At 42.5% G+C, this 144,179-nt stretch overlaps 5 protein-coding genes and 3 long non-coding RNA genes across 13 annotated transcripts; 3 read left to right on the top strand and 5 right to left on the bottom strand.

The window, feature by feature from the left end:
* Window positions 1–3,073: 3,073 nt before the first annotated feature.
* LOC115191510 (uncharacterized) lies at window positions 3,074–5,147 on the bottom strand. The gene is made up of 3 exons (XR_003877711.1): window positions 5,090–5,147; window positions 4,566–4,789; window positions 3,074–3,159 (listed from the first exon to the last, which is right to left on the bottom strand). It is a non-coding gene; the product is annotated as an uncharacterized LOC115191510 (long non-coding RNA).
* Window positions 5,148–16,542: 11,395 nt separating this feature from the next.
* On the top strand, window positions 16,543–19,577 carry LOC115191914 (uncharacterized). The gene is made up of 2 exons (XM_029749933.1): window positions 16,543–16,708; window positions 18,106–19,577. The coding sequence occupies exon 2, from the start codon at window positions 18,120–18,122 to the stop codon at window positions 19,137–19,139; it is 1,020 nt and encodes a 339-aa protein (XP_029605793.1). The 5' UTR covers window positions 16,543–16,708; window positions 18,106–18,119; the 3' UTR covers window positions 19,140–19,577.
* An 11,890-nt stretch (window positions 19,578–31,467) lies between these two features.
* On the bottom strand, window positions 31,468–32,919 carry LOC115191508 (uncharacterized). The gene is made up of 2 exons (XR_003877710.1): window positions 32,862–32,919; window positions 31,468–31,553 (listed from the first exon to the last, which is right to left on the bottom strand). It is a non-coding gene; the product is annotated as an uncharacterized LOC115191508 (long non-coding RNA).
* Window positions 32,920–49,174: 16,255 nt separating this feature from the next.
* On the top strand, window positions 49,175–52,759 carry LOC115191913 (uncharacterized). Its single transcript, XM_029749932.1, has 2 exons — window positions 49,175–49,317; window positions 51,224–52,759. The coding sequence occupies exon 2, from the start codon at window positions 51,238–51,240 to the stop codon at window positions 52,255–52,257; it is 1,020 nt and encodes a 339-aa protein (XP_029605792.1). The 5' UTR covers window positions 49,175–49,317; window positions 51,224–51,237; the 3' UTR covers window positions 52,258–52,759.
* A 10,248-nt stretch (window positions 52,760–63,007) lies between these two features.
* On the bottom strand, window positions 63,008–67,443 carry LOC115191912 (uncharacterized). Its single transcript, XR_003877790.1, has 2 exons — window positions 65,151–67,443; window positions 63,008–63,341 (listed from the first exon to the last, which is right to left on the bottom strand). It is a non-coding gene; the product is annotated as an uncharacterized LOC115191912 (long non-coding RNA).
* A 1,462-nt stretch (window positions 67,444–68,905) lies between these two features.
* On the top strand, window positions 68,906–106,863 carry LOC115191909 (pericentriolar material 1 protein). Of its 6 annotated transcripts, none has more exons than XM_029749926.1 (40): window positions 68,906–69,086; window positions 72,268–72,391; window positions 73,158–73,409; window positions 78,442–78,765; window positions 79,431–79,601; window positions 80,342–80,461; window positions 80,903–81,083; window positions 81,218–81,327; window positions 83,622–83,904; window positions 84,246–84,429; window positions 87,003–87,206; window positions 87,539–87,705; window positions 87,783–88,009; window positions 89,170–89,306; window positions 89,508–89,637; window positions 89,830–90,009; window positions 90,271–90,452; window positions 90,637–90,822; window positions 92,496–92,775; window positions 93,760–93,905; window positions 94,502–94,737; window positions 95,836–96,013; window positions 96,522–96,841; window positions 97,254–97,418; window positions 97,570–97,626; window positions 98,184–98,356; window positions 98,636–98,764; window positions 99,551–99,686; window positions 99,858–100,010; window positions 100,560–100,663; window positions 101,038–101,172; window positions 103,233–103,457; window positions 103,568–103,624; window positions 104,036–104,138; window positions 104,431–104,576; window positions 104,658–104,733; window positions 105,035–105,237; window positions 105,399–105,491; window positions 105,618–105,741; window positions 106,007–106,863. In XM_029749926.1, the coding sequence occupies exons 2-40, from the start codon at window positions 72,287–72,289 to the stop codon at window positions 106,030–106,032; spliced, it is 6,408 nt and encodes a 2,135-aa protein (XP_029605786.1). In that variant the 5' UTR covers window positions 68,906–69,086; window positions 72,268–72,286; the 3' UTR covers window positions 106,033–106,863. The 6 variants fall into 6 exon arrangements, with proteins under 6 accessions (XP_029605786.1, XP_029605787.1, XP_029605784.1 ...); XM_029749927.1 differs by having other exon boundaries at window positions 90,268–90,452; window positions 103,248–103,457; XM_029749924.1 differs by having other exon boundaries at window positions 90,268–90,452.
* A 215-nt stretch (window positions 106,864–107,078) lies between these two features.
* LOC115191910 (acid ceramidase) lies at window positions 107,079–112,251 on the bottom strand. Its single transcript, XM_029749930.1, has 14 exons — window positions 111,605–112,251; window positions 111,430–111,476; window positions 111,003–111,093; window positions 110,805–110,891; window positions 110,602–110,680; window positions 110,404–110,478; window positions 110,222–110,267; window positions 109,835–109,979; window positions 109,585–109,639; window positions 109,408–109,489; window positions 109,048–109,179; window positions 108,145–108,268; window positions 107,981–108,037; window positions 107,079–107,852 (listed from the first exon to the last, which is right to left on the bottom strand). Exons 1-14 carry the CDS (start codon window positions 111,668–111,670, stop codon window positions 107,763–107,765), a joined length of 1,176 nt encoding a protein of 391 aa, XP_029605790.1. The 5' UTR covers window positions 111,671–112,251; the 3' UTR covers window positions 107,079–107,762.
* A 1,140-nt stretch (window positions 112,252–113,391) lies between these two features.
* Window positions 113,392–129,894, bottom strand: LOC115191911 (protein FRG1). Its single transcript, XM_029749931.1, has 9 exons — window positions 129,723–129,894; window positions 129,438–129,505; window positions 129,206–129,328; window positions 116,725–116,782; window positions 116,307–116,421; window positions 115,920–116,024; window positions 115,602–115,693; window positions 114,031–114,141; window positions 113,392–113,594 (listed from the first exon to the last, which is right to left on the bottom strand). Exons 1-9 carry the CDS (start codon window positions 129,824–129,826, stop codon window positions 113,558–113,560), a joined length of 813 nt encoding a protein of 270 aa, XP_029605791.1. The 5' UTR covers window positions 129,827–129,894; the 3' UTR covers window positions 113,392–113,557.
* Between the last annotated feature and the right edge of the window lie 14,285 nt (window positions 129,895–144,179).

Below are 144,179 nucleotides of genomic sequence, written 5' to 3'. Positions count from 1 at the left end.
TGCTTAAAACATGTTGGTATTACAGACTCGGACAGGGAGAGGTTGAAAATGCCAGTGAAGACACTTGCTAGTTGGTCAGCGCATGCTCACAGTACACGTCCTGGTAATCCGTCTGGCCCTGCGGCCTTGTGAATGTTGACCTGTCTAAAGATCTTACATCAGATGCAGAGAGCGTGATCACACAGTCTTCCAGAACAGCTGGTCCTCTCATGCATTTTTCAGTGTTATTTGCCTCGAAGCGAGCATAGAAGTAATTTAGCTCGCCTGGTAGGCTTGTGTTACTGGGCAGCTCTCGGCTGTGCTTCCCTTTGTAGTCTGTAATGGTTTGCATGCCCTGCATCCAACGAGCATCAGAGCCGGTGTAGTAGGACTCGATCTTAGTCCTGTATTGATGCTTTGCCTGTTTGATGGTTTGTCGGAGGGCATAGCGGAATTTCTTATAAGCTTACGGGTTAGAGTCCCACAGTTATACTTACGGGTTAGAGTTCTGTGTCCAAGTCTGATCATCTCTTGGCTCTGCATAGCTACTTCTTGTTACTTTATTCTCTCATCACCACCTCCCGCTGTCACCTGACCTTTTCCACTACATATCCCAGAAACATGAGTTCCCCCCTCCCCTGCTTAATCTATTCTACATGAAGTCTTCTGACCTATGTGCCAACACTTCACGCTGCGTAATCCACTCTACACTCAAATGGATTTTGCCATCCTAACTGGTTAGTTTTCTGTTGAGATGCTTTCATACTGTTATATTTTCACTTATATATTTGCATAATATTTTCTAGGACTGACATGATGTCCCCGTCAATCACCAATGATAGGAACGCTCAGTTGACTACTCAGCCTGAAAGTAAATTGACTTTTTAGGATGTTGTCTCCATCATATTTGTCGCATTGTAGTCGGGCTAGTCAATACAGGTTTTAAACCTTTTAAACCTAGAGCGCTCTTTCAATTGTGGCCTGGTCAGAAAGTATACAGGTACTGCAGCCAATTCAGTGTTGTTGAACACTGCATCACACCCTAACATATCACTGCTGTTGTTATCTAAGTCTCATTCATCCAGGTGCTTTGAACTATATGAACCATTTCTATTAAACTTCAAGATTTTCATTTCCATTTCTTAAAATTGTTTTTCAGATGGACAAACCATTGCTGTGCGGCTCTCCAGAAAAATCAAGCGGACATCGGAGAGAATAAAACAGCAGATCAACGCCTAAGATGGCCTTCCCTGTGGCTCAGTTGGTAGAGCATGGTGTTTGCAACGCATGGTGTTTGCAACGCCAGGGTTGTGGGTTTGATTCCCACAGGGGGCCAGTATGGAGAAAAAAAGAAGGGAAAAAAAGTATGAAATGAGAAGTATGAAATGTATGCATTCACTACTGTAAGTTGCTCTGGATAAGAGTGTCTGCTAAATGACTAAAATGGAAGGAACAAGTCACCTCAATTCCCCCCAAGATTGGAGTATGTGGATGTGCTCCAGCAAGACCATCTTGTCTGGTCCCATGTGTCCAACACCTTGGGGACAGTCTGCTCTGGGCAAAGCAGTGTGCTGTGTAACATGTGCTTCAGGGTATTGGAGGAGAGACCTTATACAGGCAGACCTAGACAATGGCCTTTTGTATTGCCAGCGAGAGCTGGGGCTTTTTGAAGAGGCCCTTGCTTCTCTTGGGCAGTGTGAGGCCAATTCAACACTCTTTCACCTGGGTGCCTCTGTGCTGCTCCCAGAGACAATGCAGAACATATTAAAGCGCCAGCAAGCATTTTCAAAGATGGCTGGTGATTGTTCGGTCAGCACAGATGTAGAGAAGGACAGTGAATCGGAAGAAAGTGATTCAGAAGATGAAAGTGGTTGCGGAATGAATGTCTGTGTGTGTGTGTGTGTGTGAGTTCTCTAGGGACAAACTATACACTGAGCATGCCAAAAATTAGGAACACCTTCCTATTATTAACACCTTCCTATTAACACCTTCCTATTAACACCCCCCCCCCCCCCCCCCCCCCGCAATTCGTCAGGGCATGGACCTGTACCCCCGCACATTAAATCATGGACCTGTAGCCCCTGTATATAGCCTCGTTAATGTTATTTTATTGTGTTACTTTTTTTACTCTACTTTATTCAGTAAATATTTTCTTAACTCTATTTTCTTTAAAACTGCATTGTTGATTAAGGCCTTGTCAGTAAGCATTTCACAGTAAGGACTACACCTGTTGTATTCGGCGCATGTGACAAAAACAATTTGATTTGACTTGACTCTACAATGTGTCGAAAGCGTTCCATATGGATGCTGGCCCATGTTGACTCCTATGCTTCCCACAGTTGTGTCAAGTTGGCTGGATGGCCTTTGGGTGGTGAACCATTTCTCCATATAGCCGAATGGCTTGCTCCGTTTCAAGCATGGTTTCAAGCCATTCGGTTAATAGCTTTTAGTACCCTATCATAATAATACAAGCCATACCAACCTTTAAAGGTTTCATTTGCAACCTCTGGGGTGTAACGTGTTAGGCAAAGTGATATAGGACAGTCTGACATGAAATATAAACCCTGACCTTAACTCTAACTTGAGTTCACTGTCGGCAGCCATTTCCAGTGTGAAATGCTCAGTCTGAAGCCAATCGGCTATGGGTTTCAGAGCCCTATCATAATAATGCAAGTCATACCAACCTTTAAAGGGTTTATTTATAGCCTCTGGGGTATAACGTGTTGGGCAAAGTGGTATAGGACCGTCTGACCCATATGATGTGGATCATTGTCATGCTATTTGATATACTGTACAAGTGTCAGTAAAAATAACTCCATGGTAGCAATAAATCTTTTAAAAGGTAGTTTATAAATCTGAAGAATGTGTTTTGGGTCCATACCGGTAAGTTAACCAACCTTATGTAAATTAGCCACAAGAGGATTGTCTTTTGAATAACTGGTCAGTCCATAGCACTTTCCATTCAGCTTGATGCAACTTTGATGTAAGGCTTGTTGTAGTGACAACTTCTTTGCGTCACTCCGAACCAGTGCTGTTCATTGTTGCTTATCCAATGTTCACTAGATCTATCAATGTAATTACACCCAACACAGTGTTGAATATTTTTTTTAATTAAAAAACAAATAGTTGTGGCTAAGTAATAATGGAGTTCATTGCAACTGCATGGATGTCTGTGTATGTCTGTAAGAAAAGAAATACGGAGACACAATTACAAAGTGATGTAATAAAGTATGTTCTTCATAATCAAAGACAAAATACAGGTTAACTTGTTGGCTACATTCAAAATTCTGTCAAACAGACGTGTTTTTAATATAGTGTCTGCACTGAAACACCTCATTCATTACATAGTGTGGTAAATTCCTTTCCACACATTTACCCAATTTCTAATTCTGAACTGACTCTTTCTATGCCAGCAAAGATTCTGGTCATTGACTACAATTACTCTTTTATCTTTTACTCTTTAATCATGCAGTACACATTTGCTGTGCAAAGTCAGGCGCTGTTGTTTATCTGGAATAGTCACACCCTGATCTGTTTCACCTGTCTTTGTGTTTGTCTCCACCCCCCTCCAGGTGTTGCCCATCTTCCTAATTATCTCAAGTGTATTTATACCTGTGTTCTCGGTTTGTTTGTTGCCAGTTCGTCTTGTCTTGCCAGCGTGTTTTCTTGTCTCCCTGCTTTCTCAAGTTCTGTTCTCTAGTTTCCCGGTTCTGACCATTCTGCCTGTCCTGACCCCGAGCCTGCCTGCCGTTCTGTACCTGCCTGACTCTGCCCGTTTATGAACCTCTGCCTGTCCTGACCCTGAACCTGCCTGCTGTTTTGTATCTTATTGACTCTGCCCTGGATTATGGACCTCTGCCTGCCCCCAGTTTGGGTCAATAAACATCTGTGACTCTAGCTGTCTGCATCTAGGTCTTATCCTGAGTTCTGTTAGGAATTGAGTATTGAACTAAGCCAAGCATCATTCATAAGATAAAAAACATACATACTGTAGTTACATAACATACAATTACACTGAGTTCACAAACATTAAGGACACCTTCCTAATATTGACTTGCACCCCCCCTCCCTCCTTTTGCCCTCAGAACAGACTCAATTCGTCAGGGCATGGACTATACAAGGTGTTGAAAAGCGTTCCACAGGGATGCTGGCCCATGTTGACACCAATGCTTCCTACAGTTCTGTCAAGTTGGATGGATGGCCTTTGGGTGGTGGACCATTCTTGATACACACGGGAAACTGTTGAGTGTGAAAAACCCAGCAGCATTGCAGTTCTTGACACAAACCGGTGTGCCTGGCACCTACCACCATACACCATTCAAAGGCACTTGAATCTTTTGTCTTGCCCATTTACCTTCTGAATGGCACACAAACACAATTCATATCTCAATTCTCTCATGGCTTAGAAATCCTTCTTTAACCTGTCTCCCCCCCTTCATTTACACTGATTGAAGTGGATTTAACAAGTGACATCAATGAAGGATCATAGCTTTCACCTGGATTCACCTGGTCAGTCTATGTCACGGAAAGAGCAGGTGTCCTTAATGTTTTGTATACTCTGTGTACATGCATATATTATTACCAACCTCTGGGGAATTAGACACATGTCCTGGTGCAGCCCAACCTCCAGCCTCAGCCCAACCTCCAGCTCCAGCCTCAGCTCCAGCCTCAGCCCAACCTCCAGTTAAAGGCCCAGGCCCAGCACCAACTACAGGCCCTGTTCCAGATCCAGCTCCACTCCCAGCTCCAGCTCCACTCCCATCTCCAGCTCCACTCCCATCTCCAGCTCTAGGCCCAGCACCACCCCCAGCTGCAAACAGATATTCTAAAATCAAAAATGTGCTCAATCTTCTCATAATCAGAGGACACATTGACCCAGAAAAAAAACAATAACAAGTGGTGGATGGCCATATATAGTAAAGCCCACCTTTGCCCTTTAGTGAGAGCAGTGGCCACAATGGGTATCTGTTCAAAGGGAATGTCCTGATTGTCTAAAGTAATGGGTGAAGTCACTGCCTGTTCTGTACGTGTGTCAATGTTGTTCATCTCAATGACCAAGACATTACAATTCTGCATTGAAACAGTGTAGAGAGCATGCATTGTATCTTACTTATTGGAAACTTGATTCCATGGCCTGCCTTCAAAATGGAAAATAGTTGGTCCATGCAATAGTGGGAGGGCATTTTCAACTCTAACCCACCTGGCATACCCTCTACTTCAATGACCACCTTCTTGGCAGCCACAGCTATATATGGAATTCTGCCCTGTCCACTTGCTTCATCTGAACAGAAACAGAAATAAGGCTTTAGTGAAGGAAGATCAAGTGTACACATTATTCCAAGCTTCTACCAGTGATCCAGAAATCTGCTTACTTGAATATCTACAATGTAAACCAAAAAGGCACAGCTACCACATTTGTTTTTATAAATGAAATGTCAGCCCTTGTATCCAGAACTCTGTCTGTGAATTTTGGTGGTTACATTTTTTAAGCTTGCTTAAAAGCGGAGCAGGACCGTTATATAATTGTTGAATCACAGATGTACAGTACATTTTAATAGTTATTTCAAATAAAATGGTAAATGCTTTACTTCTGGTTGAATAAGGCTTGAACTCCTTGCACCCTAGCCTTGTCAAACCCCTTTGACTGTGAAGCTGCAGGTTTGCCTAGAGGTAACAATAAAAGAGGCCCAGTGCTGTATGGGTGTGTTAAAAGGCATTATAGATGTACAGATGTAGGATCTTAATTTGAGTCAGTTTGCTACAGCAGGAAAATAATCCTGCAGTACCAGGAAATGTGATATGTGGATTATAATACATTGACATTTTTGTCGGGTGTTGATACATTTATTGCAAGGGAAAATCAAGTCTGACATTTCTAAGTGGAAATTACAAACTTCAGAAGCTTTTTCAAACCTCAAATACACTGCAAGTTAAAATTGTCCCGCATTGCAGAAAAGTTGTCCTGTAACAGGGGGATCAAATTCAGATCCTACATCTGTATGCTTGAGGTTAAGTGTTAACAAAGTTATTTTTAAAATATGTGTACCAGAAAAGTGTACAGAAAAGTTTGCGATCAGATCCTTGCCCTCAAAAAATTCCTTTCCCCTCCCAGATGAGGCTGTGCTGACTGGTATGGGGTCCTCGGGGATGTGGACAAGGAATGCTGTGTTGACCCCCATACCCTCCAACTTGATAAACTAGCAAAACATTATGTAGAAATAGACAAGATAAATAATAAATGAAAGTAGATGTAAAAAAAAAGACAATACCTAAAAATGTTTATAGGAAATGTCAAATCTAACTCCAACTATCAAATCCAAATCCATTACTTTTAAGTAAAAGTTTCCAAATTTCATGATTTACTGTTGATTTCAGCCGTCTTTAATTCTCTTTCACTTTTAAAGCCTTCAGGTTCCCCTTCAATTCCTAACCTCCTGCCTGTAGCTTGTCAGCCTACTCACAGTAATGGGCTTTTTTTGGCAGGTGGTAATGCCTGCCATTTGCCCTGTGTACCTGCCATAAAACAGAAAACATGACAATATCAGTGACATTTCCTTATCTATCCATTCTATCAAGGCATTACTACAACAAAACATTTCCTTGTTGAAACAAAGTAGAAATATGTGTCAGATGGAGTCAGTAGACTTCAGAATTTGTTGTTAGACCCATCAAGTTCTGAACAAGGAACCCCTCTTATCGTTCAACTAAATATAATAATAATTAACCTACATCAAAGACACATCCATTTAGAAATGGATACAGTCCACAATACTTGAATCCCCGCCGTGCTCTTGTAATTGCACAGGTAATTAAAGCGAAACCTGCACATACCTTTAGCTTAAGGAGGTCCCTCATAGACAGGTTGTAAGCTGACACATTACGTTTGCACAGCTTCGTTTTTTGTTGAGGGACAGCTTGACTGGGCAAGATTTCTTCTTTCATTCCCTAACCAATTCTAGAGGAAACAATAGCAAGACAGCACAATAGTAAAGACTACTGCATCACATTTTCAAATCAGAGTAATTGCACATAACACTTTATTAAAAGAGTAGACACAAAAATATTGCTCCACCAACTCAGCGTTTTATCATGCAGATGATTGAAAAAGGGGCCCTTATATATTATGAATTATCTTTATTGTGTCTCAACCAGAGGGGCAGTGAGGGGTGTTGTGAATTTGGGTTTTACCTGGCAATATGAAACTAGAGGCAAAACACAAATAGCTACTGGAAAAAGTTAAAATAACATAAGAATCACAACAGCAGAGGATAGGATCCAGGAAGTCATAACCCTCTGATAGCTAGCCAAGAGGAAGGGGTCGGGAGTGCTTTGGGACGCGGTGAGGGAATCCAATAGCCCGACAACAATGGATTAATAAATTCTTAATTGTTCCATAGTTGCATTTGTTTGGGAGTAATGGCACACATGTAACACATCACAGAACATTCAACACTTCACTTAAATACAACAATATCACAGGACATACTTCACAAGACAAGGTCAGACAGACAAATAGATTGAGGTATACAGTAGGTCGTGAATTACGGTTTAGTCTTCCTGGATTTAGGAACCTGATGCTGGTTGATATGAATGACTTGTGTGCCCTGTTTGTTCTACGGAGTGGGGTTTCGAACCTTCGACTGACAGAAGCTGTTACTGGTCAGGTATTGGTCGTATAGTGGTTGTGTCTTAGTAAAATGTTCGGATTTATGGATGGTTCTTGATTTGTAGAGTGATGGGATGCTTTGAGACTGCCGAACCACACCACCCAAGGAAGCAAAAGGTTAAGATGCTTTCAATGAATGTCTTACATAAAAGGTGAATCATCAGTAAGTCCCTAAGAAGTTTCCAAATGGGTCCTTAGCCAAATGTTTTGCCCAGAACCAAGGGATATTATAAAAAGACAAAAAACCTTTCTTATGTTCACAGAATACAAAACAGAACATTACTGACCCTCACCTCCACCACACTCTCCGACAGTCCAGTTCTAGGAAACCCTCTCCTGGTTATTCCCTGGTCAAATAATATTTTGAGGCGACTTGAATCGCAAGAGATATAACAATATAGAACAACCAGGAAAATAACCTCAAAGTCAACAAAACGAAAGAGCTGATCATGGACTTCAGGAGACAGCAGAGGGCGCAGACCCCCATCTATATCGACGGGACCGCAGTGGAGAAGATGAAAAGCTTAAAGTTCCTCGGAGTACACATCACTGACAATCTGAAATGGTCAACCAACACAGACAATGTGGTGAAGAAGGCGCAACAGCGCAACCCTCACAAACTTTTACAGATGCACCATTGAGAGCATCCTGTCAGGCTGTATCACCGCCTGGTATAGCAACTTCACCGCCCGCAATCACAGGGCTCTCCAGAGGGTGGTGCGGTCTGCCCAACGCATCACCGGGGCACACTGCCTGCCCTCCAGGACACTTACAGAACCCGATGTTACAGGAAGGCCAAAAAGATCATCAAGGACATCAACCACACGAGCCACGGCCTGTTCACTCCACTATCATCCAGGAGAGGTCAGTACAGGTCCATCAAAAGTGGGACCGAGAGACAGAAAAAGAGCTTCTATCTCAAGGCCATCAGACCGTTAAACAGCCATCACTAACACAGAGAGTGTCACACCCTGATCTGTTTCACCTGTCCTTGTGATTGTCTCCACCCCCTCCAAGTGTCGCTTATTTTCCCCGGTGTATTTATCCCTGTGTTTCCTGTCTGTCTGTGCCAGTTCGTCTTGTATGTTCAAGTCATCCAAGGTGTTTTTTCCCATGCTCCTACTTTTATATTCTCTTCTACTAGTCCTCCCGGTTTTGACCTTTGCCTGTTTTCTGGATTCCATTCTGCCTGCCCTTACCTCGAGCCTGCCTGCCATTCTGTACCTCTGGATCTCTGAACTGGTTTTGACCTTTTGCCTGTCCACAACCATTCTCTTGCCTACCCCTTTTGGATTGTTAATAAACATCTTGGACTCTAACCATCTGTCTCCTGTGTTTGCATCTGGGTCTCGCCTTGTGCCCTTATAGATAAGTATAGATTATTATAGATAAGCAATCACTAACACGGAGAGGCTGCTACCTATATACAAACTTGAAATCATTGGCCAATTTAATAAATTGATCACTAGTCACTTTAATAATGCCACTTTAATAATATTTACATGTCTTGCAATACTCATCTCATATGTATTGTTAGGTTCTTATTTTTCAGAGTAAATAACTCACGGACACTAGAGAAGCTTAACTTAACATTAGGGTAGGGGGCACTATGAAAAGCATGCCCAAAGTAAACTGCCTGCTACTCAGGCCCAGAAGCTAGGATATGCATATAATTGGTAGATTTGGATAGAAAACACTTTAAAGTTTCCAAAACTGTTAAAAATAATGTCTGTGACTATAACAGAACTGATATGGCAGGCGAAAACCTGAGAAAAATCCATCCAGGAAGTGGGATTTGTTTTATTTTTGTAGTTTTCTATTGAATGCCATTACAGTATCCATTGACGTAGGACTCAAATTGCACTTCCTATGGCTTCCACTAGATATCAACAGGCTTTAGAAATTGTTTCAGGCTTGTATTCTGAAAAATGAGGGAGTAAGACCACTTTGAATGAGTGGACCATTCAGTGTCCCTGAGGGTTTTCAAGCGCACGACCGAGAGCACGCCTTTCTTGTTTTCCTTTTATATTGATGAAGCTTTTGTCCGGTTGAAATGTTATTGATTATTAAGACTAAAAACAACCTGAGGATTGATTATAAACATCGTTTGACATGTTTCTACGAACTTTACTGATACTTTTCAGATTTGGTGTCTGTCTGTTGTGACTGCCTTTGAGCCTGTGGATTACTGAACAAAACGCGTGAACAAACTGGGGGTTTTGGATATAAAGAGGGACTTTATCGAACAAAACTAACATTTATTGAGTAAATGGGAGTCTTGTGAGTGCAACCATACGAAGATCATCAAAGGTAAGTGATTCATTTTATCACTATTTCTGACTTGTTTAACTTCTATACTTGGCTGGTAACTGTTTGTAATGATTTGTCTGCTGGGCGCTGTTCTCAGATAATCGCATGGTATGCTTTCACCGTAAAGCCTTTTTGAAATCTGACACCGTGGTTGGCTTAACAAGAAGTTAATCTTTAAACCGATGTATAACACTTGTATGTTTTATGAATTTTTATAATGAGTATTTCTGTTTTTGAATTTGGCACTCTGCAATTTCACAGGATGTTGGCCACTACCGTCCCACACCCCCTAGAGAGGTGTACCAAGTTTAATCTTTCCCAAAGGTTCTGTACAGCTGAAATCAGACAGCAAAACATTTCAGACATCAGTTATATACATCCAACTTAAGACACTCCCTCTCTCCATCATTAGTTTATGCCCAAGAGAAGAAGGTAACCAGATACTAACCCTGATTACTGCCTTAAGGGGAACTGACCTCCCCCTCACCTCCTGACCTCAACCCCTCCTGTCTTCCCTATAACAACACATCGCTTTCCCTTCCTCCATCAAACACATTCCAAAGCCTTCTGGGATGCTACAGATTTTTTCTATTCAAGGCTTCGTCTCTATCATTTATTTCATATCTCAATGTTCAAAGTATAGCCGATTCCAACAGTCCTTCCTCTTGAACAATAGCGTCCTAACGTTCACTTTACATAAACTTGGAAATTACTTAAATGTATAAACAATAATAAAACAAATAAAAAAACTAACAAATGATTATAAAACATGAATTAAACAAACAAACAAATGAACAAACAATGAACAACCAGTCACCGCGAGGTGTACAAATTCAGAGACTTATGGTCTCTATACTATGATCACACAATTTTATTCCCATCTATCATCACATAACAAAAGGCCATTCCAGCTGAATCTGTGGTCTTGTTATATGTCAGATGGAGCGGCTTTGGTTTCTCCACTTTCCCCTTCTGTTCCTAAGAGAGTGATAGCACAAGACTTGGAAAGCAACAAAAAATACATAAAACACAACAATACTAACAATGTGATAAGCTATGCATATTTATATATGCATGAAAACCAAAGTCTGAAACCATGACAATTCCCACTCTCTCTTCACCTGACTCTATGCCTCCAAGATAATTTCCTGCTGGGTTCCACAAAAATGAAAGCTCGAAAAAGCTTCCTCATGCTTTCACCCAGTCTTCCCCTTTAGGCCCCAGGTTCCGAGAGGTGTTCCCAAGTCATGTCATTTTCACTTTCTTCCCCATCTTCTCCATTTCACCTGATAGGCCTGAACACCTGATATGCAAGTGTGTATCCCTAATCCACGTTCCATCCTCTTGAGGGAACTCAGCACTGTATCTGCTTTCACATCAATGCCTTCAACATGTTGTTCACAGTACAATTACCCCTCTATCCTCTATTATATGATGCCTTAACCCATAAAGCAGCTAAACCCCAAACCAACTATAACGTTTATAGTAGTTCCCAGACCCAACCCATCTGTATGTCTTACAGTGGAATCTAGTCCCTCTCTCACTCCGCTTCCTGTGTCATGGTGTCTTCACTCACCCATTATGCAGTTGGACCTCACTTCACGTGAAAACTATGCACCCCCCTAAGGAGAGACGATCTTAACCACTGCAGGTACTGTTCGAAGTAGTGTGTCTCTCAAACCAATGCTGTTCCAACACCCCCGCCTGGTGTCTCTTGATGTACACTCAATCTCCAGAATTCAACCCGTGCCCTTGGTTCTATCTGGGTTCCACCTGAGGATATGCACACTGCAACACATGGGTTATTTCTTGACAACATAATTTGTGATATTTGAATAACCGCATCCCCTGTCCTTCCATCGGTCCGCCAGTTACCAGTAACCAATCCATGTGACATGAGTCGTCATAAACTGATATCTCAACAATGCTACAAAAGTAACCATTGCTACTTCCAACATGGCCCATGACTATAGTCTCACAATACCCCTCATTTGCGCAGTAGTCCAAATCCATGCTATCAATATAGCATTCTATGCTTCTACTACTGCTCTTTCTGTTACTGTCCCTATAGCGACTGCTGTGAGACTAGCTATTGCTCGGAATTTGTCTCCTGCTCTCCTATTGTCTTCGTGTTTTACTGATAAGTCTAGGACTGAACTTTCAGATACCCCCTACCTGTTTCCCAGTTTATCCCTTGGTCTCTAGCCACCAACATCTCCACTGACCTCCTGTATTCTGCTACAGTTGGTACCTGTGGATAATACATCCCTGTGCTCAAGTTAGGTACACATCTCTCATCCCAAGGCCGATCTACCCCCCCACCCGTTTGTAAACACTCTTGTTACAGGGTAGACTTTGGGCCCCAACGTTTGATAAGCAGCCACCTTCTGACACTTACCATTTACCGTGGTTCGGTCCCAATCTACTGGGAGGTACAGTGAGGGAAAAAAGTATTTGATCCCCTGCTGATTTTGTACATTTGCCCACTGACAAAGAAATTATCAGTCTATAATTTTAATGGTAGGTTTATTTGAACAAAAATCCAGAAAAACGCATGTCAAAAATGTTATAAATTGATTTGCATTTTAATGAGGGAAATAAGTATTTGACCCCCTCTCAATCAGAATGATTTCTGGCTCCCAGGTGTCTTTTATACAGGTAACGAGCTGAGATTGGGAGCACACTCTTAAAGGGAGTGCTCCTAATCTCAGCTTGTTACCTGTGTAAAAGACACCTGTCCACAGAAGCAATCAATCAATCAGATTCCAAACTCTCCACCATGGCCAAGACCAAAGAGCTCTCCAAGGATGTCAGGGACAAGATTGTAGACCTACCCAAGGCTGGAATGGGCTACAAGACCATCGCCAAGCAGCTTGGTTAGAAGGTGACAACAGTTGGTGCGATTATTCGCAAATGGAAGAAACACAAAAGAACTGTCAATCTCCCTCGGCCTGGGGCTCCATGCAAGATCTCACCTCGTGGAGTATCAATGATCATGAGAACGGTGAGGAATCAGCCCAGAACTACACGGGAGGATATTGTCAATGATCTCAAGGCAGCTGGGACCATAGTCACCAAGAAAACAATTGGTAACACACTACGCCGTGAAGGACTGAAATCCTGTGGCGCCCGCAAGGTCCCCCTGCTCAAGAAAGCACATATACATGCCCGTCTGAAGTTTGCCAATGAACATCTGAATGATTCAGAGGACAACTGGTGAAAGTGTTGTGGTCAGATGAGACCAAAATGGAGCACTTTGGCATCAATTCAACTCGCCGTGTTTGGAGGAGGAGGAATGCTGCCTATGACCCCAAGAACACCATCCCCACCGTCAAACATGGTGGTGGAAACATTATGCTTTGGGGGTGTTTTTCTGCTAAGGGGACAGGACAACTTCACCAAATCAAAGGGACGATGGACAGGGCCATGTACCGTCAAATCTTGGGTGAGAACCTCCTTCCCTCAGCCAGGGCATTGAAAATGGGTCGTGGATGGGTATTCCAGCATGACAATGACCCAAAACACACGGCCAAGGCAACAAAGGAGTGGCTCAAAAAGAAGGACATTGAAGTCCTGGAATGGCCTAGCCAGACTCCAGACCTTAATCCCATAGAAAATCTGTGGAGGGAGCTGAAGGTTCGAGTTGCCAAACGTCAGCCTCGAAACCTTAATGACTTGGAGAAGATCTGCAAAGAGGAGTGGGATAAAATCCCTCCTGAGATGTGTGCAAACCTGGTGGCCAACTACAAGAAACGTCTGACCTCTGTGATTGCCAACAAGGGTTTTGCCACCAAGTACTAAGTCATGCTTAGTGGTGTTGGAAGAGTATCCAACCGTACAAAACTCTAAGTCATGTGTTTCTTAATCACACTCTGCAAGAGATGTGATGCTATTATTACAGCAAACTTTCCTTCTGGCAATGTGGCCTCCTGTATACAGGGATCAGTTGCTATTATTTCAAGTGTTATGCCTTCTGTGACAAACTCATTACTGAAAGTTGACAATAGTGTCTGAAATGACAACACTATCTCTGCTACTTTCACCATTATCTGTGTATGTGTAACATTCAATTACATCTCCATATTGTGTACAGTTAGCTGCTCTCCTTCTTCTATGAGCTATCTCCTGCAACAATATTCAGTCTCTGGGAATGATACTCCTAATGCATTTTCTACATTTACAAACATACTAACACATTCTCAAATCAGTTAATCAATATAGTCAATATACATCATTCCCTCCTCTGGAACAATGAACACCCTCATGTTCCACGAAACCTAAAAACATATTGACTTGGAAAGAAAAACAAAGTACATGTTTATTAACTTTGCACCACTCATTGATGCGATGTAACATAAAAACTCTGAATACAGAATTTTTTTTTTTTTTTAATAATAACTTTCATGGTTGTCCCAAGCTGTCATCTAGTGATTCACACACAGAAACCACCTCCCCTCAGGATGACACTTAGAGATAAGTTTCTGAAACTCTCTCGGCCACATAAATGTTAGCAGCGCTCCACCCCTCATCGTGCTTTAGCAATTCTCTCTCGCTGTGTCCCAATCACAACGAAAACATTTTAGAAATTATCCAGACCGAATTTAGAATGACTGACCTCAGTTCTTACTTTGAGTCTAGTGCTCAAATTCCAGTTTGCCAACTTAGCAAAGATCATCCCTGTTAGAACATACATTTATAAGCAACCTTTTATTGCCGGTCATAACTCTTCTCATTACAGCCCCCCCTTTGTCCCTGTCATGAGTGGCCTGGTAAAGAAAGATCAGTTTCTCAATGCATTTTCAGTATAAACAGTTAGCAGGGCGTGTACTTACATAAGAACTGTTATATAAGTGCAATGTAATAACAGTCTAGCGGTATTGGTTGTTAGCTAACCCCACAACTCCAGCCAACATGTTTTAGAACAATATCGATACTGAATTTATTACTGTGTACTAGTTCTACAGGTTTGAGGGCAGCTTGATGTAGTGTGACTAGATTTTATATTGCCCTGTTGATTGATGCACTTGATTTATCTGAGAGAGAAAAAACACACAAAAAAACGAATGTCGTTGGGCAGTTAATATAATTGTTTAAATAATACTTGGGGTGGAAATTAAATATTAATTACATATTATACTGTTTAATTAGACATACTATGCTGTTTTTACTTAGAGAATGGTCTATTATGTTATGTTAGTATTTTTACTGATACAAGTTGTCGTGTGACTTAGTAATAAGTCTGGGAGTTCAGATAAGAGTCCTTTGGGGTACGACTGCAGTATGTGACATTCTGTTTTAACAATCTACAGGAATTTAGATGTGTGGAAACATGCAGGAAGGAACAGAAAACGGTGGCAACGACAACTATCTTAATCTGCACAGACAAAATTGTTGTTTGAAAAATCTGCAGTCTCTCTTCCTATAGAATTTCTCTGACATTTTCTTACTTTAAAACCCCCTTTAAAAAAATATCCATTAGGATATTTTATAGAAAAATGTATTCTATTCTTCAGACTAAAAAGGATTATTGTGGAAAGACGCATCATGAGAGAGAATAATTCTCAACATGTCACATCAGAATATAGGACTACATTTTTGATATTGGAATACACGTTCATCTGAGAATATATATATTTCCCCTTCAGCACCTCTTCGCAAAACAAGTTTTAGAAAGACACACTGTGCCTATAACCAGCAGCTTTGCAAATATGGGTGTTGCAGGAGGCGTTAAGTGAACGCCCATAGTTACCAATCCAGTTGTGTAATTTGAAAGGAAAGCATTGTCATTAGATGTAGCTCAACTAAATACATTCAAGCATAACACTGTATAACTTCTGTGTTGATAAAATGCTGTTTATAGTACTGGAATTAAACAGGACATTACACTGTTGCCTTATTCTGCTAAACAGGTTCTTCGTTATCACACTGACACATGAAAGAATGAATGATTCAGGTCAGGCAATGCAAAATATTTTGTTTGCATTACCTGCCCTGAGGCATTGATTCTCTCATGTGTCCGTGTGACAACGAAGAACCTGTTAGTACAGTTTGTCCTCTTTCAGGTCAAGTTTTGTGACTGTGTGACATGGAAATGGCACCATAATTAAAATGATTGAATCAAAGGTTTGTTTTCAGCGTTCCATGTACCTCATACGTCAGAGACATCTCTGAATCTAAAGAATATGTGGCATTGAAAGTATGACTCATGTCTTAAATACTGAGTTGATTCTAAATGAATGTGTATATATTAACGTACCGGTACTCTCTCTAGAGGGGATTAATGAAAAATACAAACCACACAGTGTGGTTGCTTTAAAATAATTACAAGATTTGAAAAGGTTGGCACTGCTCATCGTTTTCAGCATTCTATGAAATGTATTGTGATTACCGGCTTGAATTTAATTTTGGACAGTTGAACGCAAGCCATTTCAATTCATGTATTGAAATTATTCTCAGATCCAATTAACAGATTGGAGTTTGTATATTGTGTTACTAAGCATACTGATAAACTGTGATTTTAGTTGAGAGTTGGCAAAAAAAAACATTTTTACAAAATAATATTAGGAGATGATAGTGTTAAATAGCCTTGGCTTTATGCCCTTGGAACTTTGGGGAGTGGTTAGGACACGTCTACATTCTGCATATAAACAACTGGGCAGGCTAAAAGTTAAACTATTGCTATACAATTGTAACTCCATAGCAGCCTACCATATTACCACTTCATGAACATTGAATATACTTGATTCTAAATAGGTAAGTTGTTAATTTTAATTATTTATTTGCCATCAATGTACAATTTGTAAACAGGTCTTCTGCATATTGATGGACATAAGGAAGTAAGCTGGTTGGTTACAGAAAGTCTTGGTTGTTTTATTAGCCTAGTTGGACAAGACATTCAAGGTTTGCTCAAGGATGATATCTTGCAATGAGGCTTGACTGATTTAATACAACAATGTAGGCCTAAATGTTTTCGAATTGTTTTACAAGTACACCTACCCAGCTTTTTTTGTTAAGTTCCTTAAATGTGCTGAGAATGTACCAAAGCCAAGCAACTATCCTTCAACATTCCCAGGGAAGGATGTTTGCAAAATAACCATAGGACAACAACACTCTCGCCACGTTTTGTTGTTCTAAGAACGTTTTGTGCTAGCATAGAAGTCTGTATTGAGGACATCACATTTCAGGCTGAGAAGGTTGATCACGTGATCACCTGTTTAATGACGGCTAAAATATGAAAGGGAGAGGGGATTTTGTATTGGGACTTTATTTATAATTATATTTGTATTAATAAATAGTAACCCAACTGGGATACATTCACATTACCCACTGATCTAGCCTCAGATTACCATAACCCCAATACTGATCTGCCATCGATGATGAAAAACATCTCACCCTATCGGATTGTCTTTTGTCCAGTTACTAGGCTACCTGTTCCATAGGTCCACAGTCCCTCGTTCGATTTGAAGAAAGCTAGCAAGGCATTTCACTGTACTTGTGCATGTGACATTAAAACTTGAAACACATCCCGTAGTGTCCTGTTCTAGTCCTAGGCCCTACTGTATGTCTCATGCCCAGTTAGGCTCCAAGTCTCCAGCAGTTTGTGGCCTTAGTAGTAGCTGGCTATGAGTCCCCTGCCTTGTGAGGTCCTAGGCCTCCTGTCCTGCTAGGGTCTCAACCACCTGACTTGGTGTACCCACCATTTCCTGAACCGGTGGGCCTGCTGCATTCTGGCGTGTACACCTAAGCCGGTACCCTCCTGGCATCTATGCATGTTCACGAGAAATTACGCTGCTCCTCTAGTTTTACAGTCAGATGCAACTTGACTGTCCTCCCTTTGCAGACACCTTTGATTATATCCCTTTTATTGTTCAGATTTCCATGGAAGGGAACATAGGCAGAACAGCAAAGACACAATGAGGGTGAAGTCCACCTGTAGTTAGTGTGTGTTTCTGTCGTGTTGAGAAGAGGATGCAAACCATTTTCTCAATGACCACTCTGTAGAGACAATGACAGAAAAGTGTGTGTCCTCTTTCACTTGGAACAGTTAAATAAATGTTTTGCTCATACTCTTTGACAAACAAACCCACTCTTATTCTCTCTTTCCCTCTCCATCTTTCCAACTTTTCTACCTTGCCCTCCCTCCTTTCTAGAGTAAATCATAACCATGGAGACACTGAACGAAATTGATCATCTCCAATCGTCTGGCTTTGGTAGACCCCTACCCAGACACGGCCTTCAACTCCTTCACTGGTTCTCCAACGACTATGTCACATTCAACAACGACAGCGAGATGGTGACAGTGCGCAACCCTAAGAAGAAGGCGTTCGGCTTCCACCGCTTCTTCGACACCCAACTGCTTCCAGACCAGGACTTACCATGCTACCAAGTGGGCAATCTGAATGCCCCTGGTTCTGAGAACCTACCGCGTGATGTTCGCAACAACTACACAGGACACAATGACGACAGCAACATAGACCGGATCATCATCAGCATGCAGTCAGACCGAGTATTGGACAGAATCTACGTGACCCAACATGATCATCACAGAGGTGCTTTTGACCCCCAGCGCACCTATCGCATCAGTAAGGGGTTGATCAGTATCATCCGTAATCTGGACCTGGATGAGCTCCTGGAGCAGACTGGATACTCACTTCCTTGTCCTTCCTCCATGGCCACACTTAATGAAATGAGACACCTCCAGTCATCTGGCTTTGGTACACCCCGACCTAGACACGGTCTTCATCTCCTTTACTGGTTCGCCCACAACTACGTCAAATTCAACAAAAAGGGTGAAATGTTGACAGTGTGCAACCCTGAGAAGAAGGTGTTTGGCTTCCACCAATTCTTTGACAAGATAGAGGAGCATGATGGCCAGTGTAACCAACTGCTACCAGACCATGGTTTACCATACTACGAAGTGGGCAATCTGAATGCCCCTGGGTCTAGGAACCTACCGCGTTATGTCCGCAAAAACCACGCAGGACACGATGACGACAGCAACATAGACCGGATCATCATCAGCATGCAGTCAGACCGTGTATTGGACAGAATCTACGTGACACAACATGATCATCACAGAGGTGCTTTTGACCCCCAGCGCACCTATCGCATCAGTAAGGGGTTGATCAGTATCATCCGTAATCTGGAGCTGGATGAGCTCCTGGAGGAGACTGGATTCTCTTAAGACTTTCCCACCTGGCCAAGGGCATATAGACAGAGGCATCGTACACATAATGATTTTTTTTACCTAATTTTTTATGGTTAAAGTGAAATACTTATTTTCTTACAAATGTATACTAGGCATGGGTATGACATCATGTCTTCGATATTCCCCATCCATTATGAGTTGTAGGAAATTGTGAATGTTTTTATTTAGATAAAGGGCCTTGTTTTCAGATGTTTCACATCCTGCCACGTTTTTTGCTATTTTTCCACAACAATTTCACCTGCAATATTTATTGCCACAGTAGTCGGAACTAGGAAACTGTGATTATACATGTGCTGCGTTCAACCAATTAGCAAGTCAGAAATGTCTGAGTTTCCTAGGTCCGACTAGCACATGAACACGGCATGCGTGTGAAAGTGTGTGTGTTTGTTTCTAATAAAGGACATGATTAGTTAATTAGTTGTTTTTTATTTAAATGTTTAGTACAAAATGTTGAATGTATCAATAACATCAGTCTCACCACATCAACACTTTGAACAACAGCCTGTACTGTACGGTTTGACCATTATATCGTTATTCAAATCAAATACAACTTTATTTACATAGAATAATGTTTTACAATTGTAAATTAATCTCATCTAATAATCAAATTTCTCTGAAACCTGGGTCATTACAGCAATTAGGTGCCTTTTGAGTAGTGTAATATCATTTTACATTTTTCCTCAAAGAGCGCATGTTCAACTTCACCGCATACAAAACCAATCAGTCGATATAACTGAGAACAATCATCAGAAATCACGCGATATGAATCAGACAGTGGAGCGACGCCTGACCCATTAGTTAGTTAGAAGTTTCAAATCAACGTTTTATATGGTAATTCCCGAGTAAGCAAAAAGCCTCAACCATGGCTGTTATACACCCTGTAAACGTTGGTGGAGGCAATTACCATATTTATTGTGTAGTAACTAAAACTAGAAGATCTTCTGACGTCCTTTCCCTTCGTCAAAGGTACGTAATCACATTATTTTTTTAACTGTGATTTTCAAAACTAATCTACTGGATTATAAATGTTTTACCCCTGGATAGCCTGCTAATATGACCCATAGTAGGGGAGAACATTTATTGAGCACATTTTGATCTGAATATGTAATCAATTTAAAAGGATTTGCAATTTTGCATTAGTAGTCTTTTTTGGCCCAAATTTCCTGGGAACCATGTCACGGTGTCATTTTCTGTTTTCGGTGTTAGGCTGCTTCTAATTTCTTTGGCTGCGTCTCCTTTTTAAGGGGGGGGGGGGGGCTGCTTCTCCTGTCTCTGTCTTAAATCTCCATATTTTTCCCGAAGTGTGCAATAGCAAACTTTCTCGCATGGATTTAAACTCTCTCTAGCCAATGCATACACCATTCTTATAAGCAGGAACCAATATCCAATGTGGGTACTTACAAAGACTAATTTCATATCATATGCCTACATTTAAAATGCATATGAAGGCGTGCTTTGGGGGCACTATGGGCAGAGCAAGATGTCATTGGGCCAAATGACCAAAAAAGGCTGAGAACCACTGGACTAGGCAAGTGTAACCCTCTCACCAGGCTCGAATATGACTCTCACAATATTAACTTATGCAGAGTATCTCAGCAGCATGTTAAGCTTCCCAAGCAATTGTCTCCCGGTGTCACTTGATGCTAGGCTAACCTCTAGGCTGGCAAATACCTCCACGACGAGACGATAGCTTCAGGCTTTACTAAGTTTAAACAAAATTATAACTCTTTTATAAAATAAAATATGTATTTCCCTTCATGTCTTAGTAGGTATGGGTTTTGTTCTAGTTCTGTCGTCTTCTTTTATAATTTTTCTTTACCAACAGTCCTAAGGTAAAACGTTCATCCTTTCATCAACGTCTTTTTCCCTCTCTTTTTTCCCAGGCCTCCCGTTAACCAGGTCAACTCCCATTGGCCACAACTTATTAACAAGCGACCTTATTGGTCAAAACTTAAACTTAAAAGTAAACCAGACTATTCACTTATACATTAAATAAATATTTCTTCAAAAGCATAATGCATTAACAACATTACAGTTTAGGAGCAATTCAATCATCTTTTAAATATATAACCAATTAATTGTAACAAATAAACTCAATACCTGGTTAAAACAAGGGTATTACACAAGTAATAGATGGTACATTATAACAATTCCAACAATAATCATCCATTAGCCAAGATGCCAAAATGTTTCCTGTCCCATGCTTGTTGAAGCCCAAAGATGTGTCATCACCTGTCTCTGGAGGCATTTCAGACTACCGTAATTTCCGGACTATAACCTGTTAGGGCTAGGGGGCAGTATTTACACGGCCGGATAAAAAACGTACCCGATTTAATCTGGTTATTACTACTGCCCAGAAACTAGAATACGCATATAATTATTGGCTTTGGATAGAAAACACCCTAAAGTTTCTAAAACTGTTTGAATGGTGTCTGTGAGTATAACAGAACTCATATGGCAGGCAAAAACCTGAGAAGATTCTGTACAGGAAGTGCCCTCTCTGACCATTCCTTGGGCTTCTTGACTCTTTTTATTGAAAACTTAGGATCTTTGCTGTAACGTGACACTTCCTACGGCTCCCATAGGCTCTCAGAACCCGGGAAAAAGCTGAATGATGTCGAGGCAGCCCCTGGCTGAAAAACATTAGCGCCTTTAGACTAGTGGTCTATCAGAGGACAATCTGACTGAGGCGCGTGCACGAGGCGACCCCATGTTTTTATTTTCTCTCTCTTTGTACTAAAACACAGATTCCCGGTCGGAATATTATCGCTTTTTTACGAGAAAAATGGCATAAAAATTGATTTTAAACAGCGGTTGACATGCTTCGAAGTACGGTAATGGAATATTTAGAATTTTTTTGTCACGAAACGCGTTGGGCGCGTCACCCTTCTTCACCCTTTCGGATAGTGTCTTGAACGCACGAACAAAACGCCGCTATTTGGATATAACTATGGATTATTTTGAACCAAACCAACATTTGTTATTGAAGTAGAAGTCCTGGGAGTGCATTCTGACGAAGAACAGCAAAGGTAATAACATTTTTCTTATAGTAAATCTGACTTTGGTGAGGGCTAAACTTGGTGGGTGTCTAAATAGCTAGCCCTGTGATGCCGGGCTATCTACTTAGAATATTGCAAAATGTGCTTTCACCGAAAAGCTATTTTAAAATCGGACATAGTGAGTGCATAGAGGAGTTCTGTATCTATAATTCTTAAAATAATTGTTATGTTTTTTGTGAACGTTTATCGTGAGTAATTTAGTAAATTCACCGGAAGTTTGCGGGGGGTATGCTAGTTCTGAACGTCACATGCTAATGTAAAAACTGGTTTTTGATATAAATATGAACTTGATTGAACAAAACATGCATGTATTGTATAACATAATGTCCTAAGATTGTCATCTGATGAAGATCATCAAAGGTTAGTGCTGCATTTAGCTGTGGTTTGGGTTTATGTGACATTATATGCTAGCTTGAAAAATGGGTGTCTGATTATTTCTGGCTGGGTACTCTGCTGACATAATCTAATGTTTTGCTTTCGTTGTAAAGCCTTTTTGAAATCGGACAGTGTGGTTAGATTAACGAGAGTCTTGTCTTTAAAATGGTGTAAAATAGTCATATGTTTGAGAAATTGAAGTAATAGCATTTCTAAGGTATTTGAATAACGCGCCACAGGATTCCACTGGCTGTTACGTAGGTGGGACGATTTCGTCCCACCTTCCCTAGAGAGGATAAGCCACAACTTTTTTCCCAGGCTTTGAACGTCGCGGCTTAAACAATGACGCGGCTAATATATGGATTTTTCCCGCTTTCCAATTTTTTCTCCAAAAAAACACATTCTGTGACGTGCTCAGTTTTTGGGCGGCATGAAGCTTTCATTAGACCAATGAAATTGCCGAACGGGTTAAGGTCAAACAACTATTTTTGTTTACTGTTTAGATTAAATCGAGCGCTCTCAAACTTCTTATCATTCTGATTACGGTAGTCATTTTGTCACCCTGATTCCTGGGGGTACAACAAAGTATTTGCAGCCACTCGACATCAGTGTAAATCGTGCATTTAAGGTGGCGCTCCGTGTTCAGCGGGAGGCTTGGATGACAAGTGGGGAGAAATCCTTCACTAAAACGGGCCGCATGCGAAGAGCAACTTATGGTCAAGTCTGCCAGTGGGTCCTGACAGCGTGGAGCATTGTCAAAAAATCCACTATCATCAACGGGTTTTGAAAGGCTGGACTGCTGCGTGTTGAAGAGGGCTCAGCGGGGGATTTGCCTCCGGATGAAAGTGACGAGAGCGACAATGAAAATGATCCAATATCGGATGAAGCAATTCAGAGGCTATTCAACTCCGACACCGAAGGAGATGGTTTCAGTGCACAGGAGAAGGAATATGGTGACCAATGACTTTCTTGGTAGGCTACTGTTTACTGCTAATTTTGTATTTTTTGTTACAATCCGTGTTTCGTTAAAGCCCATTTATTTTTGTTACAAGCCGTGCTTCGTTAAAGCCTGTGTGAAGTTCATTTGTTTCAATGTACCGGTAGGCACCTGCGGCTTATAGACATGTGCGGCTTATTTATGTTCAAAATAAAAAAAATGTTTTAATTCAGTGGGTGCGGCTTATATTCAGGTGCGCTTAATAGTCCGGAAATTACAGTACTTAATGTCCATGCGAAGCACATCTTCCTACCCGTCTTTAGATTCCATATAAGAAAATAATTGAGTGTAAGCAAAGCAACTCCACTAGTCATGCATTATGATACAGTAGGTATTCATGTGTCCTATGTATCAGATCATTTAAATGTAATTAATAGTATATCTTCATTTAGAATAAACAAACTTAGTTGTCATTGTCTTGTTTTTCTTTACAGATGCCATCTTTCAGAAGAAAAATAGCCACGTTGGTTTACCTGACTAGAGGCGTGAGAGCACGTACACCCTTGCCATCAACTTGGATCGGTGAGAAAGTTGCTCTGTTTAGTTCTGTTCAACTTCATTTAACCAGGATAGTCCACTCAGTAACAATTGTCACTACTCTCTAGGGAGCAGAGCCGGTTCCCTCTGCAGCAGAAGTTGTGCCCAGCTGTAGTGACGCACCTCCTCCACCAGTATAAAAAGAGTTTTGGAGGAGGCTGAGCTATGGGGCTGTGGGGGATTGTGGCTCAGATAAATATTTTTGTGTCACATGTGCTGTGAGAACAAACAGCACCCTTAACATTGTCCACCAGTTGGAGTTATGGAAGGTAATGTATTTTGTTATGTCAACAAACCTGTCAACTTCTGGCAAAAAAAAAATGCTTCCCAGTCAAAAATGTTGATCATGTAGATACAGTTCAGTTTCTATAAACGTTGGAGTTCCCTGCAGCGGTAAGGTAAATGTGGCAAAATAAGACATCTGGCTCTTTTACCATCTTGTAAACTGTATCAGAGCATCAAGTGTAGCAGCACCATGCTCAGAGACAGTTTCTCCCTCCAAGCCATACGACTGTTGATGAAAACTGAATTGGCACTTTGCTGCTATGGCAACTACTGTACTGTATTGTACTTAGTATACTGTAGTTATCTACAGTTGAAGTCAGAAGTGTACATACACGTTTGCCAAATAAAATTAAACTCAGTTTTTCACAATTGCTGACAATTAATCAGAGAAAAAATTCCCTGTCTTAGGTCATTTAGGATCACCACTTTATTTTAAGAATGTGAAATGTCAGAATAACAGTAGAGAGAATGATTTATTTCAGCTTTTATTCATATCATCACATTCCCAGCGGGTCAGAAGTTTACATACACTCAATTAGTATTTGGTAGCATTGCCTTTAAATTGTTTAACTTGGGTCAAACATTTCGGGTAGCCTGTCACAAGCTTCCCACAATAAGTTGGGTGAATTGTGGCACCTTCCTCCTGACAGAGCTGGTGTAACTGAGTCAGGTTTGTAGGCCTTCTTGCTCACACACGCTTTTCAGTTCTGCCCACAAATTTTCTATGGGATTGAGGTCAGGGCTTTGTGATGGCCACTCCAATACCTTGACTTTGTTGTCCTTAAGCCATTTTGCCAAAACTTTGGAAGTATGCTTGGGGTTATTGTCCATTTGGAAGACCCATTTGCGACCAAGCTTTAACTTCCTGACTGATGTCTTGAAATGTTGCTTCAATATATCCACATAATTTTCTTTCCTCATGATGCCATCCATTTTGTGAAGTGCATCAGTCCCTTTTGCAGCAAATCACCCCCACAACATGATGCTGCCACCCCCATGCTCCCCCTTTTCCCTCCTAACATAACGATGGTCATTATGCCAAACAGCATCTTCACAAGGTCCTTTGCTGTTGTTCTGGGATTGATTTGCACTTTTCGTACCAAAGTACGTTCATCTCTAGGAGACAGAAGGCGTCTCCTTTCTGAGTGGTATGACGGCTGCGTGGTCCCATGGTGTTTATACTTGCTTACTACTGTTTGTACAGATGAACGTGGTACCTTCAGGCGTTTGGAAATTGCTCCCAAGGATGAACCAGACTTGTGGAGGTCTCTAATTTGTTTCTGAAGTCTTGGCTGATTTCTTTTGATTTTCCCATGATGTCAAGCAAAGAGTTTGAAGGTAGGCCTTGAAATACATCTACAGGTACACCTCCAATTGACTCAAATGATGTCAATTAGACTATCAGAAGCTTCTAAAGCCATGACATCATTTTCTGGAATTTGTCGTTTGCAGCCCCGCACCTGTAGTGTGGGATGTATTTGAGGGGATTACCTTCGCTATCCATGAATCCAGTGCATGCTGGAAGGTAGTTATTGTATTTGAAATTGGAAATAAAACATACATGTAAGTGTCTTTCGTGCAGTGTGAGTAGTTCAAAAAAAAATCTCTCTACAGACAGTTGAGCTCTACTGGAAGCTCACAAATTAGTCATTTGAGGAGTTCAAACACTGGCAGTTTGAATGAGAGACTGTCAGGAAGTTGGCACAGTCTCCTCTCTGTCCACAGGTATGTCAATGATAACATTTAAGGAACAGCTATAAAGTCTCAGTAAGCTAGGATTATTTTTTGCATTCAGTGTTGTTCATCATTGATGAGGGGTAATATATCCAACCTCAGTTGTCTTTCTCATATATCTTGTATCATTGCCTTGCCAAACAGTAGTAAAGTTATGCAGTAATACGATTTGCAAGCCTCAAAAAAACAACCCTCGTCCAAGTCATGGGAGGCGGAAACAGGTAAAGTACGGGATTGACAGACAGGGCAAAGTTTTGTGGGTGACTTAGCCACCCAGGCCGCTACGTTTGCCATGAAGGCTTGTCTGGATCCACAACACGTGGGATAACAGGGCTCTGGTAAAGCTAGGTGGACCAATCATCTGCTTAGTGGATACTACCGATAACAGATACATTCACGAAGAAACTACAGGGTAAATTACCTATGTTTCCCAATGAGCACAAGGGTTTAAGTAATACCCTTGCAAATGTCCATTCCCTGTATCCCTAATAATTGTGTTTAATTCATTATTTGCATTTTTATCTTAAAGGAAAACAGTCATCAAATTATTGCCGCTGATGCCCTATTTGGGCTTTCCCCAAAAACGATTGTCTGGGACCAACATTAAGGGTCCCAAACATGCTGGGCGGTTCTTTTGTGACCAAGACAAAGTCAACTGCTTTGTAGGAGGAGCATCAGACACAACAACTGAGGTATACTGGATTTTGAAGAATGGGATGTATCTCACAATCAGTTAGTTTCACGAGCCCTCTTCTGTGTGACTTGTGTGACATGTGTTTGTGTGTATAACCAACAGCTGGGCTAATGTTGGAGAAGTTAAAGGTTTGATTGAAATCAGGAGAAGCCTTGGTGATGCAACTCTAGCATTGAAGTATTCTGTCCATATTTTTTTGTGGGGAAGTTGGAACAGGTTAGATGAATCATGAACTTATTAGTGAATGTGACTTTTTTCAATCATTATTTTTTCACTTCATTTTACAGGGGTGCCCAGGATTTCAAGCCGGTGATGTGCTGCGATCCAAAACCCAGAAACTGGACATAACTGGTGTGTTTGGGATGGCTTGCAGGCACAGGCATCTGCTGAAGTTCCTGAACCTGAAGCGAGGAAAGAAGTATGTTGATGGATGCATGTGGATAGATGAATGGATGGGAGGCTTCAGATGTGTAGCTGATGTATAACTGATGTATTTTAGTTATATATAACATTGGCTACGATGACTGATGTTGAACTGTCATTTCAGGCTTGCAAATGTTCCTGCTGGTGGACCTGAAAGCAATGCAGGGACCAAACATCACAACGTTTCTTCACTATGACATTGCATGCCAGCTGAAGCCTCATTTACAGGTCAAATTGATAGATCAATATATGTTAGCTATTACAATACATTAGATAATGCATTTAATATTTAACCACTATGCTGTAGTAAGAGATTCATGAATCACTTGATACGGTTTAATGAATGGCTTGAAACGGATTGCTCCATACCTGCTTTGTAATCAAAAGTTATATTTTACACAAAAGTTCACAAAATAACTGCTCCTACACTCAATTATTTTGATTTTAGAAAAACAGTCCCAATCTGATGGTGGACACCACATTTGCAATGCCAGCCTTTCATGCATATGCCCATGATGCTGACTGTCAGGTAATAAATACATTCTTTTCTTTATAATTTATTCTGTTAAACATCAATTACTTTTAGTTGCAGACAGTTGCCCTAACAGTATTATGAAACAGCTAGTTGTAATTTGTCCTTTAATTAATCATCATCACCCATTGTAATGCTCATTATGGTTTCTAATTGTACTTTACATTTCAGGTCAATGATGGTACCAGGTATGTGACTGGCAGTGGGCTTGCTGACAGAGAACAGATAGAGAGGTTGTGGTCCTACCTTAGAAAATTGGGGAAGATCACAAAAGAGATGACACCCTCACCGATGGCCTCCTCTACTACGCAGCCAGGGTCAGGAAGAAGCAAGGTATACATGTATAACTGGAAATCAGTTAAGTATTGAGACAACCCATTGTTCAGGGTTGTGTTGATATCATTTTTCAAAATAAAATGCTGACGGATTTTAAACAATCTATGAAATGTATCTTCACCTTCATATGTTATAGTACCAGCAATACAACTCCGTCGGCAGAAGGTTAAGTATTGATGAGGAAACCGAGGCAAAGGAAGAGTTGATGGTGCTACTAAACAGCATTCCAGGTTTGATTCCATGTGTTTGCTCACCATTGTTGTTAATATAATGATCATTTTCTGCTAATTCAGTCAGATGAATTGGAAGCAGGGCTTCAGTAGCTGGAGGCAATGCTTTCTCCTACAGAGCTCCTCTTTATGGAATGGTTTGCCGATGTGAGAGAATCAGACTCAGTCTCAACCTTCAAGTCTCGGCTGAAGACTTCTCTCTTCTGTCAGTCCTATGATTGAGTGTAGTCTGGCCCATGAGTGGGAAGGTGAACGGAAAGGTACTAGCCCCCAAAACCCACCCTACCCATAAACCTTGCCTTCCTTAACCATGAAAGCCATCTGACCCTAGAGTCTTGACCCTGCTGGTCATCTATGAACATTTGAAAGTGTTTTTGTGTGCTCTATCCTGTTCTGATAATCCATCAGTCTGACAAGCACACACACCATTGTTGGATTCTGGGTGAAACTTTGAGCATTGCTATACTAGAGGCATGATAGATCAGAAGTAATAATATAGTATCTAAGGAGTGATAGAGACTGATTTTTACATCAGAAGTTAATGGTTATCTGTAGGAGCCAGATGGCTTTGGAATGTGTTGGGTGGACGGGAGGAAGTCACAGAATTGCTATAGGGGAAGTGGATGGACATCTGTGGATTAGGCGAAGGAGGGGTTGAGGTCAGGTCAGATCGATCCCCTGAAGGGAGAAATTATGGATTATTACCCTATTACCCTCTTCCTGTCGAACCATAAGATGTAAGGATTGGAGAGAAGAAGGAGTGTCTAAATTGGAGTATATAGTATATACTTGTGGTGGTGGAAACATGTTTTTGTCTGAATGCAGCTGTATCGACCCTTTGGGAAGAATTAAACTTGGTTAAGCTTCTCTAGTGTCCGTGAGTTATTTACTCTGAAAATAGGGAACCTAACACCATGAACCGCTTGCATTGTGCTTCTGCTTCTGCCTCTGCACTGCTTGCTCTTTGGTGTTTTAGGCAGGGTATCTGTAAAGCACTTTGTGATGCTGTTTTACAACTGCTGATGTAAAAGGGCTTTATAAAATACATTTGATTGATTTGATGATGAAATCCTTGCTGTGGTTTCACTGACAATTTGATATTTTAGTAAAATTCCTAACATTTTCCATAAGATATTTTTCTCTAACTTGTGAGCATTGAACATGTAGAACTCAGCACAACTGCCATGTGCGGCTCTCCAGAAAAATCAAGCGGACATTGGAGAGAATAAAACAACAGATCAACGCCTAAAATGGCCTTCCCTGTGGCTCAGTTGGTAGAGCATGGTGTTTGCAACGCATGGTGTTTGCAATGCCAGGGTTGTGGGTTCGATTCCCACGGGGGGCCAGTATGGAGAAGAAAAAAAAAGAAAAAAATCTATAAAATGAAATGAAAAGTATGAAATGTATACATTCACTACTGTAAGTTGTTCTGGATAAGAGCGTCTGCTAAATGACTAAAATGTACATGTAAAATTGAAGGAACAAGTCACCTCAATTCCCCCCAAGATTGGAGTATGTGGATGTGCTCCAGCAAGATGGTCTGGTCCCATGTGTCCAACACCTTGGGGACAGTCTGCTCTGGGCAAAGCAGTGTGCAGTGATGCTGCATAACATGTGCTTTAGGGTATTGGAGGAGAGACCTTAGACAGGCAGACCTACACAATGGCCTTTTGTATTGCCAGCGAGAGCTGGGGCTTATTGAAGAGGCCCTTGCTTCTCTTGGGCAGTGTGAGGCCGATTCAACACTCTTTCACCTGGGTGCCTCTGTGCTGCTCCCAGAGAAAATGCAGAACATATTAAAGCTCCAGCAAGCATTTTCAAAGTTGGCTGGTGATTGTTCGGTCAGCACAGATGTAGAGAAGGACAGTGAATCGGAGGACAGTGATTCAGAAGATGAAAGTGGTTGTGGAATGAATGTCTGTGTGTGCGTGTGAGTTCTCTAGGGACAAACTATACACTGAGTATGCCAAAAATTAGGAACACCTTCCTATTATTGAGTTGCACCCCCCCCCCCCCCCAACCCGAACAGCCTCAATTTGTCAGGGCATGGACCTGTACCCCCGCACATTAAATCATGGACCGGTACCCCCTGTATATAGCCTCGTTAATGTTATTTTATTGTGTTACTTTTTTTACTCTACTTTATTCAGTAAATATTTTCTTAACTCTATTTTCTTTAAAACTGCATTGTTGATTAAGGCCTTGTCAGTAAGCATTTCACAGTAAGGTCTACACCTGTTGTATTCGGCGCATGTGACAAAAACAATTTGATTTGACTTGACTCTACAATGTGTCGAAAGCGTTCCATATGGATGCTGGCCCATGTTGACTCCTATGCTTCCCACAGTTGTGTCAAGTTGGCTGGATGGCCTTTGGGTGGTGAACCATTTCTCCATATAGCCGAATGGCTTGCTCCGTTTCAAGCATGGTTTCAAGCCATTCGGTTAATAGCTTTTAGTACCCTATCATAATAATACAAGCCATACCAACCTTTAAAGGTTTCATTTGCAACCTCTGGGGTGTAACGTGTTAGGCAAAGTGATATAGGACAGTCTGACATGAAATATAAACCCTGACCTTAACTCTAACTTGAGTTCACTGTCGGCAGCCATTTCCAGTGTGAAATGCTCAGTCTGAAGCCAATCGGCTATGGGTTTCAGAGCCCTATCATAATAATGCAAGTCATACCAACCTTTAAAGGGTTTATTTACAGCCTCTGGGGTATAACGTGTTGGGCAAAGTGGTATAGGACCGTCTGACCCATATGATGTGGATCATTGTCATGCTATTTGATATACTGTACAAGTGTCAGTAAAAATAACTCCATGGTAGCAATAAATCTTTTAAAAGGTAGTTTATAAACGTGAAGAATGTGTTTTGGGTCCATACCGGTAAGTTAACCAACCTTATGTAAATTAGCCACAAGAGGATTGTCTTTTGAATAACTGGTCAGTCCATAGCACTTTCCATTCAGCTTGATGCAAGTTTGATGTAAGGCTTGTTGTAGTGACAACTTCTTTGCGTCACTCCGAACCAGTGCTGTTCATTGTTGCTTATCCAATGTTCACTAGATCTATCAATGTAATTACACCCAACACAGTGTTGAATATTTTTTTTAATTAAAAAACAAATAGTTGTGGCTAAGTAATAATGGAGTTCATTGCAACTGCATGGATGTCTGTGTATGTCTGTAAGAAAAGAAATACGGAGACACAATTACAAAGTGATGTAATAAAGTATGTTCTTCATAATCAAAGACAAAATACAGGTTAACTTGTTGGCTACATTCAAAATTCTGTCAAACAGACGTGTTTTTAATATAGTGTCTGCACTGAAACACCTCATTCATTACATAGTGTGGTAAATGCCTTTCCACACATTTACCCAATTTCTAATTCTGAACTGACTCTTTCTATGCCAGCAAAGATTCTGGTCATTGACTACAATTACTCTTTTATCTTTTACTCTTTAATCATGCAGTACACATTTGCTGTGCAAAGTCAGGTGCTGTTGTTAATCTGGAATAGTCACACCCTGATCTGTTTCACCTGTCTTTGTGTTTGTCGCCACCCCCCTCCAGGTGTTGCCCATCTTCCAATTATCTCAAGTGTATTTATACCTGTGTTCTCGGTTTGTTTGTTGCCAGTTCGTCTTGTCTTGCCAGCGTGTTTTCTTGTCTCCCTGCTTTCTCAAGTTCTGTTCTCTAGTTTCCCGGTTCTGACCATTCTGCCTGTCCTGACCCCGAGCCTGCCTGCCGTTCTGTACCTGCCTGACTCTGCCCGTTTATGAACCTCTGCCTGTCCTGACCCTGAACCTGCCTGCTGTTTTGTATCTTATTGACTCTGCCCTGGATTATGGACCTCTGCCTGCCCCCAGTTTGGGTCAATAAACATCTGTGACTCTAGCTGTCTGCATCTACAGTTACACTGAGTTTACAAACATTAAGGACACCTTCCTAATATTGACTTGCACCCCCCCTCCCTCCTTTTGCCCTCAGAACAGACTCAATTCGTCAGGACATGGACTATACAAGGTGTTGAAAAGCGTTCCACAGGGATGCTGGCCCATGTTGACACCAATGCTTCCCACAGTTCTGTCAAGTTGGATGGATAGCCTTTGGGTGGTGGACCATTCTTGATACACACGGGAAACTGTTGAGTGTGAAAAACCCAGCAGCACTGCAGTTCTTGACACAAACCGGTGTGCCTGGCACCTACCACCATACACCATTCAAAGGCACTTGAATCTTTTGTCTTGCCCATTTACCTTCTGAATGGCACACAAACACAATTCATATCTCAATTCTCTCAAGGCTTAGAAATCCTTCTTTAACCTGTCCCCCCCTTCATTTACACTGATTGAAGTGGATTTAACAAGTGACATCAATGAAGGATCACAGCTTTCACCTGGATTCACCTGGTCAGTCTATGTCACGGAAAGAGCAGGTGTCCTTAATGTTTTGTATACTCTGTGTACATGCATATATTATTACCAACCTCTGGGGAATTAGACACATGTCCTGGTGCAGCCCAACCTCCAGCCTCAGCCCAACCTCCTGCCTCAGCCCAACCTCCTGCCTCAGCCCAACCTCCAGCTCCAGCCTCAGCCCAACCTCCAGCTCCAGCCTCAGCTCCAGCCTCAGCCCAACCTCCAGACTCAGCTCCAGCCTCAGCTCCAGCCTCAGCCCAACCTCCAGTTAAAGGCCCAGGCCCAGCACCAACTACAGGCCCTGTTCCAGCTCCAGCTCCACTCCCAGTTCCAGCTCCACTCCCATCTCCAGCTCTAGGCCCAGCACCACCCCCAGCTACAAACAGATATTCTAAATCCAAAAATGTGCTCAATCTTCTCATAATCAGAGGACACATTGACCCAGAAAAAAAACAATAACAAGTGGTGGATGGCCATATATAGTAAAGCCCACCGTTGCCCTTTAGTGAGAGCAGTGGCCACAATGGGTATCTGTTCAAAGGGAATGTCCTGAGTGTCTAAAGTAATGGGTCAAGTCACTGCCTGTACTGTACGTGTCAATGTTGTTCATCTCAATGACCAAGACATTACAATTCTGCATTGAAACAGTGTAGAGAGCATGCATTGTATCTTACTTATTGGAAACTTGATTCCATGGCCTGCCTTCAAAATGGAAGATAGTTGGTCCATGCAATAGTGGGAGGGCTTTTTCAACTCTAACCCACCTGGCATACCCTCTACTTCAATGACCACCTTTTTGGCAGCCACAGCTATATATGGAATTCTGCCCTGTCCACTTGCTTCATCTGAACAGAAACAGAAATAAGGCTTTAGTGAAGGAAGATCAAGTGTACACATTATTCCAAGCTTCCACCAGTGATCCAGAAATCTGCTTACTTGAATATCTACACTGTAAACCAAAAAGGCACAGCTGCCACATTTGTTTTTATAAATTCAATGTCAGCCCTTGTATCCAGAACTCTGTCTGTGAATTTTAGTGGTTACATTTTTTAAGCTTGCTTAAAAGCGGAGCAGGACCGTTATTTAATTGTTGAATCACAGATATACAGTACATTTTAATAGTTATTTCAAATAAAATGGTACATGCTTTACTTCTGGTTGAATAAGGCTTGTACTCCTTGCACCCTAGCCTTGTCAAACCCCTTTGACTGGGAAGCTGCAGGTTTGCCTAGAGGTAACAAGGCATTATAGATGTACAGATGTAGGAACTTAATTTGAGTCAGTTTGCTACAGCAGGAAAATAATCCTGCAGTAACAAGAAATGTGATATGTGGATTATAATACATTGCCATTTTTGTCGGGTTTGATACATTTATTGCAAGGGAAAATCAAGTCTGACATTTCTAAGTGGAAATTACAAACTTCAGAAGCTTTTTCAAACCTCAAATACACTGCAAGTTAAAATTGTCCTGCATTGCAGAAATGTTGTCCTGTAACAGGGTGATCAAATTGAGATCCAACATCTGTATGCTTGAGGTTAAGTGTTAACAAAGTTATTTGTAAAATATGTGTACCAGAAAAGTGTACAGAAAAGTTTGCGATCAGATCCTTGCCCTCAAAAAATTCCTTTCCCCTCCCAGATGAGGCTGTGCTGACTGGTATGGGGTCCTCGGGGATGTGGACAAGGAATGCTGTGTTGACCCCCATACCCTCCAACTTGATAAACTAGAAAAACATTATGTAGAAATAGACAAGATAAATAATAAATGAAAGTAGATGTAAAAAAAAAGACAATACCTAAAAATGTTTATAGGAAATGTCAAATCTAACTCCAACTATCAAATCCAAATCCATTACTTTTAAGTAAAAGTTTCCAAATTTCATGATTTACTGTTGATTTCAGCCGTCTTTAATTATCTTTCACTTTTAAAGCCTTCAGGTTCCCCTTCAATTCCTAACCTCCTGCCTGTAGCTTGTCAGCCTACTCACAGTAATGGGCTTTTTTTGGCAGGTGGTAATGCCTGCCATTTGCCCTGTGTACCTGCCATAAAACAGAAAACATGACAATATCAGTGACATTTCCTTATCTATCCATTCTATCAAGGCATTACTACAACAAAACATTTCCTTGTTGAAACAAAGTAGAAATATGGGTCAGATGGAGTCAGTAGACTTCAGAATTTGTTGTTAGACCCATAAAGTTCTGAACAGGAACCCCTCTTATCGTTCAACTAAATATAATAATAATTAACCTACATCAAAGACACATCCATTTAGAAATGGATACGGTCCACAATACTTGAATCCCCGCCGTGCTCTTGTAATTGCACAGGTAATTAAAGCGAAACCTGCACATACCTTTAGCTTAAGGAGGTCCCTCATAGACAGGTTGTAAGCTGACACATTACGTTTGCACAGCTTCGTTTTTTGTTGAGGGACAGCTTGACTCTGGGCAAGATTTCTTCTTTCATTCCCTAACCAATTCTAGAGGAAACAATAGCAAGACAGCACAATAGTAAAGACTACTGCATCACATTTTCAAATCAGAGTAATTGCACATAATACTTTATTAAAAGAGTAGACACAAAAATATTGCTCCACCAACTCAGCGTTTTATCATGCAGATGATTGAAAAAGGGGCCCTTATATATTATGAATTATCTTTATTGTGTCTCAACCAGAGGGGCAGTGAGGGGTGTTGTGAATCTGGGTTTTACCTGGCAATATGAAACTAGAGGCAAAACACAAATAGCTACTGGAAAAAGTTAAAATAACATAAGAATCACAACAGCAGAGGATAGGATCCAGGAAGTCATAACCCTCTGATAGCTAGCCAAGAGGAAGGGGTCGGGAGTGCTTTGGGACGCGGTGAGGGAATCCAATAGCCCGACAACAATGGATTAATAAATTCTTAATTGTTCCATAGTTGCATTTGTTTGGGAGTAATGGCACACATGTAACACATCACAGAACATTCAACACTTCACTTAAATACAACAATATCACAGGACATACTTCACAAGACAAGGTCAGACAGACAAATAGATTGAGGTATACAGTAGGTCGTGAATTACGGTTTAGTCTTCCTGGATTTAGGAACCTGATGCTGGTTGATATGAATGACTTGTGTGCCCTGTTTGTTCTACGGAGTGGGGTTTCGAACCTTCGACTGACAGAAGCTGTTACTGGTCAGGTATTGGTCGTATAGTGGTTGTGTCTTAGTAAAATGTTCGGATTTATGGATGGTTCTTGATTTGTAGAGTGATGGGATGCTTTGAGACTGCCGAACCACACCACCCAAGGAAGAAAAAGGTTAAGATGCTTTCAATGAATGTCTTACATAAAAGGTGAATCATCAGTAAGTCCCTAAGAAGTTTCCAAATGGGTCCTTAGCCAAATGTTTTGCCCAGAACCAAGGGATATTATAAAAAGACAAAAAACCTTTCTTATGTTCACAGAATACAAAACAGAACATTACTGACCCTCACCTCCACCACAGTCTCCGACAGTCCAGTTCTAGGAAACCCTCTCCTGGTTATTCCCTGGTCAAATAATATTTTGAGGCGACTTGAATCGCAAGAGATATAACAATATAGAACAACCAGGAAAATAACCTCAAAGTCAACAAAACGAAAGAGCTGATCATGGACTTCAGGAGACAGCAGAGGGAGCACACCCCCATCTATATCGACGGGACCGCAGTGGAGAAGATGAAAAGCTTAAAGTTCCTCGGAGTACACATCACTGACAATCTGAAATGGTCAACCAACACAGACAATGTGGTGAAGAAGGCGCAACAGCGCAACCCTCACAAACTTTTACAGATGCACCATTGAGAGCATCCTGTCAGGCTGTATCCCCGCCTGGTATAGCAACTGCACCGCCCGCAATCACAGGGCTCTCCAGAGGGTGGTGCGGTCTGCCCAACGCATCACCGGGGCACACTGCCTGCCCTCCAGGACACTTACAGAACCCGATGTTACAGGAAGGCCAAAAAGATCATCAAGGACATCAACCACACGAGCCACGGCCTGTTCACTCCACTATCATCCAGGAGAGGTCAGTACAGGTGCATCAAAAGTGGGGCCGAGAGACAGAAAAAGAGCTTCTATCTCAAGGCCATCAGACCGTTAAACAGCCATCACTAACACAGAGAGTGTCACACCCTGATCTGTTTCACCTGTCCTTGTGATTGTCTCCACCCCCTCCAAGTGTCGCTTATTTTCCCCGGTGTATTTATCCCTGTGTTTCCTGTCTGTCTGTGCCAGTTCGTCTTGTATGTTCAAGTCAACCAAGGTGTTTTTTCCCATGCTCCTACTTTTATATTCTCTTCTACTAGTCCTCGCGGTTTTGACCTTTGCCTGTTTTCTGGATTCCATTCTGCCTGCCCTTACCTCGAGCCTGCCTGCCATTCTGTACCTCTGGATCTCTGAACTGGTTTTGACCTTTTTCCTGTCCACGACCATTCTCTTGCCTACTCCTTTTGGATTGTTAATAAACATCTTGGACTCTAACCATCTGTCTCCTGTGTTTGCATCTGGGTCTCGCCTTGTGCCCTTATAGATAAGTATAGATTATTATAGATAAGCAATCACTAACACGGAGAGGCTGCTACCTACATACAAACTTGAAATCATTGGCCAATTTAATAAATTGATCACTAGTCACTTTAATAATGCCACTTTAATAATGTTTACATGTCTTGCAATACTCATCTCATATGTATTGTTAGGTTCTTATTTTTCAGAGTAAATGACTCACGGACACTAGAGAAGCTTAACTTAACATTAGGGTAGGGGGCACTATGAAAAGCATGCCCAAAGTAAACTGCCTGCTACTCAGGCCCAGAAGCTAGGATATGCATATAATTGGTAGATTTGGATAGAAAACACTTTAAAGTTTCCAAAACTGTTAACCTCTCTAGGGTATGTGGGACGAAATTGTCCCACCTACTCAACAGCCAGTGGAATCTCGTGGCGTGTTATTCAAATACCTTAGAAATGCTATTACTTCAATTTCTCAAACATATGACTATTTTACACCATTTTAAAAGACAAGACTCTCGTTAATCTATAACCACACTGTCCGATTTCAAAAAGGCTTTACAACGAAAGCAAAACATTAGATTATGTCAGCAGAGTACCCAGCCAGAAATAATCAGACACCCATTTTCAAGCTAGCATTAATGTCACATAAACCCAAACCACAGCTAAATGCAGCACTAACCTTTGATGATCTTCATCAGATGACACTCCTAGGACATTATGTTATACAATAGATGCATGTTTTGTTCAATCAAGTTCATATTTATATCAAAAACCAGCTTTTTACATTAGCATGTGACGTTCAGAACTAGCATACCCACCGCAAACCTCCGGTGAATTTACTAAATTACTCACGATAAACGTTCACAAAAAACATAACAATTATTTTAAGAATTATAGATACAGAACTCCTTTATGCAATCGCTATGTCCGATTTTAAAATAGCTTTTCGGCAAAAGCACATTTTGCAATATTCTGAGTAGATAGCCCAGCCATCACAGCTAGCTATTTTGACACCCACCAAGTTTGGCCCTCACCAAACTCCGATTTACTATTAGAAAAATTTGATTACCTTTGCTGTTCTTCGTCAGAATGCACTCCCAGGACTTCTACTTCAATAACAAATGTTGGTTTGGTTCAAAATAATCCATAGTTATGTTCAAATATCCTCTGTTTTGTTCGTGCGTTCAAGACACTATCCGAAGGGTGACGAAGGGTGACGCGCCTGATGCGTTTCGTGACAGAAAATTTCTAAATATTCCATTACCGTACTTCGAAGCATGTCAACCGCTGTTTAAAATTAATTTTTATGCGATTTTTCTCGTAAAAAAGCGATAATATTCCGACCGGGAAACCCTGTTTTCGTTCAAAGACGAAAGAATAAAAACATGGTGTCGCCTCGTGCACGCGCCCCAGTCTCATTGTTCTCTGATCGACCACTATCCAAATGCGCTACTGTTTTTCAGCCAGGGGCTCCAAAGGCATCATTCAGCGTTTTGCCGCCTTCTGAGAGCCTATGGGAGCCGTAGGAAGTGTCACGTTACAGCAGAGATCCTCAGTTTTCAATAAAGAGAGTGTAGAAGGCCAAGAAATGGTCAGAGAGGGCACTTCCTGTAAGGAATCTTCTCAGGTTTTGACCTGCCAAATGAGTTCTGTTATACTCACAGACACCATTCAAACAGTTTTAGAAACTTTGGAGTGTTTTCTATCCAACGCTAATAATTATATGCATATTCTAGTTTCTGGGCAGTAGTAATAACCAGATTAAATCGAGTAAATTTTTTATCCGGCCGTGCAAATACTGCCCCCTACCCTAGAGAGGTTAAAATAATGTCTGTGACTATAACAGAACTGATATGGCAGGCAAAAACCTGAGAAAATCCATCCAGGAAGTGGGATTTGTTTTATTTTGGTAGTTTTCTATTGAATGCCATTACAGTATCCATTGACGTAGGACTCAAATTGCACTTCCTATGGCTTCCACTAGATGTCAACAGTCTTTAGAAATTGTTTCAGGCTTGTATTCTGAAAAATGAGGGAGTAAGACCACTTTGAATGAGTGGACCATTCAGTGTCCCTGAGGGTTTTCAAGCGCACGACCGAGAGCACGCCTTTCTTGTTTTCCTTTTATATTGATGAAGCTTTTGTCCGGTTGAAATGTTATTGATTATTAAGACTAAAAACAACCTGAGGATTGATTATAAACATCGTTTGACATGTTTCTACGAACTTTACTGATACTTTTCAGATTTTGTGTCGGTCTGTTGTGACTGCCTTTGAGCCTTTGGATTACTGAACAAAATGCGCAAACAAAATGGGGGTTTTGGATATAAAGACGGACTTTATCGAACATTTATTGAGTAAATGGGAGTCTTGTGAGTGCAACCATACGAAGATCATCAAAGGTAAGTGATTCATTTTATCACTATTTCTGACTTGTGTAACTCCTATACTTGGCTGGTAACTGTTTGTAATGATTTGTCTGCTGGGCACTGTTCTCAGATAATCGCATGGTATGCTTTCACCGTAAAGCCTTTTTGAAATCTGACACCGTGGTTGGCTTAACAAGAAGTTCATCTTTAAACCGATGTATAACACTTGTATGTTTTATGAATTTTTATAATGAGTATTTCTGTTTTTGAATTTGGCACTCTGCAATTTCACAGGATGTTGGCCAGGTGGGACGCTACCGTCCCACACCCCCTAGAGAGGTTTACCAAGTTTAATCTTTCCCAAAGGTTCTGTACAGCTGAAATCAGACAGCAAAACATTTCAGACATCAGTTATATACATCCAACTTAAGACACTCCCTCTCTCCATGATTAGTTTATGCCCAAGAGAAGAAGGTAACCAGATACTAACCCTGATTACTGCCTTAAGGGGAACTGACCTCCCCCTCACCTCCTGACCTCAACCCCTCCTGTCTTCCCTATAACAACACATCGCTTTCCCTTCCTCCATCAAACACATTCCAAAGCCTTCTGGGATGCTACAGATTTTTTCTATTCAAGGCTTCGTCTCTATCATTTATTTCATATCTCAATGTTCAAAGTATAGCCGATTACAACAGTCCTTCCTCTTGAACAATAGCGTCCTAACGTTCACTTTACATAAACTTGGAAATTACTTAAATATATAAACAATAATAAAACTAATAAAAAAACTAACAAATGATTATAAAACATGAATTAAACAAACAAACAAATGAACAAACAATGAACAACCAGTCACCGCGAGGTGTACAAATTCAGAGACTTATGGCCTCTATACTATGATCACACAATTTTATTCCCATCTATCATCACATAACAAAATGCCATTCCAGCTGAATCTGTGGTCTTGTTATATGTCAGATGGAGCGGCTTTGGTTTCTCCACTTTCCCCTTCTGTTCCTAAGAGAGTGATAGCACAAGACTTGGAAAGCAACAAAAAATACATAAAACACAACAATACTAACAATGTGATAAGCTATGCATATTTATATATGCATGAAAACCAAAGTCTGAAACCATGACAATTCCCACTCTCTCTTCACCTGACTCTATGCCTCCAAGATAATTTCCTGCTGGGTTCCACAAAAATGAAAGCTCGAAAAAGCTTCCTCATGCTTTCACCCAGTCTTCCCCTTTAGACCCCAGGTTCCGAGAGGTGTTCCCAAGTCATGTCATTTTCACTTTGTTCCCCATCTTCTCCATTTCACCTGATAGGCCTGAACACCTGATATGCAAGTGTGTATCCCTAATCCACGTTCCATCCTCTTGAGGGAACTCAGCACTGTATCTGCTTTCACATCAATGCCTTCAACATTTTGTTCACAGTACAATTACCCCTCTATCCTCTATTATATGATGCCTTAACCCATAAAGCAGCTAAACCCCAAACCAACTATAACGTTTATAGTAGTTCCCAGACCCAACCCATCTGTATGTCTTACAGTGGAATCTAGTCTCTCTCTCGCTCCGCTTCCTGTGTCATGGTGTCTTCACTCACCCATTATGCAGTTGGACCTCACTTCACGTGAAAACTATGCACCCCCCTAAGGAGAGACGATCTTAACCACTGCAGGTACTGTTCGAAGTAGTGTGTCTCTCAAACCAATGCTGTTCCAACACCCCCGCCTGGTGTCTCTTGATGTACACTCAATCTCCAGAATTCAACCCGTGCCCTTGGTTCTATCTGGGTTCCACCTGAGGATATGCACACGGCAACACATGGGTTATTTCCTGACAACATAATTTGTGATATTTGAATAACCGCATCCCCTGTCCTTCCATCGGTCCGCCAGTTACCAGTAACCAATCCATGTGACATGAGTCGTCATAAACTGATATCTCAACAATGCTACAAAAGTAACCATTGCTACTTCCAACATGGCCCATGACTATAGTCTCACAATACCCCTCATTTGCGCAGTAGTCCAAATCCATGCTATCAATATAGCATTCTATGCTTCTACTACTGCTCTTTCTGTTACTGTCCCTATAGCGACTGCTGTGAGACTAGCTATTGCTCGGAATTTGTCTCCTGCTCTCCTATTGTCTTCGTGTTTTACTGATAAGTCTAGGACTGAACTTTCAGATACCCCCTACCTGTTTCCCAGTTTATCCCTTGGTCTCTAGCCACCAACATCTCCACTGACCTCCTGTATTCTGCTACAGTTGGTACCTGTGGATAATACATCCCTGTGCTCAAGTTAGGTACACATCTCTCATTCCAAGGCCAATCTACCCCCCCACCCGTTTGTAAACACTCTTGTTACAGGGTAGACTTTGGGCCCCAACGTTTGATAAGCAGCCACCTTCTGACACTTACCATTTACCGTGGTTCGGTCCCAATCTACTGGGAGGTACAGTGAGGGAAAAAAGTATTTGATCCCCTGCTGATTTTGTACATTTGCCCACTGACAAAGAAATTATCAGTCTTTCATTTTAATGGTAGGTTTATTTGAACAAAAATCCAGAAAAACGCATGTCAAAAATGTTATAAATTGATTTGCATTTTAATGAGGGAAATAAGTATTTGACCCCCTCTCAATCAGAATGATTTCTGGCTCCCAGGTGTCTTTTATACAGGTAACGAGCTGAGATTGGGAGCACACTCTTAAAGGGAGTGCTCCTAATCTCAGCTTGTTACCTGTATAAAAGACACCTGTCCACAGAAGCAATCAATCAATCAGATTCCAAACTCTCCACCATGGCCAAGACCAAAGAGCTCTCCAAGGATGTCAGGGACAAGATTGTAGACCTACCCAAGGCTGGAATGGGCTACAAGACCATCGCCAAGCAGCTTGGTTAGAAGGTGACAACAGTTGGTGCGATTATTCGCAAATGGAAGAAACACAAAAGAACTGTCAATCTCCCTCGGCCTGGGGCTCCATGCAAGATCTCACCTCGTGGAGTATCAATGATCATGAGAACGGTGAGGAATCAGCCCAGAACTACACGGGAGGATATTGTCAATGATCTCAAGGCAGCTGGGACCATAGTCACCAAGAAAACAATTGGTAACACACTACGCCGTGAAGGACTGAAATCCTGTGGCGCCCGCAAGGTCCCCCTGCTCAAGAAAGCACATATACATGCCCGTCTGAAGTTTGCCAATGAACATCTGAATGATTCAGAGGACAACTGGTGAAAGTGTTGTGGTCAGATGAGACCAAAATGGAGCACTTTGGCATCAATTCAACTCGCCGTGTTTGGAGGAGGAGGAATGCTGCCTATGACCCCAAGAACACCATCCCCACCGTCAAACATGGTGGTGGAAACATTATGCTTTGGGGGTGTTTTTCTGCTAAGGGGACAGGACAACTTCACCAAATCAAAGGGACGATGGACAGGGCCATGTACCGTCAAATCTTGGGTGAGAACCTCCTTCCCTCAGCCAGGGCATTGAAAATGGGTCGTGGATGGGTATTCCAGCATGACAATGACCCAAAACACACGGCCAAGGCAACAAAGGAGTGGCTCAAAAAGAAGGACATTGAAGTCCTGGAATGGCCTAGCCAGACTCCAGACCTTAATCCCATAGAAAATCTGTGGAGGGAGCTGAAGGTTCGAGTTGCCAAACGTCAGCCTCGAAACCTTAATGACTTGGAGAAGATCTGCAAAGAGGAGTGGGAGAAAATCCCTCCTGAGATGTGTGCAAACCTGGTGGCCAACTACAAGAAACGTCTGACCTCTGTGATTGCCAACAAGGGTTTTGCCACCAAGTACTAAGTCTTGCTTAGTGGTGTTGGAAGAGTATCCAACCGTACAAAACTCTAAGTCATGTGTTTCTTAATCACACTCTGCAAGAGATGTGATGCTATTATTACAGCAAACTTTCCTTCTGGCAATGTGGCCTCCTGTATACAGGGATCAGTTGCTATTCTTTCAAGTGTTATGCCTTCTGTGACAAACTCATTACTGAAAGTTGACAATAGTGTCTGAAATGACAACACTATCTCTGCTACTTTCACCATTATCTGTGTATGTGTAACGTTCAATTACATCTCCATATTGTGTACAGTTAGCTGCTCTCCTTCTTCTATGAGCTATCTCCTGCAACAATATTCAGTCTCTGGGAATGATACTCCTAATGCATTTTCTACATTTACAAACATACTAACACATTCTCAAATCAGTTAATCAATATAGTCAATATACATCATTCCCTCCTCTGGAACAATGAACACCCTCATGTTCCACAAAACCTAAAAACATATTGACTTGAAAAGAAAAGAAAAACAAAGTACATGTTTATTAACTTTGCACCACTCATTGATGCGATGTAACATAAAAACTCTGAATACAGATTTTTTTTATTTTTTTTAAGCTGTCATCCAGTGATTCCCCCACAGAAACCACCTCCCCTCAGGATGACACTTAGAGATAAGTTTCTGAAACTCTCTCGGCCACATAAATGTTAGCAGCGCTCCACCCCTCATCGTGCTTTAGCAATTCTCTCTCGCTGTGTCCCAATCACAACGAAAACATTTTAGAAATTATCCAGACCGAATTTAGAATGACTGACCTCAGTTCTTACTTTGAGTCTAGTGCTCAAATTCCAGTTTGCCAACTTAGCAAAGATCATCCCTGTTAGAACATACATTTATAAGCAACCTTTTATTGCCGGTCATAACTCTTCTCATTACAGCCCCCCTTTGTCCCTGTCATGAGTGGCCTGGTAAAGAAAGATCAGTTTCTCAATGCATTTTCAGTATAAACAGTTAGCAGGGCGTGTACCACCCCCCCCCCCCCCCCCCCCCCTCCGTCCGTCCGGCCGGCCGGCTTGTGTCTTAATTGTGAAATAAGAGACTATTACTGGACATAGTGTTTGGGATAGTTTTTGTTGTCATGGGAGATTTTAAAAACAAATGATGTGGCTGGCCACCCCTTTACAACTCGGAAGGCATGGTTTTGCAGATATTAAAAGTGAACAAGACAGTTTCAGTAAGAGATTGCCCTCAAACAACTCATTTCAAGGTGAAATCTTTATAGGAGAAAACCTAAAACTTCCGTTTTGAGTTACAGCAGCTGACAATCTGCAACGGATGCTGTTTATTTAAAGCATAATGCATCCATCAACTCAGTGGCCTTTGGGGTTAGTGCCGGCCATGAGACTGGAAGGTTGAGTTCGATCCCCAGTTTATTCATACCAAAGATTCTAAAAGTGGGACCAAATGCATCTCTGCTTGAAACTCTGCATTAAGGCATTGTGATCGACTAGCTTCCTGTCCAGGGGGTATACTTGTGTATGAAGTTGCCTCACGCTACTGAAACAGGAAATAGGCTTCTGTCTTATGGGCTGTTATGGCTGGGACAAGGCTAATTATAATGCATCCAGAGGTAACGTTAATTCCCATACATTTTTCACCAAACCAAAACTTAAGCTTGTTGATTATATTTATTATGTTAAATGCAACGTTTTCTAAGTTGTTGACACCAAAGGATGGTGAAACTGAATTCCCGACTGCGGATTGTGCCGTTACGCATCACAGATATGTCAAAGAAAACAACTGATATTTGCAGTGGAAAATGTGTAGCTTTTGCTCCACTCTGTTAACAGTTTATTTGTGTATTTTTAACTTTTTCTGACTAACTATTTTTCTTCTTTCAGGCCGAGTGCATGATGTGCTAGTAGAGCTCTGCCAGTGTGAGCCGGAAGCAGTCATTGGTCAGGTACATGCTCTTGAAGCAGTGTCATTGGTCAGGTACATGCTCTGGCCTTGCACACCCCGCCAGCCTCAGACTGCAGTTGTCCTTTCACTACTCAAACAGATAACCAGCCTGCAGCTTGAGAGTGATGTTTCACTGAGGGCCTTATGCCTCTCATTCAATTTTCCTCATAGGACACTAAGTAATATCACTTTTATAATCTGATTCTATAACGTGTCTACCTTGTCTGCAAAGGTTCATAACCAAATTCTTGTTTTAATAAACAGATCTGTCATCGAAGCCAAGTGCTACTTATATGTGAAGATGCATTTGCTGTATGTGTTGATGTCCTACTCTGATGGAATGCAGTAATGAGTCAGAGTGCCTTTAAGTGACTCTGTTCATTCATTTCAGGGAAGAGACTTGTATACTGCCCTGACAAATTAGGCCTATGTGGAGTTCCGACATGATATGTTGCGCCGTCTGGCCCCAGAAACACAAATTATCTACTAGAAACATCTCTGTTACATTTTTGTCAAACAATTGTACAAACTAACAGACTTCTAGTTTTTCATTTTATTTGTTTAGTGGGATCCCTATGATCTGTTACAAAGCTGCAGCTACTCTTCCTGCATTCCAACAACTATTAAGTTGTATCCAAGTATATTTTACATCTCTTTACAGGACATTGGAAGAGTGGTGGTAGAAGCGATGGGCTTTTTTGCTTTGCCTGGATTAAGTTATGAGCCACCAAAACATGAGGAAAAGTACTTTTCAAACCAGGCTGATAAGTGATAACATTATGCCCAAATGTAATATGTACTGCATTTTAAGGAGAACTTCCATTGTATGTATTGCTGTTTATAATTTAAAGTGAAAGCTAATAAGTATATATTGGGGATAGTATCATTGTATGAATGTTGTGGTGGAAATTCTACCTTTAACTAATAACGAGGAGAGGCAAAATCAACAATCAATCAAGGTATTACTTTTATTAAAAACGTATTATAATAAGGAGGCTGGTCGGACCACCCACGCAGGTGAAATGGAGAGAGAGCCTGCTGTACAAAGAGTACAGGAACATTTATATAGTTAAGCATGCAAGCATCTGCAAAACACGTGATCCTATGTATGTGCTTGTGTGTGTGAGGGGAGACAACTGGGTGAAAAGGTTGCCTCAGTCTGTCGCAACTGAGTGAGGACAACAGGGGTCAGAATGACAGGAAGTCACTCCAGACATACTTCCTCTAACAGTAGCTCAACGGTTCCCCCAACTTGGGCAAGCAAGTGCCTTTGACTGTCGGCCCAGATTTTGTATGGTCGTATAGGTCACACACACACAAAAAACATGAACCTTCTGCCCAGAAACAGGCTCCAAACAGAACAATAGCTCTATCACTGGTGTGCAGAATATAACACTTTGCCTTCTCTGCAGTTAAGCTAAGAGGAACCAGTTAATCTCTGTCAGCTCTTGGCTGAGCGCCCAGGTATCATGGGGTCAGTCTACACACACAGAACAGTTAGAGCAGGCCTCTTATTAATACACACACACTTTTCTATCTTATATGACTTAGTTAAAGAAACTATCTCAAGCCCAATGCCTAGGCTTAAAGAAGGATATTTTAGTACACAAGCATTAGTAAGGTTCAACAGAAAATGCCCTCACAACATTAGCTCTGAAGATTGTGTGACATTATTACAAAGTGCTCCAATGGGGATTACAGAGATGCGACTCTCTAATATTGGTGCTGAAAGATATTGATGCTTCAGAAAATAAATCTGTTGTCTATTTGAAATCTATCTCAGGCACATCAGATACAACTGATTGCATTAGGCTTTATCAAGGGCTTTGTGATTCGTTGGCCACTCAATTCAGGTGTAATAGTGGCTGGATGGATAAAAATGCTTTCTTACTGTTTACTTGGAAACTAATTAGGAAACATGGCATCACTTTGTACTTACATAAGAACTGCTATATAAGTGCAATGTAATTACAGTCTAGCGGTATTGTTTGTTAGCTAACACCACAACTCCAGCCAACATGTTTCAGAACAATATCGATACTGAATTTATTACTGTGTACTAGTTATATAGGTTTGAGGGCAGCTTGATGTAGTGTGACTAGATTTTATATTGCCCTGTTGATTGATGCACTTGATTTATCTGAGAGAGAGAAAACACACAAAAAAACGAATGTCTTTGGGCAGTTAATATCATTGTTTAAATAATACTTGGGGTGGAAATTAAATATTAATTACATATTATACTATTTAATTAGACAAACTATGCTGTTTTTACTTAGAGAATGGTCTATTATGTTATGTTAGTATTTTTACTGATACAAGTTGTCGTGGGGTACGACTGCAGTATGTGACATTCTGTTTTAACAATCTACAGGAATTTAGATGTGTGGAAACATGCAGGAAGGAACAGAAAACGGTGGCAACGACAACTATCTTAATCTGCACAGACAAAATTGTTGCTTGAAAAATCTGCAGTCTCTCTTCCTATACAATTTCTCTGACATACTCTTACTTTAAAACCCCCTTTAAAAACATTTCCATCAGGATATTTTATAGAAAAATATGTTCTATTCTTCGGACTAAAAAGGATTATTGTGGAAAGACGCATCATGAAATGGAGAGAGTAATTTTCAACATGTCACATCAGAATATAGGACTACATTTTTGATGTTGGAATACACGTTAATCTGAGAATATATATATTCCCCTTCAGCACCTCTTCGCAAAACAAGTTTTAGAAAGACACACTGTGCCTATAACCAGCAGCTTTGCAAATATGGGTGTTGCAGGAGGCGTTAAGTGAACGCCCATAGTTACCAATCCAGTTGTGTAATTTGAAAGGAAAGCATTGTCATTAGATGTAGCTCAACTAAAAACATTCAACCATAACACTGTATAACTTCTGTGTTGATAAAATGCTGTTTATAGTACTGGAATTTAACAGGATTTTACACTGTCGCCTTATTCTGCTAAACAGGTTCTTCGTTGTCACACTGACACATGAAAGAATGAATGATTCAGGGCAGGTAATGCAAAATATGTTGTTTGCATTACCTGCCCTGAGGCATTGATTCTCTCATGTGTCCGTGTGACAACGAAGAATCTGTTAGTACAGTTTGTCCTCTTTCAGGTCAACTTTTGTGACTGTGTGACATGGAAATGGCACCATAATTAAAATGATTGAATCAAAGGTTTGTTTTCAGCGTTCCATGTACCTCTTACGTCAGAGACATCTCTGAATCTAAAGAATATGTGGCATTGAAAGTATGACTCATGTCTTAAATACTGAGTTGATTCAAAATTAATGTGTATATATTAACGTACCGGTACTCTCTCTAGAGGGGCTTAATGAAAAATACAAACCACAGTGTGGTTGCTTTAAAATAATTACAAGATTTGAAAAGGTTGGCACTGCTCATCGTTTTCAGCATTCTATGAAATGTATTGTGATTACCGGCTTGAATTTCATTTTGGACAGTTGAACGCAAGCCATTTCAATTCATGTATTGAAATTATTTTCAGATCCAGTTAACAGATTGGAGTTTGTATATTGTGTTACTAAGCATACTGATAAACTGTGATATTAGTTGAGAGTTGGCAACAACAACAAAAATGTTTACAAAATAATATTAGGAGATTATAGTGTTAAATAGCCTTGGCTTTATGCCCTTGGAAATTTGGGGAGTGGTTAGGACACGTCTACATTCTGCATATAAACAACTGGGCAGGCTAAAAGTTAAACTATTGCTATACAATTGTAACTCCACAGCAGCCTAGCATATTACCACTTCATGAACATTGAATATACTTGATTCAAAATAGGTAAGTGGTCAATTTGAATTATTTATTTGGCATCAATGTACAATTGTAAACCTGTCTTCTGGATAATGATGGCCATAAGGAAGTAAGCTGGTTGGTTACAGAAAGTCTTGGTTGTTTTCTTAGCCTAGTTGGACAAGACGTTCAAGATTTGCTCAAAGACGGTATCTTGCAATGAGGCTTGACTGATTGAAGACAACAATGTAGGCCTAAATGTTTTCGAATTGTTTTACAAGTACACCTACCCAGCTTTTTTTGTTAAGTTCCTTAAATGTGCTGAGAATGTACCAAAGCCAAGCAACTATCCTTCAACATTCCCAGGGAAGGATGTTGGCAAAATTACCACAGGACAACAACACTCTCACCGTGCTTTATGGTTCTTACAACATTTTGTGCTAGCTGAGAAGTCTGTATTGAAATGCAAATTCCTTGGCGGTAAGGGAGAGGGGCTCAGAAGGTTGATCACGTGATCATCTGTTTAATGACGGCTAAAATATGAAAGGGAGAGGGGATTTTGTATTAGGATTTTTATTTATAATTATATGTGGATGAATAAATAGTAACCCAACTGGGATACATTCACATTACCCACAGATCAAGCCTCAGATTACCATAACCCCAATACTGATCTGCCATCGATGATGAAAAACATCTCACCCTATCGGATTGTCTTCTTTCCAGTTACTAGGCTACCTGTTCCATAGGTCCACAGTCCCTCATTCAATTTGAAGAAAGTTAGCAAGGCATTTCACTGTACTTGTGCATGTGACATTACAACTTGAAGCACATCCCGTAGTGTCCTGTTCTACTCCTAGGCCCTACTGTATGTCTCATGCCCAGTTAGGCTCCAAGTCTCCAGCAGTTTGTGGCTATGAGTCCCCTGCCTTGTGAGGTCCTAGGCCTCCTGTACTGCGAGGGTCTCAGCCACCTGACTTGGGGTACCCACCATTCCCTGACCCGGTGTGCCTGCTACATTCAGGTGTGTACACCTAAGCCGGTACCCTCCTGGCCTCCATGCATGGCCCCGAGAAATTATACTACTCCTCTAGTTTTACAGTCAGATGCAACTTGACTGTCCTGCCTTTGTAGACACCTTTGATTATATCTCTTTTATTGTTCAGATTTCCATGGAAGGGCACATAGGCAGAACAGCAAAGATACCATGAGGGTGAAGTCCACCTGTAGTTAGTGTGTGTTTCTGTCGTGTTGATAAGAGGATGCAAACCATTTACTCAATGACCACTCCGTAGAGACAATGACAGAAAAGTGTGTGTCCTTTTTCTCTTGGAACAGACAGTTAAATAAATGTTTCACTCGTACTCTTTGGCAAGCAAACAGTGACAGAAAAATAATGTATTCACCTTATTTGTTGGATATGTAACAATTATTTACCTAAACAGTGAAATAATTCTGCCCTGCTAATGCTGAGTTATATGGTGTCCACTCTAGCTTCCTGGTGAAAAAATCTACAGTTGGCATTCAGTGACAGGATGTGTGGTGTTGTAACTGGGAGAGAGAGGAGTAGAACAAAGGCCTCAATGGTTCTTAAACATCCTGGCCTGGGAAATTATGCCAGGGTCGGGGGTTAAGATAACTCCAGGGGCAGATAAAGACAGGATGAGCCCAAAGTGGCTTATGGTGCCCCCCAATGGGAGGGGTGGAACCAAGAATTCTGGGTATTAGCTATATGAACTGTGCATTGTCTGTATGATTCAGGCTCTCAGCCTAACAGGCAGAACAAGACTGTTGGGCTGACGGTTTCATTATTGCAATAATTAATCGATTCTAAATAAAGATGATTGCTTGAAGAAATGACCAAGTCTTACTTAGTGCTTAATTTCCACGACAAAACCCACTCTTATTCTCTCCATCTTTCCACCTTTTCTACCTTGCCCTCCCTCCTTTCTAGAGAACATCATAACCATGGAGACACTGAACGAAATCGATCGCCTCCAATCATCTGGCTTTGGTAGACCCCTACCCAGACACGGGCTTCATCTCCTTCACTGGTTCTCCCATGAATATGTCACATTCAACAACGACAGCGAGATGGTGACAGTTCGCAACCCTAAGAAGAAGGCGTTCGGCTTCCACCGCTTCATCGACAACCAATTGCTCCCAGACCAGGGATTTCCATTCTACGAGGTGGGCAATTTGAAAGCACCAGGGTCTGAGAACCTGCCTGATTCTGTCATCCAAAACCACACAGAAAACAATGATGACAGCAACATAGACCGGATCATCATCAGCCTCCAGTCAGACCGTGTGTTGGACAGGATCTACGTGACCCAACAACATCATTACAGAGGTGCTTTTGACCCCCAGCACACCTATCGCATCAGTAAGGGGTTGATCAGTATCATCCGTAAACTGGAGCTGGATGAGCTCCTGGAGCAGACTGGATATTTTCTTCCTTGCCCTCCCTCCATTGAGACACTGAACGAAATGAGACAACTCCAGTCATCTGACTTTGGTATACCCCGGCCTAGACACGGCCTTCATCTCCTTTACTGGTTCGCCCATGAATACGTCAAATTCAACAAAAAGGGTGAAATGGTGACAGTGCGAAGCCCCAAGAAGAAGGCATTTGGATTCCACCGCTTCTTCGACAATATAGAGGAGCATGATGGCCAGTGTAACCAACTGCTACCTGACCAGGACTTACCATACTACGAAGTGGGCAATCTGAATGCCCCAGGGTCTGACAAACTACCACATTATGTCAGCAAAAACCACACAGGACACAATAACGACAGCAACATAGACCGGATCATTATCAGCCTCCAGTCAGACCTGGTGTTGGACAGAATCTACGTGACCCAACATGATCATCACAGAGGTGCTTTTGACCCCCAGCACACTTATCGCATCAGTAAGGGGTTGATCAGTATCATCCGTAATCTGGAGCTGGATGAACTCCTGGAGGAGACTGGATACTCTTAAGACTTTCCCCCCTGGCCAAGGGCATATAGACAGAGGCATCGTACACATAATTATTTTTTAACCTAATTTCTGATGGTCAAATCCAAGATCTCTAACTGAATTATTTATTTTCTTACAAATGTATACTAGGCATGGGTATGTGTCACGTCCTGACCAGTAAAGGGGTTATTTGTTATTGTAGTTTGGTCAGGACGTGGCAGGGGGTGTTTGTTTAGAGTGTTTCGGGGTTTGTTGGGCTATGTTCTATGTTAGTATATTTCTATGTTTATCTAGTATGTCTAGTTCTATGTTTAGTTAATGGGGTTGACCTTCAATTGGAAGCAGCTGCTCCTAGTTGCTTCTAATTGAAGGTCCTATTTAAGAGGGGTGTTTTTTCTATGGGATTTTGTGGGTAGTTGTTCCTTGTTTAGTGTTTGTGCACCTGACAGGACTGTTTTTGTTTTCTTTTTTGTATACATATTTATTTGTTTCTCCATCTTCAAAATAAAAAGATGAGTATACATATTCCCGCTGCATTTTGGTCAAATCCTTACGACAACCGTGACAGTATGACATCATGTCTTCGATATTCCCCATCCATTATCTGTTGTGAATGTTTTTATTTAGATAAAGGGCCTTGTTTTCAGATGTTTCACATCCTGCCACGTTTTTTTGTTATTTTTCCCCAACCATTTCACCTGTGTGGTGGAATTTCTACCTTTAACTAATAATGAGGAGAGGCAAAATCAATAATCAATCAAGGTATTACTTTTATTATAATAAGGAGGCTGGTCGCACCACCCACACAGGTGAAATGGAGTGGGAGCCTCCTGTACAAAGAGTACAGGAACATTTATATAGTCAAGCTACCCCATGCAAGCATCTGCAAAACACGTGACCCTATGTATGTGTATGTGTGTGTGTGTGTGTGTGTGTGTGTGTGTGTGTGTGAGGGAAGACAACTGGGTGAAAAGGTTGCCTCAGTCTGTCGCAACTGAGTGAGGACAACAGGAGCCAGAATGACAGGAAGTCACTGCAGATATACTACCTCTATGTATGGTCATACTGGGCACACACACAGAACACACACACACAAAACATGAATCTTTCGCCCAGAAACGGGCTCCAAACAGAACAATAGCTTTATCACTGGTGTGCAGAATATAACACTTCGCCCTGTCTCCAGTTAAGCTAAGAGGAACCAGTTAATTTCTGTCAGCTCTTGGCTGAGCGCCCATGTATCATGGGGTCATTCTACACACACAGAACAGTTAGAGCAGGCCTCTTATTAATACACACACACACTTTTCTATCTTATATGAGTTAACGAAACTATCCCAAGCCCAACGCCTAGGCCTAAAGAAGGATATTTTAGTACACAAGCATTAGTAAGGTTCAACAGAAAATACCCACACACCTGCAATAGTTATTGCCACACTAGTCAGAACTAGGAAACTGTAGTTATCCACGTGCTGCCAGTGGTCATTGTAGCATGTAAGTCTTAGTGGGGCAAAAAAAAAATGTTTTTGTAGATGAATGCCAGCAAAGCTACTACACAACACTAAACAATACATTAATTGCACTAAAACGGTGACCACAAACTGTTTGGGCCTACATAAAGCTGTCTCACCAGCATTCCCAACACAATACCACTGCTACACCTGGCTATCAGCGGAGCCTTGTCTGCCTTTAAAAAAAACATAGCTGATATGGCTGACTTGCTTAAACAAATGTGGTTTCTACTGACAATTAAGATGTACAAACTATGGTATAAGGGGACGACAAGCGGATAAGAGGGAATCTGTAATTTCGATTAAGACATTAATGAGCGCGCTAGGATGGACGTAGTCAATATAACTATTTGTTCAGCACTTTTGAAATGTACAGCGACAGAATTCAGAACATGGGCCATTATTACAGTATTCTCCCTGTACACCAAGTCAGAAATGTAGGATAAATAAAGAGGGCATATAAGCAGACAATGAAAGCTCTTACAATGTTCAATGATGACATTTTTCAAAAACAGGCTATAGGCTACATGTGCACCACCAAGTCAGAACAGTAGGCTAAATTATGAACAGCTTACTACACAACATACACTTAGTATTACTTTATTAGCTGCAGGATACATATCTCCCTGTCATATTACATAATTTATGCAGCAACATACAATACATTTTTTTGACTCACCCTGTTCTGCTGTGATCACTGGAACAGGAAGGTGGCGCGGTGGTTCTTCGTGGGCAAATTTTGTCATCAAACTTTGTCATCAAAGTCTGGCATTCTCTGGATGTATGGTGCTTTCAGACAACTGGGAAAAAACTAAGTTGAATCATTACGCCAGTGATCTTCAGGTTGTAGCTCTCGAAAGAGGCCGAAGTTCCCGACTTGGAATTCCGAGTTTAATGACCGTTCAAAACATATTTTCACAGTAGGAGCTCGTTTTCCCAGTTGTCTTGAACTCACTGAAGTCTGACATTTACGAGTTTCCAGTTGTTTTGAATGCGGCAGAAGTCATGCTGGATTGACAGCATGGCCAATGTTGAATGTTTATCCTTTTAAGCTTGGAAAAGAAACCCTTAAACTGAGACTTGGACTACACACTCACTACACTGAATAGCAGGCTTGTGATTGCTTTGCAGTTAGCCACTGATTCCTTCCAAACCACTTATTGTTGAATTTTTCTAATTCCAACTTGTGTAATGTTTATGTCCAATGGCCGTTGAGCACCGATACGTTTTATCTATAATTTCCCTTCATAATTTCTCTTCATATGACAAGGCTTGAAAATGATTTTTCAGTCGATTATTGACTTGATTCATGATGATTACTGCTAGCTTGCTACTAAGATTTTGAAAGTATGATGTTGTCATGATCAGTCCAATCAAAGCTAAGGTAGAAATAACATAAATTGACGTCATTTTATCTGTGGCCCATGACCTCGAGCCTTTTTGGATGGGCACCTATAATGTAACTCTATGGCAGCACCGAAGGGCATGAATTTTCAAGCTCTCCCCGTAGATTTTGCGGTGATGTAGTGTCCCCATGAGTGACAGAACACTGAGCCAATCACGGTGCAATTAGAGAACATTACCAACCCCTACACTTCGTATTTTCCGCTAGCTGCCCCACCACCACAGAATGCACTGAGCTAGGCAGAAACACCTGCATTTTGGAGCAGCCTTACTCAAAGAAGCAAAAAAGAAACAATTTTTGTATGTGGCTTTATTAACTCCATTTTTTATTTTATTTACATTGTTTGCAAACTGATATGTGACACGTATCAATGCCAAAATAACATGCAAAACAGGCACAAAAATAGTTACTTTTTTAAAGCTAAACAGGTGGGTCTCAAAACAGGTGGGTCTCTGCCCCACCTGCCCTGAATGACAGGTTGCCACTGCGTGCTGCATTCAAACAATTAGCAAGTCAGAAATGTCTGAGTTTCATAGTTCCGACAAGCACGTGAACACGGCTTAAGTGTGTGTGTGTTTGTGGAGGGATTAATGTTTGTAATAAAATAATTGATTAGTTAATGAGTTTTTTATTTAAAATGTTTAGTACAAAATGTTGAATGTATCAATAAATTTAGTCTCAAAACATTCCAAAACCAATAACCGGGAAACTGGTTTCTAACGTGAAAACATCAACACCACACTTTGAACAACAGCCTATACTGTACTGTTTGACCATTATATCGTTATTCAAATTAAATAAAACTTATTTACATAGAATAATGTTTTACAAAAGTAAATAAATGATCCATTTATCTGTAACCTGGGTCGTTCCACCAATTAGTTGCCTTTTGAGTAATGTAACCTAATTTTAAAACTCTGTCTTAAAGAGCACATGTTCAATTTAAAAGTCTAAGGGCCCAGGTGTAAGTCACACAACCAGTGCTGGACATGGAGCCAAGATGGAGAACCTAACTTGCTAATTATCTAACTTTTCTATCTTTGCAATTTTGTGTTTGCCAGACTCACGTAAGTTGCTAGCTGACCAAGATCGGTTTTATTTCAGTAACTATAACTAAAGTCTAAGGGCCCGGGACTGGGTTTCTACTAAGCTAACATATGGAATTCTTTTAAAATGGTCATACCAAGGATCATTTAGCTATTTCATTTTTATGTATGAAAATATTTTTTGGAAATTATTTGATAAAACATTGAATTCAGCCTTACTGCTATTAGCCCATAGAAACACATGAAATAACAGATTCTGACATGGAAAAACAGTCCAAAATAAATCTAAAGGAGTTATGTTTTTGAAGTGTCTGTGCTATATCTGAGAGAGATAAGAAAGCTCATAAAAAAACAATAATTAGTGTAATTACCTGTATACCTTTCACATGGAAATGCCTTATTCACTTCCATTAATTTTTTCGTCCCGGTACCGGGATACCTTCAGATGAGTCCCATGACACCTTGTGGGGTTGTAGAGCAAAACACCATCATGCTCATGAGAGTCTTATCTTTCCATACAGGGATCATATTAGTTTGGATGCTACAGACGTTTTTGTGAAAAGAAAGATTTTCGGGATGTTTCCTGGTCTGACAAACCCCGCTGAAGCTCTGCCACCTTCTACCACAGATGTGGAAGGCTGACATCGACGGATGAGATAGATTGAGACGCAGCCCATGCAAAAAAATACACATCTCTTGTAGAAACAGACAGATTTTGATGGGGATTAAAAAATAACAATAACACTTTTCCCATCTCAAGATGTTAAATAAAAAAATACAATAGTGACTATTAAGTGCCAAATAAGGTAATAGGGTTGACAACTTCATCTTAAATCAGCCATAAATCCCCTTGTGATGCTTTTACACTATGATTTGACTATTAGATGTTCAATGTGTCTTTTGAAAAAAATATTGTTACACCATATTAAAACAAGAGTTCAGCTCACGTAACAGGGTTGACCTTAAAATGAGGTACAGGTGGCGGGGTTACCTTAAAGTGAATCACTAATAAAAAATAATCTTCTGAAATAACTTTGTCAAAGCAACCAAATAACTAGGGCATTACAATGATGGTGAAAACTTGGAGAAATATTGGGGTTAAGTGGGTTAAAATCTTCCTAGAAGTCACAGATGATGCACAGAGGGACATACAGTTGAAGTCAGACGTTTATATACACATTAGCCAAATACATTTAAACTCAGTTTTTCATAATTCCTGACATTTAATCGTAGTAAAAATTCCCTGTCTTAGGTCAGTTAGGATCACCACCTTTTTTAAGAATGTAAAATGTCAGAATAATAGTAGAGAGAATGATTTATTTCAGCTTACATTTATTTCATCACATTCCCAGTGGGTCAGAAGTTTACATACACTCAATTAGTATTTGGTAGCATTGCCTTTAAATTGTTTAACTTGGGTCAAACGTTTCGGGTAGCCTTCCACAAGATTCCCACAATAAGTTGGGTGAATTTTGGCCCATTCCTCCTGACTGGTGTAACTGAGTCGAGTTTGTAGGCCTCCTTGCTCACACACGCCTTTTCAGTTCTGTCCACAAATTGTCTATAGTTAAGGTCAGGGCTTTGTGATGGCCACTCTAATACCTTGACTTTGTTGTCAATAAGCCATTTTGCCACAACTTTGGAAGTATGCTTGGGGTCATTGTCCATTTGGAAGACCCATTTGCGACCAAGCATTAACTTCCTGACTGATGTCATGAGATGTTGCTTCAATATATCCACATCATTTTCCTGCCTCATGACGCCATCTATTTTGTGAAGTGCACCAGTCCCTCCTGAAGCAAAGCACCCCCACAACACCCCCGTGCTTCATGGTTGGGATGGTGTTCTTTGGCTTGCAAGCGTCCCCCTTTTTCCTCCAAACATAACAATGGTCATTATGGCCAAACAGTTCTACTTTTGTTTCATCAGACCAGAGGACATTTCTCCAAAACGTATGATCTCTGTCCCCATATGCAGTTGCAAACCGTAGTGTCTTTTTCATGGCGGTTTTGGAGCAGTGGTTTCTTCCTTGATGAGCGGACTTTCAGGTTGTCGATATAGGACTTGTTTTACTGTGGATATAGATACTTTTGTACCTGTTTCCTCCAGCATCTTCACAAGGTCCTTTGCTGTTGTTCTTGGATTGATTTGCACTTTTCGCACCAAAGTATGTTAATCTCTAGGAGACAGAACATATCTCCTTCCTGAGCGGTATGACGGCTGAGTGGTACTTGCGTACTATTGTTTGTACAGATGTACGTGGTACCTTCAGGCGTTTGGAAATTGCTCCCAAGGATGAACCAGACTTGTGGAGGTCTACAATTTTTTTTCTGAGGTCTTGGCTGATTTCTTTTGATTTTCCCATGATGTCAAGCAGAGGCACAGAGTTTGAAGGTAGGCCTTGAAATACATCCACATGTACACCTCCAATTTACTCAAATGATGTCAATTAGCCTATCAGAAGCTTTTAAAGCCATGACATAATTTTCTGGAATTTTCCAAGCTGTTTAAAGGCACAGTCAACTTAGTGAATGTAAACGTCTGACCCACTGGAATTGTGATACAGTGAATTAAAAGTGAAACAATCTGTCTGTAAACAATTGTTGGATAAATTACTTATGTCATGCACAAAGTAGATGTCCTAACCGACTTGCCAAAACTATAGTTTGTTTTAACAAGAAATTTCTGGAGTAGTTGAAAAATGAGCTTTAATGACTGCAACCTAACTGTATGTAAACTTCTGACTTCAACTGGATGTCAAAATGCTGAATTTTCGCAACGTAGCAAGTCTTTCTTCATATTTAAAAAATCTGATTTACTGAATTTTCCATGTGATCTATGATATATTCCAGGGCACGTAATTTAATATAACAGGCTTAACAATTCAATATTCATGCACAAAATCTACTTAAAATATCAAAGGGACGCAAAAGGCACTAATTTCATGGAACGACACACCTACAAGATGAATGATCCAGAGTTGCTTTGCTTTCTTAACAGTCTTGTCCATATCCTGCTTCTTATTCTAATCTCCTGACAGAAGATCTCTGTGTCTTAATCGTCTTTCTTCTTTCCACTATCTTCCTGTTTTCTTTCTTTGTGGATGAACAGCATATGCCTGTTGAGGTTAACCTTGTAATTGAAGCTTTTCCCACATTCTCCACACTTAAATGGTTTCTCTTCCATGTGAATCATTATATGTTTGGTTAAGTCACTCTTTTGCTTGAAGCTTTTCCCACAGTCACCACAGCTAAATGGTTTATTTTCCGTGTGAGTCAGTAAATGAGAAGTTAGGTTCCTCTTCCTGTTGAAGCTTTTCCCGCAGTCACCACAGCTAAATGGTTTTTCTCCTGTATGATTCTGGATATGATCAATGAGGGTCTCCTTGCGATTGAAGCCTTTCCCACAAAACCCACAATGAAATGGTTTTTCTCCTGTGTGAATCATTTTATGTCTGTTCAGGGTCTGCCTGCGAGTGAAACTTTTCCCGCAGTCACAACAAAATTGTTTCTCCCCTTTCGTCTTTCCATTTTCGTTCTGTTTTCTTTCTTTGTGGACAAGCAGTATATGCCTGTTAAGGCTAACCTTGTGATTGAAGATTTTTCCACAGTCACCACAGTTAAATGGTTTCTCTCCAGTGTGAATCAAAATATGTTTGGTTAGTTCTCCTTTCAGCTGAAATCTGTTCCCACAGTCTCCACAGCTAAATGGTTTCGCCTCTGAATGAATCCTCGAGTGCATCTTCAGTCTCCCAACCTGAGTAAAGCATTTGCCACAGTCATGGCAGCAATGAGTTTTTTTAGACGTGGTGTTGTTTTTTTTAGATTTCCTCAAAACTTTGAGATCCAACAGTTTAGAGTCACTCCCTCTGTCCTCCACAGTCTGTGTCTGGGGAAGATCACATTCACTATTCACACAAGGAGGAGCGAATATGAACTCTATGATGTCAGCCTCCTGTTCCTGAAGCTGCCCTACCTCCTGACTGGTCCTGATTTCCTTCTGCTCCTCTTTAATCCGTGTGGGCACTGTGCCCTCCTGCCCCAGACTGGGGCTCCAATCCCGCGCACAGTGCTGCTGCTCGGGTGTAACCTCCTCCTCAGAGACAGCGAGAGAGAACTGGAGGGAGTCTATTTTACGTAGTTTTATCTCCGGTGTGATCCGCAGCAGTCTCTGAAGCCGGTAATTCTCCTGTTTAGAACGGGAAATCTCCTCCCGATACTCCTCTACCACTTTCTCTACTACGTCAAAAATCTCCACTGCAGCCACCATTAAACGCTCACTAACAAACACACTCAAAGACTGTAGTTTAGACATTTTTAGAGAACTGAGAGTTCGGTATTCAGTTCACTGCATCTAAACCCACGCAAAGAATATGCCTGTAGCAAAATCTAAACAATCTTCCCTCTTACTCTACTTCCGTGTTGTTTTCTTCTTTTGTGTTTGTCAGCGGTTGGCTAGTCCCAAAAAAGAAAACAGCGCCCCTAGCTGGATGGTTTAAAGGTTGATATGGCGAGTGATCATGTAAAATGTTAAAAATAATCAATATAATAATGGAATTTATACAACGAGTGGTTCTAATTCTGAATGCTGGTTAAACCACATTCCAGCCGATGTCTATTCCACAATAGAAATCTATGACGTTAAAATGCCTATGTACACTGTTCCATCTGACTGAGCAATCCACTGTCTCATCAGCCCAGCTAAGCCATTTATAAACTTGATCTCCACTATAAAAAGCATCTAGACATTATCTCACATTTCTTTTAGACTAACATTTTATTTTAAACAGCAGAGATTTGTATAAACCTTTCTGTCTGTCTCTCCGACATTTGCAACATTGTTTTAATATTCAAATTCGATCTCCAGCTGTCCCATAGTAATGTACGTGTTGGGAGTCGGGACAAGACAGAACAGGCAGGCAGCGTTTCTCAGCCAGTCGAAATCATGAATCAGCTGTTATAATTTTTATGGATATACACAAAGAAATGTCAATAAAAAAGGTCAAATGATACGAATGTCAGCTAGTTTTAACCGAACCGATAGCAACCATAGATATTTGTCGGGACTATATCTTGTGGAAGGATGAAATAGAATGAATAAATTAATCAAAATAACATTGTTAATGAAAATATGTCAATCATTATTTCAATTTGTTGGTAACCTGTTGTTTGGAGGATATATTGGCACTGGTGTTGTTAGGCACGAGATGAAGTCGAGGGCCGGCAAACCGTGCCAATATATCCTCCAAACAGGTTACCAACAAATTGAAATAATAAAATCCCACACATGCTGATGAAAAACAAAATATTTATGACTTCATTAGATTAAGAAAGCAATGGGTACACCTATGTGCCACAGCACCATAAGCAGAAAACGTAACGTATTGTCTGCTTCATGGTTAGCCTATTTCTTTGTAAATGAACAGATACTGTAGAAAACAATGGGTCATAAAATGGCTGGTTGTTTAAAGTAATGAAATTACATCTGGAAAGGAGTGTGGATTGTTGGTACATAAGTGCACATTTTAGTTTTAGCTCAGCACTATCACACGTGTTTCTAATCAAGTACATGATGATTGGTTAATTAGTTGATTTTATTCGCAACACCAGTTATTAATAACATCAGTTCACCATTCTCTCATCACCCCTGAGATATATTCCAAAACAAACGACCACGAATTCTCGTTTCTATAACGTGAAAATAACAACATAACAGCTGCGTGACTTTCCTCACAGAGCAGGACTGGTTTCCCACGATACTCTGCACTGTTTGATAATTATATTGTCATTCAAATAAAAAAAAACTTTATTTACATCAAAAGTTTTACAAAAGTAAAAATCTGAAACCTACATGAAGGATGTGGAGTTTCCTTGCTTTCCTAACAGTGTTGTCCATATCCTGCCTCCTTATTCTTAAACCTATTCCCCCTCAGGAGACTGAAAAGATTTGGCATGGGTCCTCAAAAGGTTCTACAGCTGCACCATCGAGAGCATCCTTGCCTGGTATGGAAACTGCTCTGCCTCTGATTGCAAGACACTAAAGAGGGTAGTGCATACGGCCCAGTACATCACTGGGTCCAAGCTTCCTGCCATCCAGGACTCCAGTCACCCTAGTCATAGACTGTTCTCTCTGCTACCGCATGGCAACCGGTACCGGAGCTCCAAGTCTAGGTCCAAGAGGCTTCTAAACAGCTTCTACCCCCAAGCCATAAGACTACTGAACATCTAATCAAATGGCTACCCAGACTATTTGCAATGCCCTCCCCACCTCTTTTACACTGCTACTACTCTGTTATTATCTATGCATAAGTCATTTTAATAACTCGACCCACATGTATATATATTACCTCAATTACCTCGACTAACCGGTACCCCCTGTACATAGCCTCGCTCTTGTTATTTTACTGCTGCTCTTTAATTATTTGTTACTTTCATTTCTTTTTTTTGTTGTATTTTTCTTAAAACTGCATTGTTGGTTAAGGGCTGGTCAGTAAGCATTTCACTGTAAGGTCTACTACACCTGTTGTATTCGGCGCATGTGACAAAATGTGATTTGATCTCGGAGATTCTATAGTAACGTCAACCTGAGGAAAAATGAAGTTTGACATTTCCAAATAAAACCATGGTTTCCCCCGTGGAAGTTCAGATCCCTTCCTTGACACTCCCACCCAAGGGGTTCTATAGACACAGAAATCAAAAGTTGCATTTATGTTATCTGTCCATTCTGTGAGACATTTTGCTTGTGATCTTGTGTGCAAATGTCACATCCATAACACTGGAATTGCTGCTCTGTCTTAATTGTCTTTCTTCTTTCCAATTTTGTCCTGTTTTCTTTCTTTGTAGATGTTCATGGTCCAGGCTCAATTTGTTTCTGAAGCTTTTCCTGCAGTCACTCTCCTGTGGAATAACCGTTGCCTGTTAAGAGTAACCTTTTAATTTAAGCTTGTCCCACAGCCACCACAGCTAAAGGGTTTCTCTCCTGTATGAGTCCACATGGGCCTCTTCAGGGGCCCCTTAAGATTTACATTTTTTCCCACTGTGTTTTTTTTAGACTTGATGCTGGGTTTCTTCAATGGAGGGTTTGGAAACCAATGGTGGGCTGATGTCAAGTCCTACTGGATCGCTGCTTGCGGCTGATCTGTGGCTGGAGGCACAAGAAAACATTAGTAATGTTCAGAGAATGTTATTTAAAAACATAATCATTCCGTTCTCAGCATGAACAAAACTCTATCTTGTTAAGTGCTCACTAATTGGCCACACCTGATCTTAATGAGTGCTTGTTTCCTTTGGAATGGGGCTTGTTTGAATATTCTAAAATGAACAGCTTTGTATGAGTTACAGAAACATGGCATGCGAGCTCCATCCTGGTGGCGCAGTGGACTATAGAGAAAATAAGATCATAGGTTTGAATCTCACTGATGTTGTGCCACAATAAAAAAACGAATGTTTGCATGATTAATGCCTGAGCAAATTAAATCACGTGTCCTATCTGTGCTTGTTAGTAAACGTTTTATTGAAACATGTTCTCAGAATGTTAATTCTCTTCAAATAACTTATAATTTCCATTCTCAGAACGTTACTAAAACCTCCCAGGAAAAAACTTTCAGGGAACCATAGTAAAAAGTTCTCAGAACCTCCCTGCAACCTAAAAGTTTACAATCCCAGAACAGGCAAATGTTTTACTTCCATTCTAAGAATGTTTAAAACCTGTTCTTTTTTTACCAGTCAGGAAACGTATGGCTTTGTTCCCAGAACCAATAGAAACCAAAAAAAGGAACCGAGGAACCAAATGTGCTAGCTGGGTAGTGGCCATTTAAAGAAAACTGAACCATGGATTACAGCTTCTTTTGGCCCATAGACCACTTTCAGGGTGAGGAACAGTCTAACATCAAGTTGTAAAATACTGAACTACTTCTTTAACATCCTTTCAGAGAACTTACTGGGGTAATAATAACCAGAGTTGATTATCTTGTGATGGTATAAAAATCCCACTAAAGTGAATATTGATGCAAAACAAAACAAACACCAATTAAATTAAGATAGCAACATTTACACCTATGATCCACAGCACAATGAGGAGAAAAATGAATGATGATATGTTCTATGGTTATTTGTAAATTAACAAAGATAATATATTGTGGATTTGTGATGCGTACATGAGCTCTAGGGAGATTCTCAATTGGGCTTCTCAAGTCCGTCCTCTCCTCGACTCATCCATCCTCCTCTCCTCTGTGACCCAGAAACTGAGGTGATTCGATTAATGCCCCAGGTGAACCATGTTAGCGTTGATTGAATGCCTCATGACGCGCAAGTGGAGACACCTCTCCTCGATTACCTTTTTCAAAAGGAGGCGAGGAGAGGACGGAGGTGAGGACGCGAGGAGTCAAGCAACCCAATTGAGATTCTCCCATTGTTTGCATCCCAATTCTCCATACTTCTCTCAAAGTGTGGACTTGAACACTCCCCGTAAAGGATTTCAAAGCATTGAGTTGGTGTTAACATTGGCTGGAGGGAGTTTCCATCGTTATTAAATCCATCAGGACTCTAGAGAACATAATAGAACAGTGTTCCTCAATACATTCCCGGGGGATCCCCAGGGAGTGCATATTTGTGTTTCAGCCCAGCACTACCACAGCTGTTTCTAATGAGGGACTTGAATCAATGATTGGTTCATTAGTTCACCCCCCCTCCCTTTTCCCCTGAACATTACAACATGTTTAATATATTGATAACATCAGTCTTGCCATTCTCTCAAAGCCCTGAGAATTCCAGGACTTCCTGTTTCTAATAGGGTGAAAACATCAACATACTTTGAACAACAGACGTGTGAGTTTCCTCACAGACCAGGACTGGTTTCCTACAACACTCTGTACTCTTTGACCATGAAATTAAATCAAACTCATTTTACAAAAGTAAATGAATCTCACATACAGTATATTTATCTTAAACCTACAACATGAATGATCCAGAGTTGCTTTGCTTTCCTAACAGAGTTGTCCACATCTTGCCTTCTTATTCCCATCTCCTGATACTCCCCTGATCTCTGTCTTCCTTGTCTTTATTTTATCCAATTTTGTCCTGTTTTCTTTCTTTGTGGATGTTCTATATATTACTGTCCAGGTTCAATTAGTGTCTGAAGCTTATATCACAGTCACCACAGCGAAATGGCTTCTCTCCTGTACCTTTGTGAGTCTGCATACGCACAGGTAGGTTTTCCTTAAGTCTGAAGCTTTTCCCGCAGTCAACACCTGTTAAATGTTTTTTCTCCTGTGTGTGTCAGTAAATGAACAGTTAGGTTCCCCTTCCTGTTGAAACTTTTCCCGTAGTCATCACAGCTAAATGGCTTCTCTCCTGTGTGAATTAGTGCATGTTTGGTTAGGTCTCCCTTATGCTTGAAGCTTTCTCCACAGTCGCAACAGCTAAATGGTTTCTCTCCTGTATGAGCCCATATATGCCTGTTAAGGGTAACCTTCTGTCTGAAGCGTTTCCCGCCGTCACCACAGCTAAATGGTTTCTCTCCTGTATGAGTCAGTAGATGCGCAGTTAAGGTCCCCTTGTGTCTAAAGCTTTTCCCACAGTCACCAAAGACAAATGATTTCTCTCCTGTGTGAGTCTGCATATGCCCGTTAAGGCTAACCTTCTGTCTGAAGCTTTTCCCGCAGTCACCACAAACAAACAATTTCTCCCCTGTGTGAGTCAGTACATGCCTTTTAAGAGAAACCTTTTGATTGAAGCTTGTCCCACAGTCACCACAGCTAAATGGTTTCACTCCGGTGTGACTCCGGATATGCTCAGTTAGGTTCTTCTTGTGTCTGAAGCTCTTCCCGCAGACATCACAGCTAAATGGTGTCTCTCCTGTACGAGTCTTTATATGCTCATTTAGGGTCCCCTTGCGATTGAAGCTATTCTCACAGTAACCACAGCTAAAGGGTTTCTCTCCTGTATGAGTCTGTATGTGCCTGCTTAGGGTCCCCTTGCAATTCAATCTTTTCCCAGTGTGAGGTTTTTGAACTGTGGTGCTGGGTTTAGTGCTGGGTTTCTTCAATGGTGGGTTGGGATCCAATGGTCGGCTGATGTCAAGTCCTACTGGATCGCTGCTTGCGGCCGATCTGTGGCAGGAGGCATTGTCTTGATTATCTGGAGGGTCACAGGGATTGTCAAGGTGGGTCACAGTGACAAAAGGTTTGAGATTCACTGGTTTAGAGTCAGTCCCTCTGTACTCCACCGTTTTTGTGAAGAGTCAAGGACTGAAGTTGATCCTCCTGATCACATTCATTTTTTCACACAGGGAGGAGTGAATATGAAATCTATGACGTCAGCCTCCAGTCCCTGAAGCTGTCCTACATCCTGACTGGTCCTGATTTCCTCCTGTTCCTCTTTAATCTGTATGGGCGCCGTGTCCTCTTGCCCCACATTGGGGCTCCACTCCTGCTCACAGTGCTGCTGCTCGGGGGTGGGGTCCTCTTCCTCAGAGACAGCGAGAGAGAACTGGAGGGGGTCTATTCTATATCGTTTTTATTCCGGGTGTGATCCGCAGAAGTCTCCCTAGCCGGTCATTCTCCTCTTTAAATTGGGAAATCTCCACCTGGTACTTCGCTACCACTTTCTCTATTACTCCCAGAATCTCTACTGCAGCCACAGTTAAACGCTCACTAGCAAACACACTCAAAGACTGTAGTTTAGCCATTTTCAGTGGATTGACAATCACTGGTTTAGAGTCACTCTCTCTGTACTTCCCCGTTTGGGGAAGAGTCAAGGACTGAAGTTGATCCTCCTGATCACATTCACTTTTCACACAGGGAGGAGTGTATATGAACTCTACGAGGTCAGCCTCTAGCCCTTGAATCTTCCCAACCTCCTGACTGGTCCTGAGATCCTCCTGTTCCTTTTTAATCTGAATGGGAGCTGGGTCCTCCAGACTGGGGCTCCATTCCTGCTCACAGTGCTGCTGCTCGGGGATAACCTCCTCCTCAGAGACAGCAAGAGAGAAGTGGAGGGAGTCTATTCTACATAGTTTTATTTCTGGTGTGATCCGCAGAAGTCTCCGTAGCCGGTCATTCTCCACTTCATCTGGAAATCTCCTCCTGGTACTCGGCGACCACTTTCTCTACAACGTCTAAAATCTCCACTGCAGCCACTGTTAAACGTTCATTAACAAACACAATCAAAGACTGTAGTTTAGCCATTTTCAGAGGACTGATAGTTCGGCATTCAGTCGAAAACAAACTCGCCTTGACTTGCAGAATTGCTTGCGTTGCCGTCTTCTTTTGTGCTTTCAGCGGGTGGCGAGCCCAGAAATAGACAACAACGCCACCCGCTGGATGGTGTTTTGAGCTGGGATAGATAAAAAATAAAATTGGAAGGGTGATATTGCGAGTGTGATGTAAACGGAATCAATATAATAATCTATTTCCCGTATATAGTAATAGTTCAGATGAACGATAAGGCTGTACAGATATCGTTGAAATACAAACAATTATATTGGGCATAAAATAACAGACTTAGCAAGAGAGAAGATGTTACCGTGTCATTCTGTTTTCACTATTTTACAACTTGATGTTAGACTGTTCCTCACCCTGAAAGTGGTCTACGGGCCAAAATAAACTGTAATTCATGGTTCAGTTTTCTTTAAACAGCCACTACAAACTTCAGCTAACCTTAGCAGTGGTGTAAAGTAAGTCGTTTTTTGGGGTCTCTGTATCTTACTTTACCTTTAACTTCACTACATTCCCAAATAAAAGTATTTCTCCATACATTTTCACTGACACCCAAAGGTACTCGTTACATTTTGAATGCTTAGCAGGACAGGAAAATTGTCTAATTCACACACGAATCAAGAAAACATCTCTTGTCATCTCTACTGCCTCTGATCTGGCGGACTCACTAAACAAACACCTGCTTCCTTTGTAAATGATGTCTGGGTGTTGGAGCATACCCCTGGCTATCCGTAAATAAAATAAAAACGAGTAAATGATGCCGTCTGGTTTGTTTTAGTCCTAACAACGAATATTCCAAATCAAAACTCGCCTACACCAATGTATGCTCGCCTCCAATTCTATTTTTGCGCTGTCGTCTTCTTTTGTGTTTATCATCGGATGACGAGCATCTAGCTGGATGGAGTTGTAGCAAAGAATGCAGTTGTAAATTGGTGGTCGGGTACATCATTCTGTAATCTTAAACAGATTTTGCGGTGTTTTTTTTTATACTTCTCTTCAGTCTCAATGTATTATTAATACAGATTATATGGAATAAAAAGAATGTATGTGTCTGTGCGTGGCAAACTTTCAGCTCAGATGATAAGGGTAGGTTCTATTGATTCACAAAGGGGCCTGTTTGTTTATCATATAATTACAGCTTGTAACAGTTTGAATATTTACACATTTCCATGACACTAGTGTGAGTGAATACTGTGGCCAATTTGATTTAATTGAATTAAACTTGATCTGTTCAAAATTAAACTTTTAGGCAAAACACTGACATTCTTGCAACGTAATGTACCATTATTTAACCATCCGAGGGCCCAAATAGTACCTTATTCAATAGGGGTGCCATTGCCTGTACATTTGTCCAAAAATATTGTACACACAATTACAGTCACTTTGATATATACTCCTTAGATCTGTGTGTGTGTGCATTTGAGGAAAAACATAACAGTATTGAGAATGAGGTTCTCTTGTGCAAGTAGCACTACTATTTTATATCACTCCGCCTCCTTGAACAGGGAATATAATGGCTGACACTGGGCCGATAAGCGTACATTGACTGAGGGAATTCATCAACAACACCGAAACGACTTATTTGTATTTATTGAGAAACCAGCCTTCTCATGGCTCTTAGAATGAGCCGTTGACCATAACGTGTTACGATAATTTCTCAAAAACTCACTGAGGTAATTCATTTCTTTCCACTACTTTTATTAGCCAAGGCAAGTGGCTAGTTCACCACCAGCTAGCTAACTTAGCATCATCACGCAGCTCGCTAGCAAGTTAGCTACCCCATTACCCAAAACAAAACTAGGTTGGTGCTGTATTTTCGAGTAGACATGTATTTAACCAGCTACGTGTACTCATTTTGAAACTGTTATAGCCAACAACAACTAACTAGGTAGCTAGCTATCTTGTCAGGCCGTGAAATATTGTTTGTTTTTAGTTGGCCAGCTAGCTAAGTTACCTAGATAGGTCACGTTAGCTACTAGCAACATGACGTTACCTACGCAAGTGCCAGCAAGGTATTGTAAGGTATTCGTAACTAACTGTAATTCTTACTAGCAAGTGACAGTACTTTCCCCTCCGAATCAAACATCGGCTTTTGCTTTGAACATCAATTGTTCAAACTTTCCAAAGGCAGTGAATGCAACAATTTAACGTTAGTTAGCCTTCAAGGTATTTTCCATTATCGGAATTTCACCCCCAGTTTTCGCGGGGAAGGTGGGGGGGCTTAAGTGTTACCATGGCGTTCAACTTCACGTTGCCAAACAGTGACAAAGCCAAATGTAAACTAGTTTAGAATTGCATAGCTACATTTGGTATCACAAATGATGAATACGCCGCATCGATTTGTCTCCATACTTTGTTACGTTGGAAGTTCTCAGAGGGGGGGCTAGTTGTTAGTTGTTGCTAGTGACAGTTGCCTCCTGCAAACTCACTGAAGTGGAGGGAATTTCGTAAACTTTACCGGGAATTCTAGCGGTCTACAACGCAGAGGTTTAACGCTAATCCATCTAGACTAAACAGTTCCTTTTGTCGTAAAGTTAGCAAACTACTGTTAGTCAGCAAGAAATCCTTACTCAATCTTCTACCTCTCCAAAAGCAAACCAACCAATTAATAGTGGGTGACTGAATACACCGCACAGGTAACGTTACGTAATCGATAGGTAAGGTAACGTTATTTAAATCGGTAATGTTTATTATTATGTCATAAATAAGTCACACTGGTTTGTATCAAGCTTGCTATGGTGTTTTTGATTATTTATTAACGGTATGCTTCACATGTTATGGTTTAGTTTACTGTAATACTTGTCATAAGGGAAAGGTCTGTGAATGTTGACTGTTGCTTAGTTGCAGGAACATGTCCCGAACAAGGCACAGTTTCTGGCCAGAGGCTGTTTCTGAACGCAACAAACGCTTCTAGAGTCATGCACTCTGTTAATGTCATAACGTTGTAATTGCTACTTTGGAAACACACCTCTGTATATTGTTTTCCTTGTTTGTTTTGACTTGTGTGTGTCAGGTTTTCCTTTTGGAAAATGTGGCTCAGACAACGTGACCTGAAATATTTTAATTTGCTGTCAATTTGAGAAATGTTCCTGGGCTATAATGTTATGCATTGTGTATAACCCATTAGGACGTCCACTCACGGTGTTCAGAATGACAAACATTTTGATTATGGTATCCATCTTAACAGAACACCCAACTCATGTAATGAAGCAGACACTAAAGCATTATTTAAAAAAAAATGTGCCAAAATGCAATTTGTGGGAAAACAACACCATTACAAACGGCGCACCTGATGCCAGCGGTTCTATATGTGACAGAGATGACAATCTCTGTTAGAAACTTAGGTTGCTAATATAACTGGGATTTGATATGAAAACCAACAGGAGAGATGCTGGTTTAAAGGGTGTATGCGGAAGTATTTTTATAAAATAAATGCTTCCACGTTTCTATGGTCAGCTTTTCCTAGGCTGCTTTGTAGCATGATAAGACATGCCTCATAATATGAATGAAAACGTTCAGGTTTCAGACAATTATGTATGTTTTCAAAATGCATACTGCCGCCAGCTCACATTGCCAAGTGGTGGGTGACGCGCTGATAGCATGCCTACCGTTACCTTTGTATTTAATGGGAGGCGGGTTGCAATTGTCGGTTGAGAAATAAAAAATATTAGATATATTTAATTGTGGCCATCAACACCGTTTTGAACAGGTGTCTGCGTTAGAATTGTTGCCCAATGACTGGTCTTATTGTAGTACATGTTTTACTCCAGCAACAATGAGCTGAGAGCTGCTGCAGCTCCAGCGCTGTCTGACAAGCGATATTCTGCTCAAAATAGGCTCTGTGCGCAGGTAAGAAATGATACATTACAACCAATGTTCCCTCGTTTTTCTTCGTCACTGAGCAAATTTCAGGTCTGCTGAGAACAAATTTTGAAAGTTGTGGAAATTTTGTGCAATTCCAACGCACTGTTACTCTGAGCACTGAGGTTGTATCTGCTGTAAGTTAGTTTTAACAGTGGCCGTGTACGTAGGCAACTGTGGCTATTTGATCATTATGTCGGCCTGCCAGAGTGGCCTAGCATCAAAAACAATGAAGAAATGCGTCCCATAACATTTTAATATGGAAATAGCTGTTCTCTCTCAGCCTACAGTAGTAGCCAATGTGTGGTGTTCAATGTAGGATTCCATGAGACTTTTGGGGAAAAATCATGCAGGGCTTGACAATAACCTCTTTATCAACTTGTCCTTCAGACAAGGTGACTGAAAATGCTGTTTGATGCAAGAAACGACTTTACAAAATAAAATGCATTATTGTCATACCATTATTACAGAGAATCAGAAATGATGCTACCCTCTGCCTATTGGCTACTTAGCTTATTCAAGCCAGTCTGTTTTATTTTTATACACACATTCATGTTGTTACTCCTGTGGACAGAGTGCATTGGAGGTCGATCGTGATTGACCGGTTGGTTGGTGACCACTGCTCTAGAAAGTTGAGTAAAGTAATCTGTGAGCTGATATTTTTGCACAGCAGTCCCCAATTTTATTAGCACTAAATTTAACAAAATAACCTAATAGACGATAAGCATGAATGTGAAATGTATTTCCATCAATTAATATAAAGCATTATTTTTGCACTGGGAGGATTTATTTTTTCTTTCTCCTGGTCAATTTGGCTGGCAACAATTTTATCGGCTTCATTTTTTTTTATTGTCCTAAAGCCAACAATTACCGGCTAATGGAAAACCTGGTGAGTGTGTAAATTAGTTGTTTACAGTATGCCAGTATGAAAGAGTCTCCTGTCCAAAGCCGTTCTAGAGTGTTGACTGACGATTCATGTCAACGACCCAACAGGTGCGGAGCGGAGGAGGACATGGCGACAGGGGGCTCTCCCTTTGACGACTGCGCAGACGAGCAGGAGCTGCACAACTGGACCGTTACCAACGGCAGCAGCCTGGAGGACAGGCTCAACAACATGGTATAGAGGAGACGAGAGGGACAATGGTTGTGTCCCAAATGGAACCCTATTCCCGATGTAGTACACTACTTTTGACCAGAGCCCTATGGGTCCTGGTCAAACGTAGGGTACTGCTGAATAGGGTGGCATTCGGGACCATTGAGAACGGACACTAAAAAGCTAAATCCTAACTGGAGATTTGCGAAAGTAACAAATCTTTGTGATTGCATAAGTTGTTTGTGGATATATCGCCCCACAGTGGAGGTGTCATAATACCCATAAAGCCTAGAGGTCAAACAGGGAAATGGTTCCAATCATTTTCCCACAAATTGGGAAAAAATTGATGTGCAAAAACAATTGGAACTATTTCCCTGTTTGTCCGCTAGGTTTTATGGGTATTATGACTCATACTGTGGTAACTATAGCTTTAGTAAGGATTAATCCCCCTCACTGACTAGCTCTAGAGTCTTTCAATCTACCTACAATGCTGACCAAAGCAAGACATGGATTTGAAATAATGTATTACAAGTTTATTGTAGTGTGTCCTCTTTGGGTAACCATGATGTGCAGTACATGGTATTACATAAAACACATGTATATGTGGATATGAGCTTCTGTCCTTTTAAACTCCAGGGTGAAGTTTCCCCCTAGGTAAACGTCAAGGATCAGCTTCTCCCTCAATCCTAACCTGAACCATTTGTGGGGAGGAAATGCAAAACTGACCCAAAATAAGTGTTTAGGGATGACTTCACCCTACACCCCTTTTGAGCTTCCTGTCCCCCCTCAGGACTGGGGCATTCAGCAGAAGAAGGCCAACCGCTCAACGGAGAAGAACAGGAAGAAATTCTCAGCCGGCGGCGTGGCAGAGAGCCGGCTGACCAATGACATCTCCCCGGAGTCCACACCTGGCACGGGGCGGAGAAGGACAAACACCCCTCACTCCTTCCCCCACGTCAAGTACACCACCCAGATGTCGGTGCCCGATCAGGCTGAGCTGGAACGTCTCCGGCAGAGGATCAACTTCACTGACCTCGATGAGGTGAGAGGATTTTCCCTCGAGTTTTCTGAGCTATGCATTTCTTCTTGGCGGATTCATCTGTGATTTGTTGGGGGTTGGTGTATGAAGGGGGGGTCATAGTTAATCCAGAAATGTGTAAAGTAGTGATGCACCGATATTACATTTTTGGCCGATACCGATATCCAATATTTTCCTTGCCAAAAACCCGAAACTGATAATAAAAAAAAAGTAACCTTTATTTAACTAGGCAAGTCAGTTAAGAACAAATTCTTATTTACTGGCCCAACGCTCTAACCACTAGGCTACCTGACCGATAACTAGGGTTGCAAAATTCCGGTAACTTTCTCAATTCCCAGGTTTTCCAGAAATCCTGGTTGGAAACTCCCGGAATCAGAAGGGAATAAGCTGGAAATCCAGGAATCTTCCAACTGGGATTTCTAGGCAACTTGGAAATTGATTTTGCAGCCCAACTGATATTTAATATTTTAGTGGCATTTTAAGCATTCTAGTATAGTTAAATAGTTATCACGGACACAGCGGTCTAAGGCACTGCATCTCAGTGCAAGAGGCATCACTACAGTCCCTGGTTCAAATCCAGGCTGTATCACATCCAGCAGGTATATTTCACTGGTCATCCCCAAAGCCAACACTTCCTTTGGCCGCCTTTCCTTCCAGTTCTCTGCTGCCAATGACTGGAACGAATTGCAAAAGTCACTGAAGCTGAAGACTTACATTTCCCTCACTAACTTTGAGCATCAGCTGTCAGGGCAGCTTACCGATCACTGTACCTGTACACAGTCAATCTGTAAATAGCACACCCAACTACCTCATCCCCATATTATTACTTACCTTCTTGCTCTTTTGCACCCCAGTATCTCTACTTGCACATCATCTGCACATCTATCACTCCAGTGTTAATGCTAAATTGTAATTATTTGGCCTATTTATTGCCTACCTCCCTTCTCTTCTACATTTGCACACACTGTATATAGATTTTTTTTCTATTGTGTTATTGGCTGTATGTTTGTTTATGTGTAACTCTGTTGTTTTTGTCGCACTGCTTTGCTTTATCTTGGCCAGGTTGCAGTTGTAAATGAGAACTTGTTCTCAACTGGCCTACCTGGTTCAATAAAGGTGAAATAAAAAATAATAGTTAACATCCGGCCGTGGTTGGGAGTCCTATAGGGCAGCGCACAATTGGCCCAGCATCGTCCGGGTTTGGCCGGGGTAGGCCTTCATTGTAAATAAGAATTTGTTCTTAACTGACTTGCCTAGTTAAATAAAGGTTACACACACCACACTGACCAAAAAGTTATTTTGTTGGCATTTACGTATGTCCCCATTACCAGTAAAACATAATCAAAACCTATTTCTTTCACTTACTTGCTGTGCTGTTTTGTTGTTCATGTTGTTCAGTCGTTTCATTCTCAACCAGGATTTCATCATACATGTCAAGCAGTGAAGTTTCAGCTCTGTCTGTCCGTGGCCTCTTCCTCGGTGCGCTCTGTCACCATGTCCGTTTCCATCTTGTCCAGTTGTGTATGTAACATTTCACCTAAACCCTGTTTCTTGTCTGCATCGAAGTAGTGGTCCTTGTACCTCGCATCGAGCATGGCGGCGACACCGTAAAGAGAGAATGCCACCGAATCGCTTGTTCACAGCCTGTGTTGGCAGTTTTTATGAGCAGTCGTTTCAATGCCATGTGGTGGTTCACTTCTTTACTATCAAATGAGAGACAAACTTATCACACAAGTCAGAGTTATACTTAAACAAAATCTTTAATCACTTATTAATAATAGAGCAGTTCAGTACAACGCACACGTGCATAAAGGGAATCGATTGAGTGCTCTACGATAATGATGGCTGGTCGTCGATTCACGGTCAAATGATTCGTTGAGAACCCCGAGATAAAAGTTCAAAGGTATTTTATAGCCAAGACACACCCCTTTCAACCATAAATGACGAACAACAGATATATAGAATAGAGGTCAACCGATTATGATTTTTCAACGACTATACCGATTATTGGAGGACCAAAAAAGCCGATGCCTATTTTATTTTTTTTTATTTTTTTACATTTTTTAAATATGTTTTAATTTGTAATAATGACATTTACAACTATACTGAATTAACACTTATTTTAACTTAATATAATACATAAAATTTTGCCTCAAATAAATAATGAAACATGTTCAATTTGGTTTAAATAATGCAAAAACAAAGTGTTGGAGAAGAAAGTAAAAGTGCAATATGTGCCATGTAAGAAAGCTAACGTTTAAGTGCCTTGCTCAGAACATGGGAACATATGAAAGCTGGTGGTTCCTTTTTAACATGAGTCTTCAATATTCCCAGGTAAGAAGTTTTAGGTTGTAGTTATTATAGGAATTATAAGACTATTTCTCTCTATACGATTTGTATTTCATAAACCTTTGACTATTGGATGTTCTTATAGGCACTTTAGTATTGCCAGTGTAACAGTATAGCTTCCGTCCCTCTCCTCGCTCCTACCTGGGCTCGAACCAGGAACACATCGACAACAGCCAGCCTCGAAGCAGCGTTACCCATGTAGAGCAAGGGGAACAACTACTCCAAGTCTCAGAGCGAGTGATGTTTGAAACGCTATTAGCGCGCACCCGCTAACTAGCTAGCCATTTCACATCGGTTTCACCAGCCTAATCTTGGGAGTTGACAGGCTTGAAGTCATAAACAGCGCAATGCATTGCGAAGAGCTGCTGGCAAAACGCACGAAAGTGCTGTTTGAATGAATGCTTACGTGCCTGCTGGTGCCTACCACCGCTCAGTCAGACTGCTCTATCAAATCATAGACTTAATTATAATATAATAAACACACAGAAATACAAACCTTAGGTCATTAATATGGTCGAATCCGGAAACTATCATCTCGAAAACAAAACATTTTTTTTCAGTGAAATACGGAACCGGTCCGTATTTTATCTAACGGGTGGCATCCCTAAGTCTAAATATTCCTGTTACATTGCACAACCTTCAATGGTATGTCATAATTACGTAAAAATTCTGGCAAATTAGTTCGCAACGAGCCAGGCAATGAACGCAAGAGCAGTGACAATTTCATGTTAGCAGGCAATATTAACTAAATATGCAGGTTTAAAAAATATATACTTGTGTATTGATTTTAAAGAAAAGCATTGATGTTTATGGTTAGGTACATTGGTGCAACGACAGTGCTTTTTTCGCAAATGTGCTTGTTAAATCATCACCATTTGTCGAAGTAGGCTGTGATTCGATGAGAAATTAACAGGCAACGCATCGATTATATGCAACGCAGGACACGTTAAACTAGTAATATCATCAACCATGTGTAGTTAACTAGTGATTATGTTAAGATTGATAGTTTTTTTATAAGATAAGTTTAATGCTAGCTAGCAACTTACCTTGGCTTCTTGCTGCCCTCGCGTAACAGGTAGTCAGCCTGTCATGCAGGCTCCTCGTGGAGTGCAATGTAAGGCAGGTGGTTAGAGCATTGGACTAGTAACCAGAAGGTTGCAAAAACGAATCCCCGAGTCCCCCCTGAACAAGGCAGTTAACCCCCATTCCTAGGTCGTCATTGAAAATAAGATTGTGTTCTTAATCTGACTTGCCTAGTTAAAAAAAAATACAAATAAATGGCAAATCGGTGGCCAAAAATACCGGTTACCGATTGTTATGAAAACTTGAAATCGGCCCTAATTTATCGGCCATTCCGATTAATCGGTCGACCTCTAATATAGAATGGGTCACAAGGTTAAGATTTGTATGAAAGATACTGTTTGCTATGTATTATAGGTATCTGATGTGTCAAAAGTTTTCATTGTATAGACCAGTGTCTGGCCCTCCGACTCCTAACTGGAACCATCTCTCCCTGGTACGGTATAGAACAAAAACATTAACTCATGCTCTGGAATGCTCTTTAGGTTTTATCAACCAAAATACATCGTAAATCTCCTCTGTCAGTGTTATCTCCCAGAGGCCCATCCTCAGAACACACACACAATAGTTAAGAATACTCTATTCTGTTGAATAAAACAACCATTTGATGCAATAAAAGTATTATAACATAATCTTGCAATTTTGCTCTCACAGCCATGACAGAGGGTATCATGTCTACTGCAGGCGCAGTTGATGAGCTTATTTCTCGAGTCAGTTGTTCGAATGGAGCTAGCTAGTGTGTTCATGTTTCAAACATGTTCTCAAATGCCGTTGAAATGGCAGCAGCGGTATGACAACCAGCATTTTCATGAGCATGCAATACGACTTTCCTCAGTACGAAATCCTCGACGACCCATTGTGATGTCAGACTCGGCATGCTCATGAGGCTGATATCGCAGGTCCATATGTCAGTCGTGAAGCTAATAGCAGTGACGCTATTAGTGTGTAACTCCGGTAGGACAACATCTGATATCTAGCGCACTTGGTATTGTGTATGGGTGCTCGACCAGTCACCAAAAGCCAACCTCACCCACAACAGAGAACTGTTGATTGTCAAGGGCAATGAATTCCATTATCTTACCGTTAATGGATTTTGCCTTTGAGTTGTCTCGCTTAAATTTTCTTACTCTTTCAAATGACTGCTCGACTTGTTGACTGCTCGATCCACACAGCAGACACTGTGTGGGCTAGGTTAGGAATGCTGTGTTGCACGTGTAGCGCAAAATTTTACGTGGCGTCATTGTCATGTACCTACGTTATATAGGTATGCATGTCAGCTTTGACATCGGCGTTAAACTAGACATCGGGCCGATACCGATGTTGGCATTTTTAGCTCATATTGGCTGATTCCGATATGTTCACAGACAATATCGTTCATCCTTAGTGTAAAGTTCACCAAAGATGTTGTGGAAGGGTACCGTTCTTGTTAAAAACGCACACTTTTCTTGTCTTTAGGAATGTGAATAGTTGAAAACTTTCAATGTTCCAAAACCTTCTTTCCAGCTTTTTATATCGCAGAGGTTCTGCTACGTTGTTCTGTTTCATAGTACTGTAATAAAGACTGGAAGCCAGGTTATGACACACCCCTCGCTCTCTCTTTTCCCAGAGGAGCGTCGGCAGTGACTCCCAGGGCCGCGTCACAGCAGCCAACAACCAGCGAGAGCTGGCGGCGGAAAACAAAAAGCCCTTCAAATTCCTGCCGCTGCACGTCAACACCAACAAGAGCCGGGAGATGCCCTCAGCTTCGGCCCCCGCAACCCCCTCCGTTGCCGTCACAGCCAAGAAGCAGAGCCCTGGCCTGGGTCTCAGGGATGCGTTCACCCCCTCCCTGCCCAGCAATGACACCCCCAGGCTAGGTAGAGGGCCCGAGAGGGGGCTCCTTCCCCCTAGGGAGGATGGGAGAGGAGAGCTCAGCATCGACAGTAGCCAGGTAGGCAACGTCTAGGCACTTGGGATTACTGAAGGAGTATGGCTTTTTAGGACTTGTATTTTAGACTACACACAGACAGTATATGTTTTGTTTGATCAACTACTTATTGCACAATGCAAATGATTGAAGTTTGTAGTTTCAATACTTAGTTAAAATAGAACAGACACAGGACAATGCATACGATAAAAGTAGTTTAGTTGTGGGTAAATTTGTCCTACTCAGTAACCCATTTTGGACAAATCTATATAAATAGCATACCTTGAAACAGCGTTTTCACCATTCAAGTATGCTTGCACTGAACTGATCGTCCTGTACTGTCTGCAAACGATCACATGGCGTGCTGTGTTCTCGCTCCTGTAAGAAAATAAATGGTAGAACAAGGATGGGAGCCTAGGTGGGCAAGATGACGATGAAACCAGTGTGTATTGAGGGCAATTTTTAAATATGCCACCACTGCAGGTTCCCAAGTGAGTTCTGCCCTCGTTTAGCTCAGTCTGCAGTGAGTGGCCTTGTATCCGCGCTCTCACACACTATTTCTCTGTCTCGCTCTCTCTATCATTTACACTCACAGACCTGCACGCACACATGCTCTCTCTCTGTTGTCACACTATCTCCTACACACCCTGTCCCTCACACACCCTCACACTCTCTGGTGTCCCTGTCAGGTGGTGAGCAAGCTGGTTCAGATCCGGGAGTACATCGGCAAGGCCAGCTCCATGAGGGATGACCTGGTGGAGAAGAAGGACATCCCGGCCAACGTGGAGCGCCTCACCCACCTCATCGCCCACCTCAGGGAGCAGGAGAGGTCCTACCTCCGCTTCCTGCAGAAGATGCTGGTAAGTACAGTACGTTGGCTTATCCCGGCTTTCTCACTGTCTCTCTGTGTCTTTTTGTTTTTCTCCTTTCTCTCGCTTTGGCTTGATCTGTCGCTATTTTTTATTTTTTTTCTCTTTGGTCCATCTCTCTTTCCATCCTTCTGTCATTTAAGGATGAAAGGGGCTGCTTTCGAAATACACTTTTTTTTTATTATTATTATTATTATTTTTTTCAATTCACTTTTTCTATGGTATTGATAGTAAAAACAAACTAAGGTAGCCTTCTTGGGCTTTTGCCTGTTAAAGAAGCCTGCAGTCCACTGCTTCTTTCTCACATTGCTGTTGATAGTTCAAGTTGTTGTGTTTGGTAACTTTTCACTGCACCCTGGTCATGTATTTTTTTTTAATGCCAAGACAGTCGTGTATCTTGTTCCATTTGGCAGACAAACCTAGGACATGACACGCATTGCTTCTGAACTGCTGGATGGCACATGTCATTTGATCTTGCTATCAATATTAAATAGGTTACCCCCCTCTGGCATTTATGTAAGTAATTATCACCAGTCCTTCTATTTTCATTATTGTATACTAACTTTTTCTCACTCCAACCACTGTTCAAGTATTACATTGAAAGGGAAGGAAACGCTTGAGGAGACCTCGTTTCCCTAGCCACTACACAGTCAGTATAGGTCGGGCCAAAGAGGGAGCCCGTGCTTGCATTACGTGCCTACTATTTTCCTGACCGCCCCCCTCTTCTGTAGGCGAGGGAGAACGAGGAGGACGAGGCGGGAACACTGGACTCGGCCGTGGGTTCAGGCTCATTGCCAGAGAGCGCCTCCCTCAACATGGAGGTGCGCTCCTCGGACGCCTCCAACGCCACCGTGAGTAGCCCTTCCTCTAGTTCTGACAGCCCCTCCTGCTCCAGCTAGTTTTTTATATTTTTTTATTTTTTACTGTTATTATTATTATAATATTTTTTTTACTATTATTTATTTTTATTTGTTTTTGTAGTAGAGGAGTTTGGATTGGTCACAAACGAGATCATCTGATACGCTGACTAGGGATATGCATCACAATCTCTACCAGATAATAAGACGCTGCTTCTAGAAGTAGTCACCCAAGCAGACCGAGGCTAACCTTATTGCCCGCCATCCCTCCCTCTCGTCATTCCTTGCTCTCCCTCCCCCTCTCCATCTTTCCCTCCCTCCTTCTCTCCATCCCCCTTCCATTGCCGGTGTAACACCAGGAAGTCTGCGTGGTCAGCATCTGACGCACAAGCAGTTTTGATTTTTCTAATGTGTGTGTGTGTTTGCTTCCAACAGGGCCGTGTTGCAGGCCGCAGTGAACAGAAGGAGGAGCTGGAGAACTTGAGGAAGCAGCACGAGCTCCTGAAGAAGATGCTGGAGCAGCAGGAGCAGCTCAGGGCTCTACAGGGGCGCCAGGCAGCACTACTGACCATGCAGCACAGTTCCCAGCACGCCTCCCACACCATGGCTGACACCGGTGAGACACGGGCCGTATAGAGAGAGCGTATGCAAAGGAGCGCACACTGACTGGACACACAGCGCACATGCAGAGCAGGTAGCTACACACACACACGTAACCTTTTTCATTTGGTGTGTGTGTGTGTGTTCCAGTGCCGACAGAGACCACAGGCAGTGTGTCAGGGCTGAGCATCACCTCGGAGCTGAACGATGAGCTGAATGACCTCATTCAGCGCTTCCACAACCAGCTGCACGACTCCCAGGTACCAGCAACATGCATTACCGGGTCGTATGAATTAGGGCACACCGTAGCCAAAAGTATTAGCGTTTTCTTCTGTCTGATGCCTAATGAGTACAACCCTGGCAAACATCAAAAGGTAGCACTTTACGCCACAGGCTGACGTGGTAATAGCAAGGTATTGTTACTGGAGGTCGACCGATTTAATCGGAATGGCCGATTACTTAAGGCCGATTTCAAGTTTTCATAACAATCGGTGATTGCCATTTTTGGGCACCGATCATGGCCGATTACATTGCACTCCACGAGGAGACTGCGTGGCAGGCTGACTACCTGTTATGCAGTGCAGCAAGGAGCCAAGGTAAGTTGCTAGCTAGCATTTAACTTATCTTATATAAAACAATCAATCTTAACATAATTTTTTATTTATTTATTTTTTATTTCACCTTTATTTAACCAGGTAGGCAAGTTGAGAACAAGTTCTCATTTACGATTGTGACCTGGCCAAGATGAAACAAAGCAGTTCGACAACATACAACAACACAGAGTTACACATGGAGTAAAACAAACATACAGTGGAAAAATAAGTCTATATACAATGTGAGCAAATGAGGTGAGATAAGGGAGGTAAAGGCAAAAAAAGGCCATGGTGGCAAAGTAAATACAATATAGCAATTAAAACACTGGAATGGTAGATTTGTAGTAGAGGAAAGTGCAAAGTAGAAATAAATAATGGGGTGCAAAGGAGCAAAATAAATACAGTAGTAATCACTAGTTAACTACACATGGTTGATATTATTACACACACACACGTTAGCATTTGCGAAAAAAGCACAATCGTTGCACGAATGTACCTAACCATAAACATCAATGCCTTTCTTAAAATCAATACACAGAAGTATATATTTTTTAAACCTGCATATTTAGTTAAAAGAAATTCATGTTAGCAGGCAATATTAAACTAGGGAAATTGTGTCACTTCTCTTGCGTTCATTGTACGCAGAGTCTGGGTATATGCAACAGTTTGGGCCGCCTGGCTCATTGCGAACTAATTTGCCCGAATTTTACATAATATGACATAACATTGAAGGTTGTGCAATGTAACAGGAATATTTAGACTTATGGATGCCACCCGTTAGATAAAATACGGAACGTTTCCGTATTTCACTGAAAGAGTAAACGTTTTATTTTCGAAATTATAGTTTCCATATTTGACCATATTAATGACCTAAGGCTCGTATTTCTGTGTGTTGTTATGTTATAATTAAGTCTATGATTTGATAGAGCAGTCTGACTGAGCGGTGATAGGCAGCGGCAGGCTCGTAAGCATTCATTCAAACAGCACTTTCGTGCGTTTGCCAGCAGCTGTTTATGACTTTAAGCCTATGAACTCCCGAGATTAGGCTGGTGTAACCGATGTGAAATGACTAGCTAGTTTGCGGGGTGCGCGCTAATAGCGTTTCAAATGTCACTCGCTCTGAGACTTGGAGTAGTTGTTCCCCTTGCTCTGCAAGGGCCACGGCTTTTGTGGAGCGATGGGTAACGATGCTTCGAGGCTGGCTGTTTTCGATGTGTTCCTGGTTCGAGCCCAGATAGGGGCGAGGAGAGGGACGGAAGCTATACTGTTACACTGGCAATACTATAGTGCCTATAAGAACATCCAATAGTCAAAGGTATATGAAATACAAATGGTATAGAGAAATAGTCCTATAATAAACCTTAACCTAAAACTTCTTACCTGGGAATATTGAAGATTCATGTTAAAAGGAACCACCAGCTTTCATATGTTCTGAGCAAGGAACTTAAACGTTAGCTTTTTTACATGGCACATATTGCACTTATACTTTCTTCAACACTTTGTTTTTGGATTATATAAACAAAATTGAACGTTTCGTTATTTATTTGAGGCTAAATTGATTTGATTGATAAGTTAAAATAAGTGTTCATTCAGTATTGTTGTAATTGTCATTATTACAAATAAAAAAAATAAAAAAAACAACGTCCGATTTAATCGGTATCTGATTTTTTTGGTCCTCCAATAATCGGTATCAGCATTGAAAAATCATAATCGGTTGACCTCTAATTGTTACCCCTCTATTACATACGTGGTGTATAACCCTGTAACTAGAATGATTACATTTAAATGAAGGGATAACTGGGCAAAATGAAGTCTTCATGTTGAGTAATTAGAAACGTGTTACCATGTTATTGTCACTTTATCCCGTGTGGTAATGTAAAGTGCTACCCATCAAAGTAATATATGCTGAGTTGTTTGTGTTCGTGCACCTACTAACATCCTGTGTGCCTTTCCTTCCTCAGACCAAGGCAGCAGTCCCAGACAACCGCAGACAAGCCGCGAGCCTCTCCCGGGAAGTCTGCCGCTCTCGCTCCTCCCAGCCTTCCCCTCCTCCCCGCTCTGCAGTCTCCTCCTTCCTCCGCCCCCCCCCTCTCACCTGCCTGACCTCCATCACCCCTACGTCGGCCTCGGCGGCGAGCGCCAAGCTGACCAAGCTGCAGGAGCTGCAGGACAAGAAGCAGACCATGGACAAGATCCTGCAGGAGCTGCACTCGCTCCGCGACCAGACCCTCAACAACAACTCCTGTAAGTTATGGTTTGTCTCTGTAACTGACTAGGAGTAGGTTAACACCGTCAGGGATGGAGGCCTGGAGGGGGGGAAGTTATATTTAATTCTTTTGCTTATTTGAACACCTGCAACTGCCATTTCCTGCAATCTAGAGCAAAACGTTGCCTTCAATCATAACAAACTGCCAGACATGTTTTTCTTTTGTGGCGCAGCTCCCATCTTACATTCTTTGGGGAGAACCCTGGTGCATATGATAGAAGCTTGTACATTTGCCGTCTAGGAGTAGGTTAACACCGTCAGGGATGGAGGCCTGGGGGGGGGGAGTTATGTGTGAGTGATGTGTGGGTTGGTCCCTCAGGTCGCAGCGCCAGTGTGTCCCTGTCCTCTCAGCATAGCCTGGCTCTGGGCGCGGGCCCCTCCTCGGACCACCCGTCTGCCCTGTACAGAGAGCCCAACGGGGCCTCAGCCATAAGACGGGACGCCTCCACCTACCACCCCTCCACACACACCCAGCATGAGGACGCCCCAGCTGACAAACTCCGGTACTAAACTCAAACTATTATTATGATCATTGCACATCACACCACAGTTGTATTCATGGGGCAACAAAAGGAAGAAAACTGACAAACGCAGAGGGACTTCCTGGACTTGCCCAAATCAAGTTTTATTGGTTGCATACACATATTTAGCAGATGTTATTGCGGATGTAGCGAAATGCTTGTGTGCTTCAACAGTGCAGTAACATAAAAAAATTCACAATACGCACAAATCTCTAAAAGAATGAGAATGTATAAATGTATGGACGAGCAATGTCCGGAGTGTAAGTATGTATGTATGTACACTACCGTTCACAAGTTTGGTGTCACTTATACATTTCCTTGTTTTTGAAAGAAAAGCATATTTTGTTTTGACAAAAAATATGCTTTTCTTTCAAAAACTAGGAAATGTAGAAGTGACCACAAACTTTTGAAGGGTGGTGTATGTGTACAGTGCATTCGGAAAGTGTTCAGACCCCTTGACTTTTCCACATTTTGCTACCTTACAGCCTTATTGTAAAAGGGATTAAATCGTTTTCCCCCCTCATCAATCTACACAGAATACCCCATAATTAATTACAACGGGAAAAAAACGTTTTTTAGACATTTTTGCAAATGTATTAAAAATATTACATTTACTTAAGTATTCAGATCTTTTACTTAGTACTTTGTAATCACTGCCAAAGCGGCTTCAACAGCCTCGAGTCTTCTTGGGCATGACGCTACAAGCTTGGCACACCTGTTTTTGGGGAGATTCTCGCATTCTTCTCTGCAGATCTTCTCAAGCTCTGTCAGGTTGGATGGGAAGTGTCGCTGCACAGTTATTTTCAGGTCTCTCCAGAGATCTTCGAGTGGGTCCAAGTCCGGTCACTGGCTGGGCCACTCAAAGACATTCAGAGATTTGTCTCAAAGCCGCTCCTGTGTTGTCTTGGCTGTGTGCTTGTTGTTGTCCTGTTGGAAAGTGAACCTTCGCCTCAGTCTGTTCAGCTTTCCCTTGATCCTGGCTAGTCTCCCAGTCCCTGCCTCTGGAAAAACATCCCCACAGCATGATGCTGCCACCACCATGCTTCATCGTAGGGATGGTGCCAGGTTTCCTCCAGACATGACGCTTGGCATTCAGGCCAAAGAGTTCAAGCTTGGTTTCATCAGACCAGAGAATCTTGTTTATCATGGTCTGAGAGTCTTTAGGTGCCTTTTGGCAAACTCCCAGCGTGCTGTCATGTGCCTTTTTTACTGAGGAGTGGCTTCCGTCTGGCCACTCTAACATAAAGGCCTGATTGGTGGATTGCTGCAGAGATGGTTGTCCTTCTGACAGGTTCTCAACATCTCCACAGAGGAACTCTAGAGATCTGGCAGAGTGACCATCGGCTTCTTGGTCACCTCCCTGACCAAGGCCCTTCTCCCCTGATTTCTCAGTTTGGTCGGGCGGCCAGCTCTAGGAAGAGTCTTGGTGGTTCTTAGCTTCTTCCATTTTTAAGAATGAAGGAGGCCACTGTTCATGGGGACCTTCAATGCTGCAGACATATTTTGGTACCCTTCCCCAGATCTCTGCCTCGACATAATCCTGTGTCGGAGCTCTACTGGCAATTCCTTTCGACCTCATAGCTTGCTTTTTGCTCTGACAACTGTGGGACCTTATATAGACAGGTGTGTGTGTGCCTTTCCAAATCATGTCCAATCAATTGAATTTACCACAAGTGGACTCCAAGTTGTAGAAACATCTCAAGGATGATCAATGTAAACAGGATGCACCTGAGCTCAATTTTGAGTCTCAGCAAAAGGTCTGAATACTTATGTAAATTATGTGTTGTGTATAGATTGAGTATTTTTTATTTTTTTGTATTTAGTACATTTTACAATAAGACTAACGTATCAAAATGTGGAAAAAGTCAAGTGGTCTGAATACTTTCCGAATGCACTGTATGTGATGGGATGTATAGACATTGTGGATAGAATATTTAGTATGTCTGTAGGATAGAATATATATTCTGCAATAGTTGAATAGGATGGCATTGACTAGAATACAGTATATAAATCTGAAATGAGTAAAACGGTATGGAAACCTTATTAAAGTGACCAGTGTTCCATGTCTATTGGGACTACCTGGACTCGTGCCCTAATGAATACAACCCAGTGCCGATGGAGCAAAGGAGACGAGTAGAGGGAACCAACTCAGACTATTAGCATGCACCGTTTGTATCTCTCTGATACCGGCAGCTGAAGATCCATACTGCACTGTTCCTTCAGACAAACTCTGCAATCCATCACCTTTTATCCCTCTTATTCATTCATTAGTCGGAGCAACAATAGATCCAATTAGTCAAGTGTCTCTCCTTCATTGATTTCAGTTGTCCATGTATCAACCTTGGTCTCTTTCCCACATTCCATTTCTCCCCATTCATTCCCCCACATTCTCTCTGAAATCTAACTCAAAAGAAAGGCTTGTAGTGCTTTCAATTCTTGTGGTGGGGTGCACACTTTGGGCAGAAGGCCAATCCAATGCTTTTAAATCCTTGAGGTGGAGACTTTTTTAAAACAGAATCGAGCCATTTTAAAACAGAATCCCCCTCCCACCACAGGAAGCTGAAGGAGGTGCACAAGCGTCTGAACGAGCTGCGTGAGCTGGTGCAGTACTACGAGCAGACATCGGACATGATAGTGGACACGGTCAACGAGAACGTGAAGGAGGAGGAGGAGGCGGAGACTGAGGAGGATGGCTCCATGCTGGAGACCATGTTCGACTCGGAGCAGGAAAACCGCCGGCCCCCCATCACAAACATCAGGTACTTGAGGGACACAGACGGAGTAGGGTGAAGTCATTATTACTCCTCATTAGAGCTGTTTATTAGTGTGCCTTGTCCATTTCTGTTACTAAGCATCATTCAAACCGGCAACCACTGACAGTAACTGGTTAGCTTCAAACCAAGCATATAATCTGTTCCCTTCATGTGCCCCACATTACCAGGTCTTTATTGTAAAAGATAGCCAGGCAAGTCATTGAGAACAAACTAAGAAATATTATTACGGTTCAGATTAATACAATTCCCAAGGGTAAATCATGGCAGAGTGAAATTGAGTCTTGACCCTCTTCTCCATCTCTCTTTCCCCTGGTCAGAAACCCACAGCATTCTGGGAACTGGACAGAAATGAACAGTCTGACCAATGGCCGAGGAGGCGGCAGCACCAACAACCACGCTGACGGGAGGCTCAACACCGAGTGTGAGATCAACAACCGCTCTGCAGCAGCCAACCTCCGCAGCCTCAACATCCCCTCAGCCATAGGTAGCGCAATGCACATTACATGCTATACACACAACCCACTCATCTCACTAACCCTGATTTGTCTCTGCCTCCACCAGAGTGCCAGTACAACCGGCCCTACAACCAGGTCAATGACGACGATGATGATGATGCCCTGGAAGATGAAGAGGTGCGCGGGGCCAGGGGCCGGGACAGCGAGTGCTCGGGGTCAAGCAGGAGGAGCAGCCTGGGGAACGAGGACGCAGACTTTGCACACAAAGTCCACCGGCTGCAGACGGCCAAGCAGAAACTACGGCAGCTCCAGGAGCTGGTGGCCATGGTGCAGGTGAGAGGACTGACTAGAAGCAGAGAAACATAGCATATGTAAATTGTAGGCACCATAGTGCAAGTCAGTAATGGGACCAATCTTGTCTAAAAAGTTGACTCAGGTTTGCCAAAAAGCACCTGGATGATGATCAAGACTCTTGGAAGAATTTTCTATGGACAGGTGATTCAAAAGTCTAACTTTTTGGATGACATGGGTCCCGTTATACCTGGCGAAAACCAAACACTGCATTCCAAAGTAAGAACCTTAAACCAACGGCCAAGCATGGGGGTGGTAGTGTGATTGTTTGGAGATGCTTTGCTGCCTCAGGACCTGGACGACTTGCCTTAATGGAAGGAACCATGAATTCTGCTTTATATCAGAATTCAACAGGGAACTGTCAGGCCATTTGTCTGTGAGCTGAAGCGCAGCTCGGTCATTCAGCGAGACAATGATCCAAAAAACACAAGTCGACATGAAAATGTCTAAAAAGCAATACATTTGATGTTGTGGACAGGCCTAGTCAAAGTCCAGACCTAATCCCAATTGAGATGATGTTGTGGCAGGACAAGAAACGAGCAGTTCATCCTTGAAAACCCACAAATGTCACTGAGTTACAGCAGTTCTGCATGGAAGAGTGGGCCAAAATTCCTCCTCAGCGACGTGAGAGACTGATCAACAACTACAGGAAACATTTGGTTGGAGTCATTGCAGCTAAAGGTGGCACAACCAGTTATTGAGTGTAAGGGGGCAATACATTTTTCAAACAGGGGCTTTGGGTGTTGTATAACTTTTTAGCTTTTGAAATAAGTATGTAATTGTTGTGTTATTTGTTCACTCAGGTTCCCTTTATCTAATTATTAGGTTTTGGTTGAAGAGCTGCTAACATTCAGTATTTAAAAAAAAAAAGAAAAGCAAAACAGATCATTTAAAAGGGGGCAAATACTTTTTCACAGCACGTGTGAGTAGAAACATATCAACACACACAAATAAGTCAATAATACAAAATAGACCACATGGTACAGAATCTAAAATGACCATGGTGCAGCTGACTGGTCTAGACAGTTCAGAGTGGAAGAGGACCCTTTTACAGTCCAAGAAAATAAAGAGCTGGAATTTCAGCCGTTGAAGATGGGCAATGGCCTTATGGAATAGTACCCATGTGACTTTTTGTCTCCCAGAGTGACGATACAGACGCTACCACGGCCAATGAGGACGAGGGCCTCCACCAGCAGCCCAACAACACCAGAGGTGCTGCTGCTGGCTCCTCCTCTGCAGCCAGGAGCCCCAGAGACCTCACCCTCACAGACAAGGCCAGGTAGGAGACTTACTCACACCCATACGGAGCACTAACGCACATAGTAGAGGCCGTTGAACCATCATAAGTGTATGAAAGTACCTGCGTCTATTTATATCTGAGTGAGAGCATTTCTGCCTTTAAGCGTGTGTGAATTACACCGCCGGTGATTCTGTTTGTGAATCTAAAATAAGTTTGTGTGTGTGTGTGTGTGTGTCTCAGGGAGAAGCTGTATGAGGAGAAGCTTCGTCAGCAGCAGCAGGAGTTGCAGCAGCTTCACGAGGAACGCCAGCGGCTGATGGAGATCCAAGACAAGATCCAGGACCTGCAGTGGGCCTGCCCCGACCTGCAGGTAACACACACTGAGCACACACCACTCTATTTCCTGATTGATTGTGTTGAAAGGCTTTGGTGTCAGAACTTGTTTCTGACTTTTTAACCTTAGTGCTCTATATCGAGAATAGGGTGTTATTTGAGAGAGCCTCTCTCCTATCATTCTCTCGCATACACGCTCTACCTCTCCCTCCCATCTTCTCCTTTCCAGTCGTCGGTGTCCAGCAGCACAGTGAGCCAGCAGACCCTGATGAGGAAGGTCCCGGCTGCAGCTTCCACCCCAGCCCCTGCTCCGGCTGCAGCCCCCAAAGCCAACGCTTCTCCTGCCGCCACCGCTGCGCTCAAACCCACAGCCCAGGCCGCCGCGAACGCTTCTGTCACTGACAACGAGGTGGGTTTTTGATTTGTTTTGATTTGACAGGGTCAGTTCACAGTAACATCAAGGATAGTATGCTCATCCCACAAACTTGATGGTTCGCCAAAATCAAACAGAAGACTTGTATCACCCGCTCAGTGCAAGGCTTTTCCTGAGGGTTAGCGTGACCGAGTTAGCCATGGCTGGATGTCAGGGAGCTGTATAGGAGTGCGAGTTATCATGCAGACATAACCATGAAAATAACAGCGCTCATTTACCTTCATGTTTCCCCAGCAGCTGTGGTGTGAGATGCGGCGCCACCAGATCCTGCGGGAGGAGCTGCGCCAGCGGAGGAAGCACCTGGAGTCCCTGATGGCCGAGCACCAGAGGAGGAGCGGCCGCAGCGACTCCCCCTACAGGATGGAGGACCCAGAGGGTCACGCCGCCGCTGCCACGCAGCCACTCAGCAGGGACGAGAGGTGAGCGAAGCGTTAAGACCCTAAATAATCGGGTGAATTCCATGATGTGAAACATTCTGAATGTATCAGATGGAAGTAGATGGATGCTTTTAGCCATCAAATGTTTTCATATCTACATGAAGTACCTAGAGGGATCGGTTTTGTCTTTGAGTTGGGCCTTAATTGACTTTGTTACCCTCCTCAGGACCATGGCCACGTGGGGCGGCTCCACCCCCTGTCAGCTGGACGAGGACGGCTACCCCTCTGAGTTGGGCGCTGAAGAAGAAGAGGAGGAGGATGAAGACGGAGCAGAGTCCAGTTCCAGTGATGACCTGCATCGCTACTCCAGTAGGAAGCAGAGATCCTACAGCAACAGCAAGACACTGGGCAGGTCTGTGAAAGAGGCATACAAGGAAACCCATTGTTTTCTAATTACCGTAATTTCCGGACTATTAAGTGAAACCATCTCCTTCGGTGTCGGAGTTGAATAGCCTCAGAATTGCTTCATCCGATATTGGATCGTTTTCATTGTCGCTCTCGTCACTTTCATCCGGAGGCAAATCCCCCGCTGAGCCCTATTCAACACGCAGCAGTCCAGCCTTTCGAAACCCGTTGATGATAGTGGATTTTTTGACAATGCTCCACGCTGTCAGGACCCACAAATTTGAAAGTGGGAAAAATCCATATATTAGCCGCGTCATTGTTAAGCCGCGAAGTTCAAAGCGTGGGAAAAAAGTTGCGGTTTATAGTCCGGAATTTACGGTATGCATAAATATATAGGGAACAATAGTCTTAAGCCAGCAGCATACCACCCTGCATCCCACTGCTGGCTTGCTTCTGAAGCTAAGCAGGGTTGGTCCTGGTCAGTCCCTGGATGGGAGACCAGATGCTGCTGGAAGTGGTGTTGGAGGGCCAGCAGAAGGCACTCTTTCCTCTGGTCTAAACAATATCCCAATGCCCCAGGGCAATGACACTGTGTGTAGGGTGCCGTCTTTCGGATGGGACGTTAAACGGGTGTCCTGACTCTCTGAGGTCATTAAAGATCCAATTGCACTTATCGTAAGAGTAGGGGTGTCCTGGCTAAATTCCCAATCTGGCCCTCATACCCTCACGGCCATCTAATCATCCCCAGCTTACAATTGGCTCATTCATCCCCCTCCTTTCCCCTGAAACTATTCCCCAGGTTGTTGCTGTAAATGAGAATGTGTTCTCAATCAACTTACCTGGTAAAATAACGCTAAAAATAAAATAACCTCAATGTCTATTTGATATTGAATTTTAGGAACCCTTTAGGTATAAAAACAATAATATACATCTCGGCACATATTTAACCCCTTATTTTTTGGGGCACAAAACTATCTTTGTGCTTCCATGTGTTTGTAGGGGTTACCTTCAAAGCGGAGAACACCAACGCATTCGGGAGTCTCATCTTTCTGTCGTAATAGTTTGTAGGCCAAACCGTTCCGACGCCACATACGTTTTTGTGAGAGAACCAATTTCTGGGACGTCTCAGGGTCTGACTGACAACGCTGTAGCTCAGCCACCTTCCACTGCAGATGTGAAAGGTCGACATGGGTGGATGCGGTGGATTGAGATGCAGCCCATGCGAACTGATATCACTAGCTTAAACTGACCACTTTTTTAATTTTTATTTATTTATTACGGGTTTGTTAATAGACCCTTAAGGATTAATCCATTGTAGTAGTGATATGAGGGGTTAGGGTTAACCTTAACCGAACCCCAGTCCAAGAGATACTGAGTCTGCAGGCTTTTGATCCACCCCGTAGGATACTATTGATATATGGTTAAATACGGTATTCTACTGCCATTTACTTTATGTTTGTATTATTATTTTTTACCGTTTCTTATTGTTGTCGAGAAGGAATCTGCAAGTATACACTTCGTTGGACGATGTAGACCCCGTACATAATACTAATACAACTTGAATCTTGGCATCATGAAAGTTCTGTGGGGACAATTGGGTCTTGCATTCACAGCAGCACCCACAACTCGCTGGACACCCAATAATAGAAATATATCACTCTCCCCCTTCTTTTTCTCCAGCAACGTTCTGAAGCCGCCCCAACAATTCGCATCCGAAGCTAGTGGCCGACCCTCTCCCCGTTCTCGAGCCAAGCAACAGCAACAGTCCCAAGCCCACGGCGGCGTCAGCATCGGGGGTGCTAGGCGCCAGGAGAACCTGCGTTGGGCGGCCGAGCTGTCCTTCCAGGAGGGTTCTGGCCCTGGGTTGGCATCACGCCAATGGCAGGAGCAGGTGGGCACACTACAGAGGCAGCTGGACTTCAGCACCAGCATGTGTCAGACCCTACTGCAGGATCAGCAGGTTGGTAAAGCAGTTGGCCCACACTTCAGTCACCTCACACCAATACGTAGGCTTATCTCAAATGTTTGACCTGGTTGAGTGCCTGATTTTAGTTTGTCAGGTACAAGGATAGCTGGCATGAGGAGTTTGGTTCCATTGTACCTGATGAGCTAAGCTATATCAAGGGAGCCTCACATGTTCACTTTTTGGAATTGATTTTAGCTTGTCTGGCATGAGGGGTTTGCACCATTTGTTTTCATTGTACCTTCCAAGTTAAATTAAGTGCCTCAAGTATTTCAAATGTTTGGAGTACACATCCGAACCAGGTCTGAATTCTCCCTTACCAAAGGAGGTACGTGATGTTCATTTAGTTTGCCTGGCACGAGGAGTTTGTTTCCATTTTACATGACCAGCTAAGCCAAATAAAGTACACCAAGTATTTCAAATGTTCTGAATATGATATATTCGCCCCCTGGTCTGTTTCACCCAACCTATCGAGAAGGTAGCAGCAACCTAAGGCTTTAGGCACACCGCCAAACAATGTTTGGCATTTCTGCTCACTTTCCTTTCTGTTCAACGTCTATTACGTTTCACTAAAGTAAGTTAATAAAGAAAATGTATTACTCACGCCAGTCTTGTGTTAGAGGTGCCTAAATGGATTTTCTCCACGTTGTCATTGATATAGCACGGTGGCGGTGACACTTATTAACCTATAGGGCATGGTGTTGAATTTATTCAGTGTGCGTCGTCCTGATGGAAATGCCAACGCTGCTATTCCTTTATAGAAATCAGCCGTTGGCTTGAGTTCCTATTTGACTGGGTGTCAGAACCTGTATGGGGAAACCAACTGACAGACAGGTTCATGAATACCATTCTGTTCTCTCTCTCCCTCCTTCTCCTGCCCTTCTATCCGTCTTTCAAACTTTGTCTCTCTCTACACACACATACACACTCTTGCTACATCTCTTCCTCTCACTCTTCTACCCCCCCCCCCCTCCCCTCCAGACGTTGTCCTACATGCTCCAGACCCTGCTGACAGGACCGTACAACGCGCTGCCTAACAACCTGTCCTCCCCCCAGGTTCACCTGGTCATGCACCAGCTCAGCCAGTGTTACACACAGCTGGCCTGGCAGCAGAACAACGTCGAAAGGTAGACCGAACACAACGCTACAGACCAAAAAAGAATCGACTAGAAAAACGTATTCTATTGATTTATTTACATTTTTGTCACTTAGCAAACGCTCTTATCCAAAGCGACTTACAGTAGTGAGTGCATACTTTTTTGTACTGGTCCTCCGTGGGAATCAAACCCACAACTCTGGCGCTGCAAGCGCCATGCTCTACCAACTGAGCCACACGGGACCCATTTGACACAGATGACGTACAACAAACATTGCACCATATTTTAGCAATATACTGCAGCTAATTCTCATCTGAAGTCCCCAAAAATGTTACTAATATGTTAATGTCACTGGCTGAATGTACTGCATGAGGGAAATTATCAGCGTCTGTATCCAGACCTTACAATTCAGTTTATGAACATTTTATTTATTGCAGCTTTGGCTTGTTAGGTTCACACGCATGTCATGTCTACGTTAATGTGTAGTTCTAAATGCATAGTCAATTAACCGTGATTGGCTATCTGCAGTATATGTGAACATGACATCAGGCTGAAACATGACTTGTGAATACATGAATGTGATTTAGGTTTTAACACTAACTTACCTGTATCCCGTTTGTCCCCAGACTGAAACTGGTGCTGAACGACCTGCTCCGTCAACAACAACAACAGCAGCAGCCGTCCTCGTCGTCAGGTCAGCAGCCCCAGAACCAGGGCTCCACGTCCCGGGACTCCGGCAGTGCCTGTCCCCCCCTCTCCCCCACCAGCATCTTTCTCCCCTTCACCTCCTCCATGCCCCCCTCTGTCAACCAGGCCCTCAACCTGCCTCCCAGCCTGGCCGGATTCTTGCCCTTCTCCTCCGGTATGCCTTCCAACACCCCTTTAAACATGCATCCTTCCATCCAATGTTTTTAGATCCTTCCTCGATGTTATGAAGTATCTGTTTTTTTATGAGTGACAGTTTTCTCAATGGAATGTAAAATCCAAGAATGTACACAGATTATACCGAACATTCCCCCCGTCAGAACAGCCTCAATTTGTCAGGGCATGGACTCTAAGGTGTTGAAAGCACTCAACATGGGCCAGCATCCCTGTGGACTCCAATGCTTCCCACAGTTAAGTTGGCTGGATGTCCTTTTGGGTGGTGGACCATTTTTTATACACACCGGAAACTGTTGAGCGTGTGAACCCCAGCAGCGTTGCAGTTCGTGACACAAACCGGTGTGCTTGGCACCTACTAACATACCCCGTTCAAAAGCACTTAAATTCTTGCCCATTCACCCTCTGAATGGCACACATACGAAATACATGTCTCAAGGTTTAACCTGTCTCCTCATAGCTTTCACCTGATCAGTCTGTCATGGAAAGAGCAGGTGTTCTAAATGGTTTGTATAGTTAGTGTTCAAATGTTTCTTTCAGGGACTGGGTGTGCAGAAATGTATTAATTGCTTTTGTAATAATGTCGTAGAAGGCAGTCTTCTACAAATACCTGTCACCTTGACCCAGTTCAATTCAGAGGTTAGCTTTAGAAATTGAGAAGCTCGGGCACAGAGGGCATACTGGAATACTAGGAGAAATTCCTGATTTGATACACTTGTAACCAAGTTGTTTCCAGATCACAATATACGCAGGTTGATGTTTATTGTCATCAGTCTTGTCCAGGAGGCAGAACTGAGCGATTTTATTTAATTTCCCCCCCCCCCTTAAATAAGCCAGTCAAAATGTGTCTATATTGTAAAATCTCATAAAAGCTTTTTGGTCTTAATTTAAGGTTAGGGTTAGGCATTAGGGATAGCAGTGGGGCTATGTTTAAAATGAGATTTTATGACTTTGGTCACTAGCTGGCACAGCCACACTCTGTAGATCTGCCTCCAGAACCAGATTCATGATGGAAAAACTGCTAACCTGCACAATATACCTCAATATGTGTGCTCACTTCATTTCTTTCTCTCCTCCACAGGGTTTAACTTCAACCCCCTGTTCCCTTCTGCTATGGGTGAGTTCCTTCAGAGTGCTGGTGACCAAGCCAGCCCAGACAACCAACAGCAGCAGCTGGATCCCAACACCTCAGTCAAGACAGAGTACTTGAGCTTCCCCCCGCCCCTACAACGCTCCCCACTCAACACTGTAGACAAAAGGTGTGTGTTAGTGATGGGAGGAAAAAATCCATAGTTGCATGTCGTGATATTATTTATGGATGATATTGTAACGATATTATCAACGTTTGACTCCCAAGTATCGATTTTGTAAAATCGATGTAGGTTGCGTTAGCTAGCTCTAGTCGGCTGTACCTGTGCCCAAAACTCCAGTATTTTTCATGTTCATGTTTTCAGCACTTCTATTTCCCTGACTGATCAAAACGAGTTTTCTCATGCTCTCTCTTGTCCCTCTGTAGCAGGCATATAGTGAGCAATATGTTTGGAGCATCAAATCGCAATACAATCTCTGTCGAATCGCGTTACATATCGTATTGGCACCTAAGTATTGTGATAATATCGTATCGTGATGTCCCTGGTAATTCCCAGCCTTAGTGTGTGTGCAAATAATGAAAGGCATACTTCATTACTACTTCGTTCTGTTACTCTCACACACAAAAAAAATCCTTCATTAGTCCAACCGTCTTTCTGTCTGTATCCATCCCACCAGGCCCCAGAGGCAGAATGAAGGAAGCAGCAGTCGTGGCCATGAATCTGGCTGGCTCAACGTCTCCCAGCCTCCAGCTCCTATCAACGAATCCCCCTCCCCTCTACCCCATAGAGGGGCTAACATCCCCCGGCCCCAGGCCTTCGACCAGGCCTCCCAGGAGAGCTTCAGCAGCATGCCGGACCTGGCTGACCCCACCACCGTCACCAAGACCTTTAGGGCAGGACGTAAGGCCTCTGCCCAGGCCTGCCTGGCCTCCCGTGACAAGACGCCCAACTCCAAGAGGAGGACCCGGCGGGCCAAGGGACACCACAAGAACACGGGTACGGGGACAGTGTCGGGACATGCAATTCTCAGTGTCGGGACATGTAATGATTTATACTGAGCGCTTATTTCTCGAACTAGACCTTTTCCTTCCTCTCCGGCAGCTCAGTTAGGAAGGCCGGGAGGTAACTCGGTCCAACCACCACCACTGTGTAGCACCTGCCTGTTGATATATTTAAAACATAAGAATAGATATTTGAAGACCTCTCAATATTTAGGAGACACAAGCTGAAATGGTATTGCTCAAGGCGACTTGGTCAACACTATGCAAAAGACGAATGCAGAAAGTGTTTTTTTGTTTTGTTTTTTTAACAAATGATGTGTGTAAATGTTTTGTTTCTGTTTATTTCACACATTCTCCCCTTGATTTGTTTTGAATGTTTCTCTTTCCTTGCTTGTGTGTATCTCCAGGAGTGGAGAGTGACAGTGTGTCCAGCACGGCCGACTTTGTCCAGGAGAGGGCGCCGCAGCCCCATCGCCAGCGGGACCAGAACCAGAGCCTGCTGGACAAACTGACCCAGGAGAAACTAGACAGCAAGACCAAGACAGGCAACAAGCCCAACGACCTCTCCTCCGGTACAAAACCTTGACCCGATCACACCTTGTCCACTCACATCTTTTTTGTCTAATATTGGTTTTATTTGGTTTATGTCCTCACCTTTTGTAATCTCAAACTTTTACGTTTATTTATGTTGTCACTTTTTCTTTTTTTTTTTTTTCCTCACAGCGTATGCTTGGAGAACACCTTTCCTTTCTAACAGAATTGCATGCACTGAAGCGCCAGGTAAACTCACCCATAGCACACAGCTAAGCACCAGCTAACACTGATTGAACTTCAGTTTTTTTTTTTTTTTTTCTCACACAACTTTTGTGTAATATCGGTCATCCAAACACCTCATGCGTGTAATACAGTTCAACTTTTAACGGACTCAAACTAGATCCCAACCTTGGAATCTCTAGCTTGATCTAATATACTTGTCATTCTGATTGGCTTTAAAACATTATAATTTTTTTATGCAATTGCTTTTTCTTTTACATTTAAGAACATATAACCTGAAATTTGGTACAATGTATTGGATTGTACATTATCATTGCTCTTAGAGAACTACTCGGTGTGCAGGCTTTTTCTCCAACCCTACTCTTGACACATCTGATTCAGCTAATCAAGGTCCTGATGAAGATATGTTTCAGCAGGGCTGGCACTAAAGCCTGCAACGCCACCGCTTCACTACTGGATGGAAACCTGAGATTATATCCCCAGTAGATTGCCACATATGACTGCTTCTTATTACTTGTGACAACATCTTCTAGAGTGTCTGTCTTGCGGTTTAACACCTCCAGGTGCCAGCAGTGACTTCTCCCTGTTCGAGGCCCTGAGGGAGACCATCTACTCGGAGGTGGCCACGCTCATCTCCCAGAACGAGTCGCGGCCCCACTTCCTCATCGAGCTCTTCCACGAGCTGCAGCTGCTCAACACCGACTACCTGCGCCAGAGGGCACTCTACTCCCTACAGGTGAACACGTCCGAATGAGGATCTAGTGCTGATCCTGGACCAGCACTCCTACTCTGAGACTGTAAATAGTATTTCATACAATCTATGGGTGAACCTCATAGGAATGGATACAAGCCACAAGGAGCTGCTGATAAAGACCTGAGGGGTTGAAATGTTGACGATAAATTATGTAGGAGTGTCGAATGTTTACATTTCTTTCTCCTAATGTACAGCTCCTTGTAACCTTCCTTGCTGTTGGATTCTCATGTTTAACCATGTTTCTCTGCTGTTGACCGCCAGGACATACTGACCAGGCACCTGACGGAGAAGAGTGCGGCCGAGGACCAGGCCTCCCTGGGTCCCATGGCCTGGGCGGCCGGCTCCCAGTCAGAGCTCACCCCAAGCGAGAGCCTGGCCACCAGCGACGGGGTGAGACAGACGGATATACGCACACAGGCATATACACACACACCTGCCGCCTCATTAAATCACTTGGCTGTCATATCTCCCACTCCTTCCTTTGTCTTTTCAAACTTTCCCCAGCTCTCTCTTCTCTAGCTCGCTCTCTCCCATAGCTCATTTCCGACACCTCTCACTTTCTCTCAACATCTCTCGCGCTCTCCAGCCATCCATCTTAAACACTCTGCCCATCTATTTCTCTCTCTCTCTCTCTCGTTCTCTCTCTCGTTCTCCACCCCCCTACTCTCGTCTTTGATATCCAGTGTTCCAGTTGTCAGAAAGGCTATGCCTTGCGGCCCATCCGTCAATCTGAGCGAAGCGTTGCGATTGCTGCCTGCCGGACAGATTAGATGTGTGGCTGTGCAGGTCTTTGTTCTAGCCCAGGTCCCCGGAGGTTTTGCTAAATTAGAACCATCCCTTTTGTAAATCACTCCTTTGTTCCCCAGTGATGGATGAGATGCCTTATTCCCCATGTTAGGAGAAAAGGATACAAGGGAAGATGCTCTGCCCATTGTTTTTAGTCTGTTGCATCCCTTACTGATTTCAAGAGAGAGAGAACAGGCGCGAAATACGTCAAGGGAGTTTAGCAGAGCTGTCTCTGAAATGAATCAACGTGTTTTTTGTTCCCCCCCTCGTTTGAGACAATGATGGATGAATGGGTTCTCATTTTGGAAATTGTATTTTTTCCCCTTCTCTCTAAATCGTGTTTGTGGTTGAGTAGTGTAACTGAATTCCCTTTTTACCTCTGTCTCTCAGGACGTGTCGGAGAAGAATATCCGGGTCATCAAGCATCACGACCCGAGTAAGAGGCGGAATGACGCAGAATCGGTGGACAACGAGAGCACCCTGTCCACCACCTCCAACCTTGAGCCATTCGCTAACGACGACTTAGGTAAAAAAAAAAACACAAAAAATGCACACAGTGCTCTTAATATACAGCACATTAGGTCAAAGGACAACTTCAGCTTGTGGTAACTTTACTTGAATGTATTATCCCTCATTGCTCTTCTAATATCCTTCTCTTGCCCTCTCCCGCCCCTCCTGCCCCTTGCTGTGCTGCCAGGTAACACAGTGATCCACTTAGACAAGGCTCTAGCCAGGATGAGGGAGTACGAGCGCATGAAGCTCAAGGCTGAGCTTAGCCCCAACACCACCGCTGCTACTGCCTCTGAGGCCTCTGCTAACTCTTCTGCTAGCGCTGCTCAGCTGCTGGAAGGTACACATCTCTCTCTCGACGGTGCTCTCTCTCTCTCTCGACGGTGCTCTCTCTCTCTCTCGACGGTGCTCTCTCTCTCTCTCGACGGTGCTCTCTCTCTCTCTCGACGGTGCTCTCTCTCTCTCTCGACGGTGCTCTCTCTCTCGACGGTGCTCTCTCTCTCGACGGTGCTCTCTCTCTCTCGACGGTGCTCTCTCTCTCTCGACGGCTCTCTCTCTCTCGACGGCTCTCTCTCTCTCGACGGCGCTCTCTCTCTCGACGAGAGACATCTCTGGAAGAAATGTGTAATGCTTGCTCCCCAAACCATGTGCTTCGTCCCACTCTCCGGTCTTGTGGTCGGAGGGTGTGAGCACTCCAACTAGTGGTTCCAAGTGCAAAGCACTTTGGCTGTCTGCAGTCTCATGTAGAGGCCGTGAAGTGTGCCATCTCACCCTCTTAGTAAAGAAAAATGGTGTGCAATGGTGTGCTGAGCTGTTTAGTTTCCTCTTGATGCCAGCTTACAAAACGCACACCTCAGATGGGAGATAATAAGTGTGCGTGTGTGTAAAGGTGCGGAAGTCTGGTCAGGTGATGTCCACTGTCCCCAGATCGACACCCAGCAGCTGGATCGACAGATTAAGGCCATCATGACTGAAGTCATCCCCTTCCTCAAGGTAGGACACACCTCAATACTCTATAGTGGTCTCCCTTTTGTCTCCGCTCCATTTATACTAGGGCTGGTCAAACCTCATCCTGGAAAGCTACTGGTCTGGATGTGCAGACTTTTGTTCCAGATTTATTCTACATTTGGAGTGAGAGTCACAATATTTTTATGTTATGTCTTGTGTGACTTGAGCAATGATTCAAATTATGTTCTAAGAACAGACATTTTCACTCTTGGAATGAAATGCTTGCCAACCTGTTGATGTCCCAACAAACAATTTGACAAAGCTAGCATGATTGAATCCAGCAGCAGTGTGGTACCAGGCTAGCAATGTAATATGTTGTTAAAGGCAAAGCCCTGAAAGAGGTTGTTGTGGTCTGTCAGGAGCACATGGACGAGGTGTGTTCCTACCAGCTGCTGACGTCGGTGCGGCGCATGGTGCTCACCCTCACCCAGCAGAACGACGAGAGCAAGGAGTTTGTACGCTTCTTCCACCGACAGCTGGGAGGCATACTGCAGGTATGATAAGCATTATATTATAGCAAAGTTAGGGAGAGGTTTTCCCCATAGAGACTCTCAAACCTCAGATTAGTTTGGTAACTGTTTATTGTGGTAGAATAAGAGCTGAAAACGTCCACCCGAACAAGTTAAAGTGCAAACTAACGTGTATGTATGTGTGTGTATATATACACTGCTCAAAAAAATAAAGGGAACACTTAAATAACACAATGTAACTGCAAGTCAATCACAATTCTGTGAAATCAAACTGTCCACTTAGGAAGCAACACTGATTGGCAATAAATGTCACATGCTGTTGTGCAAATGGAATAGACAACAGGTGGAAATTATAGGCAATTAGCAAGACACCCCCAATAAAGGAGTGGTTCTGCAGTGGTGACCACAGACCACTTCTCAGTTCCTATGCTTCCTGGCTGATGTTTTGGTCACTTTTGAATGCTGGCGGTGCTTTCACTCTAGTGGTAGCATGAGATGGAGTCTACAACCCACACAAGTGGCTCAGGTAGTGCAGCTCATCCAGGATGGCACATCAATGCCAGCTGTGGCAAGAAGGTTTGCTGTGTCTGTCAGCGTAGTGTCCAGAGCATGGAGGCGCTACCAGGAGACAGGCCAGTACATCAGGAGACGTGGAGGAGGGCAACAACCCAGCAGCAGGACCGCTACCTCCGCCTTTGTGCAAGGAGCAGCAGGAGGAGCACTGCCAGAGCCCTGCAAAATGACCTCCAGCAGGCCACAAATGTGCATGTCTGCTCAAACGGTCAGAAACAGACTCCATGAGGGTAGTATGAGGGCCCGACGTCCACAGGTGGGGGTTGTGCTTACAGCCCAACACCGTGCAGGACGTTTGGCATTTGCCAGAGAACACCAAGATTGGCAAATTCGCCACTGGCGCTCTGTGCTCTTCACAGATGAAGCAGGTTCACACTGAGCACATGTGACAGACGTGACAGAGTCTGGAGACGCCGTGGAGAATGTTCTGCTGCCTGCAACATCCTCCAGCATGACCGGTTTGGCGGTGGGTCAGTCATGGTGTGGGGTGGCATTTCTTTGGGGGGCCGCACAGCCCTCCATGTGCTCGCCAGAGGTAGCCTGACTGCCATTAGGTACCGAGATGAGATCCTCAGACCCCTTGTGAGACCATATGCTGGTGCGGTTGGCCCTGGGTTCCTCCTAATGCAAGACAATGCTAGACCTCATGTGGCTGGAGTGTGTCAGCAGTTCCTGCAAGAGGAAGGCATTGATGCTATGGACTAGCCCGCCCGTTCCCCAGACCTGAATCCAATTGAGCACATCTGGGACATCATGTCTCGCTCCATCCACCAACGCCACGTTGCACCACAGACTGTCCAGGAGTTGGCAGATGCTTTAGTCCAGGTCTGGGAGGAGATCCCTCAGGAGACCATCCGCCACCTCATCAGGAGCATGCCCAGGCGTTGTAGGGAGGTCATACAGGCACGTGGAGGCCACACACACTACTGAGCCTCATTTTGACTTGTTTTAAGGACATTACATCAAAGTTGGATCAGCCTGTAGTGGGGTTTTCCACTTTAATTTTGAGTGTGACTCCAAATCCAGACCTCCATGGGTTGATAAATTGGATTTCCATTGATTATTTTTGTGTGATTTTGTTGTCAGCACATTCAACTATGTAAAGAAAAAAGTATTTAATAAGATTATTTAATTCATTCAGATCTAGGATGTGTTATTTTAGTGTTCCCTTTATTTTTTTGAGCAATATATATATATATATATATTAGGTTCAGCCATTTTAAAATAAGTAGTATCAGCAAAGATTTGTATAAGTAAACCAAGATAGACCACAGCCTGCCGTTTCCAATGGTAACAAATGAGCCATAGTGGGCAGAACAAGCAAGGCTGGGGGCAGAGCCAAGCACGAGCTAACGAGATCCTATTGGTTTAGCCATTTAAAAAAAAAAAAAAGTTGTATCGGTGTGCAGCGTTCTTAGATTTTCTCAACACCTATTCTGTCTATTATCTAGTGCTGTTTTAGCTTAACGTTATTGTCAAAATTGAGCCCTCAGTTTCTCCCTCCCCCTCAGGACTCTCTGAGTAAGTTTGCAGGACGTACTCTAAAGGACTGTGGCGAGGACCTGCTGGTGGAGATCTCTGAAATCCTGTTTAACGAGCTGGCCTTCTTCAGACTCATGCAGGACTTGGACAGCAACAGCACTGCTACTATAGCTAACTCCCAAGCCAGACAGAAGAACCACAGGAGACATTCCCCTAATAATAACCAAGTCAAGCGTGAACACAGGAATAATGAGGTAGGTGGAGGGATGGGGGTGAGTGTGTTTTCATATTGGATTCGTGTGTCATTCGATCTGACTAAATGAGGGAATCCATTTCAAGACTGCACATTTCCGTCTACTTTCAGGAGAACAAGTCGCCGGCGGTCGAGAAGTCCTTTTCCCCAGCTTATCTTGAAGACAAAGTGAGGAAATCAACATTCAACATCTGATTTTTCTAGTGTGGTTTCAAGCCAAATCTCTTTTTTTTTTAGACTACACGTCGTGTAGCCCAGGGGTGTCAAACTCATAAAATGTGTTATTTCTTTGTCGTCAAACTTAGGAAAAAAATTATACGTTTTTGGCATTTTCGACCCTCCCTAAATGTGTAGCTTTCATTTCAGTGATTATTAGCTGGACACTGTATGAATATAGGTCCATTATAATTTTACAGTTTCAATTTGGTTTAGTCATTTTAAAGTATATTGAGTTCATTTTCTACCCCAATATTTTTTTAATTAAAAGGTCATTTGACACCCCTAGTGTAGTCTAAAGGTTGCGGTTAAGGATAGTGTAAATGTCTTAAATAACTGTTTACATCTCGCTCTGTGTGACAGGATGAAGACGAGACAGAGCAGAAAGAGACCGAGAGGAAGGACAGCAGGAGCAGCGAGGCCTCTGATATGGAGGAGGATGGAGAGGGTCTGCCTCTCTCTATTAGTGAGTGAACACTACAATATGAGAATCCACAATTAGCCTAAAAGCTTCTCTGCAAAGTGAGTTAGTTCAACCATAGCAAACATTGCTAGTGACTGTAACTACTAGAGGAAGCTTGCGATTGACTGTTCTGCAGGTTCACAATGGAGGATTTGTTGTGAGTCTTTATTGTCACGTCGTTACAACTCCCGCCAACCTATTTCCAACCAAGTAAACCCCTAGGATTTATGACGAGTGCCACACCCTAGACTAGTCATCTCCCAGTGCTTAACCCTTCATGGTTGTTCTTTGCCAGGTCTGTCCAAGGCGGAGACCCAGGCACTGACAAACTACGGCAGTGGGGAGGATGAGAACGAGGTGGAGGAGATGGAGGAGTTTGAGGCTGAGCCCCAGGACGTCCAGACCTCCCTGCAGGCTAGCAATGACGGAGTCGAGCAACGGGTTAGGACACGTGCCCACACACACACTCGGTACACACACTTCCACTAGACTGTCTAGTTACCATCTTCTCCTGTATTTCAGGGAGCAGCAAATGAAGTCCCAGCAAATGGAAACCGAGAGACAAAGTCAGACCAAGAAAGCTCTGAGAGTAACGATGGTAAGAACTGTTGTTTTTTTCTGTCTCTTTTTTAGCTTTTAGTCAGCCACAATACTTCCTGTTTTTCTTTTCATCTACCTTTTGCTGTGTACATAGTCCACATTTTGATAAATGGCTGTCGGATGTTTTCATTATAGCAATGTTTGGTCTGATGGATGCCTGTGTGTTTTCAGCCCCTCTGATTCTCAATTAACCCCATTCCCCCCTCCCCTATCCTTTGTCTCTCCCTGCCTCCTTTTTCCCTCACCTTCTCCTCTCTATCCTAAACTTTCCTGTTTGCTTATCCTCCCGCCCCGCCCAGTCAAGAGCAGTAAGTCCGAGTCCATCGAGGTGGTGGACTCCCCAGAGGAAGAGGGGGAGGGTGTGGAGCACAGGAGGCCAGAGGGGGAGAGCCAGGGAGGTGCGGCCTCAGCCACCACCAACTACCAGGAGGGCTCCCACTCCCAGGGCTCAAACAGCAGCAGCAGCCCTGACACAGAGTCACTCGTCATGGTCAACATAGATGTAAGACCACTACACAGACCTATGGTCCTTACTTTTAAACTACTAAAAGCTATTAAAGTTTATTTAATTATCTAGATATTTTGAAATGTATATTCCAATGTCGTTATTACGTTTCCAATTCTTTATCATTTATATACTTTCTAATGCTTTCATTCATGCAGGAGGTGGGATCAGGAAACACGAGCCAGAAGTCTGACGAGGAAGACTTTGTCAAAGTGGAGGACTTACCCATGCAGCTCAGTGTCATATGTGAGGTGGGACTAGCCAGAATGACTCCATTTCCCCTGTTATCAATACGTCCACTTCCCTTGTTCCTCTTCTTACAAACTCTGATCATTGGTCTTGTGAAATCTAATCATCTGTGTGTGTGTGATGAACAGGAGGCGCTCCAGAAGAGGATAGTCGAGGAACAGCAGAATAATAATCTGTCTGCTGAGATCCTCAATGGGAACACTGACACACTGGCTGGACTAGTGGGACACACACACACACTCAAAGAACCAGGTAGGTACAGACAGTGCCTAGTGAAACGATTCACTGTCTAGTGAAACGATTCACTGTCTGGCACAGTTTTCAATTCAAAATTGTTTAATGAAACCGGTAGAGTGCAACTTCTTCACAGAATGTCCAGGTAAATAAATCTGTTGCAGAACTGATATTATTCTGTCATGTAAATGTTGGCTATATACTATTGTATCCATCTTCTGTGTTTGCGATATCTCTAGGAAGAATGATTCTTCTACTTTTTTTCTCTTCATCTTTCTTACAGAAACGATGGGTGCACAAAGTGCATGAAAAGACTCTTGTACGAACGTTGTCCGATTGACCACTACAGAATCATCCTAAAGATGTTCAGAGTCCTATTCGTACTTAATGATTGATTTATTGGATGGTAGCAAGGGTTGGCGAGACAATGTCATGACGTGCTAGTGACTGAGCGTCACTCGAAACGGTTAGAACAACTCAAACTAATGTAACCAACACTGTTTTTGTTTATTTCTACTCCTGAGGCTGTATCTATTAAGCACATCAGAGGAGGAGTGCTGAAGATCAGTTTGGTCTTTTAGATAATACATATTGAGTGTATGGACAAGTTGGACCTGATCCTAGATCAGCACCCCTGCTCTGAGACGGTTGATACATACTGCCCCTGATTCCTGAATGTGTTCTATGATTAGTTGCTGATTTGGGGTTTTAGGGCGGGGTTTCTCTCTCGATCAATGCTGCTGTTTTACAAGCCTTGTTTGAATCCTCTAAGTCTAGCAAACTTGTTAAATCACCTTAGTTCTGTTTTTTTTATGGCTATGGAATCGGTTTGTCATTTTGAATTGTTTTATTTGTTCTGTCTTCATGGCCTCGTATAATTCTCTCGCTAGCTCCCATGCTTTAAGCATCTGACCCTTTGAACTCAAGAACTACAACTCCAAACTAAATTCAGGCTGCTGGTGAGGCGTTTCATCTTCTTTGGCTGTAAAGACTACATTAACATCTAATTCATGGGGGCTGTCGGTCATCTTTGCATGTCGACATTTTGTTTTGCTTGTTTCTTGGGGTAGTTTCCCATGTAATTAATGCTAACTACTGTATGTAGTTTTTAAGAATTAAAATGATGGAACTTTTCAAAGCGGTGGCTTGTCTTTGGGTTTAACTAGTGTAGTTTTTACTTGAATACAACTGATTGAACAATGCTTTCATTAGCCCAGTTTATTCCTGGGCACTTTCTCAAGTGGGTGAAAATCATCCTCTTCTCTGTATAGAATTGGTTAATGGAGGTGTTTCCTTGTCATCCCTCCCGCAGTAGAGGTGCCATTTGACCTATATGGAAATGAAAGAACTGAATCCAAAGTTTACACATGATTTTAATCAGTTAGTGTACTTTATATAATCTAAAACAAACATACATCCAGTATCTAGACTATTCTTGAAAGCCTAACACTTGTCACCCCACATTTTCCAAGGCAATTCAGAGAAACAGATTAATTTGTGCGCATAGGAGTCATGAGTGCATTCAGGTGCGTGTGCAGCAGTGACTTTTTTTTTCAAACAAATGGTATCACGTCATCTTGTAACTGTACATCAAACATTGACACGGTGTATAGGCATGATTTGGAAATGTTAAGTGCACATTCACTCAAGTGTTTTGGGTTGCTTGTATGACAAAGCTATTATAATCCTCAACGTCTCATCTTTCAAAATACATAGTCCTTAATTTACAGCATTTGGCGCAGTGCAAGTTCAAAATGGCTGTCAGTCAAAACCCATACAGAGCTGTGAATCAGAACATGAGCTGTGATGTCAGGTATAGCATGTTACTGTACATCCACTATGTTCCAATTTAGGTGCTTATTGGTGCCCAAGGGTTAAGCAATTGAGGTTGAGGCAATATTTGGATCGGAGCAGTTAAGCGCAAAGATTTGAAATATGTACATGATTATCCAGTTTCTGAATCAGTTAAGCCCATCTCCCCACCACCGTTCTGTGCAATAGATCATTTAGAAACCGATCTGAGGTCTGTGTTGGAGGCTTCACCAGGGCATGCATGGGTTGGGGCAGTCACGGATGTAGGATTCCAGTTTGCCCTCGTTCACGTCCATCAACGTGGTGTATGTGGTCAACTGCAATGACAAGAAGTCAATGTCACTCGGGCAGTCTTTTTGAAAAATACTGACAGGATTTACGAATTAGATGGGAATGGTTCAATTGCAAAAATGGTTGATACTGATAACAGTAAATAAGGGCTCACCTTGTTCAAGACTGGTTTTGTCGACAGCACGTCGTACACCGTCTTCAGTGAGATGTTCTGAGGATAAAGGGAAATAATCTTTGCACAGAGACCTTGACTGAGTCAATTTGTAAGGAGCAGAGCTGATCCTTTCTGGTCAGCCATGGAATGGTTGTAGTACTCACTGCCTGCATGGTCTGGTTCATACACTTCATGGCTGGAGTCCTTCGGTTGTCCAAGAACAGAGGCTCCTTCCAGTGATCGTAGTTGGTTTCCAGAACATACCAGCGGCCCAGCTTCAGCTCAATCCTTCACAACAGGAGTACAATGTTTAGGAATGTGATGCTTCCTGATTAAATCAAGAATATCTTGGCGTCACTACCTATCCAGGTTCGATCCCGGGCTGTGTTGCAGCTGACCGGGAAACCCATGAGGCGGTGCACAATTAGCCCAGCGTCATCCGGATTAAGGGAGGGTTTGACCGGCTGGGATGTCCTTGTCCCATTGCGCTCTAGCGACTCCTTGTGGAGGCCGGGCGCATGCACACTGACTTTGGTCGCCAGCTGTATGGTATTTCGTCCGACACATTGGTGTGGCTGGCTTCCGGGTTAAGTGAGAAGTGTGTCAAGAAGCAGTACGCGCGGCTCTTGACCGTCGCCTCTCCCGAGTCCGTATGGGAGAAGACTAACTACCACTTGGGGAGAAAGTAAAACTAAGAATATCTACTTGACATGCATCCTCAGGTTAGTTTTAAATATCGGCTAGACATTTCAGATTTCCCTTTTGTAGTCTTGATCACATCCCTGAATGTTTTACAAACCCAGTGTTTTAACAATATGACTATTGTGATGCAAGGTGATCTTGGGCATTATTATCTACTTTCATTAGTTGAAATTTGGACTCTAGAACTTCCAACAGCATAAAATGTGGGATTTCGTTCCTTCTTAAATCCGATAGGCTAGTGCTGTAACAGAAGCCTGCCCATCCAGTATTTCTCCATGACACAAGTTAGAGACCCCTGCTGCACTAGTAATGTTATTGATAGGGTAGTTGAAATTGGAAACTAATAAGTGTTTTTAGCCACTCACTCCCAGATGTCGAGGCTGAGGACTCTTGAGCGGGTGATGACACAGCCCTGGCCCGTCTGGTTCCCTCCCAGGATGAAGTAGGCCGGGGCCAGCAACTTAGTCTGGGCCAGAAGGCGCTTTGCCTCCTCGTAGCTGGACACACACAGGGTTAAAGAGAGGGTGTGTTTTTGTGAGACCAAAGAAATGTCTGTTTCAAAATGCTGGTCTTGAATGTGCTCAGGTTTTCCTCCATTATACAGCCCTAACCTCCCATTCCACTTTGTTAAGTATTGCCATCATATTAAAGCAAGAATATGTATTATTACCTTCAATAACAAAAAATTAACATTGTCATTTTATACTTCCATGAAAGTAGGATACCTGGTAGCATTCTCTAAGACGGAGCGAGTGAGGAAACTCATCCACATCCCATCTCTATGCCCCAGGATCCACTCCACGATCCCTGAGAGAGGACAGACAACTTAACATTCCCCGCTCCGCATTCATCACAGGTCTATAATGTGCTGATTGAGAGACCGGGAGTCTTGGGTAGCTCACCGATGTATCCGCCATCAAGGCTGAAGCGCTCATTCATGGTCAGAGTGAAAGCGTGCTTCAAAGAAAATGAGAAATGTTAATTTTAGTCAAACGTTACTGTGTCACAACTACCATGATATTAAAAACAGAAGTAAGAAAGCAATGTCATCATTGGTTAAAAAGAGCACTTCAGGGTCACGTTCAAAAGATAAAAATGTTGATTTCTCCATTTGTGCCTGCTGAATGCAGCCCGGAGCAGACTGGAACTCACCGGCTTGATGCCAGTCAACATGCCGACGTAGCCGGCAAAGTTAGTGGACTTGAAGACCGTCTTGTTGCCTCTCTGGAAGTCAATGTTGACCACCAGAGGCTTGAGTTTCTCTGTTATTAACCAGGACCTGTTTTTCATGTCCCACCTGGTAGAGAAAGCAACAAGAGCATTACTTTCCAGTAAAGAATGGAAAATAGTTTACAAAAAAGTTAGAGGTATCGTTCACCCAAATTACAAATGCACACCACACGATCTAAAAATCAGTGACTGACTAGTGATTTGGGTTTGTAATAGCTCCTCCTATTAACACAATGGAGCACAACAATGTGTGGTAGGACCCTTCATATGCCTTCCTTTGTCACTAAACCATAGGGGTGACATTCTTACCCCATGAATAGTCCAAAGTCCATATTCCGCCCATGGATAAGGTTACCTATGAGAATGCAAGGAGAATCCAAAATGCTGTGTGTACATGAGAACTTCAAGCATCACGTCCTACTATTATGACGTACTTGCTGCATGACTAAAGTATTGATTGAAATGTGTCATAACAAACATGAGCTACTTACCATTTGAGTCCTCTGCCACTAGAGAAGTGCACACCGTAAAGACCTCATAGAAGATGTTGAAGAGGACAACCTCGCCTGGAGTGAAACATGTATAATAAAATCAGAATAGAGGCCGGTGAGACAGAAACTAGAGACTGAATGATAGTGACGTTGTGGTCATGGGTTGGAATGAGGCAATTGTGGGTTAATGTATATTACCAAGGGGAACACCAGAGGCAGTCGCGATTCCTTTTATTTCCTCGTTGAATGGATAGGGAAGTGTATTCACTATCAAAGGCTGCAGAACACACAAATCAATTAGTCATGGATCAGAAACAGTTACATGATTAAGTCAAACAATAATTTAAATTATTTTATGTGAGGTGTAATAGTTTTCCAGTGAAATGATCAAACGCTCTCACCAAGTCCTTGTCGACCAAATCTATCAGTTTCCCACTAGGAACGAAAGCATTTGCCAAATCCCTGATAGCCTGGATCAAGGTGACCAACTGAAGAAAACCAGACAAATAGTGAATAAGAAAACAGTAAAAGTATTGATCTTATAGTAAATACATTTACGTAATTTAAATGGATACAAACAAGACATGTAATACTCTCACCTCAGCTTTTTTGTCAGTGATGATTAGCTTCCATCTTTCGCTGGGGGGCAAATCCAGGTCTATTGTGTACCAGGTGACAGACCCTTTGAATCTGATCAAAATCGTGACATGATAAATGTTAGATGCATACTGACATTGAGGTCACTTTACTATCCCCTGAAAGTGGTATTGCACAATATTGTCAGGTGAGATTCATTTTGCGGCTACAGTAGTCACTACAGTAGTCAATGTTGCCCTATGGACAGAGGCAGGTAACTAATGACAATACGCACCTGTTATACACAATACAAACACTTCCTGTTAACCTTCCGTAATGTGTGCCGCCTCGTGCCAGGTGTTACACAATGTATGCAAGTTGTTTAGATGTTATGGACATTTGACAGCACCTTGGACAACTAGCTAACATACTCTAATGGCAAATACTTACGTTGGACCTTTGGGAGGGTACATGCCCGTCTGACATTCTTCGGTATACTGTTAGAGGGCGAAAGAAAGAAAAGCTTTGTTTATGTGAAGACGCACTTTCTAGCTAGCACTCAGGCGAACTAATATTTGGCTGACAGTTTACGATTACAGAATAGTCATTATTTGGATGCACTTACCGGTGGCACAAACTGTGTCGATACTCCAGATAACGACACCAAGAGAATACAACAAAACCTATCCATATTGCGCCCCGTTGTTTGTGTGCGTGAAGCTTCTCCTGACTTTTAGTCCGCTTCAAAATACGGAAGTGCATACTTTCCTCGTGATTTGAGAGGAGCGTACCATTACACTATGGGCGGGCGGCTACAACAGATTTTATACATGCATTTTCTCTGATTCAGATACATTATTTGTTTATGTGGCGTATTAAAAATATAAAAGTGGTTAAGTGTATAAATACGCTCCTACTGACGTGAAATTATAAAAGTATGTCCTCCCACCCCTGATACATTCCTGATTGTTATACTGAAGTTAGGCTTCCTACTGATGTGAAATTATATACATATTTCCTCCCACCCCTGATACTGGTACATTCCTGATTGTTATACAAGCGCACACATTGCATGACTTGCAGTTAAAGATCAATAGAATGGGATAATTGTAGTTGAAGTTGGGCACAGGTTACTCATAAAACAACTTTAAGGGGTTGTGATAAATGACTTTTTAAAGCTAATTCGCTTGTCAACAAAAGCTGTTGAAAATAGTTTGAAAAGTATATGAGGCAAAACTGAGGCGTTTTGTCATACTCACACCCTGAAGCTGTAGGGATGAGCGGGGTAAATTGAGCAACCTTTTTTTCGGAAAACCAAACACAAAATTAATAATTTGACCAAATATTTAGAAAGAGGTAATAATTTCATTGAGTATGTGAAGGAAGAAACCACATGGAAAAAGTAGTAAGCAAGTTAGGTTCAAAAAACTGATTTTGAACTAGTCAAATTAATTTGTTTTAGAGGTTTCATGATGCTTGTATCAAAACCAAAGTAAATCATTTTAAGATTGTTCTATACATCAGTTGGTGTCTCTATTAGCTTCAATATGAGGCCATAAAACTAGCATTTAAAGTGCATCCTTGTAGCTGTGTGGGCTAAAATAGTCCAAATGTTTGCCTTGGGATAAGTTAAAGTGTGTTTTCTTACCAGGCGTAATGCAAGCCATTACTGCTGGGATATGAGGTAACAACAGGGCTTGGCCTATGTTAAAAGTATGTAGTGTTTATTAGGTCTTAAGCCTGTGTTAAAATATGCTTAAAATGATTAAGACAAAACAGCGATTGTGTTGAATTGTGTCTGGGAAATAAAGATATATATGGTTTTAAAAAAAGGTAGTGGTGATATTTAATTCCGTACAGACATTTTCAATCGGCTTAACTTACCTTGTTCTGTGGCTCAATTTACCACATAACCAGGGTAAGTTTTGCCAAGAGACCACTTTTTGTGGACAAGCTATGTTTTCAAAACTGTAATTTTTACATGAATTCTGATTATTTCCAGGGATACACAACATCCTGAAATATATGTAGATATCTTTGTTAGAAAGAATAATATATTTCCCTTGATGTAGTGATGCTGAAAGCAAAAAATGGCTCAACTTACCCCACTCTCCCTACAGTATTGCCTAATACACAAACATCAATGGACTGTCCCAAACATCTAACAGATCTACTGATCTGCAGTTTTTTAGGGCAAAACAAAGATAGTGGTGGTAGGCATGTTAGCAATGATTTACAGGAAAATTGGTCACTGGGTAATCTCTCGAATACAATCCAGTTCACCATAACCACTACTGCTGTTCATTATCTGAGATATGACACATAAGGAAACTCAGTAAAACAAGCTATTCAGTCTTCTGAGGAGCCAGCTAGGGAAGGGGTTTAGGGATTGAAATTACACAATAACCGCAGTTTTACTTTCTCTTAACCAAATAAAATGTATTCATGATAAAAAGTTCCATCAAATCAGATTCATCAATGCCAGTCAAACAAATCAAACTAATAAAAAAAGAGAGCCTTTTTGATTTTAACATAAGACATTGAAAGACGAGTGGACAATCCATAAACTCTTGTATCTTCACTTGCAGTATCGGTCTGCTTTCATCTTGGCTCTCCTGTGGACAAACAAAAAAAGTCACAAGTGGTTATTTTTAGTCCTTACATCACCACTATCCACCAGACAATGTAATTAGCTATCATTTGACAAATCAGCTTGTTGAATCACATGTTGAATTGAAACAGGTTTGCGCAAATAGGTTAAGAGTATGTTGGCAGTTTGACCAGTTATGTGACCGACTCCTGCTATTAAAATGGCCATCAGTAGGAGTCATGTCAACAGTAATTTGGACCAGTTCCAGAGCGATTTCTTGGCAAGGAAGTTTGTGTTGATCATTAAAACCAATTTGTGTGCGGTTGTTTCCTTTGGGGCAGCTACCTCCACTGAAATCAAATTTTCACTTAGTCATGCATTGATGTCAATGGGAGACTGAATGAAAATTAGACTTAAGTGGAAGTTTAGGATTTGCCTCATTGTGAAGATGTTTTTCCCACCTGTCTAACAGCTCTTCGTGGAACTTCCCGTCTTTCCGGGCCATCTTCAGTGTGATGCTGTCCTCCTCGTTCACCCTCAGCCGCCTGTCCTGGAAACTCTGGAACTTCTTTCTGTAATATCAGAAATCCGTGTTCAGTGAGACATTTCAAATGACAAGACATGGACGGACCAGTCACACGCCACTATCAAACACAAAGAATAACATCACTGAACAAAAATCTAATCACAGGTGTAGTGAAATGCTTATGTTCCTAGCTCCGACAGTGCAGTAATACCTAACAATACAAAACAAAAAAAACATGCAAATCCCCAAAATAAAATAATTAAGAAATATTAGAAAGAGCAATGTCAGAGTCCGGAATATAAATAACGATGCACTCTGGGGCATAAACCTGACTACTATTATCAATGACAAATGTGTATAGAGCAACATAAACTCGCAAGTACCGTGCCATTTCCATTGAAGTAAACAGTCCTGATAGTAGATACATACAGAGTGCAATAGGCCCTCTAGCAGTGGTTACAGTCTGTCAGTGGTTTATGATTCACGGGCAGCGCTCTGTTCACGCAACACGCTCTGGGATGCTAAGCACTACATCACGATGACGTGCTCAAGGGCAGCCATTATCAGCACGTCAACATGATGAGTCCATTTCCCCTGTGTTTTTTCCTCCTCTAAAATAAAAAACGATGGAGAGAGGGGGAAGATAAAAAAATGGAACACGAAGTTGAGGTGGGAAGAGGAGAAACGGAACACAATGACAGCCTTGTTCACGCTTAGCCCTCAGAACTTAATGGGCCGCCGCGGGCCGTAAAAGCGGCAGCGGTGGTTCCGTTCTCGTTCCCATTTCCATCCCCGCAGCGTTGGCCCATCAATCGGCCTTTTAAGGGAGCGGGATTGATGAGGTGGCGCCTCTACGCTCCCCCCCACCAGCAACCTCCTCCTCCTTGTGCATCCGGGCCTGTGAATTAGTTGTCAAAATCTCGCAGAAGCAGAGTGGAAGGTTGTCGGATGAAAATGGGGGGGAAATCACTGTCTGTCTACGGAATGTCACAGTGTTCAACCCCTCCACCTTCCTGGTTGTCTTTTCTACATAAAATGCCCACCCCCCCCCCCACACTACTGTGAGAATTTAAAGGAAAAATCCACCCCAAAACTATTAGTCCATTGTTGATATTGTCCCAATATGTTTTGCATGTCAACAATCAAGTTAAAGATATAGAACTTTCAAAATACAGATATGCAGCCAGTATGAACAATTTCGGTATAATTGCAGTACTGCACAGTAATTTAGGATAACAGTCCACTGTTGATCCTTGTTGGGCATATCTGACAAAAAGGTCTGTCTTAAAGTTATTCATAAACGCATAAAACATTGTCGTGATATAGGGCAGGCCATGGCATTTCCGATACCTTTACCATTACTTATGTTCATTTGGACAAGATCAGCCGTACAACAGGGGTTTACAACCTCTAGACTAGAGAGCATGGAATCACAGCCTTGTATGATTGCCGCTGCAAATGTTGCTGCCACTGTGAGTGTGACTTAGGTAGACAGACAGTACATACACGTAGTTGAGCTCGCAGTTCTTCACGTTGCCCCTGTCCTCGTCGGCAATGTCGTCGTTTCGCTTGACCTCCCTCTCCGCGCATGACCGGATCTGTTCATCATCATCATCATCATCATCATCGAGAGAGAGGCAGAAGGAGAGAGGGGAAAACACAAAACAGTTGCGTGTTGAATAGCAATATCTTGACCCCCCCCTAATGTTCAGAGACATTTTGTTTTTTCATTCCGTCACCAACTTCACACTGCCCCATTGGGATGTCATTTCTATAGTATAGATGGGGGGGTTATGGGGCGACCTTGTGAAATATATACATCACCTTCACCATCTCGTCGTCCCCCGCCAACTTGCTCTTGGCCTCAATGTCCCCACTTTCACTGTAAGAAATGAAACAGCTATTTGCTGCCATGAGAGCCATTTTTCCCTGGAACGGGGGAAAGAGAAAGAAATTAGAAAAAAAAAATGGAAGACAAACAGAAATGAAATTAAGAGATTATTTGACAGATGAGTTTCACCTCACGAGGTAAAAGCTCAATTATATGCAGAGAACGTCAAGCTTTCACTCCGATATGCATCAACAAAGCAACAAGCTGTGAGGAAAACGAGGCTTATCTATATTTAGGGTTACTATGCAACAAGTTCTATATGAAATGGCATTATATCACAGTCTATGACAATTTTTTTGATTAACAGTTGCTTCACTCACGTCCTGGAAAACAGGCTCCCACTGTTCGCGGGAGCCAATGGCGTCGGAACGCCCCACCACGACCCCCTCCGAGGTGATCCCTAGATACTTCCCATAGCCAGACTTCAGGGCTACCCTAGGGAGAAAAACACAGGAGAACAAAATTCATTCCTGGATACTGGCAGGTTGATATGAGTGTCTAAAAACTTTTCCAAAGACTATTCAAAGATAAAGACCATTTGAACAACAGAAGTGATGCTCCTTTATAATGTTCTCATTTAAATCCAATTTTGTATTTAGAAAATTGTAAACCTGCAGAGACTGTAATTGTTCTTCCAAAGTCTATTATAACTCACCAGGGGACACTTTCTATTCAGATTTGGAGAGAAGAAGTCAACATAAAATGTGCGTAGGTGATATTTACTCCTTTCATACGCACCTAGAGTCTGACAGCTTGATGGCAGTGAACTGCTCCGGGGGGTCTGGCCCTTCATCATCTGGAAAATATCAAAGAAAACATTTCCCTTTTAAGAATCACGAAACCCTGATTGATATTCTAATCAGAGCAGTTTCACTTTTTTATTTTCCTTATTTTTATCCGAGAGGAGCTTTGGTTTTGGTTTAATGAGGATTAAAACAAGATGACTCTATTATCACTTCAAACATTTGGGAGTTTGGCTCTGCCGACTTAACATTCAGAGTGTCGAAACGTTGGGCCCGATTAGCATTTCTCACATTCTCTCGCCAGGTTTGTGATCGAGGAAGAAAAATACGTCTGTTTCAGTGGTGCCCAATACAATGCATTTGATCTCAGATGTATTAACGTACAATAACGATGTGTCATTCTGAAAAACAGTCCATTTGCATCATTTCCTCTACCCTTGAGACGTACTGACGTAGAGCCTTCATGTTTTACTAATGCTTCATGGTCCTTAACAACACACAACCCCGGGCTACACGATGTTGCTGCTGTGTGCTATCGATCGCCTACACCCACCCTGCTCTCTGAAACCCAGACCTCAAATCTTGCGTAATTGCATCAGATGCTCGATTAGGTTCTGGGGGGGAGATGTATGAGAACAGATACTATAAGACTAGAGAAATCTCCACCCCCTTAAAAAACAGAAACTCTCAGCTAAAGGCTCCACCCCTTCAGAAAATGTTCCACTTGAAATCATTGCCCCAATTTAAGCACCACCCTAAACGCGGTGACACCCTGTGGAGATCGGCCACGGGAGTGTTTCGGTTACTCTCAACTTATCGTTTGATTGGTCAATGGTGGTTGGTTTTGGGTTGAAAGGTTACACCTTCAGATGTTATAAATGGAATGAAATGCCTTTGTTCTCTCTCTTATCCTGTATCCAGTCCATGGAGGAAGGTTGCATGATCAATTCTCCTTTCCTAGACTTCTAGGTCTCTGGCTTAGTAAGCCTTTCTTTGTTCACGCGTTGTCCTGCAAGTTAAACTTAGGATCTATATGCTTGGAAAATATTGCCTAATGCTTGCTTGTATATATTCATTATCTTTATGGAGTCAGATAAACATTTTAATAGGCTAATTGCTTAGTCGCATGTGATGTATACTGTATATTCACATAATACATATCATCTATATATATATATATATATATATTCAGATCTAGGATGTGTTGTTTAAGTGTTCCCTTTATTTTTTTGAGCAGTGTATATATATATATATATATATATATATATATATATATATATATATATATATATATATATATATATATATATATATATATATATATATATATATATATATATATATATATATACATACACTGCTCAAAAAAATAAAGGGAACACTTAAACAACACAATGTAACTCCAAGTCAATCACACTTCTGTGAAATCAAACTGTCCACTTAGGAAGCAACACTGATTGACAATACATTTCACATGCTGTTGTGCAAATGGAATAGACAACAGGTGGAAATTATAGGCAATAAGCAAGACACCCCCAATAAAGGAGTGGTTCTGCAGGTGGTGACCATAGACCACTTCTCAGTTCCTATGCTTCCTGGCTGATGTTTGGTCACTTTTAAATGCTGGCGGTGCTTTCACTCTAGTGGTAGCATGAGACGGAGTCTACAACCCACACAAGTGGCTCAGGTAGTGCAGCTCATCCAGGATGGCACATCAATGCGAGCTGTGAAAAGAAGGTTTGCTGTGTCTGTCAGCGTAGTGTCCAGAGTATGGAGGCGCTACCAGGAGACAGGCCAGTACATCAGGAGATGTGGAGGAGGCCGTAGGAGGGCAACAACCCAGCAGCAGGACCGCTACCTCCGCCTTTGTGCAAGGAGGAGCAGGAGGAGCACTGCCAGAGCCCTGCAAAATGACCTCCAGCAGGCCACAAATGTGCATGTGTCTGCTCAAACGGTCAGAAACAGACTCCATGAGGGTGGTATGAGGGCCCGACGTCCACAGGTGGGGGTTGTGCTTTCAGCCCAACACCGTGCAGGACGTTTGGCATTTGCCAGAGAACACCAAGATTGGCAAATTCGCCACTGGCGCCCTGTGCTCTTCACAGATGAAAGCAGGTTCACACTGAGCACGTGACAGACGTGACAGAGTCTGGAGACGCCGTGGAGAACGTTCTGCTGCCTGCAACATCCTCCAACATGACCGGTTTGGCGGTGGGTCAGTCATGGTGTGGGGTGGCCTTTCTTTGGGGGGCCGCACAGCCCTCCATGTGCCCGCCAGAGGTAGCCTGACTGCCATTAGGTACCGAGATGAGATCCTCAGACCCCTTGTGAGACCATATGCTGGTGCGGTTGGCCCTGGGTTCCTCCTAATGCAAGACAATGCTAGACCTCATGTGGCTGGAGTGTGTCAGCAGTTCCTGCAAGAGGAAGGCATTGATGCTATGGACTGGCCCGCCCGTTCCCCAGACCTGAATCCAATTGAGCACATCTTGGACATCATGTCTCGCTCCATCCACCAACGCCACGTTGCACCACAGACTGTCCAGGAGTTGGCGGATGCTTTAGTCCAGGTCTGGGAGGAGATCCCTCAGGAGACCATCCGCCACCTCATCAGGAGCATGCCCAGGCGTTGTAGGGAGGTCATACAGGCCTCATTTTGACTTGTTTTAAGGACATTACATCAAAGTTGGATCAGCCTGTAGTGTGGTTTTCCACTTTAATTTTGAGTGTGACTCCAAATCCAGACCTCCATGGCTTGATAAATTGGATTTCCATTGATTATTTTTGTGTGATTTTGTTGTCAGCACATTCAACTATGTAAAGAAAAAAGTATTTAATAAGATTATTTATTTCATTCAGATCTAGGATGTGTTGTTTAAGTGTTCCCTTTATTTTTTTGAGCAGTGTATATATATATATATATATATATATATATATATATATATATATATCTATATATCTATATATATATATATATATAACTGCCCATTATAGCTTCATGCCCTAGTGTCCTTTCCTTTCTCCTCAGTGATGGATAAAAGTTGTGGATGGATTTCTACTTCTGCTTTGTCCTGCCAGATCAGGGGCCATTGATGAAAGGAAGCTAGTTAATCATACCGAGAAACACACTCCGTAAGGATGTGACCATCACAGGTTCTCACATCTTTAGGGAAAGTTAAGAGGGGGTTGTCAATTTCAAGGACAGACTGATGCAAATGATAATTGGGAAACCACACCTCTGTGTGCAATCATTGGGCATTGGGATAGCGAATAAAATCCCCTGGCTCACATACCACCATGTTTCTCAGACCACAATAGTCAGACTGGTTATAGTCTAAGCATATTCCATCCCCTAAAGCAGGCCTATATCTCCCTGTGACCCTTGACCTTACACAGAGGGCATTCACAACGTCTCCTGCATCCAGTGACTAAGCATCTTGAGGGCTTTGCTCAGCTTGAGACGGCTAAACTATTCTAGACGGGTTTCCTTCTTACTGAAAATCCCATAAAAGTGCAGAAACATCATCTCTCTCTCTCTCTGTCCCCGTAACTCTATTTCTCTTTCATCTCATTTAAATGAGCCTGCCTCCCAAGTTAGAGCCTCACCAAGGGAATAGGAATAGTTCACGTTTTATTCTCCTGGCCGTTTTCCCTCTTTCTCCCTCTTCAATGAAAAACCGTGAGTTGAATCCCAGGTCTGCGTTTCTGTCTTTGGAGGGTGGATGGATTTTATTGAACATTTCTCAAAACATGTCTCGCTTTAGGGCAGAGAATTTTTGCCTGGAAACTCCCATTTAGTCTAGCTTGGCTAGTTAGGTTAGGTGTTCCACCCCCAAGTCAAGGCCTTTTCCCTGAGGCTCAGGGGCTGGTGTAATGGAGCTCTGGCTTGCTAGTCAGTGGGGCTAACAGTGGGGAGACGAAGCATATCGTCTGTGAGCCTGGATTCAAAGATGTGATTCCAGCACACGTTGGCAATGTCCCTATAACTTGTCATGCACACCAACTTGGAACGGTAAACATACAATCAAAATGAAATGGTTGGTGCCAATCTTTCCCGTTCATTTTAGATTGTGGACTACAGTTTTCACCTTAAACTACCCAGTGGGTCCGGATACTCGCGCTCAGATGCTATCTATTGTGGACCCTAGACACAATACCACTTGGTGGTATGAAAACGTGACCAATTTAAATGTTGTGCTGCAAAACTATGCATTTAAGAGGCAAGGAATCGCAATAACATTAGGTCAATGATACTCATTTGGATCTTGATATCCATAAACCATGAGACAAGAGAGCTCTTTGCCTGTTACCTTGTTGCATTCTAACCTATCACAGAGCTGTGCAAGACATTTCCTCCAAATATTTCATTGTCTTCCTGCCTCTGCAAGTGGATGGGCACCATAAATTGTAGCTAGCACCGGATTCATATTGATGATATCCAATAACGTGCTTGAGAGGACAAAGAAATAGATTAATGCCTGGTGTGTGTGTGTGTGTGTGGAGGAGCAATTCCAGCTTCCTCGCTAAACCATTATCCGGCAAGCTGTGCAGAAATGAATGTCCTAATAGCTTCTGGAACAACATAGTAGTTCAGTTCTCCCTTTCATTTTCCGTGTCCACTCTCTCAGAGTGTGATTTCAAATTGATTTAGAATGAAACGCCACTAAATCCTATACCGTTTAGGACAAAATTGGTTTAGATTTCAAAACGCTTGGTACCGCACGCAGGCAGCCATCGAATGCGGCGGTCATCGAAAAAGCAAGAAAATAAAAGTTGGAAGAAACAATTAGCGAACCCCCCCCCAATCTCCACAAATGAATGACACAAAAAATTCCCTGCCACTTTGCCAGGCTAATGGAACGTGACGTCTATTACGGCTCTTTGGTTTCCTCGCTTCGTATTGGAATAGAATGGAACATGAAAATCATGGGGGAGATTTTCTTCCATTCTCTTCTGGGATTCATTAATTCCAGACGGTTACCAGCTCCATTTGCTCTGTCTATAATGCCGGATTACAGAATCCAACACAGACACAAAAAAGTGTATTTACATTTTTTGGTGATATCAAATTGGTAGTTACAGTCTTGTCCCATCACTGCAACTCCCATACGGACTCGGGAGAGAAGGCCATGCATCCTCTGAAACACGACCCCGGCAAGCCGCACTGCTCACTTAACACGGAAGTCAGCCGCACCAATGTGTAGGAGGAAACACTGTACAGCTGGCAACCAAAGTCAGCATGCATGTGCCCGGCCGCCACAAGTCGCTAGAGCACGATGGGACAAGGACATCCCAGGCGGCCAAACCCCCCTTAACCCGGACGACGCTGGGCCAATTGTGCGCTGCCTCATGAGTCTCCCGGTCGTGGTCGGCTGCGACACAGCCCGGGATCAAACCCGGATCTGTAGACCGCTGCGCCACTCGGGAGGCCCCGATGCAGACAATTCAAGTAAATGCAAGTGACATGCTGGGCTGGCTTGCATTTCAAAAACGACTTTATAAGAGGGAACAATCAACAGGATAACTTTAGATTTCTCTCTCTCTCCTTCATTTCAATCTTGTTAGTTTGAATTGCAAAGTGAAATCATTTAAGAATTTACAGCCATTTTAGAGTTACTCATTCTGACAACTTGAGTGAAGTTGCCATCTAAACGGTTGCACAAGACACCACACCGCCTTGACTTAAGCAGATTAAGTTCACAAACAACGTGTGCTCAATCTACCAGTTGCGCGACCATACCTTACAATACCCATCACTTATGATAATCATAATGTATGATGATTATAAGTAAATCAAGTTCCAATTGAAACTACGACCCCATGAGTTTCTTCTGAGACGCGAAGATGCCTTTAGTTTAGTGGGCCAACCTGTTTTGAGTTGTGCAGACCACCCAAGTTGGTAACATTGGTGCAAGTCACTTGAATCACAGTTGATTTCAGCAGCTGAGCTGCTAGGGATGCTACAGAGATGAGGGGATTCAAGAAGTGTTTTGGCGATAGCTTGCCAAACTACCCTCTCAAAGCTCCTGCAACATCTGGCTGACATTTAACTGTGTCTGTGGTTACTAGCCTGGCTCCACATCTACACCAGCGGAAGAAGGCAGATGGTGATGATGAATGGCACATTCAGCCCCTGGTCAGAGGCCACTTCTGGTGTGCCACAAGAGGGCGTCGTCTCACCATATCCGTTTATCCTTCACATGTCCAACCGAAAAGTTCAGTGACACTGGGTATGCTGATGATGTAGGGCTGTCCCGAGCCATATACAACTAACCAGCATCCAGGAGGACACTTCCATGGGCTTGGAGGCAAAAGCAGCTGGATGATGGGGCCACATCCAACAACATGCTCCTGAATGGGAAAAAGTCTGGAAATTCAGATATGTTATTCTAGAGACCATCCACAACCCGCACCACTAATCCTAGAAGGACAGGAAGTACCAGTGGTAACAACAACTAAGTATCTTGGTTTTCATCAAGACTCTAACCTCAGTGGTGACACACATGTGGAGCAGTCAGTGAGGAAGGCCTCAAAATGCCTGCACTTTGTGGATGGTCATGCCAGAAATGGCCTACCCACTGAAGATCTGGTCACAGTCTATACTATACTGGTTAGACCTTGTCTGGAATACGGTGAAGTGATGTTAGTTGGATGCAGTAAAAAGCAGCAGGCCCAACTAGACAGGGTGCAGAGGGCCTTGAGGACCATCTCCAGAGTTGGAGCAGTCCAACCACAGCTCCCCTCACTGCAGAGCAGGCTGCAGTGCACCTGGCAAGGTACATGCACACTCTCGAACAACCACTGCATGACCCGCTCCCTCTAATAAGGGAGGTGACTGCACCACCAGGCTGCTGAGAAACAGACTGTCCTGTGTTACTGCCCGTATTATAAAACAACAAAACACCACTCTACCCACTGCTGTCAGACCATACAATAAATTTAGCTCTTACAGACCTAATCCTAACAATTCAGTTTTACCATCATGAAATAAATGGCATATTATATATATATATATATATATATATATATATACAAAATTATGTGGACATCCATTCAAATTAGTGGATCAAACTAAAGGCTACTCAGTACTACGGTTGCAAAGGGTAGGAAACTTTCCGGTAAATTTCCAGAAGTTAAGCCCGGGAATTTTGGGAATTTTGCTTGAATTCATCAAAAAAGTTAGCTTATAACAGTGAATGTTTTTTGTGGGATACACATAAGGCAATTCTAGGTCTTGTGGCATATTTTGGTTAAACTATCCCCAATTCAACGGAATTTCAACCCTCTGCATGAACAGTGCATTCTTCCATCACATGTGCAGCTGATTCTCAAGATCTTGCACACTAATGAGATGCTATTGAGCCCACACTACTACACTGTCTGAGCCAAGGACTACATGCTTTCGTGTAAGTTTGGATTACAATACTGGTTGGGGTGAATATATTTTATATGACATACATGATTTTTTGTAACTAGTAAATAGTAGCCTACAGCAAAGTGTGTTTAAATCATTTCTAACTTGTTAACAATTTCTGCTAGTTAGTTTTTGCTACCATGTGGGTTTTAGCTTGCTTGAGCCTGCTAACTAAGGAGTGTTAATACACCTGTTTCCATACATGTTTCATTTAAAAAAATGTATCTTACAAAGGAGTTGTTTAATCTAACTGCTTAACTATTTATCTGTACATGGAATTGTATTTTAATTTTTACAATTTCTTTCTAATCTTTACAGGAAAATGTCACTGGCACTATCTGATGTGTGGAGACATTTCACTGCAGCTAATGTAGAAGGAAAAGCTGTGTACATTTGAAAATACTGTGCCACATCATATGTGAAGAATGCAACAAAGATGCAGAACCATCTGGCCAAGTGCATAAAGTTCCCTCAGCGCTCACAACAAGCAACTTCTAACAAAAGTCCCTCTACTTCTATTCGAGGTGAAAATGATGCATCAGACACCTTATCGATATTAACAGCTCATGGTCCTCCTGGAATTAGAAGTTTTTTTGACTCCATAGAGAAACGTAGTCAAAGAAATGCTGAGGAATGTCTTTCTCAAGCTGTGTATGCAACTGGTTCACCTCTGATGCTCACAGGCAATGTGTATTGAAGAGATTTTTGAATGTTCTTCGCCCAGCATACACCCCTCCAACCAGACATGCTTTATCTACTAATTTGCTGGATACAGAGTTCAAAAGAGTTCAAGTGAAGGTCAAGCAATCATAGATAAAGCAGACTGTATTGCAATCATCTCTGATGGTGGTGGTCGAATGTTTGTGGGCAAGGAATAATTAACTATATCATCTCCACCCCTCAACCAGTATTCTACAAGAGCACAGACACAAGGGACAACAGATAAACCGGTCTCTACATTGCAGAAGGCAGTCATCAATGACTTTGGACAACAGAAGGTATTTGCACTGGTGACAGACAATGCTGCGAACATGAAAGCTGCTTGGTCTAAAGTGGAGGAGTCCTACCCTCACATCACACCCATTGGCTGTGCTGCTCATGCATTGAATCTGCTCCTCAAGGACATTATGACACTGAAAACAATGAACACACTCTACAAGAGAGTCAAGGAAATGGTTAGGTATGTGAAGGGTCATCAAGTTATAGCAGCAATCTACCTCACCAAGCAAAGTGAGAAGAATAAGAGCACCACATTGAAGCTGCCCAGCAACACCCGTTGGGGTGGGGTTGTCATCATGTTTGGCAGTATCTTGGAGCGGAAGGAGTCTCTCCAAGAAATTGCCATATCACAGTCTGCCGATATGGACAGCCCCATCAAGAGGATCCCCCCTGGATGATGTATTTTGGGAGAGAGTGGTAAGCAGCCTGAAACCTATAGCAGTAGCCATTGCACAGATTTAGAGAGACAATGCCATCCTGTCTGATGTTCAGACTCTGCTTGCAGATGTAAGAGAAGAAATCCATACTGCCATGCCCACTTCACTGTTGCTCCAAGCAGAGGAAACTGCATTTCTGAAATACATCAAAAAGTATGAACACTTCTGCCTAAAGCCCATACAGTGGGGGAAAAAAGTATTTGATCCCCTGCTGATTTTGTACGTTTGCCCACTGATAAAGAAAGGATCAGTCTATCATTTTAATGGTAGGTTTATTTGAACAGTGAGAGACAGAATAACAACAAAAATATCCAGAAAACGCATGTCAAAATTGTATAAATTGATTTGCATTTTAATGAGGGAAATAAGTATTTGACCCCCTCTCAATCAGAAAGATTTCTGGCTCCCAGGTGTCTTTTATACAGGTAACGAGCTGAGATTAGGAGCACACTCTTAAAGGGAGTGCTCCTAACCGCAGCTTGTTACCTGTTAAAAAGACACCTGTCCACAGAAGCAATCAATCAATCAGATTCCAAACTCTCCACCATGGCCAAGACCAAAGAGCTCTCCAAGGATGTCAGGGTAAAGATTGTAGACCTACACAAGGCTGGAATGGGCTACAAGACCATCGCCAAGCAGCTTGGTGAGAAGGTGACAAGATTTGGTGCGATTATTCGCAAATGGTAGAAACACAAAAGAACTGTCAATATCCCTCGGCCTGGGGCTCCATGCAAGATCTCACCTCCTGGGGTTGCAATGATCATGAGAACGGTGAGGAATCAGCCCAGAACTACACGGGAGGATCTTGTCAATGATCTCAAGGCAGCTGGGACCATAGTCACCAAGAAAACAATTGGTAACACACTACGCCGTGAAGGACTGAAATCCTGCAGCGCCCGCAAGGTCCCTCTGTTCAAGAATACATATACATGCCCGTCTGAAGTTTGCCAATGAACATCTGAATGATTCAGAGGACAACTGGTGAAAGTGTTGTGGTCAGATGAGACCAAAATGGAGCTCTTTGGCATCAACTCAACTCGCCGTGTTTGGAGGAGGAGGAATGCTGCCTATGACCCCAAGAACACCATCTCCACCGTCAAACATGGAGGTGGAAACATTATGCTTTGGGGGTGTTTTTCTGCTAAGGGGCCAGGACAACTTCACCACATCAAAGGGATGATGGACAGGGCCATGTACCGTCAAATCTTGGGTGAGAACATCCTTCCCTCAGCCAGGGCATTGAAAATGGGTCGTGGATGGGTATTCCAGCATGACAATGACCCAAAACACACGGCCAAGGCAACAAAGGAGTGGCTCAAGAAGAAGCACATTAAGGTCCTGGAGTGGCCTAGACAGTCTCCAGACCTTAATACCATAGAAAATCTGTGGAGGGAGCTGAAGGTTTGAGTTGCCAAACGTCAGCCTCGAAACCTTAATGACTTGGAGAAGATCTGCAAAGAGGAGTGGGACAAAATCCCTCCTGAGATGTGTGCAAACCTGGTGGCCAACTACAAGAAACGTCTGACCTCTGTGATTGCCAACAAGGGTTTTGCCACCAAGTACTAAGTCATGTTTTGCAGAGGGGTCAAATACTTATTTCCCTCATTAAAATGCAACTAATATTATAACATTTTTGACATGTGTTTTTCTGGATTTTTTGTTGTTATTCTGTCTCTCACTGTTCAAATAAACCTACCATTAAAATTATAGACTGATCATTTCTTTGTAAGTAGGCAAACGTACAAAATCAGCAGGGGATCAAATACTTTTTTCCCCCCACTGTACATGCCGCAGCGTACATGTTGGACCCCAAGTATGCTGGCAAGAGCATCCTGTCTGGTGCAGAGATGAACAAGCCATATGGTGTCATCACTACCATGTCTCGCCACCTTGGGCTGAATGAGGGCAAGGTTTTGGCAGTCTGGCAAAGTATACTTCCAAGCAAGGGCTTTGGGATGGAGATGCAATATGGCAGTCGTGCCAACATATCTCATTAGCCACCTGGTGGAAGGGACTTTATGGATCTGAGGCTCTTACCCGTTGCCTTCATCATCCTCCAAATCAGAGCACAACTGGTCCTTGTTTGGGAACTCACACACCAAAGCACACAACAGGCTGACCAATACAAAGGTTGAAAAATCGGTGGCCACCCAGGCAAATTTGAGGCTTTTTGAGCCTGACAACGAGCCATCCTCAACAAGGTTGGAAAATGACAGTGAAGATGAGGCCTCAGTCTGATGTTCAAGAGGTGGACATTAAGGAGGTCCAGGGAGAAGACATGGAAGCCTGAGAGGAAGACAACCAAAGCTTTAGTTTCTAGACTATCATTTTACAGATGTATGTTGAAAACGTTTTTGGGAGATGCGATGGATCTTTGGGGATCATTCAATATTCCCTTTCTTCTGTTGTTCAATAAAACCATTCCATGTAAAGAGTCAAATCCTTTAATTCAAGTTCAATTCGTAACTAAGTAGTTTTTAAAATTATTTATATTGGAATGATTTAAAATTATATGTCTACTTATGATAAGGTAAAAGGTTTATGTTTCTGTCTCCATATGATATGGTAAATATATCCAATGCAAAAAACATCTACATTTAAATGGTATTAATTTGCATATATATTTTAATTAATTCCCATACATTCCTGTTAATTCCCACCTCTGAATATTCCCCAAAATGTGCAACCCTACTCAGTACTCATGTCTTGTGATGAGTAACCCTGCCCCAAATATTTGTGTTAGGGGTAAATCCATTTAAACAAAAAACTTTCAATAACATGTTTGCCCATGGAAACATTTGTCAGAAAGTGACTTTTTGGACCTGAATGCCAAAACATTCAGGAGATAAGGGTCCTCAAAGTTGACACATTTTGCACATCCCACCATACCATGAGACATCCATGTCTTCATCACTGGAAAAGATAAACTGTTGAGTTTGATATAATTTAAAAGCTGTCAAACAGTGCTGTCAAACTATTACAAAAAGTAACTTTCTGAGGGCAAATATGTATGGAAGGTTTACTTCAAATCAAAAAGGGGTGCTGTCAAAAAGTGATTGAATTCAAAAGGACTTACCCTTAGGTCTTGAATTGTGCATAAGCCCCCTATTTGATACCTGTAGTTTGCAATCTCTTCCAGTGTTTGTCTCATAACAGTCTTACACAGTAATCTGTATCTAAACAAATCAAAAGTTCCACTACGTTCAACCTCCCTCCCGGTAACAGGTGGAGCAGGAGAGCGAGAGCTGTAACAGGGACTCAACCCCTAGCTCATGCGGTGCAGAGGTGAAAGCCTAACGGACTGTACCACAAAAGCCTCTGGGTTGAGGCAGTTACAATGCTCCCATACGCCACTTACTTAAGCATAACATTTTGATCATGCCCCACACACAGCACCAACACTTCAAAATGAACCCTATCGACTCAATGATGCAAAAAATGGCTAAATGTCTCTCGAACACTTCCCCCTGTCCAATCAAGTCGCATCATGCATAAATGACAAAACACATGACACCCTATATTATTGTGCACTACGTTTGACCAGAGCTCTACGTGACTTGGATGAGAAGTAGCCTACTACAAAGGAAATAGGTACATTTAGCTAAAGATAGTCTCACTTTTCTTACCTTGATGTGGTGCACCAACTGTGAACAGACCAGTATCCAGGGCATGGATGTAGGAATTAGCCTGCATCTCTATTGCAACCGTTCCTGAAATCTCCCCAAAGCCACTGATACACCACCATCCACCTAGAAAGCAGAAAAAACATGATTGTTTTCTACTTTGTGGAGTATCATAAGAACCCTTTTCAACTAGCTAACTACGTAGCTAGCTGCCAAGAATGACCAGCAAACATACCAACAATATCCGGTTTATCTTGTGCATCGTCCCTTTTTCTTTTCTTATCCTTGTGCTTCTTCTTCTTTCTACAAGACATTTGTGGATCAACATTAGCAAGGTCAAATTAGAAATTGGGGAAAAGGAAAATAGCAAACAGTTAGCTAGCTAACATTAGTCAGCAGCTAACTGTTAATGCCTGGTCAGTCGATGAACGATAGCTAGCTAGATAGCATTATTAGCCAGCTCGATTCGCCATCTTCTACACAAACAAATATTGAATTCGATGTTGAGGAATAAACTCACCCCTTGTTTTGTCCTTTCAAAACAAGTTTTGTTATTTTCACTTTTGAATAGTCAGCCATATCTTCAGATGATGGGAAACTAGCTAGCCACCAAGCTAACAACATAAACAAACGAACGAAAACAACATGCGAGTACGGTGGCTGTCGAGGTGAAAACAAATATCAGTTACCAAACGAGAGACATCCATTCTTTGGAGAATATATTATTAACATTGTATGTTTTCAGAAAATACATTGAATGATGTGTTCTGATTCAGAATAATGTCTTTTTTGTTTTGCAGCATTTTTTTTGGTCAATGTAAAAGTTGATGTGTTACTAATTATGTGTTACTAAGTGTGACAGAGAGTCGTACACGCTCTATATAAGCTCACAGTAATTTGTTGGGTAAAGTAAACCACCAACGTTTCTTCTGGGTTACTATGGTCATTGGTTGCACTAATTGCACTGTTTGTCTACATAACCTGGTTCAAGCATTCATGACATTACCCTGAAGAAAGCACAGTGATGCCAAAACGTTTGTGGTTTAACCAATACATTACTGGGAGATTATATAGAGTGTTTGTGACTCCGTTTATTTTCTAAAGCCTACAGTTTACTCGCTGTTACAGTAGTCAGCACCTCTACTAACATTTTTGGGTGTGCAACAGCTCATGCTTTTCACTAGACTAAGTGTGCCAGAGAATCACACGCACAAACATACACAGACACGCACGTGCACTTAAACTTGCACACACTCACAATATCACCCCAACTCCACACACATCCATCCATGCCGTAGTCAAGGAGCAGCTTAAGTGGCCATGTTTAGAGTCTCTGCACAGTCTCACGTAGAGTGTGTCTCTGTAAACTACCTGAGTCCAGGCCAAGGCTGGCAGTGAGTGTGAGGGAAATTGACTGTCTGTCTCTTGGCTCAGAGGGGTACTGGAGTTTGGCTTTTCTCTCAATAGACTGTGTGTCTGCTGTCTCTGACCAGCAAATTACTGTAAATTACTACCCAGACGTTGGTTCTGTTTTTTTCATTCAGCAAGACTCCTGGGCTGAAAGAGAGCATGAACACAGACCAATGCACGCACACACACACATTCTCTCTCATTCACACACTGGCACTCACACTCTCTCTTTCACACATGCACGCACACACACACATTCTCTCTCATGCACACTCTCACACACTGGCTCTCACACTCTCTCTATCACACATGCACGCACGCACACACATTCTCTCTCATGCACACTCTCACACACTGGCACTCACACTCTCTCTTTCACACATGCATGCACACACACACACAAAGTATCTCTCATGCACACTCACACACACACTCACACACAAATTCATTCCACTTCAACGAACACGCATATGTGTGCTGCTCAACATCACACAATGCGCCAGAAACGTTATACACCGACTCCACCGACTGCTAACAGGTACATGGCGTTGTGTCAAATTCCTGCACCAATTCCTCCCAGAGTCTTCATTGAAACAACCAACATGTGAGCCATAGCAAGTATCGACCTAGGAGAGAGGGGTGCACTCAAATTAATGTTTATACTAATGACACCCCATTAAGGAAGAATAGCCCAATCAGGAAGCCTGTGACAGGAGGTAATAAATCATTGGATGACAGTGTCAGGAAGTAAAATTAATGAGACAGAAGCCTGCCCTTTGTGGTAAAGCAAAGCGCTACCAGGCAGCGGTGTTTCTCAGAGCTGAATAGTCACACAGACAAAGTGGAGGGACTCAGATGATGTGGGATCACTGAAGTCAATTAAATGCTTTCAGTGATGATAAATGGTCATTTTAGAGAGTTGTATAACTTACGATCAATCAATCAAATGTATTTTACATAAAGCCCTTTTTACATCAGCAGTTGTCAAAGTACTTTATAGATACCCAGCCTAAAATCCCAAAGAGCAAGTAATGCAGAGGCAGAAGCACAGTGTCTAGGAAAACTCCCTAGAAGGCAGGAAGCTATAAGAAACCTAGAGAGAAACCAGGCTCCAAGGGTTGGCCAATCTTCTTCTGGCTATACTGGGTAGAGATTTAAGACAAATCACATATTTTGTTTCACAAACTACTCTACTCTATCATATTAGCTAGTATAGCCGTCGTACTCCTAACCAGTTACTAGTGATCTGCAAGGACATGCCAGGGTGCAAGCAATATGGTGGAATTCCCTCACACCCTTCCACTTACCTATAGTTTGGAAGGAAATTAGGAAATTCGATTGGATCACAGCCCAGTAACATTTCTCAAATGGGAAGATTGTAGTGAATGTTCTCTGGATGTCAGACTTAAAAATAATTCAGATATATTGCAGTGATAACAAAATTTGATTATAAACATTGCTGCTTTTGAAAATGTTTGCAATGTGTTTGAGTCGGTGGAGCGAGTAATACCAAATCAATTTGCAAACATGAAAGTTAGTCTTGTTTTCATAAATATTTTTTGACATTTAGAGTAATTTGCGAGTGTGAATCAAATGAGAATCAAGATTTAAGCCTCAATTAGCCGAACGCTCGGACAAAACTAAAGATGTCGCTGGATGGAAAGAGAAATCACTGCAGCTTAGATTCTACTGTTTTTGACAAAGCTATTAAATCGGTTTCAGGCAAACACACAACTGAAGACGCTCTCTGTGGAGGTTTAGATTGGCTGTGTCCCAAATGGTACAGTGTTCCCTTTGTAGTGCACTTCTTTTGACCAGGGCCTATATAGGGCTCTGGTCAAAAGTAGAGCATTACAAAGGGAATAGTGTGCATTTCGCACTCATACTCTGCCTCTTGGTAATTGAGCTCTGTGATGTTCCCTTTTTGTCCTTTGTCTCTTTTTCATGTCCTTAAAATGCATTTGATCTAATAAGTCCTCCTGCTCCATTAGCTGCCATTCATCTGTGAAGGAAATTTCATCGTCCTTTATGTGGCCAAGATCCAAAACAAGGATAACAAAAATTGGTTTAGGAAATAGTATTTCAGAGAGAAGAGAGATGTTAGTGGCATTTGGTTGTGGCATTTTAGTTTGACTGCTAAGCGTGAAGGGATAGTGACAGTAAACTATGACAAACCATTGAAAGTTAATATCAAAGTGCATGCACGGGCATGAGCACCCACAAATATACACACGCACGCACCACAGTAAACTATGAACCCTATGATGATGGCTATGCAAACAGTAAGTAGTTAAACGCCCAGGAAAGCAATCCCATTTGTAAAATTATGAGATTGACCAGAGGTCTTCCTGAATAACAGCTATCCAGTAAGAAGCCTCTGGAGGACTGAGTGTTCTGTCAGATAACGGCAGACAGTTCGAGACGTCTCAATTGATAGGAACTGACATGCAACTCTCTCTCTCTCTCTCTCTCTCTCTCTCTCTCTCTCTCTCTACCTCTCTCTCTACCTCTCTCTCTACCTCTCTCTCTACCTCTCTCTCTACCTCTACCTCTACCTCTACCTCTCTCTCTCCCTCCTTGTTCCACTCCTTCTCTCTCTCCGTTCCTTTCCCCCAAACCATTAGCACTACAGTCCCTCAACTCCTGTTCAGCCCACCTTGCAAACATAAGTGCCATCTACTCTCCCCCGCAACCACCTCCCTCCCTCCTCTCTCTCCACTGTCACTCAAACCCTTCCTGCGAGGACTCGGGTGATTCAGGGTGAAGTGACTGACAGCGACCGAGCAGGTATCCCCGACTCCCTGTTAAGTGACGGCGTGCAGTTACGTTCCCCTATGGGCCCCTCTCACTTTGTCAATGTCACCGTGCCCCGCTAACGGCTGCTCTTCAGGGATTACCAACTCCTGTAGCGCTCTTTAATGTGGGTGACATTGGTGAGACGGAAGAGACGGAGAGAGCTTGAGTAACAGATTCTTAAGATGTGGTCCCAAGGGCCCCACTGAGTTAAAAAATGACACAGTGATGTCATCTCCTGACCGGATGGTGGTGGTGGGGGGGGGGGGGGGGGTCTTTGTCATTTGAGAGGGGCGTAACCTCTGACCTGATTATTGTAGTAGCTGTCGGGGACTTCCCAACCTATGGATACATGGCCCAGTCCAAAAACAACCCTTAGCCTCTAAATCAAAGGCACTTTCTGTAGACCTGAAAAAAGTGTGTGAGTATTCCCATAATATGGTAGTAGCTCCACCTTGCACTCTTTGGTAGTTTGGCCCACTAAGATTTACATGCTAAAATCGCCACTGCTTAACTTGGACAGATTTTGGTCAGAGATAGCCCACTGGGTACAGACGTGTTCAACGTCTATTTTTGATTTACATTTGGTTGAGTTGTCAACTAATGTGAATTCAACATTAAATAAATAAAACAATTCGCCAGGTCACTGGAACATCAGCACTCCTCTTTCTATTCTGGTTAGAGCCAGTTTGCGCTGTTCTGTGAAGGGAGTAGTACACAGCGTTGTATGAGATCTTCAGTTTCTTGGCAATATCTCGTATGGAATAGCCTCAGAACAAGAATAGACTGACGAGTTATTTGTTTCTGGCCATTTTGAGCCTGTAATCGAACCCACAAATGCTGATGCTCCAGATACTCAACTAGTCTAAAGAAGGCCAGTTGTATTGCTTCTTTAATCAGAACAACAGTTTTCAGCTGTACTAACATAATTGCAAAAGGGTTTTCTAATGATCAATTAGCCTTTTAAAATGATAGACTTGGATTAGCTAACCCAACGTTCCATTGGAAGACAGGAGTGACGGTTGCTGATAATGGGCCTCTGTACGCCTATGTAGATATTCCATTAAATATCAGCCGTTTCCAGCTACAATAATCATTTACAACATTAACATTAACAATGTCTACACTGTATTTCTGATCAATTTAATGTGACCCCAAACGTTTGAACGGTAGTGTACATTTAGTTCAAGCTTCACTAAGCTCAAACAAATCTAGCACTTTGTGTGTGGACCCATGATGTCTGTGGGCCCTGCATTTCCAATTCTGTTTCAAGATAGAAGAGAGAGCGCAAATAAAAAGCTAATTAACGTTAAACTGAAGATGTGCTGCGCTGTATACTCTCAAGTTGAAAAACCGATTAACTCAGGAAGAAAAATGGGTTCAGACGATAAAAGAAGTAAGAAGCAGTCTAGGGGCTAGTGTTTTGGAGCGAGTAGAGTACTTCTCTCATGGTGTGCTGGACTGCGGGATTACCTGACTTCATGGGGCTGTACTTCTGGAAATTGACTACAGTCTCTAGTCATTTGTGGGGCTTATGGCAATTTGGCCGCAGGCTATGGAAGATGGGAGTTCAGAAAATGGATAAACAGCCGTGAAATGTCCTTTCAGCACCTTGTTGGAGGTAACAGACAACCCATTTCCGCTTTGTTTCTCTCCCCACCCCCACCCTTCCTTTTTTCCGCCTGTATTTTTCTTAATGCTCACTCGGAGCCTAGGGAGGATGAGAGACTTTGCACTCTTTGGGGACGAGTGTCGCTAGCGACGCCGCAGGGAGGAAAACAGAGGTAACCACTTTATGGGTTCCACGTGAAGAGGTCGGATGTTGGGGATAGGAAACAAAACGAGTAGTAATTCTCATAAGGCCAAGTGAGAGACAAGTCAACGGTGGTCTCACTTCGCTAGACATGCCATTTCACGGTGGCGCACCTGACAAAGCCATTTCAAACAATGAACTTGATGGAGAACTGACATATTGTCAAGCCCTGACCATAGAGAGCCTTTTTTATTCTCTATTTTGGTTAGGTCGGGGTGTGACTAGAGGGGTGTTCCTATCTAGGTGTTTTGTTTCTATGTTGGCCTGGTATGGTTCCCAATCAGAGGCATCTGTTTATTGTTGTCTCTGATTGGGGATCATATTTAGGCAGCCATTTCCCCACTGTGTTTTCTGGGATCTTGTTTCTGTGTAGTTGCCTGTGAGCACTGCATGAACGTCACTGGTCGTGTATTCTTTATTGTTTATTGTGCGGTTCACATAATAAAAAAAGATGTCGAACCGATTTCACGCTGCGCTTTGGTCTGAGTATGCTTACAATGACGATCGTGACACATATGAATGGCTGCCAAACAAATGTCCGTGGTGAAAATTGTAATTATCAAAATGGCTCCATCCACGGTCATTTAAAACAGGGTTGCTCCTAATTTTAAGGGTTCCTACATAAGGACTTCATTACACATTCATAATTCCAACATTATACATTCATTACAGTAGGCTACTTCAGTATTTCACAACTACTCTCGTTCCAGGTGACCAAATGAGGGTGGCTCATTTCATTAATGCTTATGTCAACAAATGCATACCGATAATTGCAGTAGTAGTGACATTGATTTACAAAAATATTAGTTCCTCATATTAGGGGTTTGGAGAAAAACAGTGATTTGAGAAAATCCCTTTACAACCGTCTTCTCCGATTCCATAATGTGCTATGGGCCACGGTTAAATTTAGACCTGTAGCTGGCTCTGTGTAATTACAAACCAGTCATTTGTGTCCAGTAAAAAACACAAAAAAAATCATAAAAATGTCTTCCCTTCTCTTTGTCAGAGTACAGTAATACTCCATTGGACACACTCTGCTGTAGATGTCATACAGTACGCATGCATACAGACAGACACACACAGACACACACACACACACACACACACACACACACTCCCCAGGTACACCTCAGCATGCCTTCTCCCTGGCAGGTGCTCGCTGTGTGGGGACTCTGAATGCCGTTGGCACACACTCCCGTTCCTGCTACACAACCCCCTCACCCTCTGTCACTCTCTCCTTCCCTCCCTCCTTCCCACCCTTGTTCCACTCGTCTTATGCTGGTCCCTCGAACCTTTCATCCTTCCAGACCTAAAGGTTGTGCTTCATCAGTTGTGAATGTTAAAGTGATTCATTTAGCAGCCAAATGGGTCTTGTTGCTGCTGGGCCAATGAGATTAGGCTGTAGAGTCCAGTCAATGTGTGTGTGTGTGTGTGTGTGTGTGTGTGTGTGTGTGTGTGTGTGTGTGTGTGTGTGTGTGTGGGAGAGTGCATGTTTGCGTGTGTCTGTGTGTGTTTAAAATTCAGTTTCAATATTTTATCATCGTCTACCCTCACCCCTGTCTGTCACATGCCAACACTAGGGGGCAGTGCCACCTCATAGATACTGTACGTACTAACCACTAAGGTCAGTGCTATCTGAGATCCTTGGGATGTCCCTACCCTCAACCCTAACCTTAAGCCTTACCCTAACCTTAACCATAACCATAACCCAGTCTTACCTAACCCTCACCTTAACCATTTTACAATTCTACTTCAATGGGGTAGGGATGTCTCAAGGATCCAGGATTGCAGAGACCTAACCACTACCAGCCCAAGCCAAGTGAAATTGCTCATGCACAGTGCTTCATGCTGCCAGCCTGCCACAGAGTGTGCCACTGAGAATTGGGTAGCATTCCAAAGTAAATCATACTGAAATTTATTTGGGCTATGCATATCTGAATATGTAATTCAGAGGAACATCATTATATTTCAAGGAAATCTTATATGGCTTGTGATTGGAGTGTTGTGGAGCGTGTGTAGAGGGTGCAGGACCAGCCACCTGGAAAGAGAGGAACAGGTTTAAAAAGCACACATGATATTCATTGAGACCATTTTTAATGGCATAGGTACTTGTTGTAGGAGGTGAACACATCCATGCTGTGATAGAGTTTGAGTTTGTCTACTGCTGATTGTTATGAAACGGTTAATTCCAGCCACACAATATGATTGTTCAGTTGAGGGTCCTGCTATGATTATATATTGCAGTGTGGTAAGTTACTTAGACCTCATAAAAAACAACTAACAGGTCTACATCAATTATTGTTGACATCCTATGGACATCCTTAAGGTTTTGAGAAAAATACTGTATAGGGTTGTGTTCAGTAGGGCATACTGCAGCAAAAGGTTTTGCAACGGAATTTATGATCCTCCAATCAAACAGTCCTCCACTGTAGGAGGCCCTGCAATCACAAGCTTTCATTGTGTGTGTGTCTGTGTGTGTGTTAGGGTTGAATATTTTCTCAGTATTTTACAAATATTCCAATAAATCCCTTTTCTCCCATTTCTCCTGGGAAACCTGGTATTTCCCACCAAAACCGGAAGTGTCATTCAAAAGCATTATAAAGCATATACATGTCTGGATCTGATTAAAGCTTTGATCAGAATGAACATTCAAGTCGGATGCTACCTGAGCCTGATGAGCCATACATTAACAACATTTAATGAGCCCAACGCAAAAAAGCCCAAATAATTGTGCCGTTATCTAATACATATGGATAAGAGCGTCTGCTAAATGACTTAAATGTAATGTAAATAATATAGGCTACTGCACATTATGCATGACAGAAAAACATAAAAGCCCATAGATGTAGCTAGCTATATGCTCTCTTTGAATAAATTAAACTAGCTCCAGTAGGCTAATCTTTTTGAGTGTGGACTGTATTACTGTACTGTACTGTATTATACTGTATTATATGGACTGGAATTACGCACATCGTTCAAACCATGATAAAAACAGAAGAGAACATGAAATTCTGGTGCAGCACATGCAGCCTACAAAGTTACAAGTATAGGCTAGTGAATTTGATTTTAATTTTGAAATATAATAGGGCCTTTTTTTATAATTAGTAGGCCGACGCATATATACCTTTCATAATATTTCCGCTAATGTTATTAGCCTACCTCCTCTTTCTCTCTCTATTGTTGCTTCGTTTCTTCCTCACTTTCAACAGTTTGGCTAAATGAAATAAGTGAATCATTCTAATGACATCCTTGAATAATATAATATAAGATAAGAATTAGATGCAGAAGGCTTTCACTTCTCTTCACAAAGATTGAATGGTTATGGGTCTGAATAAATAACTGCTATAGCCTACCGCCATCGCGTTCACTCTTCTTTCAAACTAACCGTGAGTTCTATTGGCTGCTGTATAACTAGTCTATTGGTATAAGAAATTCAACAAAAATAAATAATGTCCAGCAAGCTATTCTAGTCTAGCTTTTCCTGCATGGGGCTCCAAGAGCTTAGGAGCATTTTTTAAGGAGAGGCCAGCGAAGCACAGGTGCTTGCGTATTGTGCAAGAGACAGTGGCTATAAGTTAGAAGCTTATTATGCATAACCCATCATACTATAAGGCTAATACTGTATTGTCACGTCCTGACACTAGTAAGATGTCATTTTCTATAGTAGAGTAGGTCAGGGCGTGACAGGGTGTGTTTTGTGTTTTTCTATGTTTTCTATTTCTATGTTTAAGTTCTAGTTTTTCTATTTCTATGTTGGGGTTGTTTGGGTTGATCTCCAATTGGAGGCAGCTGGTTCTCGTTACCTCTGATTGGAGATCATATTTAAGTAGGGTTTTTTTCTTCCTGTTTTTGTGGGTTATTATCTTTTGAGTAGTGTTTGTTTCTCTCTGCGTCACGGTTTGTTGTTTTTGTAAAATTCAGTTATTTTGTGTATTGCAAAAGTTTCACGGATTTAAAAATATGTGGAACTACAACCACGCTGCATTTTGGTCTGCTCCTTTCGACAGCCGTGACATGTATTGAATTTATTACCTGAAAAAGGTAGGCTAGGACATCTACAGTGTATATATAGGTCTATATATCAATCTAGAACAGGATTATTTATTTTGAATAGAGTTGATGCGTGCACTGATTTAAAGCAACGATTTTCGAGTGATAAGCTGTTTTAAAACTCTGCAGTGGCAATTAAAAAAGAAACAATCTTTACAATTAAAAAACAGGGTGACCGTCGAAAGCCAGATGAATATTGGTAAATAAGACTCGCATTCGGTCTTCATATTACTGTAGCATAGACCATGCTGCAGCAAATGTAGACCTACCTGTCAGAAGAAAAAAAGTTACATTGAAATGATAGTTCTACATGTATTGTGAACTGTGCTCCATACTGAGATGGGTCTGTCCCCACCCTGAGCGTTGATTCATCAGGTCGTGGAGAAGCCAGATTTAGGCATCGCGTATAATTTAACAGTTCCATTTCACGCTATGCTGCTCATATAAATAATTTATTAAAATTTACCGGTTTCTCACAGTTATTTATCCCTGGAAAAGGGAGTGGTTTTGGCCGGTAAATCCCGGTAAATCTCAGTAACTGGGTTCCCGCCATTCAACCCTAGTGTGTGTGTTGCATGCATATGTGTGTGTGTGTGTGTGCAAACCTGGCGTGAAGTGAAGATACACTGAATGATTAACAGTATGTCAGTCTCATAGCAGCTGGAACATGATTCACATCTCTCTGCATTATAGATGTATGGGGGAGGTTTAAAAATACACAGGTTGGTGAATAATTCAGCCCCTCCCTCTCACTCTGAGTGATTTTATCCTGAAATGTTTGTTTGTGTTCCAAATTCCCTATGTAATTAAAAATATATATTTTATTTTTTTACCACTTTTTTCTCCCCAATTTCGTGGTATCAAATTGGTAGTTACAGTCTTGTCTCATCACTGCAACTCCCATACGGACTCGGGAGAGGCGAAGGCCGAGAACCGCATGTCCTCCGAAACACAACCCAGCCCAGCCCAGCCAAGCCACACTGCTTCTTGACACAATGCTCACTTAACCCGGAAGCCAGCCGCAACAATGTGTAGGAGGAAACACCGTACACTGTACACCATGTCAGCATGCACTGCGCACGGCCTGCCACAGGAGTTGCTAGTGTGCGATGGGACAAGGACATCCCTGCCGGCCAAACCCTCCCCTAACTCGGACGACGCTGGGCCAATTGTGCGCCGCCCCATGGGTCTCCCAGATCGTGGCCGGCTGCGACAGAGCCTGGAGTCAAGCACTGCGATGCAATGCCTTAGACCACTGCGCCACTCAGGAGGCCCTAGTGCACTACTTTTGACCAGGGGCCATAGGGCTCTGGTCAAAAGTAGAGTACAATGTAAGGCTTAGGGTGTATGGGAGTTGCAAAATTTGGAATAAGCAAAGGCTTTGAATTCTTGTGAAATATATGGACAAAGGCATGTCAAATTGGGTATCAAATGAAGCTGAGTCTGTATTTGTAAGAAATTAAGGCATATATACATGTTTCAACCAATTTCCATCCTAAAAATTAGGAATAAGCAAAAGACTTTGATTTCTTGTCAAACAGGGTCAACCAGAAAACATCCACCAGAAAAGTCTTAAAAGGTATTAGAAACACATCAAAAGACAATAATGTTTATGTAAAGAACCCTGGCAACTAATATTAACACTCTGATATATATATATTTTTAATTATCTGCCTTCTGTAAGTTTAAGAAACATTGCCTTGTTCCTTGAAATTCCGTTACCAAAAATCCACACATCTTTAAGATATATATATGAGGGAGGAAAATGGAAGTTCACAGGAGTAACAAGTAAAGGTAGACCTACCAGTTAGTTAGTGTTTTTACTGATATACATTTTGTTTATGAATTATTAAATGATTAAAACTCTCATTCCATTACCAAATTGACAACAGAATTTCCCCCCCTGTCACGCCCTGACCATAGAGAGCCCTTGGTTCTCTATGGTATAGTAGGTCAGGGAGTGACTGGGGGTGTTCTATGTTGTTTATTTCTATGTTGGTGTGCTTGGTATGGTTCCCAATCAGAGGCAGCTATTTAGCGTTGTTTCTGATTGGGGATCATATTTAGGCACTCATTTCCCCACTGAGTTTTGTGGGATCTTGTTTTTGTGTATGGGCCTATTTGCACTTCACTGTCTTCACGTTTCATTTGATCGTATATTGTTTTTGTATTTTGCTGAAGTTTCACGTTATAATAAAGATGTGGAACGCTACTCACGCTGCGCCTTGGTCCAATCATTATGACGAACGTGACAGAAGATCCCACCACAACAGGACCAAGCAGCGTGCCCAGGAGGAGAGTGCATCCTGGACTTGGGAGGAAATCCTGGCAGGACAGGATCGCCTTCCTTGGCAGGAGCGGCAGACGGAAGGTTATGATGGAGGACAGCGACGACGCCAGGGTTCGTGGCCACATAGAAAGCCCAAAAAACAGACCGAAAATATTTTTTTGGGGGGGCACAAGGGGTGGTCGGCGGAATCGAGGAGTGAACCAGAGCCAGTCTGGGAGAAGAGGGAGAACCTGGAGGAGAGTGAATGGAGAGAGTCAGAGACTGTCAGAGAGAGGATGGAGGTATTGGAGGAGAAAGAGCGTTGAGAGTTGTTGAGTTGATGGAAGATGCACGACATTTGCCCTAAGGAACGTGTAATCAGTTAAATGCCACCTGAGTCAGCTCCCCATACTTGTCCTGAGGAGCGTGCTATTAGTCTAGTGAAATCTGTGCAGGCTCCACTCATCAGGTCTCCAGTACGCATCCACAGCCCAGTAAGTCCTGTGCCAGCTCTCCACACTCGCCTTGAGGAGTGTGTCATTTGTCCAGTGCCATGTGTGCCGGTTCTACGCACCAGGTTTCCAGTGCGCCTCCACAGCCCAGTACGTCCTGTGCCAGCTCCTCGCACTCACCGTGCGAAGTGTGTCATAGTTCCGGTACAATTGATGCCGGCTATACGCACTAGGTCTCCAGTATGTCTCCACAGCCCAGTACGTCCTGTGCCAGCTCCATGCATCAGGCCTCCAGGTCGCCTCCCCAGTCCGGTACATCATGTGCCGGCCCCACGCATCAGGCCTCCAGTGCGCCTTCACAGTCCAGAGCTTCCGGCGACAGTTCCCAGTCCAGAGCTTCTGGCGACGGTTACCAGTCCAGAGCTTCCGGCGACGGTCCCCAGTCCAGAGCTTCCGGCGATGGTTCCCAGTCCAGATCTTCCGGCGACGGTTTCCAGTCCAGAGCTTCCGGCGACGGTTTCCAGTCCAGAGCTTCCGGTGACAGTTTCCAGTCCGGAACCTCCAACGACAGTCCACAGTCCGGAACCTCCAATGACGGTCCACAGTCCGGAACCTCCAACGACGGTCCACAGTCCGGAACCTCCAGAGACGGTCCACAGTCCGGAACCTCCAGAGACGGTCCACAGTCCGGAACCTCCAGAGACGGTCCACAGTCCGGAACCTCCAGAGACGGTCCACAGTCCGGAACCTCCTGAGACGGTCCACAGCCCGGAACCTCCTGAGACGGTCCACAACCCGGAACCTCCAGCGACGGTCAACGGTCCGGAACATTCAGCGAGGGTCAATGGTCCGGAGCTTCCAAACACAGCGTCCAGTCCAGCTCCATGGCAGGAGCTCTCCTCTGCGCCGATGCCCAGTCCAGACATGGTGTCCAGTCCCGCTCCATGGCAGGAGCCTTCCTCGGCATCGAGATCCAGTCCAGGCACAGTGTTCAGCCTGGATCCATGGTTGGATCCGCGGGATGAGCGGTTTCTTCAGCCCGCACCAGAGCCACCACCAAAGATGGTGGATCCGCGAGCTGAGCAGGTTCTTCATTCCGCTCCAGAGCCGCCCCCGATGCTGGCGGATCCGCGGGATGAGTGGGTCCTTCGTCCCGCACCAGAGCCGCCACCGACACTAATCAACCCCCCTACCCTCCCTGTTTGGTTTCAGGTTTTGTGGCCGGAGTCCGCACCTTTGGGGGGGGGGGGGTACTGTCACGACCTGACCATAGAGAGTCCTTGGTTCTCTATGGTATAGTAGGTCAGGGCGTGACTGGGGGTGTTCTATGTTGTTTATTTCTATGTTGGTGTGCTTGGTATGGTTCCCAATCAGAGGCAGCTGTTTAGCGTTGTCTCTAATTGGGGATCATATTTAGGCAGCCATTTCCCCACTGGCTTTTGTGGGATCTTGTTTTTTTGTAGGTGCCTATTTGCACTTCACGTTTCGTTTGAGCATTTATTGTTTTTGTATTTTGCTGAAGTTTCACGTTATAATAAAGATGTGGAACGCTACTCACGCTGCGCCTTGGTCCAATCATTACTACGAACGTGACACCCCCAAAAATCGACAACAGAATCCCCCCCCCCAAAAAAAAATTGTAACGGAATTTCTGCAATTTAATTGGCTACAATGGGATATCATGAAAGTTACAAACCATAGCTGGGTTCACAAGTTGGAACAGCAGAGTACACTACAGTAAAGCACAGTACTACACAGAAGAGTACAGTAAAGTGGAGTATAGTTTAGTAGCACAGAACAGTACAGTAAAGAAAACTAGAGTATCGTACAGAACAATAGAGTTGAGTATTGTACTGTATATAGAAGTGTACTCTACTTTACTGTACTGCACTCTAGTCTAATGTTCTGTACTGTACTCTACTCTACTGAGCTCTACTGTGCTCTACGTTGATGTCCAAACGTGTGAAATACAGACGTCTATGATTTTTTTCAGATTTGGTATGGTCCGGACCAACCAAATTGGGTCTTGTTTGGTGGCGGAGCTCATTAAAATAATAGCCATTGTGTAGAATAATACCCAAATATGCAAGGGAGGATATTGCATATTTCTATCCATAATCATGCATTTACAGTTCGAAGTTTACATACACTTAGGTTGGAGTCATTAAAACTCGTTTTTCAACCACTCCA

The sequence above is a fragment of the Salmo trutta genome, chromosome 4 (assembly GCF_901001165.1).
Source record: "Salmo trutta chromosome 4, fSalTru1.1, whole genome shotgun sequence".
NCBI lineage: Eukaryota > Metazoa > Chordata > Actinopteri > Salmoniformes > Salmonidae > Salmo > Salmo trutta.
Note: the sequence above shows the minus strand (reverse complement) of the source record. Positions and strands in the feature narration are given on the sequence as shown.

Bases quoted from the DNA above. Each gene is read 5' to 3' on its own strand.
- LOC115191913 (XM_029749932.1), top strand. From the start codon at position 51,238: ATGGAGACACTGAACGAAATCGATCGCCTCCAATCATCTGGCTTTGGT.
- LOC115191914 (XM_029749933.1), top strand. From the start codon at position 18,120: ATGGAGACACTGAACGAAATTGATCATCTCCAATCGTCTGGCTTTGGT.
- LOC115191910 (XM_029749930.1), bottom strand. From the start codon at position 111,670: ATGGATAGGTTTTGTTGTATTCTCTTGGTGTCGTTATCTGGAGTATCG. The intron at 110,681-110,804 runs GTGAGAGCGTTT...TGTGTTCTGCAG, and splicing joins ATTTGGTCGACAAGGACTTG to CCTTTGATAGTGAATACACT. The intron at 110,268-110,403 runs GTAAGTAGCTCA...GCATTCTCATAG, and splicing joins AGTGGCAGAGGACTCAAATG to GTAACCTTATCCATGGGCGG.
- LOC115191911 (XM_029749931.1), bottom strand. From the start codon at position 129,826: ATGTTGTTAGCTTGGTGGCTAGCTAGTTTCCCATCATCTGAAGATATG. The intron at 129,329-129,437 runs GTATGTTTGCTG...TCTGCTTTCTAG, and splicing joins AGATAAACCGGATATTGTTG to GTGGATGGTGGTGTATCAGT. The intron at 116,025-116,306 runs GTGAGTGAAGCA...CCCCCGTTCCAG, and splicing joins GGGAGCCTGTTTTCCAGGAC to GGAAAAATGGCTCTCATGGC.
- LOC115191909 (XM_029749924.1), top strand. From the start codon at position 72,287: ATGGCGACAGGGGGCTCTCCCTTTGACGACTGCGCAGACGAGCAGGAG. The intron at 84,430-87,002 runs GTACTAAACTCA...CTCCCACCACAG, and splicing joins GCCCCAGCTGACAAACTCCG to GAAGCTGAAGGAGGTGCACA. The intron at 104,139-104,430 runs GTGAGTGAACAC...GTTCTTTGCCAG, and splicing joins GGGTCTGCCTCTCTCTATTA to GTCTGTCCAAGGCGGAGACC.